The following is a 125,170-nucleotide window of genomic DNA, read 5'->3' on the forward strand; positions in this document are numbered from 1 at the left end:
CCCCCTGGTGCGGTAAGGTTGGATTTTAAGCATTCTTAGAGAGGTTGCTCTGGAGGTCAGTGTGGAGAGGGGACTGGAGGGGGAGAGCGAGGAGGGGACTGAAAAGGATTCTGCTTGTGACCCTCACACCCACCCCATTTGACCTCTCTGAGCAGCACCCCCAGCCATGAACTGGACTCGCCCCGCAAAAGGAGAGTTCTGGAGTATAACTAAGAGAGCTTTTCCTTATCCGCTTGCCCAGGACGGTATTTATGCTAATCCTATTCCCAGCAAAAGCATCTCACTAATAAAAGCGGCGCCTTGGCTCTGGCCTCCACTCCATCTGTCAGTCTCACTCAAGAGGAGCTCTTCCTGGGTAGCAAGGGCCCTACCGCTGGGCTGCGTGAGCCCTCGTGGGCCAGCCTGGAGAGGCCATTCATTGAGCACATATGTACGGAGCCCTGATGGAGGCCAAGCCCTGGGCCAGGCGCAGGGGACCCGGTGGAGAGAAAACAGACAAGGTTGCTGCTCCCGTGAAACGTGCGCTCTGATGGGAGAGGCGAAAACACAAATGAATAAATAAGTGACTAAGGTAAGTTCAGATGGGGCTAAATCCCATGAAGAAAAACATGTGTCAGAGAGTGACCTAACAAGAGGGTGGCCATGGGAGACCTCACTGAGGAGGTGAGTCACCCGGGCCCGTCAGAATGCGCCAGCCAGAGGGAACAGCAGATGCAAACGCCCCAAGGAAGGGCCATGGTCGGCGAGTTTGAGGGACAGAGACCAGAGCCCTGGAGCCAGGGTAGGAGACAAGATGGAGACCCCTGGTGCCACGCGGGACCCTGTAGGCTGCACTAGGGACTTTGTGTGACGGGAGCCACTGGAGGGCTTTGAGTGGCATGACCTGCAGTTTGTTTTAGACGTTCATGCTGGCTGCTGGGTGAAGAATCCATTACAGGAGGGACAAGAGTGCCCCCAGGAGACCAGGTAAGAGGCTCTGGCACTGGAGATGTGGGAAGAGTTAGGATCGGGGTTACCTTTTGGAGGTAACAATGTGAATAAGATACAGAGTGTGGCATACATAGCACAGTGTCTAACATGCAGCAGGAGCTCACTCCATGACGACTGGGGTTTTGATTATTTTGATTTTCCTCTGCCACACAGCCTCTCCAAAATAATACCCTTTAAAAATCCTGATATTTGGTCAGCTCAAGTACTGGCCCCGAGGCCCCCATGACAATGCTCTGGGCATTTTCCCTGGTGGGCTGGCCTCAAATCATGTCCCTGAAAGCCACATGGGCTGCTTTCCTCTGAAGTGAACCTCCCAGGGGCCATGCGATCATTTTCTGGCTCTGAAGCAATCCAACCTTTAGTGCTTCCTCAGGGAGACTTGCTCTCTGCATCAGGCAGGAGGGGATGGGACTCTTGAACACAGAGAGATTTACTGACCCAGCACAAACTTCAGAATCAAGAGATCCACAGCTGAGGGAGGGTTTGGCCCCAGGCCTGCAAGGGGAGATCCCAAGCAGGACCCAGGCCAGGATCTCCCCTGGTCTTCCAATCACACTCATCCAGTGCATGTGGACTGAGTTCCTGCTCGGTAGCAGACTATGCTGAGGACCCAGAAAGGAAGCAGACACAGTCCCTGCCCTGGAGCTCGCATTAAGGTGGAGGGGGAAACAAATAGTGCCTGATGGTGCTCAATATTAGGTGCTCAGTATTTGTTAATTAACAGTTACCCACACAGTAAACCCCTGATACTGTACCTATAATTTTACTTTGGTATTTCCTCATCTCAAAATCTTTAAAGTTCTCCAAGTAGAAACTCCCAGCCCAGAATCCAGGCCCTTCATAGATTGGCCCCCACCTCATTCTCCAGTCTCACTCCATGCCATTCTTCCTCTTCATGCACTTTGCCTCCTGCCACACGACACTTATTATTGTTCCCTGTTCTCTGATCTTTCTCTGGCTTAAGCTATCTTTCCTCGTACCTGGAATACCACTTCTCCCATTCACTACCTGGTAAACTCCTATACACCCATGAAAGCCCAGCTCCAAAATTAGCATCTTAGCAAAACCTTTTTGATTGGCTCCAGACCCGGCCCCTCCACAGGCACAGTTAGCTCGCTCCCCACGATGCTCCCACAGTCCTCCACTCATCGCTTTAGTATGTCAGATTGCTACAGGTCAATGACTCAGTCCCTGCATTGGACTGTGAGTTGTGATAAAGAGCCCCTATCCGGTTCATCTCTGTGGCCTGGGGCCCATCACAGGGCCTGGTGTAGAGGAGGGAGATAGTCAGTAAACATTTTTGTTGGGTGATAAGCCCATCATTGTGGCCATGGTTATAAGTGGATGAGAGGAACAAGTATGAGGCCAAAGAGGCCAGCAGACACCTGCTAGGGCAGGGCCTTGAATGCCAGGCCTTGGGATGGATTTCAGCCACTGGAGAAAAAGCTGAGGAAGAACAGGAAAACCAAATCCCACTTAGAGAGATGAAAGAGCAAGGTAGGAGAACTATTTGGGATTATCATAGGGGATATAAATATTAATTATGTTTACACAATGTTCTCAAAGCCTATTAGCTCTCGGTCCATTTTCCAACATAAATAAGAGACGATAACCCTTGCCATTAAGAACTTAAGGTCTATTAATAGACAACAAAACACCTGTACACCTATAAACATAAAAAATCATCCCTTTCTTGACCTCTGACTCCATCTCATGAAACATTCCCTCATTCAGAAGCAGAAATCAAATCATGGAGAGTTGAAATAGCTTGCCTGAAGTTGTTAGCTCAACAGCAACAAGCCAATGACGATTTTACTCAAAGGCAGTCATGAAGTACTTTGGAGGAAAAAAGTCTCACCAGTCATAGAATTTATTTTTCACACAGCATCATTGTTTATAGGTTTTCTGCATTAAAAAAAATACAGGAGTTTGATATTCACTGTGAAAAAAGTCAGATTGGATTACAACCCAAAGTATAAAGTCCATACTCATATCAAATAAATAATAAATAGGGGAGAATTCCAAATAATATAAGTAGATACTCCACCCTCCCCCAGGAGGTGGAGTTTAATTCCCATCACCTTTGAGTAGAGTCTGGACTCAGTGACTTGCCTCTAAAGAATAGAGTATGGAGGGCTTCCTGGTGGCGCGGTGGTTGGGAGTCCGCCTGCCGATGTAGGGGACGCGGGTTCGTGCCCCAGTCCGGGAGAATCCCACATGCCGCGGAGCGGCTGGGCCTGTGAGCCATGGCTGCTGAGCCTGCGCGTCCAGAGCCTGTGCTCCGCAACGGGAGAGGCCACAACATTGAGAGGCCCGCATGCCGCAAAAAAAAAGATTATGGAAAGGGAAAAATAGAAAACTTCACAGGGGAGAAACCTGGCAAACTCCACCTCAACCAAGCAGTCAAGGTTAACATCACCAGTGATAAAATCTGAGGATATCATGTACCCCCGGAAGTGACGTGACGAGAAGAGCACCTCACCTCTGTGGTATTCTTCCCCCAAACCCATAACCCCAGTTTAGTCATGAGGAAATCATCAGACAAAACCAAATTTAGGAACATTCTACAAAATACCTGGCCGGCCCTGCTCAAGACTGTCAAGGTCATGGGAAACAAGGAGAGACTGAGACACTGTCATGGAGTAGGGGAGACTGGAGCAGCATCATGACTAAACGCAACTCAGGGTTGGACTGACTCCTGGAACAGACAGGACATGAGGGGAAAAACTGGCAACGTCCAAATGAAGTCTGGAGTTTAGTTAACAGTAATGTATCAATAGTGGATTTTTAATTTTGACAAATTAAATTTTAACAAATGTACTACATTAATTTTGACAAATGTACTACATTAATGTATGATGTTAACAATAGGGGAAACTGGGTGAGAGCAGATAGGAACTCCCTGTGCTATCTTTGCAACCTTTTGTAAGTCTAAAATTATCCCCGAATAAAAATTTTTTTAAAAAAATCAGTAAGGAGAGAGCAAGTCCCACCCCCACCCAGACCAGCCCCACTCCATTCAAAGCCTCTCCTTAATTAGGGTATATAGCTGTATACATCTTTTTCTTTTTTCTCTTTTTTTTCAATATATTCCTATAGAAATATTTTTTCCCTTTACATAGATTCATCATACTGTACATATTATTCTGTAACTTCCCTTTTGCACATAACAATATGTCTCAGTGGTGTCTCCATGTCGGTACTTACAGACTTGTGCTGTCCAATACAGTAGCCACTGACCACAAGTGGATACTGAGCACTTGAATATGTACAGATTTTCCTTGACTAACGATGGGGTTGCTTCTTGATAAAAATACACCTAACCTACCGAACATCAGAGCTTAGCCTGGCCTACCTTAAACGTGCTCAGAACACTGACATGAGCCTACAGCTGGGCAAAATCACCTCACACAGAGCCTATTTTATAATGAAGTATTGAAGAGCTCATGTAATTTATTGAATATTATACTGAAAGTGAAAAACAGAACGGTTGTCTGGGTACTGAATGATTGTAAGTATATTGGTTGTTCACCCTCGTGGTCGTGTGGCTGACTGGGAGCTACGGCTGCCACCCAGCATCACCAGAGAGGACCCACTGCACATAACCAGCCTGGGAAAAGATCAAAATTCAAGCTTCAGAGTATGTATCGCTTTCATCCCATCTTAAAGTCGTAAAATCTTAAGTCAGCCAGTTGTAAGTAGGGGACCATCTGCAGGTAGCCCAAACTGAGATGTGCTCTAAGTGTAAAATGCACATCAGATCTCAAAGACTTGGTACCAAAAAAAGAATGTCAACTATCTCATTAATAATTTTTATTTTGATTACACGTTGAAGTGATGATATTTTGGGTGTATAGGGCTCAAAATCTATTATTGATTTCATCTGTTTCTTTTTACATTTTTAATGTGACTACTGGAAAATTTTAAATTACCTATGTGGCTCACATTATATTTCTAATGTACAATGTTGTTACATAGATCTAAACTCATTCATTTTATGTGCTGTATAGTATTCCAAAATCTGCACGTACCACAATTTATTTAACCATTCTTCTTCTTTTGTTGTTGAATTTTTGAATATTATTTTATTTATTTTTTTATACAGCAGGTTCTTATTAGTCATCCATTTTATACACATCAGCGTATACATGTCAATCCCAATCTCCCAGTTCATCACACCCCCACCCCCACCCCCCGCCGCTTTCCCCCTTGGTGTCCATACATTTTTTCTCTACTTCTGTGTCTCAATTTCTGCTCTGCAAACCAATTCATCTGTACCATTCTCTAGGTTCCACATATATGCGTTAATATACAATATTTGTTTTTCTCTTTCTGACTTACTTCACTCTGTATAACAGTCTCTAGATCCATCCACGTCTCTACAAATGACCCCATTTTGTTCCTTTTTATGGCTGAGTAATATTCCATTGTATATATGTACCACATCTTCTTTATCCATTTGTCTGTTGATGGGCATTTAGGTTGCTTCCATGACCTGGCAATTGTAAATAGTGCTGCAATGAACACTGGGGTGTATGTGTCTTTTTGAATTATGGTTTTCTCTGGGTATATGCCCAGTAGTGGGATTGCTGGGTCATATGGTAATTCTATTTTTAGTATTTTTTTTTTTTGGCTGTGTTGGGTCTTCGTTTCTGTGTGAGGGCTTTCTCTATTTGCGGCGAGTGGGGGCCACCCTTCATCGCTGTGCATGGGCCTCTCACTGTCGCGGCCTCTCGTTGCAGAGCGCAGGCTTCAGACGCGCAGGCTCAGAAGCTGTGGCTCATGGGCCTACTTGCTCCGCGGCATATGGGATCCTCCCAGACCAGGGCTCGAACCCGTGTCCCCTGCATTGGCAGGCAGATTCTCAACCACTGCGCCACCAGGGAAGCCCCTATTTTTAGTTTTTTAAGGAACCTCCATACTGTTCTCCATAGCGGCTGTATCAATTTACATTCCCACCAACAGTGCAAGAGGGTTCCCTTTTCTCCACACCCTCTGCAGCTTTGTTGTTTGTAGATTTTCTGATGATGCCCATTCTAACTGGTGTGAGGTGATACCTCATTGTAGTTTTGATTTGCATTTCTCTAATAATTAGTGATGTTGAGCAGATTTTCATGTGCCTCTTGGCAATCTGTATGTCTTCTTTGGAGAAATGTCTATTTAGGTCTTCTGCCCATTTTTTGATTGGGTTGTTTGTGATTTTAATATTGAGCTGCATGAGCTGTTTATATATTTTGGAGATTAATCCTTTGTCCTTTGATTCATTTGCAAATATTTTCTCCCATTCTGAGGGTTGTCTTTTTGTCTTGTTTATGGTTTCCTTTGCTGTGCAAAAGCTTTTAAGTTTCATTAGGTCCCATTTGTTTATTTTTGTTTTTATTTCCATTACTCTAGGAGGTGGATCAAAAAAGATCTTGCTGTGATTCATACCAAAGAGTGTTCTTCCTTAGTTTTTCTTTAAGAGTTTTATAGTGTCCGGTCTTACATTTAGGTCTCTAATCCATTTTGAGTTTATTTTTGTGTATGGTGTTAGGGAGTGTTCTAATTTCATTCTTTTACATGTAGCTGTCCAGTTTTCCCAGCACCACTTATTGAAGAGACTGTCTTTTCTCCATTGTATATCCTTGCCTCCTTTGTCATAGATTAGTTGACCATAGGTGTGTGGGTTTATCTCTGGGCTTTCTATCTTGCTCCATTGATCTATATTTCTGTTTTTGTGCCAGTACCATATTGTCTTGATTACTGTAGCTTTGTAGTATAGTCTGAAGTCAGGCAGTCTGATTCCTCCAGCTCCATTTTTTCCCTCAAGACTGCTTTGGCTATTCAGGGTCTTTTGTGTCTCCACACAAATTTTAAGATTTTTTGTTCTAGTTCTGTAAATAATGCCATTGGTAATTTGATAGGGATTGCATTGAATCTGTAGATTGCTTTGGGTAGTATAGTCATTTTCACAATATTGATTCTTCCAATCCAAGAACATGGTATATCTCTCCATCTGTTGGTATCATTTTTAATTTCTTTCATCAGTGTCTTATAGTTTTCTGCATACAAGTCTTTTGTCTCCCTTGGTAGGTTTATTCCTAGGTATTTTATTCTTTTTGTTGCAATGGTAAATGGGAGTGTTTCCTTAATTTCGCTTTCAGATTTTTCATCATTAGTATATAAAAATGCAAGAGTTTCTGTGCATTAATTTTGTATCGTGCAACTTTACTAAATTCATTGATTAGCTCTAGTAGTTTTCTGGTGGCATCTTTAGGATTCTCTATGTATAGTATCATGTCATCTGCAAACAGTGACAGTTTTACTTCTTTTTTTCCAATTTGATTCCTTTTATTTCTTTTTCTTCTCTGATTGCCATGGCTAGGACTTCCAAAACTATGTTGAATAATAGTGGTGAGAGTGGACATCCTTGTCTTTTTCCTGATCTTAGAGGAAATGCTTTCAGTTTTTCACCAATGAGAATGATGTTTGCTGTGGTTTGTCATATATGGCCTTTATTATGTTGAGGAAGGTTCCCTCTGTGTCTACTTTCTGGAGAGTTTTTATCATAAATGGGTGTTGAATTTTGTCAAAAGTTTTTCTGCATCTATTGAGATGATCATATGGTTTTTATTCTTCAATTTGTTAATATGGTGTATCACATTGATTGATTTGCATATATTGAAGAATCCTTGCATCCCTGGGATAAATCCCACTTGATCACGGTGTATGATCCTTTTAATGTGTTGTTGGATTCTGTTTGCTAGTATTTTGTTGAGGACTGTTGCATCTATATTCATCAGTGATATTGGTCTGTAATTTTCTTTTTTTGTAGTATCTTTGTCTGGTTTTGGTATCAGGGTGATGGTGCCCTCGTAGAACGAGTTTAGGCGTGTTCCTTCCTCTGCAATTTTTTGGAAGAGTTTGAGAAGGGTGGGTGTTAGCTCTTCTCTTAATGTTTGATAGAATTCACCTGTGAAGCCGTCTTGTCCTGGACTTTTGTTTGTTGGAAGATTTTTAATCACAGGTTCGATTTCAGTGCTTGTGATTGGTCTGTTCATATCTTCTGTTTCTTCCTGGTTCAATCTTGGAAGGTTATACCTTTCTAAGAATTTGTCCATTTCTTCTAGGTTGTCTATTTTATTGGCATAGAGTTGCTTGTAGTAGTCTCTTAGGATGCTTTGTATTTCTGCGGTGCCTGTTGTAACTTCTCCTTTTTCATTTCTAATTTTATTGATTTGAGTCCTCTCCCTCTTTTTCTTGATGAGTCTGGCTAATGGTTTATCAATTTTGTTTATTTTCTCAAAGAACCAGCTTTTAGTTTTATTGATCCTTGCTATTATTTTCTTTGTTTCTATTTCATTTATTTCTGCTCTGATCTTTATGATTTCTTTCCTTCTGCTAACTTTGGGTTTTCTTTGTTCTTCTTTCTCTAGTTCCTTTAGGTGTAAAGTTAGATTGTTTATTTGAGAATTTTCTTGTTTCTTGAGGTAGGCTTGTATAGCTATAAACTTCCCTCTTAGAACTGCTTTTGCCGTATCCCATAGGTTTTGGCTCACCGTGTTTTCCTTGTCATTTGTCTCTAGGTATTATTTGATTTCCTCTTTGATTTCTTCAGTGATCTCTTGGTTATTTAGTAACATGTTGTTTAGCCTCCATGTGTTTGTGTTTTTTACATTTTTTTCCCTGTAATTGATTTCTAATCTCATAGCATTGTGGTCAGAAAAGATGCTTGATATGATTTCAATTTTCTTAAATTTACTGAGGCTTGATTTGTGATCCAAGATGTGATTTATCCTGGAGAATGTTCCGTGTGCACTTGAGAAGAAAGTGTAATCTGCTGTTTTTGGTTGGCATGTCCTATAGATATCAATTAAATCTATCTGGTCTATTGTGTCATTTAAAGCTTCTGTTTCCTTATTAATTTTCTGTTTGGATGATCTGTACATTGGTGTAAATGAGGTGTTAAAGTTCCCCACTATTACTGTGTTACTGTCGATTTCCTCTTTTAGAGCTGTTAGCAGTTGTCTTATGTAATGAGGTGCTCCTATGTTGGGTGCATATATATTTATAATTGTTATATCTTCTTCTTGGATTGATCCCTTGATCATTATGTAGTGTCCTTCCTTGTCTCTTGTAACATTCTTTTTTTTAAAGTCTATTTTGTCTGATACGAGTATTGCTACTCCAGCTTTCTTTTGATTTCCATTTGCATGGAATATCTTTTTTCATCCCCTCACTTTCAATCTGTATGTGTCCCTAGGTCTGAAGTGGGTCTCTTGTGGACAGCATATATATGAGTCTTGTTTTTGTATCCATTCAGCAAGCCTGTGTCTTTTGGTTGGAGCATTTAATCCATTCATGTTTAAGGTAATTATCAATATGTATGTTCCTATTACCATTTTCTTAATTGTATGGGGTTTGTTTTTGTAGGTCCTTTTCTTGTCTTGTGTTTCCCTCTGAGAGAATTTCCTTTAGCATTTGTTGTAGAGCTAGTTTGGTGGTGCTGAATTCTCTTAACTTTTGCTTGTCTGTAAAGCTTTTTATTTCTCCATAGAATCTGAATGAGATCCTTGCTGGGTAGAGTAATCTTGGTTGTAGGTTCTTCCCTTTCATCACTTTAAGTATATCATGCCACTCCCTTCTGGCTTGTAGAGTTTCTGCTGAGAAATCAGCTCTTAACCTTATGGGAGTTCCCTTGTATGTTATTTGTTGTTTTTCCCTTGCTGCTTTCAATAATTTTTCCTTGTCTTTAATTTTTGTCAATTTGATTACTATGTGTCTCGGTGTGTTTCTCCTTGGGTTTATCCTGTATGGGACTCTTTGAGCTTCCTGGACTTGGGTGGCTGTTTCCTTTCCCATGTTAGGAACGTTTTCGACTATAATCTCTTCAAATATTTTCTCGGGTCCTTTCTCTCTTCTCCTTCTGGGACCCCTATAATGTGAATGTTGTTGCGTTTAATGTTGTCCCAGAGCTCTCTTAGGCTGTCTTCATTTCTTTTTCATTCTTTTTTCTTTATTCTGTTCTGCAGCAGTGAATTCCACCATTCTGTCTTCCAGGTCACTTATCCATTCTTCTGCCTCAGTTATTCTGTTATTGATTCCTTCTAGTGTATTTCTCATTCCAGTTATTGTATTGTTCATCTCTGTTTGTTTGTTCTTTAATTCTTTTAGGTCTTTGTTAAACACTTTTTGCATCTTCTCGCTCTTTGCCTCCATTCGTTTTTCCGAGGTCCTGGATCATCTTCACTATCATTATTCTGAATTCTTTTTCTGGAAGGTTGCCTATCTCCACTTCATTTACTTGTTTTTCTGGGGTTTTGTCTTGTTCCTTCATCTGGTACATAGCCCTCTGCCTTTTCATCTTGTCTATCTTCCTGTGAATGTGGTTTTTGTTCCACAGGCTGCAGGATTGTAGTTCTTCTTGCTTCTCCTGTCTGCCCTCTGGTGGATGAGGCTATCTAAGAGGCTTGTGCAAGTTTCCTGATGGAAGGGATTGGAGGTGGGTAGAGCTGGGTGTTGCTCTGGTGGGCAGAGCTCAGTAAAACTTTAATTCACTTGTCTGCTGATGGGGGGGCTGGGTCTCCTCCCTTTTTGTTGTTTGGCCTGAGGCGACCCAACACTGGAGCCTACCCAGGCTCTTTGGTGGGGCTAATGGCAGATTCTGGGAGAGCTCACGCCAAGGAGTACTTCCCAGAACTTCTGCTGCCAGTGTCCTTGTCCCCACTGTGAGACAGGGCCACCCCCCAACTCTGCAGGAGACCCTCCAACACTAGTAGGTAGGTCTGGTTCAGTCTCTATGGGGTCACTGCTCCTTCCCCTGGGTCCCGATGTGCACACTACTTTGTGTGTGCCCTCCAAGAGTGGAGTCTCTGTTTCCCCCAGTCCTGTCGAAGTCCTGCAATCAAATCCTGCTAGCCTTCAAAGTCTGATTCTCTAGGAATTCCTCTTCCCGTTGCCAGACCCCCAGGTTGAGAAGCCTGATGTGGGGCTCAGAACCTTCACTCCAGTGGGTGGACTTCTGTGGTATCAGTGTTCTCCAGTTTGTGTCACCCACCCAGAAGTTATGGGATTTGATTTTTTTGTGACTGCGCCCCTCCTACCATCTCATTGAAGCTTCTCCTTTGTCTTTGGATGTGGGGTATCATTTTTGGTGAGTTCCAGTGTCTTCCTATCGATGATTGTTCAGCAGTTAGTTCTAACCTTTCTTTTTCTAATGTATATTTAGCTTGCTCCAAAAATTTTATTATCACAAACCATGTTGCAATTAAAATCTTTGTATTTGCCTACTCTGTGCACATGTAAAAATGTTTCTCTAGAGCAGGGGCTGGCAAACTAAGGCCCATGGACCAAATGCAGCCCACTGCCTGCTTTTGCAAATAAAGTTTTATTGGAACACAGCCACACCCATTCATTTCCATACTGTCTATGGCTGCTTTAGCACAACAAGGGCAGAGTTGAGTAGTTGTGACAAGGACCATATGGCCCACAGAGTCTAAAATCTTTATTATCTGTCCTCTTTTTAAAAAGTCTGCTGACACCTGCTCTAAGAGTTGTTACCAACAACTAGAAGAGCCATGCTGCAGGCCCAGTTCCCTAGGGAGGAGTCTCTGAGATGGAGATTAGCATACAGGAAGTTATTAGGGGTTGCTCTTGGGTGGTGGAAGGGAAAGGAGCAAAATTAAGCAGAGACCAATAGTAAGACCAGTAGTAGTAAGACCTGGTGCAGTAGTTTCACTACTGCTGTTGTAAGATGCAGTAGTAAGACCTCAGTTGGTGCCACAGAGCTGTGAAGCCCTGGTCCTTCAGAGTTGTGCTGAGTTGGGGCAGTGGAAATTGGCCTTTATAACCCTGAATCAACCTGCCCTGGGGGAGGGGTCTGACCTGGGGTGAGGTAACTCTCTTCAGCTGAGGGAATCCCCTGCTAGCTGCTAACTGAAGGGGAATAGGTGCATCGGTCATAGGGTTGGGGGTCTGGGCAGTGTAGAATAGCATCTTCTAGAGCCCACACCTTGTGCCATCCAGCCCCACTTCTTCATTTAAGTTCTGGGAGCACCTCTTCCAGGATTCTGGTGGGCCTTTTTTCCTGGGGGAAACTTACCCCAGGAAAAAGGAAAGTTAGTAGAACAAACTGCAACCCTCACCACTGTGACTGGTCTTGAGGCCACACCTGACACTCATTATCTTCCTCTTCTGTTATCCATTCTAGATTCCCCTTACCCTTGGTTAGCAACCCTTCTGGTCTCAGTGACCTACATGGTGGCATGATCTAGACCCTCCATCCTGAGACATCTGAGCCTGTGGTCACCTTATCCTTCTCAGGCCGTGGCCCCTGCACTTGTCTATTTCCTGTAAGTATTCGGCAAGGGAGTACCAAAGGGTTTCCAAATGGATCAACTGGGTACCAAAGATATACCTCCCTGCTCTCCAGTGCTTAACAACAGCCTTACCTCCTCCTGATGATCAGGGTTAATTGTGCCTGAAAGAATGGTGACTCTACTTTTTGCCTGCTGGTCCCTTGACACCAGGAGCTCAAAATGCCTGGGTGTCAGACACGGCGAAAAGTTCAATAGTCATCTTGATGTTTCCCCTGGCTGAAGAGTTGTCTCTTTGGGAACCAGGACCTCTAAACCTGCAGAACCCAGAGTTGCAGGGACAGGAAGCATAGATGCTTCCTGGGAGTGATGGTAGGCAAGAGACCACTCCTGCTTTCATCCCTTAGTTCCTGGACCCATGTATTCTATAATACCTATTGGAGACAAAGCACTGTGTAAAGGTCTTTGATTTAGAATATATGCTGCTTCTAGGAGGACGACATCCTGTCCTCACAGAGTATTGTTTCTGAGCTGGTACCTCAGCCGTGTCTTCTACAGATAGTTCCAAGCTGGCAGCTTAAGGATAGTGCAGTATGTGAAGGGATGAGTTGCCTCCATGGCTGTGTGCCCACTGCTGTAGAGTCATGAGGGATCCCATGCCAGTAGATTAAACACTCTGTAACCCTTGGAGAGTTACACAGGATGAAGCCCTACAAGCAAAGCAATACTGAGGATATATGTCTATTTCAGTGAAGATGAATCACAGATCTTTCCAGGGTAGAAGGGGTTTAATATAATCAACTTGTCAAGTGGCCGGTTGTTTTCCTCAAGGGAGGAAACATATCTGAGATTCAGAGTTGGGTTTTGTAACTGGCAGGTTGAACACTTAGCATCAGCAATAGCTAGATGAGTCTTGGTGAGAGGGAACCCATGCTAATGGGCCCATACGTGCCCTTTCTCCATGCCATCATGGTTACTCTGTTTATAGGCACCTCTTTTGCCAGCACTGGGGTGGCCTTAGAGGCTGGCTGATGTCGACTGCATATACGTGGTTGTTTAATGCTTCTTCCATGGTATACACCGTCTGGTGGGTGTTAACATGGAATACAATGACCTTCACGCTTGGTGTCCATTTCCATAGGTCCATCCACATGCCTCTACCCCAGGTGTCCCTGTTCCCGGTTTTCCAATCTTATCCTTCCAGATCCCTAACCAAACAGCCAAACCATTCACTGCTGCCCATGAGATCCAGTAATAGTCTAACCTTGGGCCCCTTTTCTTTCTCCAAAAAGTGGATGACTACACATACTATTCAAAGCTCTGCCCACTGAAAGTATTTTCTCCTCCACTGTCTTTCAAGGACACCCCGATGTGGGGCCTGCAATGCAGCAACAGTCTATTTTTGGCTTGCTCACATGTACTGAGCCGACTCACTCATGAACAAATTTTGGCTTTTTTCTCCTCCATCTGGATATAAGGAGCTCCCCCAGACAATCATAGGTGAGCTGAGGAAGACACACTGGTGCAAATGTGGTGGGTGACATAGGTGTCTGGGCCACCTTTTCATGCAGCTACCTTCTGCCCTGTGGCCCTGCTGTGCCCAATCCCACTTGTGCCAGGTCTATCTCATGACAAATTGCTGCCGGCCTTGTCTGACCTTATGACTTGGTGGATCTGAAGGAATCCAGCTCACGATGAGCAGCTTTGGCTGCGTGGTCAACATGATGATGCGTGGTCAGACGATCTGTCTCTACCAAAACCCTGCAGCAAATCAGGAGCTATATTTTGTTATTTGTTTGAGTTTTTTTGTTTAAATTTTATTTTATTTACATTTTGGCTGCTCTGGGTCTTTGTTGCAGGCTTCTCTCTAGCTGTGGTGCACGGGTTTAGTTGCCCTGCGGCATGTGGGACGTTAGTTCCCCGACCAGGGATTGAAACCGCGTCCTCTGCATTGGAAGGCAGACTCTTAACCACTGGACCACCAGGGAAGTCCCTGGGAGCTCTATTTTGAAAAGTGTGTCATTCCTGGCTACAGATGATATGGCCCTGCTCCAGAACCCCAGGGGTCTAGACTGTGACTCTTCTACTAGGCCTTGTCATAAACTCCATAGGCATCTTTTCCCACTACAGACACCTCAGATACCATGGGTTCTGCCAGATTTTATGGTCCACACAGCAGGGCTACTTGTCTTATAGCCTAGACCTGCTGCTGAGACCTTTCCCACTCTGGGTCCCCATCAAAATGGGCAACCTCTGTGTTATCCAGTATATGGGATGAAGCAGTATTCCCAGGTATGGAAGGAATATGCTGCCTCCAAAACCCAAAGAGGCCTACCAGGCATTGTGCTTCCTTCATAATGGGGGAGTAGATGCAATACTGTCTTTTACTTTGGAAGGAATGTGCCTGGCCTATCCCAGATGACAGGTCCCTAAAAATTTCACTGATATGTCAGGCCCCTGAAACTTCATAGGGTTTTCTCCCACTGTCTGCAATGCATGTGTCTCACTAAGGCTTCTGATATACTCGCTGTTTTTTCTCATCTGGTCCAATTAGCTGATGTCTTTACACAGTAGATATGTGTGATGTTCTGCAAGATACCTAGGCAGTACAGGTCTTTCCAGACTAGGTTGTGAGACAGCGGGAGAGTTAACAGTCTTGGAGCAAGACTAAATGTATACTTTTGTCTGTTCCAAGTGAATACTAACTCTGATCTTCCTTTCTGATAGGGAAGGAAAAGAAAAACATTCACTACATCATTGGCTACATACTATGTACCTGAGAACATGTTAATGTACTCTAGGAAAGATGCCACATCCGCAATTAGAACTACCACTTGGTTGATCTTGCTGTGGTCCACTGTCCTCTTTCAGGATCCATCTGATTTTTGTAGGGGCCAGACCGGTGAATTAAATAGAGAGTTAAAGGGAACACTATCCCTGCATTCTTTAGGTCTTTAAAGATGACATTAATCTTTGCCATTCTCTGATTACCAGTGAGGTTGAGCATCTTCTAATATGTTAATTGGCTTATTTCTTCTTTTTGAATTCATAATTCATAATTGTCTGCCTTTTAAAAAATGGTTTATCTGTCTCCTTCACTAGACTGTGAGCTTCCTGGGGCCAGAGACTGTTTTATTTATCCCTTTGACCCTTGGGCTTGGCACATAAGAACTCAGTAAATATGCCCTGAATCCAAGAATTTTTTCTTATTTTTTTTTTTTGGCCATGCTGTGTGGCTTGTGGAATCTTAGTTTCCCTACCAGGGATTGAACCTGTGCCCTCGGCAATGAAAGCACCGAGTCTTAACCACTGGACCATCAGGGAATTCCCTAAATCAAAGATTTTAACAAGATGAAAAAGTAGCATTTGATTGGACATCCCGGTCTTCTTGGATCTTGAAACCAACCTCCTTAGCTTATGGGTAAGCCTATTCCTGGCAGCAGTTGTATCATTTTGGTTGATTTAAAAGAAAATACAAAGTCATCCAATCAAATCATCTCTCTTCTGAAACCAAGGCAGCGTCACTAAACTAATCGAAGCTCCAAAGCCTTGTTTTCTGGATGGACTCCCTTCGACAGCAATAATGGGCAGTAACAAACTGAGCCCTTGGCCCATCTGGCTGTGATAAACGCATCCAAAACACATTACAAATCTCAGAGTGAGGCTCTGAGGCCTAAGGCTGTAGCAAAAGAAAACCAAGGTTGACAAGCACAAGTTTAAAAACCTGATATTCTATAAATGAAAAAAGACCAGCTGCCTGTTCCTTCACCACTGAACACAGTAAATGCATTATCTCAGCTTTCTGCCATTTTTCAAACTTGGGACTCTCTAATGATATCTGTTTGGTCAACTCTAAACTTCATTTGTCAAAAAAAAATCTCTCATTTACTGAATCTCAAGTGTTTCTTTCCTTTGCCTTAAATAGTTGTGTTTTTATTCATTAAATTTTTTTTCTTAAATATCTGTTTATACAGGAACATTTTTATCTTTTTAAAACATACATCTTATTCGGTCCCTCACCTCCTCAGAAACTTCTCATGGCTTCCCATGATCTGAAGGTCAAAGTCCAAACTCTTTCACAAGCCCTCCAGGCTTTTTTTTGCCCCATTTCTCCCCATTCCTAAGACCCTTATGCTTCGACCACCCATTTTATTTGCCTTTACTGAAACAAGCCATGCACTTTACACCTCTGTGCTTTTGCACACATACTGACCCCTCTGCTAAGATCTCATAACTGCCCTTCGAGATGTGGTTCAAACATTAACTGTGTGAAGACTTTCCCTCCCTTAGAATGGTGTTAATCACTGTTTTCTCCACTTCCTCAACATTTTAAATATCTACAGTAAGCACTTAATATGCTATACTGTAATTATTTTCCTACCTGTCTGTCTCCCCACCAAACTAAGAGTTCTTGAAGGGTAGAAATTGTATCTCATTTACTGCAGTTTCCCCAGGGCCAGTCTAGTCCCTGGAACAGAGGATCTGGGCAACATTTTTTTGTTGAGTGAATGAACACAGACAAGCTCCCTACTCCAAAGACCAGGACCTCCAATTTAACGACCACAAGAGAAGGATCAATAAGCTGCTGGAACAGATTCTAATGGTATTTTGTCTCCCAAATTTCCCCTAGCAACTGAACACGTTTAGAAAACATATTCATGCCTAGGCTTACAGGCAACTCAGAGGTCCCAGGAACTTCTCACCTCATTTCACGAGCTGACCCTTTCATTTTTAAGAGGCTGGAACTCAGAGGTGCTTCTTAGTGGGTGGGCAAGCCTGGATGGATGTCTGCAAGCCTCCTTCCCTTCAGCAAGCACTCAGAATAGCTCCATTAGTGTTCATGGAAATTCTGCACATGCATCAAGGAGAAAACAGCCACAAATAACATAGTCTGCTTTCCAAATCTCCAAAGCACATCTCTGTAATCATTGTAGTTTCCAACTATCACCACTGAAGCCTTTCAGCCAGAGAGCAATTTGTCTTCAACTTACTCTGGGTTCCTAAGTTAACAGAACCTTTTGGTTGTTTAAAAACGAAGCTTCCCACTTCTGGTCTCTCGCCCTGCTCCAGCTTCTCTTCTACACAGCCCCTTAACCAGAAAACTAACTGCATAGTTCCTGCATGGAATCAGTCCAAACGCCTTCGCCTAGTGCTCAAAAGACTCTTCAAATTTTTTTTTTTGGTTTGTTTGTTTGCGGTATGCGGGCCTCTCACTGTTGGGGCCTCTCCCGTTGCGGAACACAGGCTCCGGACGCGCAGGCTCAGCGGCCATGACTCACGGGCCCAGCCGCTCCGCGGCACGCGGGATCCTCCCGGACCGGGGCACGAACCCGTGCCCCCTGCATCGGCAGGCGGACGTTCAACCACTGCGCCATCAGGGAAGCCCGACTCTTCAAATTTGATCATGGTCATCCAGGGTCTGAAACTTGGGGGACAGGGATGGGCTGAAGATACAAACTGGAGTTGTCATCAGCATGTAAAAGATGCTTGAAACCATGAGAGTGGATGAAATCAACCTGGGAGGCTATATACCGGCAAATACACCTGTTTTCTTTTTTTTTTTTTCCTAACATCTTTATTGGAGTATAATTGCTTTACAATGTTGTGTTAGTTTCTGCTGTATAATAAAGTGAATTAGCTATATTCATACATAAATCCCCATATCCCCTCCCTCTTGCATCTCCCTCCCACCCTCCTTATCCCGCTCCTCTAGGTGGTTGCAAAGCACTGAGCTGATCTCCCTGTGCCATGCAGCTGCTTCCCACTAGCTATCTATTTTACATTTGGTAGTTTATATATATCCATGCCACTCTCTCACTTCGTCCCAGCTTACCCTTCCCCCTCCCTGTGTCCTCAAGTCCATTCTCTATGTCTGCGTCTTTATTCCTGTCCTGCCCCTAGGTTCTTCAGAACCTTTTTTCTTTTTTAGATTCCATATATATGTGTTAGCATACGGTATTTGTTTTTCTCTTTCTGACTTACTTCACTCCGTATGACAGACTCTAGGTCCATCCACCTCACTACAAATAACTCAATTTCGTTTCTTTTTATGGCTGAGTAATATTCCATTGTATATATGTGCCACATCTTCTTTATCCATTCATCTGTCGATGGACACTTAGGTTGCTTCCATGTCCTGGCTATTGTAAATAGAGCTGCAATGAACATTGTGGTACATGACTCTTTTTGAATTATGGTTTTCTCAGGGTATATGCCCAGTAGTGGGATTGCTGGGTCATATGGTAGTTCTATTTTTAGTTTTTTAAGGAACCTCCATACTGTTTTCCATAGTGGTTGTATCAATGTACATTCCCACCAACAGTGTCGGAGGGTTCCCTTTTCTCCACACCTTTTCCCGCATTTATTGTTTCTAGCTTTTTGATAATGGCTATTCTGACTGGCGTGAGGTGATAACTCAATGCAGTTTTTTTTCCAACATCTTTATTGGAGTATAATTGCTTTACAATGGTGTGTTAGTTTCTGCTTTATAACAAAGTAAATCAGCTATACATATACATATATCTCCATATCTCCTCCTTCTTGCGTCTCCCTCCCTCCCACGTTCCCTATCCCACCCCTCTAGGTGGTCACAAAGCACAGAGCTGATCTCCCTGTGCTATGAAGCTGCTTTCCACTAGCTTTTCTATTTTACGTTTGGTAGTGTATATATGTCCATGCCACTCTCACTTTGTCCCAGCTTACCCTTACCCCTCCCCATATCCTCAAGTCCATTCTCTAGTAGGTCTGCATCTTTATTCCCGTCTTGCCCCTAGGTTCTTCTGACCATTTTATTTTTGATTTTTATTTTTTAAATTCCATATATATGTGTTAGCATATGGTATTTGTTTTTCTCTTTCTGACTTACTTCACTCTGTATGACAGTCTCTAGGTCCATCCACCTCACTACGAAAAGAAATGGATTAAAGACCTAAATGTAAGGCCAGACACCATCAAACTCTTAGAGGAAAACATAGGCAGAACACTCTATGACATAAATCACAGCAAGATCTTTTTTGACCCACCTCCTAGAGAAATGTAAATAAAAACAAAAATAAACAAATGGGACCTAGTGAAACCTCATTGTAGTTTTGATTTGCATTTCTCTAATGATTAGTGATGTTGAGCATAGACCTCGGTTTTGAATCTTAGATCTGCTATTCACTATCCATGTGGCCTTGAGTAAGTTACTAAACCACTGTTGAGCCTCAATTTTCTCACCTTTAATTGGGTATTTTTTAAAATGTCTAGCACAGTGCTGAGCAATTATTATTCCATCTGCCATAGTTACTAGCAGTGGGAAACTGAACAAGATACTTCTGCTTGGTGAGCCTCAGGGTCTCATCTGTAGCTCCTGCTAGGTATCCACAAGGCCTTATGGAATGGGTACTCAGCAAATGGTTGCTGAATAAAAGAAGAAATCTAAAAAACTGAAACAATACCTACTAATACAACGAGATGATTCAACAGGATTTTTTAAAAACTATATAAAGATCAATGTAAATGCTAATAAATTATCTTAGGAAAAGTATCTAGCACCTAGAAGGTAGACAATGTTAGTTCCTTTCTTTCTGTCCTTGCTTCTTTTTTTAAATTTCTCTAAAATAAATCTCTGATAAGCTTAATCCATTAAAAGAACAAAAATATAAACATAAATACACACAAAATCATACAAGTATATTCAACATCATTACATTGGCAGATTTTATCTTGCTGCACTTTATTCTTCCCCATCTCCTATCTCCTCTCATGCCATATTCTGACTCCCCTCTCCTCCCTAAGGCAGCTAATGGAAATGACCTGATATATATCATTTCATACATTTCTCTGTGTTCATATAATCCTGTACAAAGACATACATTCATATATAGGATTTTTTTGTTTCCTTTTTATAAAACTGGGTTCTTATTAAAGACATTTCTCTATAAATTTCTTTTTTTTCCACTTAACAATACATCTTGGTCAATCCTTCAGGTCAATGGATACAGAAGTCATTCATTCTTTTTTTTAATTAATTAATTAATTAATTACTTTTTGGCTGCGTTGGGTCGTCGTTGCTGCGGGCAGTCTTTCTCTAGTTGTGGCGAGCAGGGGCTACTCTTCGTTGCAGTGCGCAGGCTTATTGCGGTGGCTTCTCTTGTTGCAGAGCATGGGCTCTAGGCACGCGGGCTTCAGTAGTTGTGGCACGTGGGCCCAGTTGCTCCGTGACATGTGGGATTTTCCTCGGACCAGGGATTGAACCCATGTCCCCTGCATTGGCAGGTGGATTCTTATCCACTGCGCCACCAGGGAAGTCCCATTCTTTTTAATGACTACTCATTGTCAGTCTTCCCCCCACACAAATAATGCTGCACAAAACATCCTTGTATATATTATGTGTTTCTTTAGGAAAACTTTCTGCTGGGTCAATGTACATATATGTTTAAATATTTGTAAATATCAGCAGATTATTTTCCAAAGAGGATGTGGTAATTCATATTCCCACCATCAGTGTATAAAAGTAACCATTTCCCCACATCTTCACCAGAAGTTGGCATTTTATTTTTTTAACATCTTTATTGGAGTATAATTGCTTTACAATGTTGTTAGTTTTTGCTGTATAACAAAGTGAATCAGCTATATGTATACATATATCCCCATATCCCCTCCCTCTTGCGTCTCCCTCCCACCCTCCCTATCCCACCCCTCTAGGTGGCCACAAAGCACCGAGCTGACATCCCTGTGCTGTGCAGCTGCTCCCCACTAGCTATCTATTTTACATTAGGTAGTGTATATATGTCAGTGCTACTCTCTCACTTCGTCCCAGCTTACTCTTCCCTGTGTCCTAATTTAAAATGTTTTCCAGTTTTATCGGTGAAAAATGGCATTGTATTATTGCTTTATTTTGCATTTTCTTGAATATTTTCGAGGTTAAGCATCATTTTTCTTTTTTTAAATATTTATTTGGTTGCACCAGGTCTTAGTTGCGGCAGGCGGGCTCCTTAGTTGCGGCTCACTGGCTCCTTAGTTGTGGCATGTGAACTCTTAGTTGCAGCATGCATGTGGGACATAGTTCCCTGACCAGGGATTAAACCCAGGTCCCCTGCATTGGGAGAGCGGAGTCTTACCCACTACGCCACCAGAGAAGTCCCTAAGCATCATTTCTTATTTATTGGTCATTTGGGGTAAAGATCTGTGATGTATGCAACTTACTGTCAAAAGAGTGTCAGAAAAAAGCTGAGTGTGTGTGTGAGTGTGAGAGAGGGGGTATCCTTCCTTTTTAATCCATCTCTTCTTTTTCTGGATTTTAAATCTCTTTTTTTTGGTCGCACACAGCAAGGCTTGCAGGATCTTAGTTCCCCGACCAGGGATCGAACCCAGGGCCCCAGCAGTGGACGCACAGAGTCCTAACCACTGGACTGCCAGGGAATTCCCTAAATCTCTCCCTTTCTACTGGCTCCTTCTTTTCAGATTACAAACATGCTCCAGTCTCCCCTAACCTAAAAAACCTTCTTTGGGTCTTGCTATCTCCCTCAAATTCCTGTCCAATCATTCTTTATTTTCACCAACTATACTCTTTCTCAACCCAAAACACTTTACAGTGAACAAGCCATACCTTTGGTTTTAGGGACAAAAAAGCCCCAGTTTATTATTACTTTTTTAAAAAAGCAAATATCACTTACATAACTGTTCAAGCAAGTCTATATACGGGTATTTCATTTGAAAATACATATGTATATAATTTTTCTCCTACAGTAATTCATTTCAAGAGCAATTTCATTATGTATCTTCTACAGAGCCCTAAACCGAGAGAGCCAACATATTCAAATAAACCCCAAGGTGTGGGGATGCTTCAGGCCAGTTCCTCATTAGAAGCCTCAGCATGGGGGCTCTGGAGACCAACGCAGGTCTTCCAGGGAGAGCTGAAACGTTCAGATAAGTGAGTTCTGGAAAGAAGGGGTAGTTGGCGGGCTCCGGCAGGCTCACCCCTGGGGTAGAGCAAAGAGTACAGACAGGGGAGTTCTGAGAGGCACTGGAGCTATCTAAACTCAGGGGGATGGAACCGAGTGAGCAGCTGTGGTAATTGAGTTTCAGTCACCTGCAGGGTGGCAAAATAAAGTAGTAACTTCATCTGCCTGACACGGGGGAAGTTTAGAGGTGTCCCTGGCATATTCACAGTGGAATCCGTCACCCTTTCACTGTGTTGGGTGATGGCAACCGTACTGCGCTTCCTAGCGACAGCAAGCGCACATCCTGTTAGGCAGCACCAGCGCACTCCAGCTAATGAAGCATTTCCTGCAGGTCTGTCTCCCAGGGCTCTCTGTATCCTCTGTCTGAAGGAATGGCACCATGGGAAAATTCAGCACTGCCAGCATCAGCCATCGCCCAAACTCAAAAGAGTCTTTGAATGGCAGAGAAAGGCCCATTTTCCTTTCTGCCCAGCCCAGGGTTGGAACCATTCTCAGGTCATTTTTTGTGGGTCTGTACAAACGTGCCGACTGGCAGCGTGCCGTTCTTCACCTGAGCACAGATTTCAGCTCGATGCTTTAATGTGAAGACCAGGGCTCTCACTGTCCGCCGGTATGGCCCATTAATGAGGCGGGAGCAGAGATGAAACGTTTCCCGTTCAATATTTTCAACCAGTAGGTGATCCATCTAAAAAAACAGCAAAATTATCAAATTAGGGCCTTGCATTGCATAAGGATTAAAAGCAAGAGGGGCTGGAGCACTTTGCTCAGAGGCCTCCATTAATCAACTGAAATTCAAAGACATCTACTTCCTGTCACAAAAGAAACAGGAAGAGCAAATTAATTCCACCCTGGCAATTAAGGAACAAGGCCATGTGCTTTGTGACAGGGACCTCATTCACAACCCCTGCCGGGTGGTAATATTTGCCATTGTAACAGGAAACTGGCTTGAACCAAGCAATGGGTTCTGGGCCCTGGGCCCTGTACTTTACCAACCAGGAAACGAAGACCAAGGATAATAAATCAGTATAACAGTTTATACTTTTTTGTTTGTTTGTTTTTTAAGTGCCTTTTAACCCCTTACAGCATTTTAAAAACACTGGGTCTGGATCCTAGTATGTATGTAAAGCAGTTGATAAATCACTTTTCACATTTACTGCTCACAACTCCTATTATCTCATTTTATAGATGAGGAAACAGGTTCAAAGGTAAAGGAATGCTCCAGATCTTACAACTATTAAGAGGCAGAGTTGGGACTCTAACTCGGGGCCCCCGACTCCAACACCCATGTTTCTTCCCTTTCACCATACTCACTGCCCCCTTAACCTTCTGAGAGACCAGCTGAGTCTGGAGAGACCTCTGCAGGGTCAGCTAAGCAGAAAGGGGTCTAGAGGATAGGACCTGTGGCAATTCTGGGGTGGTCTGGCTCAGGCCCAAGCCCTCCTGAAGTCACAGGCCTAATGAAAGCAGGACAGGTCTGAGACTTTTGCCCACATGATCTGGATCCAGGCCAGACCGGGTTGCTGGTCAGAGACTCCCTCACTTCGTTCCTTTCCAGGCGCATCGCTCACTATTCGCCTCCCTGGTCCTGACCCTGGCCCAGCCTGAACAACCTCAGCTGCTTTTACACACCTCTACGCCTCTGCGCAGGTACACGTTTCCTCAGCCATTTCCCTAGGAAACTCATTCCTATTTGTATGTCAAAGCTTAGCTAAGAAACAAAAAGCAAAAAAGCAAATCCTAGTTTAAAGGACTGAAAGTTCCCCTTGGGGCTGCCACAGTGTCCCGACCTTCCCTTAGTCATTTTCATAACATACTATAATGATCTATTTTTTTGAGTTTGTCTTCCCCTGAGAGTGAGTTCCTTGAAAACAGGAAACAAATTTCTCTCTCACTTGCTTTTTTCCCTTCACTCTTTCCCTCCCTACCCTACCACACATTCAAATATTCAGCACTATGTGCCTGGGCTGAGGAAAGAGCAGTGAACAAGGTCAACATAGCTCTTGACTCCACAGAGAGCACGGGTTGGCTGGAGACAGATAGAAGCAGGGATTGCAAGTGTACCGAGGGCTGGGAAAGAGGACAGGAGGGAGTTCTGGGGCACACAGCTATAGCAAAGGGACCCGACCCAGGAGGGCAGCTCCTGGCCTCAGGAGGGAATGGCATTTGACGTGAGACCTGGAGAATGAGAAGGATCAGGCCAGGTGAGGTGGGCACTTGCTTGGTGATGAATTCAGTGAGCTGTACATATATCTTTTGTGTGCTTTTCCCTATATGTACTATACTTATATTTTATTCATTTATTATTAATATTTTTTTTGCAGTACGCGGGCCTCTCACTGTTGTGGCCTCTCCCGTTGCGGAGCACAGGCTCCAGACACGCAGGCTCAGCGGCCATGGCTCACGGGCCCAGCCACTTCGCGGCACATGGGATCCTCCCGGACCGGGGCACGAACCCGTGTCCCCTGCATTGGCAGGCGGACTCTCAACCACTGCGCCGTCAGGGAAGCCCTATACTTATATTTTAAAAAGGAAAAGTTTAAGGAAAAAATGCACCAAAATAAAAAAAAGGATCACTGGACATTTGATAAGTGTCCTAACAAAAGAGAGAGACCAGCAGACCAAAATGAATATAATAAAGAAAACTGGAAGAAATGAGGACCATGCAGGGAACAGAACAGGACTGAGAGAGAGAGAGAGAGAGAGAGAGAGAGAAAGGGAGAGAGAGAATGAATATCCAGGTCCAGACATCTGCCTAGGTGTAACAGACAAAAGGTGTTCAGGGAAGTTTGGGGTCCTGATGACTGACTGATTATCTCCAAGGCTGGTGCTGGAGTGACTGGACGTGGTGCCATGGCTCTCCAGAACCCAGACTCCTCGAGCTTTTCATGGCCTCCTGGGTGGGCACTGAACTAGCCCCCAGCCTGAGGCAGCCCGGGTACCAGACTACTTTACAAGGCTATAAGGGTGGCTGGCCATCTGCCCAGCATTTGTCCAGCAACATTTGCAAAAGAGGCTCCTCAACCCAGTGAGGGTTCCTCGTCCCAGTGTGAGGATGGTTAGTCACTGACTGTTTAGAGATTCACTTAATATGACAGGCAAGAAAAAAGGCTTTTTTTTTTTTTTGAGGGGAGTGGTTGTTAGGGGAAGAAGGGTATGTGTACATTTGCAAAAATAAGTCATGGTCATTCCATCAAACTGTAGTATATATAAAAAAGAACCTTGAGAGTGCCTTGAAATTCACAGAACTGGATACTTATTCATACTTCATTCAGCAAATAGTTATTGAGTCGCTACTCTGAGTATGGTCTGATCTAGGTATTAGAGACACCCAAGCAGAAAACACCTGACCCCCTACCCTCTAAGAAGTCACAGCCTAGAAAGGAGAGGCATGTACACAGAAAACCAAGGGGCAGCAGGATAGGTGCTAGACCAGCAATGTGATGGGAATAAGAAGCAAGTAGCTAGCAATTCTCATGCATGCTTCTTGTTAAATGAAGGCCAATCGGAATGAAGAAATGAAGAAAAACATTTGTAATATTAAAATGTAAACCATAAGGGAAAATGATTCATCATGCATCCTTGTGTATAACAAGTTCATTGAACAAAGTGAAGAATGCCTACCTTGTAACTGCCTTTGGAGAATCCAAACCTACCCAAGTTGAAAGTCCTTCCCAGTGGGTCCTAATCTGGTAATTTAGGTAAGCCCTTTTGGGTGAAAGGACCAGAGTCTTACTGAGACCTTGAGAAAAAGGGGTTTTACTATGAGATACATGTGTATGAATGGGAACAAGAATGCTGTAAGAAACCTAGGGATTTATTTATGGACCATATCCTTTCTCTGTGTCTCTCATGATTTGCCTGGTCTCTTTATCACATGTTTTTGTTCCCCTCCATTTGCCTTAATGACTATTGATTCTAACTGCCTTATTCTCTCCCCCTATTCTACACATCTCTACCCATAGCTTCTGCTTCCTCATAACTCCTCCAATATCCCTTCTGTTTCAAAACTCCCACTGTTGCTTCTTGGTATTTCCTAGTTCAATTTCCCAGAGACAGAGAATCTGATTTGCCTTCCTTATCTATTTGTACCTGTGAGTTGAGTATGTGTTATTCAGTTGTCCAATCCTGGACAAACTGGCAATAGCTGGGTGAAGATATAAAACACATCCACCCAGAGCTGTCTTTTGTCAAGGATTCTGGACTCAGAAGAAATGGTGTCATAATCAATTAGTGATGTCTGCCACATCTGTAAGCTCTTTAAAAACAAGGGAAGAAGCTCTTCTTCATGTGTTTACCTTAAGTGCAGAACTTCCCACACTGTATTGTGACTATTCATTTGCCTACTTCCCTCAGAAGACTGTAAGCCCCTCCAGGGCTGGTACCATTTTGGATCCACTTCTAAATTCCCCATGCCTAGAAGCATAGGTACTGGCACATATTAAGTGCTCAGTAAATATTTGTGAACTGAATTTCCTCTTTCCCCACGTATACCTCCCTCCTTTTCTGCTTTTAGTAACATCCTATACATAGCATATGAAATATGTTTCTATTTTATATGTATTTTCTAGTTAGCAAAATCCAACCACTCTTACAAAGGCCAGTTCAAGTGCTGTCTTTTTCATGAAACCTTCCCAGATTTCCCCATCAGATTTCATTGTTCTGTCCTTTGTGTGTTTATACCACTTGCTAGTAACACTATTTCAGACATATTTCATCCTGCCTCATATTTAGTCAGTCATTTACAGGCTCTTAGTCAGGAGACAGTAAGCTTTCTTAGGATAAGGACTGCAACTCATTCATGTTTGCATTCTCCTCTGGCACTAGTAGTAGTAGAACTAAACATTTGGTGAACTGAATATCCACTAGAAGCAAACTTTGTATGAGTTTTCCAATAGCATGATTGGATTTGTACATATATACCCACACTCCTTTTTGACCACTTGAATACATTTATTAAAGAGCTGGTCAAAGCCAGAGGTACAGTCTGAGGCCATTAAACAAAGAAAAAACTAACAGTCCCATATGGGGATGTACCCCTGACCTGGATCTCATTAGCACCATCTGACAACCAACTGGGCCAACCAGCCAGTGTTTCATAACTCTTAACGATAACAGGCTCACTTTGAGAATCAGATTCATTTTTTTAAAATGACATAATAGGAAAATGATCACAGGCCGTGAGGTAGGAAGGAGAGTGGATAATGAGGAAGGGGAAGTAAGAGAATGACACCACAGGGGACGTTCATATGAGGAAAGATCTAAAAGACAGGGAAGAACAAAGAAGATCTGGAAGGGAGAAAGTAAAGGGGAATGGAGTGTGGGTCTCAACAATGGAGTTTTTATTCATCTATTCCTTTATTCCAAGAACAAGGAAACAATCCATGAATCTGGAAAGCAAGATCTGTAGAGTAATAAAGAGATGCACTTTTGGGCTGTGTGTGTATATTCTTTATCTGTGGCTTTCACTACTGAAGGATAAGACCAAACAAATAACATAGAAACATTATTTTCTATAAAAATGTAATGTGTGTATTTGAAAAAACACATGCCAAGATCAAATTGCAAAAGCTTTTTAGTTATTGGGCCAATAACTTACCCAATGGTTTACTACTGCCTGATAAAGTACATTTATGGAGACCTGATGTCTGATTTGAATGCACTCAACATTGGTTACTGTCAAAGACTAGATACTGGATTAGATGGTTCACTGAGTTGCCCTAATATGAAAATGTTTCAGATGATGATGGGTGCTAAGAGTTAACTTTATGTAGAAAGTGTTTGTATTTATATTTTCTGACATACCAAACTGATTAAAAAATACTATAAAATGTTGTTTATGCAGGGAAAACAGACTGATTTTCTTCGGCCAAGGAAGATGGCTAAGATGCACACTTTTAATTTTTAAAATTTACTCTTTGGGAACAAAACCATTCAACTATGCTTAATCTGATATTTTTTCCAATTACACTGGAAAGCACTAACGAATGTATCACTTTTTTAACTTTGCTTTGTAACACTTGAGTGCTTACCACTTGATGTGCCAGTTAAAGGATAATTAATGGATAAACTAAAAGGATAATTATTATTGAGTTTAATATAGCAGGCAAACTGCTCATTAATCCTTACAAGCATAGCTTCGTTATTATCATTTACTTAAATAGATACCACAGGGAACTGGTATTTACCACCACATTAACTACATATTATATACCCACACTCTATGTTTCTGCAATAATTTTGGTTTATTTTAAAAATAAACTTCGTTTAAAACATCAAATAGCGAGTCTTGTTGGCTAATCGATACTCCAGAAAATTAGACTTACAACCTTCATATTTTTTCTCTCTTCCAAGGGCTTGATATTCATATTAATACTTCCTTAGGAAAATTAAGCACTTACAGTATATTACTTCACTGAACCATCAAACAGACATTAAAAATTATAAATATAAGAATAGAAATATATAGAAAAGTATATACAAAATGACACTAACTGATATTGATCAATATTAAAAATACAACATAAATGTGAATAATTGTCAATTTTCTGCAATGTTATTTAAATAATCAATAAAAATATCTTATGGAACAGTTGGTACATAATTGGCTCTTAATAAGTCTGGGATAATCATAACTTGCCCAGTATTCATTGAAAGAGCTACAGGGACTTCCCTGGTGGCGCAGTGGTTAAGAATCCACCTGCCAATGCAGGGGACACAGGTTCGAGCCCTGGTCCGGGAAGATCCCACATGCCACGGAGCAACTAAGCCCGTGCGCCACAACTACTGAGCCTTCACTCTAAAGCCCGCGAGCCACAACTACTGAGTCCACATGCCACAACTACTGAAGCCCGCGTGCCTAGAGCCCATGCTCCGCAACAAGAGAAGCCACCACAATGAGAAGCCCGCGCACCGAAACAAAGAGTAGCCCCCGCTCACAGCAACTAGAGAAAGTCCGTGTGCAGCCAAAAATATAAATAAATAAATAAATTTATTAAATAAAAAGAAAGAGCTACAATAATTTACCAAATAGGAAATGCACCAAAATGTTAACAAGACTATGTCTGGATGGTAGGTTCAATGGTGATCTTATTTTTCCTTTCCATATTTTTTAATTTTCTATCGTAAGTTTGTATTAAAAAACCCCAAACTTTATTTTTAAAAAGTAAATAATATACCACAAGCCCATTTGCCTTTCTTTTGTGGATACATAATAGAAATAGAAAGGTGAAAATATTTTTTCAGAGAATGCAGTGACAGATCAGGTATTTAAATCAGATTTTTTATTTATTTATTTATTTATTTTTACCAGTACGTGGGCCTCTCACTGCTGTGGCCTCTCCCGTTGCGGAGCACAGGCTCCCGATGCACAGGCTCAGCAGCCATGGCTCACGGGCCCAGCCGCTCTGCGGCATGTGGGATCTTCCTGGACCGGGGCACAAACCCGTGTCCCCTGCATCAGCAGGCGGACTCTCAACCACTGCGCCACCAGGGAAGCCCTAAATCAGACTTCTGAATTGCTTCTTTTGTTAATAATATTAAGTTATTCTTTAAGGATACATTATTAGGGATACCCTGAGAAGAGGAAAAAATATAGATGTTATATGTCTGATTCTTCCAGAATATTAATTGACCTATAAGATTTATTTGATGATGATGATTAATATTACTGCTAATGAGCAAAAATTCTTCTTCCAGCATGTGTACCTCAAACCACTAACACCATTCTAACTGTTGGTCATGAAGATGATAGGGACTGTGCAATTGACTATATGCATTAGAACTAAAGGTATGAGTGCTGACCAAAAATGGAGTACAGTCTTCAAAAGACAGTTATTTATTTTGCCATTGATATTCTGTAACAGAGTCCATCTCAGAATTTTTGCTTCAGTGGAAATGGAAAGAATTTTATTTATTTATTTTTATTGAAGTAGAGTTGATTTACAATGCTGTGTTAGTTTCTGGTGTACAGAAAACAGATTCAATTATATATATATGTATATATAATTCTTTTTCATATTCTTTTCAATTATGGTTTATTACAGGATATTGAATATAGTTCCCTGTGCTATATGGTAGAACCTTGCTGTTTATTTATTTTGTATATAGTAGTTTTTTCTGCTAATCCCAAACTTCTAATTATCCCTCCCCTAACCCCTTTCCCTTTGGTAACCATAAGTTTGTTTTCTGTGTCTGTGGGTCTGTTTCTGTTTTGTAAATAAGTTCATTTGTGTCATATTTTGATTCCATATATAAGTGATATCATATGGTATTTGTTAGGGTAAGAATTTTAAATGGGAAGGAACCAACATTCATTAAGTGACTTCTAACCACCAGGCACTATCCTATTCTTTTGTATATACGGTTCATTTAATCTTTCCAATAATCTTAGGTAGTAGGAATTATAATCTTCATTTCACAGATAAAAAATCAAGTCTCTGAAATGTTAAGATATTTGCCTAAGGTGTCACAACCAGCACATACTAGAGCCAGGGTTTTAATCCATGTCTTGCTAGTTCCAAAGCCTGTACTCTTTATACAATACTGTCCCACAGAATGTTTATAAATGCAGAATCTTTAAAAAAAAGTTAGAATAAAGCCATAGCACCTAAGACTATGAAAGTTCATTATGAAAATATGAAGGTCATTTAACCCAGAGTACCTAGTCATCACATTCCAACCAGGACATTACCTCCAATTCCAAGGCTTCCGAGAGTAATTTCTGGGCATTTTTCCTAAATGTCTCGGTTTTGGAATCACTTCGGACTTCTATAGAAGGTCTATCCTTGTGTTTTTCAATGAAAGTTCTCCACTCAGTGTAAACTTCTCTGGCAAGACAAGCCACTTCTGAATCTGAGTGTTGACGCATCTTGTTCACAGTGTGACCTGGAACAAGAGAACAGAAACCAAAGAAAAGGTTGTTCTGTATTCTTCTGAAAGGTACAGAACTGGAAGGACTAATGTGTGGCACTTAGCAAGTCATTCACACACCTAAGGATATAAAGGCTCTGTGCAAATGAAGACCTGTTTCTCAAAGACTGAGATAACAAGATAATCACTGGGGGAGAATCACTGGGCTAGCCAATGAAATAAGTCATAAAACAGAAGCTCAGTCAATAGATACTTAAAATGGAACACCTAAGGTACGAACTCCTTAATCCAAAAATTGCAATAAAAGAAAATGAATTAAGCATTTATCTTGTCTTTTCAGTACATATTATATTTCAGGACAACCAAACAGTCCTAGTTATTGACAGAATATTCTTTATTCAGCTAATAAATGTGATAAAATTGACAGAATTTAAAAAAATTTTGTGGCCCATGATGAAATAATTCATTCAGGTGACAATCAACAGTGGATGAAATCAGTCAATGAAAAGTTGATGGGGAAACGTACAATGGAAAGATGAGGTGTCATCATCGCCACTGATCAATCTTAGCATCCCTAAAAGTAGCACTATCAGATAGAGGTAGCACTTCACAGCCCTACCTATGAAGTAGTCTTGCACCCTCCTCCCAAGGAAAAGATGAACCATAACCCTAGTAACTAGTCATTCAAAGCTAACCTCCAGTTTATAGAAAATATGAGAGACAGAGGAATAAGTTAAATTATAGTGTAAGAAACAAATCCAGAATGTGGGACATTCTACAGGACAACTTTCAATCATCAATGGCACTTTTAAAAAAAGGGAGTAAGGTTATGGATTGCTAAAGATTAAAAGAGTCTTTTGAGTCCAAACTATCAAATGTGATGTGTGATCCAAATCCTGATTGGAACAAACAAATTAAAATATATTTTGAGATAAACAAGAAATACGAATATACACTGGTTATTAAACTATATCAAAGAATTATTGTTGATTTTGTTGAGCATGATGATGGCATTGTAGCTATGTAAGAAAACATCCATATTTTTTAGATATGCATACTGAAGTATGTAGAGCTGAAATGACAAAAGGTCTGAGATTCTGCTTTAAAATACTTCAGTAACAGCACAAAAACACAAAAAAGGGAAAGATAAAAGTGAATGCGACCAAACCTTAATAGTTACTGAATGTAGGTGAAAGGCCTATGGGGGTTTGTACTGTTCTCTTTATTTTTGTGAATGTTTGAGATTTTCATAATAAAAATGGAAAAAGAGGAAAGGGTCAAAAAATATCATATGCAAAAGTACTTAGATAAAAATAAACACATAGAAAAGCCAAAGAAATCAAGCAAACATTTAGAATTAAAGTTCAAAAAGTATTAGAATATAAGATAGGTATACTTTTAAATAAAATCAATAGCTTTTTTATGTCAGCAATAAACAGTCAGAGTATAATAGGGGGAAAATCATGCTTAAACTAGTAAAAACCATAAACCACTTAGCAACTCATTAACAAGAGGGGGTTGCATGCCCATGTGCTGTTTGTGTATGTGCCTATCTCCTTAATAGCTCTGGAACCACTCTTAAACTCCATCCCCATCACCACTGACCTTGCCTTAGGGCGTGTCGCCTCCAGATGACTCCAGCAGCCTGACTGGCCTCTCAGCCAAAGTCTGGAACCCTTAATGCCACCTTCCACACTGCAGCCAGAGTGGCCTTTATTTAACTTTATTAGTTTCTCTTTCAGGGAGATTTTTTAAAACATTAATCTGACCATTACACTCCACCACTTAAATCTTTCAATCCTATATCCAAATTCTTATCTAGTCACACAAGTACCTTCACAATCTGCCACCTTCCCATCTACCTTCTAGCTTCATTTCCAGCTATTACCCCACTGTCATCTGATTCTCTAGCTACTTGCAGCTCCTAAGACATTTCAATATATTTTTCTCACCTCTTTACTTTTGAATATATACTCCAATGAGCATTTTGTCTGCCTGGAATATTCCTTCTTCTCCATCTGGTTAACTTACATTCTGCCTTTAAGACTCAGTTCAGGAGTCCCCTTCCCCAGGAAGTCTTCCTTAATATAATAACCCCCAGTCTTGGCTGGTACCTCTCCTCTGTGCTTCCTTAGCACCTCATGCTCCTGTTCATCACAATAACTATTATAATTAGTTGTAATTATCTGATCAGTTATCTCTCTTGCCCACCAAAGAGAGCTCCTTGAGGGCAAGAGCTGTGACACGTTTACCTTTGTATCTCCAGCAGAAAACAGGGGCAGGACAGGGGGTCGGGAGAGTGGGTGTTTGGTAAATGTTGGGGAATGAGAAACCCAGATGAGGAAATACATATGTTTTTACTAAAATGTATAACAGAAAATTTGAATGAAAGGGAAAAATATACCATATTACATGATGGAAAGACCAGTACAGAGATGTCAATATAGAAATTAATTTGTAGATTTAATGTAATTACAATAAAAAAATCTCAGTAGGCTGCCTTTATTAGAATACATCCAAATAGCTTTAGACTTATTTTAGAAAAACAAATGGGTAATAGCATAAGATACTCATATGTATTAGGAGGTGTAACTACCCTTATACGCTATTGGAACATATTATAAAGCAACTAAAATTATATGGACTGGCACCAAAAAAACAGATCGATAGATCTGTGGAATAAAAAGTGAAGCTCAGGGGACTTCCCTGGTGGTGCAGTGATTAAGAATCCACCTGCCAATGCAGGGGACACAGGCTCGAGCCCTGGTCCAGGAAGATCCCACATGCTGTGGAGCGGCTGGGCTCATGAGCCATGGCTGCTGAGCCTGCATGTCCGGAGCCTGTGCTCCGCAATGGGAGAGGCCACAGCAGTGAGAGGCCCGCGTACCGCAAAAAAAAAAAAAAAAAAGGAAAAAAAGACTGCAATAGCTCTACGTGGAGTAACGTGGAAAGATGATTACTTTACTCAGGTTCTCAAAAGAGCACACACAGTATAAGCCAATATTTATTTGTAAAATTACATTTGTGTATATATATATATATATATAAACAAACACATATATTTGTTTATACGCAGAGAAAAAGAGTCTACAAGAATTTATAATGAAATTATTAACAAGGGTCTCCTCTGAGCAGTGGGACTGTATGTATCTATGCAGTTCAGCTCACAATCTCATGGGCTGGCTCAACCTGTAAGCAATCCTAACAGCATGGGATATGCTATACTAGAAGTGCATTCAGGTTTCTTTGGAATAGAGATCCTTCCCTTCATGTGTTCCCCACCTTATCCTTTTCTCTCCCCAAGACAGGCACCGTTGATCCACCTTTATATACAAGAAGTGAAGATGCACAAGTCCCACAGAGAGTCCTTCTTCTTGTCGAATCCAATGGACCTTTTTCATTGTGACATTACTTGATACCTCTGTGGCATCTGACACTGCTGCCTTTTTCCTTCTGAAATATTCTCTTCCATTGCTTTTTGAGATACCACCTGTTACTGATTCTCCTCTTCCTTCTCCATCTCTTCTGCTGGCTGTACATGCCTTGCCCAACCTTTACTTACCTGTGAACCCCAGCTGGGACATTGTCCTTGGCCTCTTCTCTTCTTTCTTCACCTGTTTTCCCTGAGTAACCTTACCCACTCCTGTGGTCCAACTACCATCTGCAAGCAGATGACTCCCAAATACATATCTCTAGCCTAAAGGCTCTCACTGAGCACAATACCCAAATATCCAGTCCCCTACTGGACATCTCTACCCGCTTATTTTGCAAGCACCTCTAGCTCAACATTTCTAAAATGGAAAATGGAACTCATTATTATCCCCCTCAGTCCCTCCTCCTGTATTTCTTGTCACACATGGCACTAGCATTCACCCATTATTTTAGGCTCCTTAACTTTTTTTTTTAAGATTTTTTTTTGATGTGGACCATTTTTAAAGTCTTTATTGACTTTGTTACAATATTGCTTCTGTTTCATGTTTTGGTTTTTTGGCCCCAAGGCATGTGGGATCTTAACTCCCCAACCAGGGATCAAACCCACACTCCCTGCATTGGAAGACGAAGCCTTAACCACTGGACCGCCAGGGAAGCGCCTAGACTCCTTAACATTTCTTGCATCTTTTCCTTTTCCTCACGTCCCTCTTTATTCTCCCTGCTGCCCTGATTCAGGTCCTCATCACCTCTCCACAGGTCTACTGCAATGACTTACTAATCAATCTTTGTCCCCAGAGTGGCCTTCTCCAATTCATCCTCTATATTAAAGTCAAATTAACCTTTTAAAAACACAATTTGATCACATCATTCCCTTACCAGAAGCCCTTCAATGGCTCTCTCCTCTGTCCTCAAATTAACTTCTAAGTATAGATTCAAGCCCTCGATGACCTGGAACTTCTTTGGCCATACCTCTCACCATATCTCTCTCTTTCCTTCCTCTCCTCAGTCCCAGCCCTCCTACCCCTTTGGCCTCCAGGTGCTAAGTTCTAGCCATAGAAAGCAGTTCGTGTGTCCTTGATAGGGTCAGGCTGTATGGCCTTCTTAAATTTCTGTACTTAGCTCACACTGCTCCCTCTACCTAGAAGGTTTAAATGCCCACTTTTCCCTCTAAATTTGATGTAAACATCTTGGGTGCAGAACCCCATACCTTACTCCTTACTCCAAGATACATTCCCAGCTCCCAGCATAGTGCCTTACCACAAAACAATCAAGAAATGTTTGCTGAACTGAAACAAACAGTTATATTACAAAGAAAAAAAGGTTTACATTTGGCTTTCAAATTGGCTTTGTACTAACAGTTGAATACGGATGCAGTTGATTGGGAAAATCACACAATTGCAAACAAAATAATGGAACTATATTGTAAAGAATTGAATGAAAAGTTTCTAATTCTTACCCATTGCTAAGAACCCTTCCTGCTTACTACTCCAGATTTTATAGGAATTATATCATTTAATTTTTTATAATTACACAATGAAGTAAATACTATTATTATATCTCTTTTTACAAAGAAGCTCAGCCAAGCAACTTGCCCAGGGCTTCATAGCTAGTAAGCACGGAAGCCAGGATCTGAGCACAGCAGCCTGACTCCAGAGCCTGCATACTTAACGCCCCAACACCCTGTCCTTCTCTGTTATTAGGGACTGGCACACAGAGAGTGTCCAATAAAGTTCTGTTGAGATAATGTTATTCACCTTCTTGATATTCCTAAATCAGAAGAGCCAAAGGGCAGAAGTCTTCGACTCTCAGGCCAGGGCAAAGGAATCACTGCTCTTGGCCTGCAGGGGGCAGTACACCTCTCAGATACTCCCACAGGAGCCCCACCTGGACTGGTCAGGAGGCTCTCCCAGCACCAGGGAAACCACCCGAAGAAGGGCAGGGGCTATGAGGAGACCTGGGGGATGCAAGCTTTGTAAGCAAGAGGGTGACAGAAGGAAGAGTAACAGCAGGGAAGGCACTGAGTCTGGGGCAGGAAAAGAGGAGAGAGGAGGCCTAGGGAACCCTCTTCTATAAAAAATAAGACAGAATGACAAACTTTAAATGAAAAAGGGAATTTCATGATAACAATAATGACAGTTAGCCACTGCACTGAATGCTTTACATTTAAGTCAATGAATTCTCAGAACAACCCTATGAGGTAGGTGCTACAGTGATTCCGTGTTTAACAGGTAAAGAACTAAGGAACTAAGAGGTTAAGAAACTTGTACAGGACATGGCAAGTAAAAAGCAGGGCCAAGTTTCAAATGCAGGCAGTTTGGCTGCAGAGCTCAAGTATTAACCCTATACTGTTGCCTCCAGTGATCATACAGTCCTACCTCCTCCTGATTCAGATGGAAAAAATGAGGCTCCATGACCTTTCCCCAAGGTCACAAGTTGGTCAGTAGCTACATCGAGGAAGTTAATGATCTGCAAAAAGTCATTATTTGCTCCATGAAGTTTATGTTAAAGCAAGCAGTGCCACTGGCTGGTCTTATGATCTAGGTCAAGTCCCCTGGGTTTAAGAGTACGGGGCTTCTGCATCCCAGCATACTGTTAAGACAAGTTCCCTGCAGGAAGCGGTCTTTTGCTCATTTAACAAACATTATCAAATACTTAGTAAGTACCAGGCCCTATGCTAGACCTTGGGATAGAATGTTGAACAAGACACAGCCCTTTACTCAAGGAGCTCCAGGTAGGTCTAAGCACAGGAGAAGACACCTAAACAAAAACAGTGCACCAAAGTGTTACAGGTCCTAAGATAGTATTGAAGGGGGAAACTGAGGGAGGGCCAAAAGGACAGAGAAGTCAATCTGGCTGGCAAACGGGCCAGGGAATACCATGAAAGAGGCAATTCTCATCCTGAGTCTTGACAAGCAGTAGAGTGAATAAGAGCATAGAACCTGAAAGAGCACAGAGTAATTGGAGGGCTGTGGTAGGCAAAATAATAGTCCCCAAAGACATCCATGCCCTAATCCTCAGAACCTCTGAATATGTTACCTTACATGGAAAAAGGGACTTTGCGGATGTGATTCAGGTTAAGGACCCCGAGATGGAGAGATGAGCCTGGATTACCTAGGCGAGCCCAATCTAATCACATGAGTCCTTAAAGGCAGAAGAGACAGAAGAGTGGGTCAGAGAGATGAGGTGTGAAAAGAATTCGACCCACCACTGCCAGCTCTGGAGATGGAGGAAGAGAATCACAAGCCACAGAATACAGGTGGCTGCTAGAAACTGGAAAAGGCAAGGAAACAGATTCTCCCTAGAGTCTCCAGAAAGGAATGTAGCCCTGCCGACACCTTGATTTTAGCTCACTGAGACCTGTACTGAACTTCTAACCTATAGAAATGTAAGATAATAAATCTGTGTTTTTTAAACCACTGATTTTCTGGCAATTTGTTATGGCACTATTCATAGATAATGAATACAGGAGCTTATCAGCAGTTCAGGATTGCTGAATCAATGGGACAACTCAAGAACAGAAGGCCATGTGAAAGTTCCTTGCCAGTAACTTATCCCATGAACTTGGCCACGTCAAATCACATACCCATTCATTCACTCACTCACTAACTCATTTATTTATTCAACAAACATTTTTTGCTTCACCAAGATGATTATGTTTCACCTGGGCCTTAAAGGACAAGTAAGAGCTTGCCATGGACGAAGGTGCATCTTTGGGTTTCAGGAGGTGGCATGACATGGCATAAGTCCACCTTAGGTTTGTCACTTATTATTTGGTTTCCCGACCTGGGGCAAGTTACTTTAAACTCTCTAAGCCTCAGTGTTCTCATTTGTAAAATGAGGAAATAATAATATTTACCTTATAGAATTGTTCTATGGATCAAATGAAATCGTAAATGTGAAAGCACTTTGCAAGTACAAGGTTTTTTGTTGTTAATCAATTATAAATGAAAAGCAGGTCAATATGATGGATGTAAAACTTCCCCCAGAATATTTATACCTACCGTATTGCAGAAGTGGGGCGTGTCTGCCTACCAGGTTGAGTGCAAGGTCTAACGCCACTGCCTCATCAGCCATTTACTCAATACCCCCGCCCACTGGTTTCCTTTATAATAAAGGTATTCAGTCACAGAGGGCCCATTAGGTGCCAGATCCAAAGGCTTTTGCTCAGCTGGCCCTCAACTTCCCAGACCACTTGAGAACAGTGGGATTACTCACTTCCCCTGCCTCTCAAAACACTCTCCTTGGGCTTCCCTGGTGGCACAGTGGTTGAGAGTCCACCTGCCAATGCAGGGGACGTGGGTTCGTGCCCCAGCCCGGGAAGATCCCACATGCCACGGAGAGGCTGGGCCCGTGAGCCATGGCCGCTGGGCTTGCGCATCCGGAGCCTGTGCTCCGCAACGGGAGAGGCCACAGCAGTGAGAGGCCCGTGTACCACAAAAAACAAAAAACAAAAACCAAAAAAAACCCCACTCTCCTCCTTAGCCCACGTGTCACTGCACAGCCCTGGTTCTCTTCCTCTCTCTAATTACACTCTTGCCTCTTCACCGGCTCCTCTTCCTCTTCCCATTTCCCTGCCAAGGATATTCTCCCCAGCTCAATCCTTCAGCCCTTCTTTTACTCAGAGAATTCATCCACTTAAATGATTTGAAGCAAAAGTTTCCAGGCGAATGTCTTCCAAATACATATTTTTAGTCTAGATCTCTCATCTGAGCTTCAGTCCTACATCTCCAACTGCCTGCTGGACATATGCACCTAAAGAGTTTATGTCAGAGCAAATGCTGACTAAACTGAAAATACTAGGAGAAAACTCCCATTTGAAGTACACAAGAAAAGGCACTAAATTCTGATTTAAAAGAGGTGAGCTTGAGCAGATGGCAGAACCCATAGAGATGGTCCAGTAAAATTAAGGCACATATGGCTGGGATTCAGGGCACAATGGCAGTCTGCTAACCAAGAAAGAACACTGCCCCAAGAGACCTGGATTCTCATTACATCTCTGGTGCTAACTCACTATATGGCCCTGGATAAGTCACTTCATCTCTCTGAGTCTGAATTTCCTTGTTTATAAACTGAGGTAGCTAAAATGGATTTAAACGTTTATGACATTGACATTTATAAAGTTCAGAAACAGAAAACAAAAACTATAAGATCTCAACAGTAAATGGACAAAGAACACAAACAATTCACAAAAAAAGGACAAAGTGCCAATAAACAAATAGAAAACAATCCATTCTATACAGCAAATGAAAACAAGATGCTATTTTTACCCAGTAAATTAGTAAGATTTTAAGAAAATTGTAGCAATGTAAATTGGAACAGTATTTCTAAAAATCTAAGATTCAGAAATGGATCAGGACAGGAGATGCATACCCAGGAGTTGTCTGAATTAAGGCCTTAGTTAAGCTGGAGAAGTTGACGGCCTCTCTGGCTAAGTGCTCTAAAGCAGCAGCCAAAGACTGAGGTCTGAGCTTTCTGGAAACATACCTCCTGTGAGAGGAGAGGGGACAAAGACGAAAGAAACAGAGAAAGGCGAGAAACAGGAATAAAGAAAGCTAGAAAGCGTCATGGAGAAAATCTTGTTTGACCCTGTCATTTTCATTAATTTGATGAACATATCCTGAGCATCTGCTATATGCCACACTAATGCTTGAAATGCATTGGTGAATAAAATATATTGCATGGTCTTGCTGGCATAAAGTTACTGTACAGTAAACAAAAAATAACTCAGTAAATAATTAAATAAATAATTACAAACTCAGATAAGGGCTTGAAAGAAATAAACATTTAAAAAATAGATAAAGAATTGGCAACAGGGCTTCCCTGGTGGCGCAGTGGTTGAGGGTCCGCCTGCCGATGCAGGGGACAAGGGTTCGTGCCCCGGTCCGGGAAGATCCCACATGCCGCAGAGCGGCTGGGCTCGTGAGCCATGGCCGCTGAGCCTGTGCGTCCGGAGCCTGTGCTCCGCAAGGGGAGAGGCCACAACAGTGTGAGGCCCGTGTACCGGAAAAAAAAAAAAAAAAAGAATTGGCAACAAGTTCAGTGTCATTCTTATTGACAGAAAAGAGAGTAATCAATGGTCTCAAGTTCACGGTTCTGGGAAGATGAGAACTGAGATAAGACTACTGGATTTGGATAGAATGAAATCACTCGTGTCCTTACAGAGAAGAATAGTGTTTGTGGGAGAAGCCAGCATGGAAATAATTTAATGAAGGAGGGGAAGGGGCAGAAATGGGAGTTGTGATTATTAATCATATTTAAAGGAATTTGGCTATAAAAGGAAGAAGCGAAACGAGGTATCTGGAAAAGATGGCAGACAATTAAAGGAGAAGATTTAAGTGTATCCGAAGGTAGAAAGAAAGAGCCAGTAAAGGGGGTATGGGTGACAACAAAATGAGAGGCATCATGGCATCCTCATCTCCACAGTCAGTCCTTACAAAGCCTGGTCCATTCTCCCTGATAAGGTCTCCCTACGAACCTGTCACTCAACAGGTTAGGTTCTCTCCTATTTTAAAAATTAGAACTTTCTTCAATTCCACATTCCTTTCTGATATTGCCACCTCTCTCTTTCCTTTCAATACCAAACTTCTTGAAAGAGTTGTCTATTTTCACAGTTCGTTTCCTTACCTCCTCCTCACTCCTCAAGCTTCTGCCCTTAACCTTGCCTTTGAAACTGTCCTTACCAAAATCATTAATGACCTTACTTTGTAAAATCCAATGTGCAATTTTTAGAATTAGCTTCTTTGGCCCTTTGACAACGATGGACACTGCTGACGAATCCCCTCTTAGAAGCCCTCCTTCCCATTCCATGACAGCGTTCTCTCCCATTTCCCTGCTCACACCTTCTCCATTTCCTGTGAGCCTCATATATTGATGTGCTTCAGGATTTGGGACTTGGCTCTTTGCTTTTCCTACATACTCTCCCTGGGCAACTGCCTCAGTTTCTAACTATATGCTGATGATGACTCTCAAGTATATATTTACTGTCCCTCCTTAGCTTTAGCCTTGTACATCCAACATTCTGTTGGACATTTCCTCTTGGATGTCCCACAATAGTGGGACACTAAAGAAACTGCCCAGAATTTTTTGAGAGACAAGGAGACATACGAGCTAAGGGGCATGGAAAATAAAAGACCTAACAAATTTCTAAGTGTAGAATCCCAGAACAAAGAAATAGAGAGAATAAAGGAGACGCGCTTTTGAAGAGATAATGGCTGTAAAACTTCTACAAATGAACATAAATCTGCAGGTCCAGGAAGTAGAATATATCTAGGTTAAATTAAAAGAAATACATGCTGTGATAGCCTGTCTACAAGATAGCCCCCAATGATCCTCACCTCTTCGTATTCATAACCCATGTGTAGTTGTCTCCCAACTGTACCCAGGTTGGTCTGTGTGATCAACAGAATATAATAGAAGTGATGGTATGTTACTTCCAAGACTAGATGATAAAAGACACTATGGTTTCCATCTTGGTTATTCTCTCTTGGGTCACTTATTCTGGGGAAAGTCAGATGCCATGTCATGAGCAGCCCTATGGGAGGCCCAGGTGATGAAAAACTGAGGCCTCCTACCAGCAATCCCATAAGTGAGCAGTTAGGAGCAGATCTTCAAGCCCTGGTCAAGCTTTCAGATGACTACAGTCCCACCCAACAGTTTGACTATAACCTCTTAAAGAGACCATGAGCCAGAAGCACCCAGATAAGCAGGTCCTTGATTCCTGACCCTCAAAAAACCTGTGTGAGATAACAGACACTTAAGCTGCTAAATTTGGGCGTAATTTTTACACAGGGACAGGTAACTAATACGCATGCTAAGCCCAAACAGTTTTGAATGGCTTACGAAGAGTCTTCTCCATCTGGTCCAGACTCTGTCTCCAGCTTATTACATTTCAAGTACACAAAACTTCTTTTAGTTTTTGCAATGTACCGTGTTCTCTCCCACCTCCAGCCCTCTGTACAGCTCATGTGACATACCCAGGCCTGACACATTCTTTAACATCTTTTCTACCCCCAACACGTATACTCCTTGGGCTAACTTCTCCTCATCATCAGAGCACTCATTGCATTGTATGACCAAGTCTTGTTAAATTGCCTGTCCTTCCATTAGACTGCAGGCTCCAAAAAGGTGGGACAGTATCTGTCTCCTTCATCATTATGCCAGCATAGTTCCTAGCACAAAGAAGGTACTCAGTAAATATTTGCCCCTTACAGCCCACAGGATAGGGACAGGCAGGAGGCTAAAGGTGGAAGAATGTAAACATTCTCAGGCAATGATCCAAATGAATCTTCAGGCTAGCAACTGACCAAGGGACCTGTATATTCCACACAACCTCAGGTGATGGCAAGGCTTGGGATAGGGTCAAGACTCAAAAGTTGGATGGTTTCCAGCTCCTCTTAAGTTATACCCCCTTGTTGTGGTTTCATTATGATTCTTGAATTGGAATCTCTGAACATCAGACACACCCATTCTTGAAAGCATATTCACAATGGTACTCAAAGGACAAACAGAAATGATTTTTAAAAAATTGTCATCTGTTCTGTATTTGTAGGACAATTCCAGACTATTATGTTGATATTTAAGATCTGATTGTAAGTGGTATTTGTGGTGTGCCTAAATATGAACATATACATACACATATGTACATGTATACATGTCATAAAATATTAACCACTAGTACCCTCTACTGGTGGAAATACCTTATCTGCTCATATGAATGGTCTTATTGCCCTCTAGTGACCACAACCTATAAAGAGAAAATCTAGCAGCAGATGGGAGACTCTCCTTGGCTATAATGATAGGGTTTTATGTTCTTTAAGCATCTAATTTTCTCAGATTCTGGTTTATATTACAGGGGTGCAACTCTCAAGACTCTTGGGGGAACCTCTGGGGAATTTCGCACAGCTCTTGCCAGCTGTTAGCGCCAGTCTGAAGCTGCTTTCTCTCCTGCTTCTCATGAACAAGAGGTCAAGGGGAGGCAGAGAAGGCAATGGCTGCACTGGTGAGGGCAAGAACAGCAGCTGTGAACGACTACCCTGGACTCCCTGGGGACTTGGGAGCAGCTTGAGGAACACATGTTGGCCCTCCCTCGCATATTATTCACAGTTGTGTACTGTACTAAAATGGTAATTCAACGTAGTTCCTGACTTACCTCTTAAAATATCTCCAATGCTGTAATAAATGATGTAGCAGCAAATGTTGCTATTATTTTGTTTTTACAAACCATGCTTTGGAAGTTATTTCTACTCAAGACGGAAAAGCCAAGATTTAAGTGAAATGTCGCCTCTTCTATGGAGCCTTTTCTGAATTCCCCAGATGTAAGACTACCCTGTCCTCTGTGCCAGCATATACCTTGTACAGATGAGAATGGTTCCATGGACAGTATTTATATGTTTTTATTTTTAACCTATACTATTTTACTGCTCCCATTTGTCTACCTGCTTGTTTCTCCACCCAGCCCTAAGTTCCTTGAGGTCACAAATCATGTCTTCTTCATTTTTGCACACCCAGCATCAAGCACACTCAAAACGTTATCCACAGATCATGCTAGTTACAAGTTCATGCAGTAAGTACAGAAACTGAAGTAAGCATTGAAAACTTTGACAAAGTACTTCTACATTTGTTGAGTATAATTTTTTTTAAAAGTAGGGCTTACATTTTGTATATTTTAATTTCATTTTTCTGGTAATTTTTATTATATTTTAAAAGTATTAGTCTGCAACCAATGGAGAATTTCTTAAACAACGATCTCTCACCACAGATAGTTTGAGAAGCACTGGTATGACAGATAATGTCTGAGGGAGGGAGGAAAGGAGAAAGAAGGAGATAAAATATAAGCACTTATAAAATTCGGAAGGAACATACCTATCCTTGTTGATTTTAACACTTCCTTGGAGGGTATTTTCTTCTTTAATTCTCGTAAGGCTTCAACTAGATTCTCTTTGGTTTGATCAGGAAGCTCCAACATAGTTTTCCATCTTTTTATGTCTTCTATAACCACAACTCTCTGAGAAAAAGAAAAGTCATTTGGAAAATGGAACATTTTCATTAGAAAGACATCTGCCTTCACCTGAGCTAATGGGGCTCCTACTGACATATGAATTATTGATTATGACCTGAACGAAAGCACAATATATGTGATGGCCCCAAATGATGGGTAATTGCTTAAAAGCAGCTCCTGCTTACTGCAAATCAGGAAGAGAGTTACATCTATTAGGAAAAGTGCAAGTTTTAATCTTACCATGTCAGACACCACTGGGCACTTAGCACTGAGAGGCAGTAAGGAGGAGAAGAAAAGAAAAATGATGCTGAGGTGAATCAACCTTATATAGCTCACTTAAGTATCTTAATTCACAGGCAAGGACAGAGAGCAGAGAAGTTATAAAGACATATTTATTTCAACAATAAAAAGCACACAGCTCCCTACTTCCTAGATGGTAAAACTCAAACCCTCTTTTGTTTGAAGAATTTTTTAAAACTTTAAACACATAAAAAGGTAGAGTAACTCACTATTTATAATGAAAAAAGTTAACATTTTACCATTACACATAAAATAATAAAACACTGTAAAGTTCAAGCCTCCTTACACCCTTCACCCTTCATTCCCTTCCTTCCGTTTCTAGAAGAAACCACTATCTTAAAGTTGACACGAATCTTTCCATTAAGTGTAAAATATTAACAATTAAGGAATCTGGGTGAAAGGGATGAGGAAGGTCTTTGTACTTTGTACTTTTCCGTAGTTTTGAAATTATTTCAACTAAGATTTTTTTTTAAGTAAACTGGGAGAAAAAAATAAAGTCGCTTTTATAATTGCACAAAAAAATTTTTTTTCTTGCTTTTATCATTATTACCCTGGGGAGGTAGGCCCGGGTAGGGACTGGGAAGGGGCACAGGAGCTTCTGATAAATGTCCTGTTTCTTGATCTGGATACTGGTGACACAGGTGTGTTCTCTCCGTGCAAATCTGTTAAGATGTACATATTTGTCTACTTTTCTACATGCATGGGATAGTTCAATAAAAAGCAACCCAAAAAGTCTCAACTCCCTCCCTGGCTGGGGTCTAGCCTAGCTGCCCGTGGTGGGAGAAGGGGATGTCTGGGGACTTCTCTATTTCCCCACCTCTGCTTCTCCTCCTCCCCCATCTGCTTGTTTGCTTTGGTCTTTGGCCCTTCCAGGTTCGAAACTGGGAAAAAAAGAAGCAGTAAGGGAAAGCAAAAGCCTTATTTTTGGTTGTGATGCTACGCTCATCAGGTTTCAGTGCTCTCTAGACTTGGCAGATATTCATGAGGTGTTTTTGTGGTTCCGTGGAGAGCTCCCATGGTTGAGATCTCACCTGCAGTTCCCACAACACTAGCAAGGCCTCTTCCAGCCAGCCGCTTACAGGTCCACCCTAAGTCTCCAGTTTCTGGCAATTGCTTCACCCACTCTCACTGTAGGGGTCCCACTGCCCTTCCAAGGATCCTTGTGAACTGAGCCCCTTTAATTCAACTCCAGGCCAGTGAGCATTTTCTCCACTATGCCCACATCTTTGCCCTGAAAAACTCTGTGCATAACAGCTTTCCCACAGCAGCCACTTCTCCTTCTTGTGGCATCAGTTGCCACCCTGTTTTTAGACTTTCCCAGGCACAGGTCTGGTCTCTGGGTCCACCAACTCCAGGAACTGAGGTCACGTTCTCCAAGTGAAAATACCATAGCCCTCCCACTTTATCCAAAGGAATTCTATCTCCTCTCTTTACCTTCAACTTTCTTTCTTTTTTTTTTTACCTTCAACTTTCTTTATTGCCTAAGGTAGGTGATAGGTTCAGGATTCCAAAACTGGTCTTCATTTTCTGCCTTCACAAGTTCTGTAGAGATGGTCTAGAATAACATTTGGGAACACCATTTTATAGCTATTCCTTTGTTCTCAGCCTTTAGGAGCCCTAGCCAAAATTGAGACAGAGGACTTTTTTATGAGCTGTTACAATATAAAATAGTATTAATATTAAATGGTATGACAAATACATCGATGAAGCCACCAGGTAAGGGATAGTTTCAGTAGGAAGAAGGTGTAAATATAATATTCTGCAGCTTGCTTTTTTCACTCCATATAATTTCTTGATTTATCCATACTGATATGTATAAACCCAGTTGATCTATTTTAATACTATTGAATATTATTCCATTATTTTTATATAGAATGATCTATTTTAATAGTATTGAATATTATTCCATTATTTTTATATACAATGTCTTAGAATTTTAAAATCTAGTCCCCTAATGGATATTTAGGGACGTTTTCCCCCCTCACATTTCCCCGATTATAAACATTGCTTCAATGAACTCCTGCCTATCATACATTCATATGTCTTCCATCCTTTACTTTCAACTTTTTTCTGGGTCATTACGCTTTAATAGCCTATGGCTGCTTTATTTTGCTCCTCCTCCCCTATCCAATCTGAGAGTTTCTATCTTTTAATAGGCATGTTTAATCCATTTGCATTTATTATGATTACTGATACACTGGACATACTTTCTCTTTGTTTTTTTCTTCTTTTCTTATCTTTTATTTAACAGCCTGAGTTTTCTTTAATCTTGTTTTTTCTTTTATGGTTTGGAAGTTATACATTCTATTTCTATCATTTTAGTGTTTGCCTTTACAATTTTTAAGATACTCAATGAAATCTATACCAGTATCCTCCTCACAAGTCTCTACCTTCTGAAATGCTTATTAGAAATATACATGGTCTCTGCCTGTCCTTCAAGTCTCTTAACTTGTCATATTTCTATTTCTGTGGGATGCATTCTAAGTGATTTCCTCAGATCTAGCTTTCAATTCAGCATGTCTCTCCGTAGCTATGACTTACCTACTTTTAACCTGTTCAATGTGTTTGTCAACAGATATGCTTTTTCATTGGACAAATTCTGTTTTTGTTTTTTTTCTCTAAATCTGCCTGTTTTCTTTTCATACTATCCTATTCTTATCATTTCTATTACTTTCATTATCCTGTGAACATTTTAAACATATTTAAGGTCTCTTTCAGACTGTTATCTCTGCTTCTTGGAGGAGAAATTCTATTATTTACATCTACCTGCTCATCCTCCCTCCTGGTAATTTATTTTATTGTAGAGCTTTGCAATTTTTGACCATGAATTCATCTTTAATGGAGATTGTTTTCCACAGGAGTCCTGTGTACTCTAGGTTGTGAAGCGCCTTAACAGGGAAATCTCACCTTTGCCTTTGCCAAGGCCTTTGGATTTCCCTGGTTCTGGGCCAGTTTTTATGTTAATTTTTCAGCTTTGCAGATAGCACGAAGTTAAAAATATATATACACACATAGTAATAAGTGTGAGGTTCTAATTTATTATGGTCAACTCTTTTTGAACTCAAACCCTGAGATGATACAATCTTCATGCTGATTCCTTGGACTGGTGGATGGAATTTTTCTAGTTCATTTTTCAAAAGCATAGTAGCCCTGTGTTGACTCCCAGCTTCATGTGGCCTGAAGCCTTATCTGCTGTCCCCATACTGGCCCTAAAACCCCAGCCCCTAAACTCTGTACCTGGTTTGCATGGAACTATATATAAGCATACCTTGTTTTATTGCACTTCACTTTATTGCACTTTGCAGATATTGCTTTTTTTTTTTTTTAACAAATTGAAGGTTTGTGGCAACCCTGCAACGAGCAAGTCTACAGATGCTATTTTTCCAACAGCATTTGCTCACTTCGTGTCTCTTGTGTCACATTTTGGTAATTCCTGCAACATTTCAAACTTTTTCCATTATTATTATATTTGTTATGATCTGTGATCAGTGAGCTTTGATGTTACTATTGTAATTGTTTTGGGGTGCCACAAACCATGCCCATACAAGACAGCAAACTTAACTGATAAATATTCTGACTGTTCCACCAACCAGCCATTTCCCCATCTCTCTCCCTCTCCTTGGGCCTCCTTGTTCCCTGAGACAATACTGAACAACAATACTGAAATTAAGTCAATTAATAGCCCTACAATGGCCTCTAAATGTTTAAGTGAAAGGAAGAGAAACACGTCTCTCACGTTAAATCAAAAGCTAGAAATGATTAAGCTTAGTGAGGAAGGCATGTTGAAAGCCGAGACAGGCCAAAAGCTAGGCATCTTGCATCAAACAGTTAGCCAAGTCATAAATGCAAAGGAAAAGTTCCTGAAGGAAATTAAAAGTGCTACTCCAGTGAACACACAAATGATAAGTAAGCAAAACAGCCTTATTGCTGATATGAGAATGTTTTAGTGGTCTGCACAGATCAAACTAACTACAACATTCCCGGGGTGGGGGTGATGGTGTGATGAATTGGGAGATTGGGATTGACATATATACACTAATATGTATAAAATGGATAACTAATAAGAACCTGCTGTATAAAAAAATTAATAAAATAAAATTCAAAAAAATAAAGAAGTATAACTGATATGTTAAGAGAGGAGAGAAATCAGAATCGTAAAAAAACAAAAAAACTAACTACAACATTCCCTTAAGCCAAAGCCTAATCTAGAGCAAGGCCCTAACTCTCTTCAATTCTATGAAGGCTGAGAGAGGTGAGGAAACTGCAGAAGAAAAGTTTGAAGCTAGCAGAGGTTGGTTCATAAGGTTTAGGGGAAGAAGCCATCTCTATAACATACAAGTACAAGGAAGCAGCAAGTGCTTAAGTAAAAGCTGTAGCAAGTAATCCAGAAGATCCATCTAAGATAATCAATGACAGATTTTCAGTGTAGACAAAATAGCCTCATATTGGAAGAAGATGACATCTAGGACTTGCATAGCTAGAGAGAAGTCAATGCTGGCTTCAAAGGACTGGCTGACGATCTTGTTAGGGGCTAATGCAGCTGGTGACTTGAAGTACAAGCCAATGCTCATTTGCCATTTTGAAAATCCTAGGGCCCTTAATAATTATGCGAAATCTACTCTGCCTAGGCTCTATAAATGGAACAACAAAGCCTAGATGACAGCAAATTTGTTTCCAACATGGTTTACTGAATATTTTAAGCCCTCTGTCGAGACCTATTATTCCGAAAAAAGATTCCTTTCCAAATATCACTGCTCATTGACAATACACCTGGTCACTCAAGAGCTCTGATGGAGATGTACAACGAGATTAATGTTGTTTTCATGCCTGTTAACAAAACATCCATTCCGCTGCAAGGAGTAATTTTGACTCTCAAGTCCTAGAAATACATTTCTAGGATACATGCATCTAGAAATACATTAGAAATACATTTCGTAAGGCTACAGCTGCCATAGATAGTTGATTCCTCTGATGGAAAAGTAAATTGAAAATCTTCTGGAAAGAATTCACCATTCTAGATGCAATTAAGAACATTCATGATTCACAAGAAGTCAAAATATCAACATTAACTGGAGTTTGGAAGAAGCTGATTCCAAACCTCATGGATGACTTTGAGGGGTTCTAGACTTCAGTGGAGGAATTAATGTGGTGGAAAGTGCAAGAGAACTAGAATTAGAAGTGGAGCCTAAGGATATGACTGAATTGCTGCAATCTCATGATTAAACTTTAATAGGTAAGGAGTTACTTCTTATGGATGAGCAGAGAAAGAGGTTTCTTGAGATGGAATCTACTGCTGGTGAAGATGCTGTGAAGATTGCTGAAACGACAATGAAGGATTACATAAACTTAGTTGATAAAGCAGCAGCAGGGTTTGGTAGGATTGACTTCAATTTTGAAAGAAGTTCTACTGTGAGTAAAGTGCTATCAAACAGCACTGCACGCTACAGAGAAATCATTCATGAAAGGAAGGGTCAATTGATGCGGCAAACTTCATTGTCGTATTTTAAGAAAATGTCACAGCCACCCCTACCTTCAGCAACCACCACCCTCATCAGTCAGCAGCTATCAACATCGAGGCAAGACCTCCACCAGCAAAAAGATTCCAACTCGCTGAAGGCTCAGATGATGGTTAGCATTATTTAGCAATAAAGTATTTTTTAATTAAGGTATGTACATTTCTTTAGACATAATGCTATTGTACACTCAACAGATTACAGTATAGCGGAAACGTAGCTTTTATATACATTGGGAACCAAAAAAATTCGCATAATTGCAGTGGTCTAGAACCGAACCCACAATATCTCCAAGGTATGCCTGTTATCTCCAGCTCTGGGTCTGGGTTTCCTCTTTCTTCCTGGCACCTGAGGGTTTCTCTTTCTTCTTTTCAAGCTCAGCTCTGTATTGGAGACTTTTTTTTTTTTTCCTTTTTGGCCACACCATGCAGCATGCAGGATCTTAGTTCCCCAACCATGGATGGAACCCACGCCCTCTGCAGTGGAAGAGCAGACTCTTAACTGCTGGACTGCCAGGGAAGTCCCTGTATTGGAGACTTTTTATCAAGCATTTCTACAAGGCTGGAATGAGGTTGGGGGTTTCATATCAGATCATTCCAGCATATGGAACTACAGAAGCCTAAGCTCTTTAGTATGGCATAAAAGGTCTTAATAAATATGATTTGGCTCCTGACATCCTTTTCAGCCTCACCATTGGCTCAACATACATCAAACTATTTGAAGCTGCCTAAACAAACCACAGTATTTCACATCCTCTGCCTGGGATGCTCTTTCTCTGCCTGAACCACGTGATAACACCTACTTATTTTGAAAGACTCTTCAAGAATCACCACCTGTATGAAGCCTTGCTTGCCTCTCTCCAACCGCATCTGACCAAACTCCCTTTTGAGTTTGTAATCCATACAGGCTTCAATTACCCCATCTGTACTTTCTGCAAATAGTTATCTACAAGGCTGTCTTCTCCATTAGACTATGAACAACTTGAGGGCCAGAACAGTTCGTTATTTGTCTCTCTATCCCCAGTGTGCAGTAGATGTAATTGAACAAAGTTTTATCTACCCTCAAGGACTAAGTACAGTACAGTTTTCAGATATGAAATATTAGGGCAAAAATAGAAAAATATAGCAGTCCGCTCCAGAGAATTCCATATACATACAAAGAATGTTTCCCTATTTCTGTCCACACATAGGCCCCAAAACGGATACTGCAAGTTCTTATCTGAATTACTTAGAGGAAAAAGGGAAGTGGAAATAAAATATGAATGGGGAAGCTATAATGAGTAGTGGAATGGTTACTGCCAGAAAGAAAAGGTGCTCTCCAAAATACCATCTGGTCTTACAGTTGTGGATAGCTGGAATATCAGGTTTGGTAAAACGAATTAAAGAAAATGCTTCGCTCATAAGCAATAAAATGGGCACCATTCCACTGGTGGGGGCAGGGGACAACATATTGGCTAGTCAATCCTACAAAGGGAGTATAAAGATATATAGAGCATTCTTAAGTGCAGAACCTAAAATAATTAGCATCTTTTCAGAATCTTTCCATTTAAAAAAAATCTCCTATTGCAACCAACAGAAGAAATCACTTTCCCTAGGGAGAAAGAAGAGATTAACCAAATTAACCTTTACTATTCAAATGTACACCACATGAGCTTATTGAGTGTCACTTTTATTGCATGTGATAAGACTATGGCAAAATTACTTGTAATATGCTGATAACAGAAGTACAATGGTCCTAATATTCCAAGATTTTTATACCTCCTCTGCTGGCATTCAGAAACCTCCACTTTTTTTTAGTTCACAGACTGTGGAACCAGATTTTCTAGTTCAAATCCCAGCTCTGCCACTGACAGCTTCATAACTTTGGACAAGCTACTTAATCTCTCTGTGCCTTAGATTCTTCATCTGTAAAATATAAATGATAAAAGCATCCATTTCACAGAGCTATTATTAGAATTTAAAGAGTTAATATATGTAAAGCACTTAGCACAATGCCTGGCCCACAGAAATGGGCTCAATAAATGTAAGCAGGAATCATTATTACTATCATCATCACCATCATCATCACCATTCTCAGCTCTAGTTTTACTATGCAGCCTCTCTTTTTCCATACAAGAGGGAACTATTTATTAGTTTTTATTATGTGCCAGATACAATGCTTGGCCCTTTCAATATGCATTTTATTTAGCCCTCATAACAACCCTGAAGGTTAAATATTATTTCTGATGTTACTGATGAGGAAACTGAGGCTTGAATATTCAGCAGATTCTTGTCATTAAAACATGACAGTGGTGTGTGGGAATAGTCACTTGGCAGAACGTGGACCTAGTTAACTCTCTAGAATTCATATTTAACTCAACTTGTTTTTAATTTGTCATTGTGTACACAGGAAAGTAAGCATGTGTGCATGCATAAACGAAAGAGAACAGCAAGTACCACTTACTGAATAGTTATATGTCACTCCTTCCCTCTACCTAGCCAAATCTTTCCATCTCTTTAAGGTGCTCTGACCACTAAAACAGATGCTGAGCTCTTTCCTCTCTTAACTCTCTTTTTGGTCTGCGTTGGGTCTTTGTTGCTGCATGTGGGCTTTCTCCAGTTGCAGCAGGTGGGGGTTATTCTTTATCGCGGTATGCAGGCTTCTCATTGCGGTGGCTTCTCTTGTTGCGGAGCACGGGCTCTAGGCATGCAGGCGTCAGCAGTTGCAGCACACAGGCTCGGTAGTTGTGGCTCGCGGGCCCTAGAGCGTGCAGGCTTCAGTAGTTGTGGTGCACAGGCTTAGTTGCTCCGTGGCATGTGGGATCTTCCCAGAACAGAGCTCGAACCCGTGTCCCCTGTACTGATTGGCAGGTGGTTGTTTTTTTTTTTAAGGCTCATACTTTTATCTTAAATTTTTCTTATGTTCCCTGAAGTACCTAGCATAGTATTGAGCATAAAGTTGTTTCACAATAACATTTGTGGAGTAGCTTACTATCCAGACCCAGCAAGGGCATCCCCAAATAATGATTATTGTTTATTCAATAAATTTTTACATACAATGTAGCAGGCACTGTGTTAGGTCTTAAAGCAGAATCAGAATATAAGAGACTGCAGTCCCAGTCCTAATAGTTCATAATAGATTGGGGAAACTACAGGTAATCAGATAATAACAATACAGTAAGGTAAGTGCTACAACGGATATTTGAACCAAGTGCCAAGAGAGTATCGAAGAGGGAAAGATTAATTCCCCACAAAGGACCCAGGAAGCATTTCATCATTCACTTATTTAACAAATATTTATTGACCACTTAGTATGTGCCAAGCACTGTGATAGGTCCAAGGGTGGAGAGGTAAATGAAATGTCCAAGGTCCCTGTACTCATGAAACAATCTAAGATTCACTTGAGCGGGATGACAAATGGGTAGGAATTCACTCTGTAAAAGATGCAGGAAAGGGGACCAACATCAAGTCAAAGCCCTGGAGACATGAAAGAGAATAGCTTAGATAGAGAAGAGCAAGAAATGGGGTGTGGCTGGAATGCATTCCCGTGAATGGGGAGCTATAAGAGATGAGGTGAGATGGCACCTCAGACAGAACAGAATAGAAAGGGTCTCATATGCCATGCCAAGGCTTTTAGAGTTTAATTCATTTGGTCATTCAGCATGTCGCAGGGTGCAGTCAAAAAAAAAAAAAAAACTAACCATTTCGTCATTCAGAAAAATGCACCACGGCCTTCTATATGCCAAGCCCCATGCCAGCTACTAGAGCCACAAAACCAATAAGACATAGTCTTTCAAGAAGCTGAGAGTGTAGCGGGACACAGGCATGTAAAGAAACACTTACTATATAGCACCAGTAAGTGCGATGGTGGAGGCATGTTAAGATATAGGGATGGCTTAGAGAAGGGAGAGATTAGATTGGCTCTGTATCTGTGGGACAGAGGGTGGTTAGGAAAGACCTTATAGCAGAGGAAACTCTTGACTAGATCATGGGAACAAAGGATTTCATAAAGTAGCTGATAACAGCAAACACTTACATGGTATTTAGTATGTGCCAGGCTCTGTTCCAAGCACTTTACATACATCGACTCACTCAAACTTCATAACTACCTTATAAAATAGATATTATTATTAATCCCATTTTATAGATGAGGAAAGACACAGAGAGGTTAACTTGTCCAAGGTCACACAGGTAGTTTAAGTGGCAGAGCCGGGATTTTAACACAGGTAGTTTGGCTTGAGTCTGTGTTCTTAATTACTGTACTATATTGCCTCCAAGACAAGAGAAAAAAGCTGTTCAAGGCAAACAGGACAGCATAAGCAAAGGTACAAAAGTATGAAAGAACACAACATCTTTGGGAAATTGTGAGTGGTTGACACTGGATGGAATGTAAATAAGAAGAGCAGCAGGGCAAGCAGGTACCAGGTCACAAGAGGGCCTTGGGTACCACGTAAAGAAATGTCTTTATCAAAAGGTAATTTGAAACCACTAGGGAAGTGGTTTCCTCGGGCACGGAGGTGAGTAGATTTTCTTTTTTTTTTTAAAGACTTATTTCTCTGGCTTAAGTGTGGAGGCTGGAATGACAGGGGATGCCAAGGGCACAGAGACAAGTTAACAGACCATGGCACTGCTCTAAATTCAACAAGATTTTTTTTAAAATAAATTTACTTATTTATTTATTTTTGGCTGAGTTGGGTCTTTGTTGCTGCGCATGGGCTTTCTCTAGTTGAGGCAAGCAGGGGCTACTCTTGGTTGTGGTGCGTGGGCTTCTCATTGTGGTGGCTTCTCTTGTTGCAGAGCACAGGCTCTAGGTGTGCGGGCTTCAGTAGTTGTGGCTCGCAGGCTCTAGAGCACAGGCTCAGTAGTTGTGGCGCACAGGCTTAGTTCCTCCGCGACATGTGGGACCTTCCCGGACCAGGGCTCGAACCCATGTCCCCTGCATTGGCAGGTGGATTCTTAACCACTGTGCCACCAGGGAAGCCCTCAACAAGATTTTGAATTTAAAGTGGGAGATGTTAAGGGCAAAAAGGATTTTTAGGAGAGAGAATTGAAAACTAGATATAAGAGAGAAGAATTAAGGATCATTTCTAAGTTTCTAGTCCCAGTTTCTTGGTATATGGATATAAAATAAATACAGGAGAATAAAAAACAGGTTTGGAAGAAAAACTATTCCATTTAAAGAGAATGTTATTCCATATGCCTATTGTTTATTCTGATTCCATAATCTTCACTAGGCTCATTCTCATCATCACACACAGTGATTCTCAACTGGGGCCCACGTGGGGACACAAAGGGCAGAAGGGTCAGGTGAAGGTATATTAGAATCTGGGTATTTGTATGTGAGTGTACATGTAGTTCAATTACTACCATCCTCTTTTTCTTCCAGACAGTCTGATATCACAATCCTGCCCACCACCATCCCTCACTGAGAATCACTACTGTGTACAGTTATCCATGGATACTCTGACAAACAGCTGAAAACCTTGAATGTGTTCCAGGAAGTCACAAAACTGCAAAACTAGGGGAGATTTTAAAGACCATCTAGAGCTCAGTAGGTCTCAACCAAGGGGTACTTGTAAATATGTAGGGCAGTTTTGGTCATCACAATGGGACATTGCTACTGACATTTACTGTCTGAGTGCCAGGGATATTAAATTTTGTGCAAGTCACAGGACAGTTCCAAATGATGAACAATTATCTTGCCCCAAAGGACAACAGTGTTCCTTTGAAGAAACACTGCTGTAGGTCAAACACCACATTTTCTAGATGAGGACAAAGTGAGATCCCAGAGAAGGAAATGACTTGCTAAAGATCACACAGCTGCACAGTAGGGCCTAGAACCCAGGGCTTTTGTTTATACTCCCCTTTACTGCTTTCTAATCTGGGTCTGGTAAGCCTGTGGTACATCTAGAAGAGAAATCCAACTGAGTATATCAGTCAAGTACTCAGAAGGCCACCTTGTTATCACAGTCCTTTGTGCATTTCCTCTGGCCCCAGATCTCACTCTCACCTTCAGAGATCTAGTCTAGAGGTGCAAGTTTGGCAGTCACGGGAAGCCTTAAGATGAATATCACCCTGGCCAAACACATAAAATGTGACAAAGCTCTGGGGAGCACAAACATTAGTAGTCTAGTGGAGAAAACAGGAAGCAATAAAGGGAACCGAAAAGAAAAAGTCAGTAATGTAGGAGGAGAGGTTCAAGAAGACAAAGGGAACTAATTACAAACGGTTTTTTGTTTGTTTTTAGTGAAGTAATAATTACCACTAATTGGGTACTTATATCCATTGATTCACTGTTGGTTGTCTATCCTGTGTCTATTCCTTGACTCTTCCTTGCTAACAGAAGTCAGACAGTTTGAGGTTGCAAAGAGTCTATTTTAACAGTCTCTCTTCCAGTCTCAGCTGTCGCTGTAAAGGCCATATGATACGGTTCTGGTCAATAGGATATGAGGGTATGGTATCATCACCCAATCTTACTGAGTTTGTACACGGAACACAAAATCATATTTGGTACTTTAACATTCCATTTAATAGACAAGAAAATTTTGCAAAAGAAGAATAACTTAGGGGACTTATCCTACCAGCTAGCAAAACATACCACAAAGCCAAAGTAATTAGAAGAGTGTAACGGAAGTGCAGGAATTGATAAACAAGGTATGGCAGAAACAAACCTGGAGTGGTCAGGAACACTCTGGGGAGGAGGCACAGAAATAAGTAACTCACAGGTCTTCCATAGTAGAACTCCTCCAGACCTCCTGGCTATCACAGTCCTTTGCACATTTTCTCCACTCCCAGATCCCCTCTCACCTTCAGAGATTCAATCGTGGCCTGCTTGTAAATCTTTCCTCCAGGAGCTTTCTTCTGAGGACTATTCTGGATTCTGGGTGTTCGAAGGACGAATTTATCCATTGCTAGGGGACTCCAACTACCTTCACGTGTTTGCACCGTGATCTGCTCAAGAAAGAGGGCAGGTTCTAAAACGTCATCAAAGCTTCTGTGATGTGTGTTCCCTAAAGTGACACAATTGGGTTCTACACACTCTGGAAGCATTCCTGAATTATTAGGACTCTTGGGTGCAATTCACAGGAAGGTTTCCTCCTGAAAAAGAAACATCTTCCTAAAAACTGAAAACTGTATATAATGATGGGTCTACTTCCTGAATTAGGAGGTGCCTAGCTTTCAGAAGTGCACACTGTAGAGGGGCTTCCAATACTGGGCCAGGCGTTGAACCTGGTGACTTCTAAAGCCTCCTCCAATTTAGGTTGGGTTGTGGCAGAGTTCCCCCCGGTTCAATGAAGCTGTCTTAATTACCGCACCATAGCCACAACCCCAAGGGTTCCCCTAGTAACCAATAACCAACAACCTCCTCCAGATCTCAGCAGGGTCCTCACAGCAACCAGTCATCTCCAGGAACTACTCCGTGGTCAAAGGACCCTAACCACGACTGACTTGCTCTGATCCCAGAGCAAAGGGAACCACCACCTTCCTCTGCCCTCCGCACTCAGGAGCCCAGGAAGGGGAAGCCTGAAAACGATGTCACGTGGGGTGAGACCCACCAGGAAAAGCAGCCCTGCCAGCAGCTGGGCCTCTCCAGAACGCACCCTCTGAGGGCCCAAGCCTAGACCTTGGGGGTCAGAACTAAACCGACGCTTCCTTCCACGGCTGCAGTTTCTCGTTAGAGGCTCAGCCAGCCGGGAGAACACCGACGCCCGTCAGCGGGGTAGAGGGGGTGGTTGTGAACCAAACCACATTCCCCAGAATACACCGCGAAGGGGCGGGCTCGGGCGCACCTAGGGCGGCTGTAGTTCTCCGAGACCAACTTTCCCAACCCACCGTGCTCCTCCCGCCTACGAAGAACTACATGCCCCAGCATGCCTCGCGAAGCTAAGGAGTCGCTTCGCTATAGTACTCGCGATGTTTGGACCCACTTCCTCTCGCCAATCTAGAAGTTCGTAGACCTAGAGGTGGGGCGAGAGGCGGCAGTTTCGGGCGGGTCAGGGCGGAGCTGAGAGGACAGCAAAGGCGGAAGCAGCGGCCCGCGGGACTGGGAAGGGGCTGGTCCCGGAAGGAGGAGGAAACCTGAAAAGAAAACAGCAACAAGTTGAGGTGCTGTGACAGAGGCAAACAAAATGGCGGCGCCGACGGGGAGCCTCTGGGTCAGGGCCCAGCTCTCGCCGCTGCTGCTGCTGCTGACTATGGCCCTGACCGGAGGCTCGGGGACCGCTTCGGCTGAAGCTTTTGACTCGGTCTTGGGTGATACGGCGTCTTGTCACCGGGCCTGTCAGTTGACCTACCCCTTGCACACCTACCCCAAGGTAGGGCCCGTCCAAACCGGGCTACAACCCTTCCGTGGCCTCCCATCTCTCCGCTCTCCCGTACCTCTTTCGGCTCTGGAAGCCTGACTGTTGAATCCACCCTTCAACCGCTGTCTCCCATCTGTGTGGCTCCTGTTTTCTTCCCCTAATCTTACCCGCACCGCGCTTCTGCTGTAATTACCGAAAGTTTGTGCCGCACCTACCCTGTAATAGGCTGGGGACACAAAAATAAGCAAGACACGACCCCTTTCCTCTGGGGCCTTGCGGGGCAGCAGGGGAGACGAACACTTGGAGGGGGAGGAGTATCCAGATGATTAATGCGGGGTCCTCACCTTCCAGGGACGGCGGGGGGAGGGGGGCAGTTGCAGATACGCCAGCCCACAAAATGTTAACTCTTAACCCCTGTTCCCTGAGCGCCTCTCTGGTCTGGGAGCCTGCAGTCTGCCCCTGGAGTCAAACAAGTAGACAGTTCCACCATAGTATGAAATACATCAAGGAGTTGGGAGACGCTCAGGAAGGGCTTTCCGCCTGTGTTGAGTAACTGTACAAGGCGCTCACACTGGGACTGAAATGGCTTAGAGAAAAAGCAGTTAGGTTGCTGCATTCAGAGAACTTAACCATTCAGTGCAGCAGAAGACAGAGGGAATAAGTGGAGTGGGAAAGAAATGAGACTGCCCTTCGTAGGGGGATCACAACTTATGGACAGAGTGACCCTTCCTCCCCTCCTTGTCCGCCCTCAGGTGCTGCCTTTCCTTTAATTCCATTCCACTAATCGAGTTGTTTTGCAGCTTCTAAAGAACTGTTGACTCAACATCCTAAATTGCGTGGTGACTCCCCCACCCTTCCAAATATATAATTTGGGTATATCATCCTCCCTCCCCCGCCTTTCTTTATGAGAGCTTTTTCTGGTCTTTTTGCCCTTGCTTTTCCTTCATCTTCCCTATGCTGTATGCCTAACTGTGTGTGTGGCTAGCCCTCTTTGCTCTCTCAAACTACAAAGTGACAGATTTAGGATGTTGCTTATTGGCAAGTGCTTTCAGGCTTTTGAAATTCTGAAGTTCTAAATGCTATCACTGCCTGTATGTTTGTTTACTGCTGGATTTTACATTGCTTGAAGATTATCAGTTTTCGAGAAAAAGTGTGGGAGAGGGGATTATCAGATTTTCAGTCAGAGACAAATATAGCAGTCAAGAGAGAGAAGTGAGGAATTCTGACTTCCAGACTTTCAAATCCATGTGTACTGCTCCTGGATACATTATTTTTTTTCTCTTCTTATAGACCTCTCATAAGTAAGAGGATTGTATGAGGAAACTAATATTGATTTGTCCTGGAATTGGGCAGAGGCTTATTTTGTATTTTTCTAGTGTTTGGATGTGTTGGTTGTTTTGGTTTGGTTTTTTCTGAGATTTTCCTAGCAAATTTGTAGTTATTTGAATACATATGCTGAGAGAATAAACAATTCAAAAGAATAAACATTTCTGAAACCTCTAGGTATTTTTATAATATCCACTACTTTCTAACAATTGATGTGATATCTAAGTGTTTTTTACTTATTCAGTAAAGCTGTTCTTCCCAGGAACTCTAAATCATCTGGCTCCCTGTGTGTCCTGGCCTTAAAATTTATAACTGTCTGCGCTCTGTTAGCCAGTATGATGGGAGATTTACCTCCATTATCCCCAATTCTCACTCTGCAAAGTTGGGTTTTACAATTGAGGGAATCGAGGCTCTGAAAGGTTCAGTGACTTGCCCAAGGTCACATAGCCAAGAAGTAGTGGAGTAATAGGAATTCAGTCCTAAAACTGGCTGTATTATGCTGCCTTCTATTAATAAAGTTGTATTATTACAAATATTTAATTTACTTATTTCACTGATGTCTGTCAGTCCTCCTTCAAATTATTGTGCTTTACAGTTCAGGAAAAAGCAGTGTGTATTATAAGAAATTAGATGAATTTACAAGGTCCTCTAGCCTCTCTTGGTCTGGTATTTGTGACTGGCAGATAGAACTCTCTTCTTTTCCTTTTCTTTTTTTTTTTTTTTTTCTTTTTTCTGTACGCGGGCCTCTCACTGTTGTGGCCTCTCCCATCGCGGAGCACAGGCTCTGGACGCGCAGGCCCAGCGGCCATGGCTCACGGGGCCCAGCCGCTCCGCGGCATGTGGGATCTTCCCGGACCGGGGAACGAACCCGTGTCCCCTGCATCGGCAGGCGGACTCTCAACCACTGCGCCACCAGGGAAGCCCTAGAACTCTCATTTTAATGACTCTTTTTCAGAATTAATTATTTGTTGCAAGAAAGTAGGATACTTTACTTGTTTGTAAGTAGATACTTAAAGTTATTATATTTTACCCTTTGACTTTCTTCAGAAGTATAATTGCTTAACTTGTTTGGGTCTAAATGCAGGCGACATAAGTCATGTTAATAACAAAGATAATTATAGAGTTAGCCTGGTCATTTTTTAACAGAGTGTGGGCTCTGGAACTATACAAACCTGGGTTCCATTCCCAGCTTCACTTTTTTTTTAAATAAATTGATTGATTGATTTTTGGCTGAGTTGGGTCTTGTTTGCTGCACATGGGCCTTCTCCAGTTGCGGCTAGCAGGGGCCACACTTCCTTGTGGTGCGCGGGCTTCTCATTGCGGTGGCTTCTCTTGTTGCGGAGCACGGGGTCTAGGCGTGCAGGCTTCCATAGTTGTGGGGCGTGGCCTTAGTTGCTCCGTGGCATGTGGGATCTTCCCGGACCAGGGCTCGAACCCGTGTCCCCTGTATTAGCAGGTGGACTCCCAACCACTGCGCCACTAGGGAAGACCCCCAGCTTCACTTTTACTATCTGTGCATCCTTGCTGATTACTTAACTTATCATGACTTCATTTTGTCAGCTATAAAAAAAACAAAACAAAACAAAAAAAAACACCTCACACCTTGCAGAGCAAGTGTGAGGATTAAAGATAGTATACATGGCACTCTTAGCACAGTGCCTAACACATGGCAATAGATAGTTATTTCCATTGCCCAATGTCATAAAACCAATTTGGTACATACAGTATATTAGTAATACTGAATAAGAGGGAAAATAGTTAGCCTGACTTAGCTCAGGATAAGTATATGCATGTAAAATCTATAGATAGTAGGGTTCCTTCTTTAAGGAGGATTCATTAAGTTTCCTTCTAATTATTTAGCTAGTATTCAGTTTGGTGGGGAGCACCATTTCCTTGTGCTCTAAATTAGGGAAGGTCTATTTTATATAAGCTTGCCAGTCACTTTGGATACATAAGGCATGAAATATTATCTAGAACATGAAACACTTGGAATAAGATTATGATTTTTAATAGCTACCAATTGAGTGCTTGCTCTGTGCCAGGTATCCTATGATACATTAAGTGTTAGCACCATGCCTGGCACATTATGGGTGCTCATGAAATATATTATTAATGTTATGTCTACTTATTAGTTAGTATAACATAATATTAATGATGTTGTAGATATAAGATAATATATAAATAAAATAATAAAGTATAAAATAAAATCCTCATCATATATCAAGATTGGCATATGAGTATTGTCACTGTTTTACAACTAAGGAGTTGAGGCTGAGAGAGATTAAGTCCCTTGCCCAAGGTTGTACAGAATAAGTGGTGAGGCTGAGCTTCTAACCAGGGCTAATTCCTGAACCTAGGCTCTTTCACCATGCTACAATCTCTTCTGAAAATGGTACTGGAGGGCTTATTGGATTGGTTTAACAAATGAAAACATATCTGAAAATGAAATGGTATGCAGTATAGCTCATACTAATGAGCTCGTGCTTCCCCTATGCAATATAAGGAAATATGTGGTGCTCCAAAGATGTAAGAGAATTCTTCCACTGTTTTACAAAGCCTGCAAAAGCTACTCAGGTATGAAATTTATTTTAATTGCTAACTCTTTCAATTTCACCGTAACAATAAATGCAGCTAGAACTGAAGTCCAAAAATGCACTACCTTCAAAGTTGTGTAATAAAGCTTGTTTAATATTAGACTGCAGCCATTTCCTCTTAATGGATTGTTGCTGCTACATAAACTTTACTAATCCTGCTGGAAAGAAATGCATACCTTTGTATTCCGTTGGTTGCTAACTGGTATATGCACATGCTGTTTCCTTCCTTATTAGGTGCCTGCCAGTTTGTACACAGTGAACTACACAGTAAGTTGAGGGGGCTCCCCCACATGTACTGGTTTGTTTCAAATACTATACATTTAACCAAGGAAAAGCCTGTTGAAGACGTTGTCATTAGTCTTATTAAGCAGTTCACATTTTCCAGCGATGAAGAGTCTTTCCTATCTTGAGCTCTCACACATATACAATGATGCTTATAACTGTTGTTTTCTATTTTTAAAACCAATTATTATGATTAACACTACTACCATTTATTGAGCACCTTCAGTGTCCTGGGCACTACACTAGGGGTTGGGAGATAATTTATAGCTTTTATTTCCTTTTTGAGATTTAGATAGGTAAAGTAACTTGTACACACTGACCTAAAAGGTTTTATTCCAAGTCTGACTGATTCCAGTGGCCTTTCCCATATGTCACATGTTGGCCTTGTTTGTGTTCTCAGTTCAGGTAAACCAAGTTTTAAAAAATCCTTTCATTTAAGCATTTTTTTAGATGTATACCTCACTTTGTGGGGGCCTTTATGGCACTATTTGCCATGTGAAGCTAGTCGTGATACTTTTCCTGATAAGCCTGATGATTCGTATAAATATTTATGTGGCAGAAGTACACCATTGGTCCCTAAAGTACTTGTTTACTCATTTATACCTCTATTAAAGTTCTGATTATGTCACTGTTATTTTTATTTTCAACTTTTCCCCCAAAAATATGACTGTGGAATATGGGAAAAGGGTGATGTTTTTACCCACTAGGTTTGCTTCTTGGATATCACTTTTATTATTTATTTATTTGTTAGTTTATTTATTTATTTTGGATGTCACTGTTAAAGAACTAAAACTTCTTTGTATGGCAAAGGTCTTGGTATTACCTGGCTCCTATCATTTTTCTCTCTTTCAGTCATAAATCTTTCGTTGAACAATTATAATAAACCCTATTAACTTTGCTTTCTTTTTGACCTTTTTTCCCCCTGAAGGAAAAGTGCTAGTTTTTGGTAATCCTCCCTGTTCTTGAACTCCCTAGGAAGAGGAGTTGTACGCGTGTCAGAGGGGTTGCAGGCTGTTTTCAATTTGTCAATTTGTGGATGATGGAATTGATTTAAATCGGACCAAATTGGAATGTGAATCTGGTAAGATGCTATGCTAATGACATCAGCAGTATATAACATTGGTGTTTTCTTTGAGTTGTCTTATGCTTTTTATGTGTTTTCCTCAGAAAATGACAGGCATACTGTTTAAGCTATTCATCCAGCACACTTTAATTATTATGAAGTTAAACTTTTAGTAGCTACTGCTAGAAATTTCATGGGCTTTAAATTTCGTCTATTTATTGAGACAATGTTTATTTTATGCTGTGGATAGGACACCTTTGTTTAAGTAAGCATTTGGTTTAGACAAATGCAATACTAATTACGCTTCTTGTAATTCATCACTACCTTTTCAATGGATGGTATAATTTTCCTAAGCCTTTCATTCATAGGCTAGTTGACTTAGCTCCAAGTTTTTTACTGAATCAGGCCTTTGACTCAGTATTTAATAGTGTATTCTTTGTGGGTCATGCCAATAAAAGAAGTAACCAGAGTTTTGTTGTCTCTTAAACCACTATTCTTACCTTTTGCCAAAAGTGATGTGTTTAATAAAATAAACCTGTAATCAGGACAAAATTGACATTTCGATTTTTTTTTTTTTTTTTTTTTTTCTTTTTGCGGTATGCGGGCCTCTCACTGTTGTGGCCTCTCCCGTTGCGGAGCACAGGCTCCGGATGCGCAGGCCCAGCGGCCATGGCTCACGGGCCCAGCCGCTCCTCGGCATATGGGATCCTCCCAGACCGGGGCACGAACCCGTATCCCCTGCATCGGCAGGCGGACTCTCAACCACTGCGCCACCAGGGAGGCCCGACATTTCGATTTTTAAAGAACTATAATGGAATTTTCTCCATTCATTACCTTACACTGATTATTCAGTGTAGCAGGAGGTACCTTTCTCCCTATCACTATGCCAGTACTCACATTTAGCCTCTGTGATATCATAAACTTTTTTTATGGCTCAGTCTCCTAAATGGCCATCTTTATATGTGCATAATGCGGTTCAGTTTATTATCTAGCACCTTTGGGAAGTATATTACAAATGCATGACTGGGTGGAAAGAAAAATAAAATTGTTACAGTGGTAAAGTGTTATATCACAGGAAAGAAATGGCTCTAGTGAACTAAACGAAGAGAGTAAATATGGTAGAGACTCATTCCAACTTTAGAATCCTGCTGTAGAACATTTTCTAAGTTCAGTTTTCTCAGAATTTAGGATGTTAGACTGATTGCTTTGTTTTATTTTTCCTTGCCATGTGAATACCCTTGCTTCTCAACTAAGTGATTCAGCTCCTAACAGTAATATCATATATTTGTGTAAATTACTAAAGTATATTATTTTGTTCAACCCCATGAAATAGGTGGTGGTAGTTCAGTTTTAGACATATAGAAATCAATAGAGAGGTTAAACAACTCCACCTAGGTCACATACACAGCCAACAAGTGGTGAAGCCAGAATTTCAGGATGCCAGTTCAGTGTTTTTTCCACTATGCAAACGTTAGCTATGAAGATCACCTCATATGAATGTCATCATGTAGCCAGAGCCTGAGTATGTAATTAATAGATTTATACCTGGAAGATCTGACTTGTGGAAGGCAGAAGATATGGGGTTTTATTAAAAGAATACATTTGCTACTATTACCAAATGTGGAAATTCATATTGATGAAATACTTTTTAAGTATAATAAATTTCTTTATAAAATTTCTTTATAAGATGCCAATGTTCTCTCCCTTTTCTTTCTCTCATTCTCTTTTTTTTTCTTGTAATTTGACTTTTTCTCTTCCAGCATGTACAGAAGCATATTCCCAATCTGATGAGCAATATGCTTGTCACCTTGGTTGCCAGAATCAGCTGCCATTCGCTGAATTGAGACAAGAACAAGTACGAAACAATTCTGCCTTTCAGAAATGCCTGCTTAGATCGCACTTTGTAGTGAAACGTATATTGCCCACATGATCCTATTTTAGTGTTATATTTTATAATTAGTCTTCAGCAAACAAATTATATGTTTGCAAATAGAAAAGTCAATTGATTTAATTACTTTTGTATAATACTTTACTGTTAAGAGGTATGTTCACACCTATAATCTCATTTTGGTTTTTTTCTTGGTCCAGTGACAATATTATCCCCATTTTGCATATGAAAAAACTGAGGCTCAGAAAAATTGAGAGTTCCTTTTTTTCATCCCATCAGCTATTGCCTTAACTCAAATCATCATTATTTCTCATCTGTATTACTAAATTAACTTCCGATCTATTTTCCCACTTCAGCCCCCTCTAGTCCATCCTTTAGTCTGTGTCCAGATATTTATTTTCTGTGTCCAGATATTTATTTTCTAAATGGAAATCTCGTCATGTCATTCTCCTATCTTATATACTTCAGTAGCTCCCCATTACATACAGGTTTAAGTCCAAACCACTTATCACAGCCTGGCTCCTGATTACCTCTTCTATATCATCTCTTATAATTCCCCACCCCTCATACTCTATCCAAACATACTGGGAAAAGTTTTTTAATTTTATTAACTCTGGCATAGAAAGTACAGCCACATGGTACAAAACTCAAAAGGTTAAAAAAAAAAAAGTATACAGTTGACCCATAGTACTACTGCACTACATGATCTGCAGTTGGTTGAATTCTCAGATGCAGAATCGCGGATATGGGGAGCCAACAATAATTTGTGTATATACACAGATTTCGGCACCCCTAACCCCTGCATTGTTCAAGGATCAGCTGTATAGTGAAAAGTCTCCTACTCCTGTATCTCTCAGCCACTCCATTTTGCTCCATTAATGTAGCCAGGGTTACCAATGCAGAGGTAATTTATATATATACAAGAATACATGTATTCTTTTTTTTCTAAAATATAAGAAATATAGAATGTCTACTCACTTTTTTTCACTGCATACATGTTTCATTGTATGGATGTATCATTTAAGCGGTCCCTTATTTGTGGACATGTAGGTTGTTTCTAATTTTTTAAATTTATGAATGATGCATGTTTTTCACATTTATATCTATAGAATAAAATCACAGGAGTAGAATTGCTGAGTTAAGAGGTATATGCATTTTTAATTTTGAGAAATAAAGCAAAATTGCCCTCTATGGAATTTGTATCAGATTTTAAAATTGACATATAATTCATTCTATAAAATTCACCCTTCTAAAATATTCGGTGCAGTAGTTTTTAGTATATTCACAAACTGTGCAATCATCATTACTACCTAATTCCAGAACATTTTCATCATCAAAAAAAGAAATCTCATACCCATTAGCAGTCACTGTCCTTTCCTCCTCCTCCCAGTCCTTGGCAATGTACAACTTTCATTACAGTTTTAATTTGTGTTTCTCTTATGAGTAACTTTAAACATAATTTCTAATTTTTAAGACCCATTTTTGTTTCCTTTTCTCTTAATTATGTACGTACCGAACAGTCCTAAATGTTTATAATATGACATTATTTCTTGCCTCTGTCCCTTCTACTCCCCATCTGCTCAGTGAATCCTCTTGACTCAGGGCAGGTGTCATGTCCTTTGCGAAGCCTTCTTAACCACCTCTGACCCCAGTTTGGGTTATGTGCCTTTCCCCATACACATGTTTCACTCTGTGTTTCACCTCTGTCCTATACAGATTAAACACAGATATACAGTGATAAATAAACACACATGGTTTAAAAATCTTAAAATTTATAATCTTAACGAATGCTTGTTTAGTGAACTAATCAATGAATGATTTCACAGCTATTAAGTGGGAAAATTGGATCATGAATACAGATCTTCTGATTCTAAAAACTCTTTCTAAATACCCCATACTGCCTCTCTTTTGGAATATAGCAGAACCAAAGCTATCCCTAGAGTTCAGCAAGTTGTATCCCACACTTGTGCTCTAGAGGGTCCCACTGCTGCTAAATAAGTCAAGAAGTTAGAATTGGAGGGGAGGTGATACCAATTAATGTAAAAATCTCATCAGTAGCTTACTGTATATAGTCAGCCCATAAATACTTCCCTCACTCTGCCGTGTTAACAGATGCCTCACATTTTATGCATATATTCTTTTTTTTTCCATTATAGCATGGTTTATTTTACATGAAAGCATTAAATATGAGAATAGTATGATTTGTCCCTTCCCCTTCTACCTCTTGAGGACTTGCTAATCCTTATTTAATCAAATCTTAAGATTCTCCACATTTTTGGACCTAATTCAAAAGCCTGTTATTTTGATAGAGGTGACAGGTAGCTTATAAGTGTGTTTGGTCGCAAGTTAAAGGATCCTGGGATTTTAAGCTTCTCATAGTTAATTTGCATAGGTAATGAAGAGTTTACTCTAATGTTGATGACTGTGGTAGAATCACTTAATGGTTTATACTCTCTCCCAATAAGGATTTGATTATGTTGCTCTCTTGAATATACGTATATAAAAAATAATATATTTCTCATGATTTAATTTTTTTTTTCAAGCTCATGTCCCTGATGCCAAAAATGCATCTACTCTTCCCTCTAACTCTGGTAAGGTCATTCTGGAGTGATATGATGGACTCTGCACAGAGCTTCATAACCTCTTCGTGGACTTTTTATCTTCAAGCTGATGATGGAAAAATAGTTATATTTCAGGTGATGACTGTGCTTCATAGATTCATTTAAATATCGACAGTAGTAATGTATATGTCTTAAATGAATGTCTTAGTATAGAGCCATGTACTTAGTCCCTTACAAATATTTATCATCAAATAATAATTACTTACTAACCTACATTAAAACATTGGGCATCAGGACCCAATGTGACTTACCCTTCCCTCTGCCCATTGGAAACCTATTTAAAGCCTGTTGTTCCTTATCTTACAAGAACTCTGAATCTGCTAAATTTTAGAGTGGTTAAATTGATAAAAATGAAACCTCTAGATATGAGACATAAGAAAAATTAATGTAGTTTGAATATAAATAATGGTGTGTATTTATATCATATATGGATATTAGAGAAAAGCAATAGAACATAATTTTCAGTTGTTAATAGTGCTTTTTCTCATAACTCTTATAAGAGAGCTTGTTGAAGAAGCATATTGCCTTCTAGAGAGGTAACTTTTCTCCTACCTCATTATTTACCATGTGATATGATAATAATAGCTGCTGTCTTTGAAGGTTCATGTGTACTAGGCATTTACATATATTATCTCAAATCTTCAAACAACTTCATGAGGTTGTATTATCACTATTTTATTGATGAGGAACCTGTGAGTCTAACTTATTTAAGGTCACGCTGCCAGTAAGTAACAGAATTAGGCTTCAAACCTGGGTTACTTTAGCTCCAAGGCTCATATACCACCCTACCATGCTGTCTTCCTTTTAATTTGGTTGTTAAATTCCTCAAACTTACCAGCCAACAAATTACGTTGTGATACTTTTCTCTCGGGTGATAATTAAAGTAAACCTTTTAATTATTATTGACAATTGGGTGGCTTATTATAAGGCTAGTCTGTGATTTTTAAGATCGTCCTGAGTCTTGGGTACCCTGTACTTAATTTGGTAATATGTAAAACACAGAAGGAGTTTTCTCTCTTTAAGTTCATGAATAAGTTCTGTGTCTGAAAGCTACTTAAGTTAAAGCTTAAGTTGACTCTCAGAGTGGAGTCCTCCTTCATTCCTGATTAGATGTGAGATTAGCTCTGTTCCTCTCTTTATGTCAACTTAAGTGTGACTATGATGGAGAAAACGCCACTCCAGAGAATCAGTGCTACATAGAAGATGTAAAGTATGGAGCACTGAGCTATAATTTATGAATTACTCATACTTAGGGAAGAATGGAATGTTTCAGATGAGAAAGAATAGAGATAATATGTGTTTAACCAGAAATTTTGGCAGTCCGCTAAATTATTCCTGATCAACCAGAATTAGAACTCAGTTTTGCTTAGTATGATACTTAATGTACTATGTTGTAGTTTGTCCCTCTTTTTTTTAATTTTTTCTTTTTTTTTTTATGTTGTCAGGAAATTAAACTGACTAAATTCTTGATGATGCTAGAAGTCTGTTTCTTTGCAAGGCACCGGATCTAATGTTTAGCATGTGCAATTAAAATATATTGTGGTTAACATGTTTTATTTTTTATACCATACTTCTGTTACTTTTTCTCAATTTGAATCTTTGTAGAGATGATATGTTATAGAACTTCCTACTGAGAAAACTTAAGAAGAAGTACAAATGACTTAATTGCTTTCATTATCATTTTAGTCTAAGCCAGAGATCCAGTATGCACCACAGTTGGAGCAGGAGCCTACAAATTTGAAAGAACCATCACTAAGCAAAATGTCCTGTAAGTTTTATTTTAAGTAGCTTGGGATTAAAAACATTAACAGTCAAATCTGATGGTGTTAGAATTGGTTGTATGATTGTTTTTACACTAATGGAAGGTGAATAAATAATTTTTAAAACTGTGGTTCTCAAACTTTAATATGCATTAAGATCTGTAGAGTTTGTTAAAGCAATTTCTGAGCCCCACCTCCAAAGTTTCCAATTTATTAAATCTGGGATAGGACATGAGAATTTGCGTTTCTCACAAATTCCCGTATTCTGTTGCGGCTGGTCTGGGGACCACACGTTAGAATCACTATTCTAAAAACATTTAGTTTGCTTTGAAGGATGTTTTGAGTATGAACTAATGAGAGATTCTGGTATCTCCCAACAAACTAGCCAAATAGTAAAACTACCCTGAAAATATGTTTTTATTCTATTTTTATTTCTATGCTAGAAGTGAATTTAAACTTATAGGAATAGAAAACATCAGGCTAAACCTGCTTACCTTTTCAAATGTGCTAGCTCATACCTTATTTTAGATACTGATTTTATTAACTTTTTAATTATTTTGGTGGGTGGATAATGACAGTACATAACACAAGGCCATCTTTAACTTTAGACTTGAACAAACCAAATTCTATTATTACATTCAGAAATATAATTAAACAGAAAGCATCAATGTCAATAAAAATTTGAAAGTAAAATAGGAAATTCATAATGTTGTATAATATCCAGTTAGTTTTTAATGTGCCAGAGGAACTTGCATTCATTATAAAATATGTCAGATTACATTTACAAAAGCAGCTGGATATCTGTACAGTGTATATATCTAAAACCAGTCATTTGAGACTAGTTTTTGGAATATAGGATATCATAAACTTGTGCCTTATTATTTCAGCAGATCTTCAAATGAGAAGTTCACAAGCACATAGGAACTATCTTGAAGATGGAGAACGTGATGGTTTTTTAAGATGTCTCTCTCTGTATGTATTCATCTTCACTTATGCATATAGGAGATAAAATCTGGCTTGTATCAGAGAGATGCACTCCTTTTTATTATTTTAAAGTTATATTAGCTGCTCAAAAGTAGAAAACTTTTTTTTACCTTTTACCTTTTCCCTACCAAATCCAAAGTTGTACTTTTGGATATTTTAGTTTGTTTAAAAGGTAATTCTCATACTACTTTAATCAAACCCAAGCGGGTAGTTTTTTTCACAGCACAAAAACATCCTTGTTCTTATTGGGAGTCTTTGATTTATGTTACGATATGTGCTTCTTCAGACATCTCAGTTAAGCTTTAATTTAATATTTATTGAAAAAAATTCACATATGAGTAGCCCCACACAGTTCAAATCCATGTTGTTCAAGGGTCAATGGTATTTACATAGCATTTACATTTTATTAGATATTATAAGCAATCTAGAGATGATTTAAAGTATACAGGAAGATATGCATAGGTTATATGCAAGTACTACACCACTTTATATAAGGGAATTGAACACCCTCAGATTTTGGTATGGGAGGGGCAGCAATCCTGAGACCAGTGCCCTGGGGATACCAAGGGATGACTGTGTGTCTGAATGGTTTGGGGGTTGGATTTTTGTTTTTATCTATATGGCCACACAGGAGGCTAGGGGAGGTAGATAAGGGCTACAGATAGAGGAGGGCTTTGTGTTCTATACTGAGTGTCATCTCCATGCCAAGGATTCTATTTTTTTTTTAAATTTAATTATTTATTTGCCTGTGTCGGGTCTTAGTTACGGCGTGGGCTTCTCTCTAGTTGTGGCGCACGGGCTCTAGAGCATGCAGGCTAAGTTGCCCCTCAGCATGTGGGATCTTAGTTCCCTGACCAGGGATTGACTCCGTGTCCCCTGCATTGGAACGCGGATTCTTAACCACTTGACCACCAGGGAAGTACCCATGCCAAGGATTCTTAAGGGTGGCAAGGGGAAGTGGGCAGGCGAGGGTAATTGTTACCTTGTGCCCTCCTGGGAAGGAATATCAGGCCTTCTGAGGGTGAGGAGGGTTTTATCAAAGTATGCATGCTTCTCCTCTTCCAAGGAGTTCTGATATGAGCCTTCTCCCTGCAACCACCCCTCACCCCTCGCCAAAAAAAAAAAAGAGAGAGAGAAAGAGACAGTGGGCCATAGCACTTGGTGATAATTATCTACTCTGTGTCAGATACCAGACCAGGCACTTGAGTAGAGAGGCGAACAAGTGTGTATATACTCTAGTGGACTGTTCTGTCTCAAGTGTAACACTTAAGTAGTCCACACTACATGCTTCCTGTAATTTCTTAGAGTAGAAATAGTTTCCTGAGAGATTTTATCAGATATCAGTAGGGTTATATTAGAACCTAAAAATTAATAGTTTTTACTGAATAAACTCTTTAAAGACTGGGTAAGAAAATGAGAATTTAAATTTTCCCTTCCTTTCATTGCTAAACTTGCTTTTGACCTTGTACAGAAAAAAAGGCAATTTTTCTCTCTCTCAGTATTTTGGATTTTTCTTGCAGTTTGATAAGTTTTATGAAACCTAAATAATTATCTAATCTTAAGTTACAGTTTATTCTTTTTTTTTTTTTGGCCACGACACACGGCTTGCCAGATCTTAGTTCCCCAACTAGGGATTGAACCTGGGGACCCGGCAGTGAGAGCACTGAGTCCTAACCGCTGGACTGCCAGGGAATTCCCTACAGTTTATCCTTAATACTGCATTACCTAGCATCTTATTGATGCCTTACTGCCTTTCAACATTTTGTCATGTTTTATGTTATTCTTTTAAATCTAACATTTTAAAAATAGCTTCACTTGTTCTTTAAATCTTAATCAATAGTTTAGCAAACAATAGGGCACTTATAGAAAAAACTCCAGTTGCTGATTCTTTTTTTTTTTTTTTTTTTTTTAAAGAGATGGGATTTGTGTGTGTGTGTGTGTGGTATGCGGGGCTCTCACTGTTATGGCCTCTCCCATTGCGGAGCACAGGCTCCAGACGCGCAGGCTTAGTGGCCATGGCTCACTGGACCAGCCTCTCCGCAGCATGTGGGATCTTCCCGGACCGGGGCACGAACCTGTGTCCCCTGCATCGGCAGGTGGACTCTCAACCACTGTGCCACCAGGGAAGCCCCTAGTTGCTGATTCTTGTAACCGGCCTTCTACCCTAAGATATCTTAATCATAAGAAAAATATAACTATCTCTTTTTAAGATATGTGCTAATGGATACAGAATGCTTCATAGTAGATATGCTCTTGTAAGTTGAAATTCAAGTAAATTGTGCTAAGTTAAATATTTGAAATGTAGTAGAGAAGCTAACTTCTGGAAGCCTGTTGTGAATCCATTTATAAAACAAATGATCATTTCATAATTTACCTATTCTGTACCTTAATTCTTTGGAATATTGGGTTTTCTTAAAGCAAGTATTATCTTAATACCTTGCAAAATAATATATGACATTTGTGTAGCACTGTACAGTTTATAGGACACTTTGATTTGCCTTATCTCATTTAGTAATTAAAAAATACCCTTAACAGTAACTTGCTTTAATTTCATATATTTAGCAGAAAGCCAGTATGTCTGATTTTTTAATGTATAAAAGTAACATAGCCATGTTATAGAAACTTGAGTAATGGAGGAAAGGACATCATATCACCCGAATATAATAGCTATTATAATATTTTCTTCTCTAAGTATGTTTTTTAAAATAGTTTTAAAGGTAGTACACATAAAGTTTTAGTTACATTATTAAGTACACAAGATTGATTGCCTGTAATTGTTAAGAGCCTCCTATTTTTTATATTATGTAACATAAGTAATTGTTGATTCCTTTTTTTTTTTCCCCAGTAACTCCGGGTGGATTTTAACCATGACTCTTGTCCTCTCCGTGATGGTATTGCTCTGGATTTGTTGTGCAACCGTTGCTACGGCTGTGGAGCAGTATGTTCCCTCTGAGGTAAATTTAATTCTAACTCTTAGGCCTTTTGAAGACTGAGCCATATGATTTACTTTTTTTAATGCCTTATTGGTTTAGCTACAAACGCAAAGCCTTTCTACTAATAGAATGAGAGAAGATTTGATGGTTTTAATCACACACCGAGATTGGCACATATGAGAATTACAGGTTCTCAGCATAAGAATCACTTTCCAATTTTCTGTGGTGCTAACTACCATAATGACCAGTGTATGCAGGCTGGTTTGAGTACAGTGTCTCTCTTCTCCCTAGATCTTTGAGACTGAAAAACACCCATTGACATCAGTTTCTAAGGTGATATATAAGAAAGAAGACTTGTAGAACTACTTAAAATTTTAAATTTAACATTGCCACAACTATTAAGAAATAATTGCTGCTTTAGAAGCAGCAAGGTTAGAGCTTTTGATTTTGAGTAATGTGTTCTGATATACCCTGAGAGAGATGGATAACTGTCTTGACTTTCTTGGTAATTAAAATTTAACTGGCTCAAGAAACATACTGTTAAGGTAAAGCATTTTTGTTTTAGAAAAAATGTCTAATTTCAATATGGTACTGGCACAAAAACAGAAATATAGAACAGTGGAACAGGATAGAAATCCCAGAGATAAAACCATGCACATATGGTCACCTTATTTTTGATAAAGGAGGCAAGAATATACAATGGAGAAAAGACAGCCTCTTCAATAAGTGGTACTGGGAAAACTGGACAGCTACATGTAAAAGAATGAAATTAGAACACTCCCTAACACCATACACAAAAATAAGCTCAAAATGGATTAAAGACCTAAATGTAAGGCCAGACACTAGAAACTCTTAGAGGAAAACATAGAACACTCTATGACATAAATCACAGCAAGATCCTTTTTGACCCAGCTCCTAGAGAAATGGAAATAAAAATAAACAAATGGAACTTAATGAAACTTAAAAGCTTTTGCACAGCAAAGGAAACCATAAACAAGACGAAAAGACAACCCTCAGAATGGGAGAAAATATTTGCAAATGAAGCAACTGACAAAGGATTAATCTCCAAAATTTACAAGCAGCTCATGCAGCTCAATATCAAAAACACAAACAACCCAATCCAAACATGGGCAGAAGACCTAAATAGACATTTCTCCAAAGAAAATATCCAGATTTCCAACAAACACATGAAAGAATGCTCAACATCACTAATCATTAGAGAAATGCAGATCAAAACTACAGTGAGGTATCACCTCACACCAGTCACAATGGTCATCATCCAAAAATCTACAAACAATAAATGCTGGAGAGAGTGTGGAGAAAAGGGAACCCTCTTGCACTGTTGGTGGGAATGTACATTGATACAGCCACTATGGAGAACAGTATGGAGGTTCCTTAAAAAACTAAAAATAGAACTACCATATGACCCAGCAATCCCACTACTAGGCATATACCCTGAGAAAACCATAATTCAAAGAGTCATGTACCACAGTGTTCATTGCAGCTCTATTTACAATAGCCAGGATATGGAAGCAATCTAAGTGTCCATCGACAGATGAATGGATAAAGAAGATGTGGCACATATATACAATGGAATATTACTCAGCCATAAAAAGAAACAAAATTGAGTGATTTGTAGTGAGGTGGATGGACCTAGAGACTGTCATACAGAGTGAAGTAAGTCAGAAAGAGAAAAACAAATACCGTATGTTAACACATATATGTGGAATCTAAAAAAAAAATGGTTATGAAGAACCTATGGGCAGGACAGGAATAAAGACGCAGACATAGAGAATGGACTTGAGGACACAGGGAGGGGGAAGTGTAAGCTGGGACGAAGTGAGAGAGTGGCATAGACTTATATACACTACCAAATGTAAAATAGATAGCTAGTGGGAAGCAGCTGCATGGCACAGGGAGATCAGCTCAGTGCTTTGTGACCACCTAGAGGGGTGGGATAGGGAGGGTGGGAGGGAGACACAAGAGGGAGGCGATATGGGGATATGTGTATGTGTATAGCTGATTCACTTTGTTATAAAGCAGAAACTAACACACCATTGTAAAGCAGTTATACTCCAAAAAAGATGTTTAAATAAATAAGTAAATAGAAGTAAATAAAAACAATGACTTTTGAGCTCTTAAAAAAAAGTCTAATTTGATCATTCAACTTAGCTTTCAAGGAAGGAAAATTATTTATATAACTAAACATAAGATAATAAATTCTATTGACATCAGATCCAACTGAAATAAACTTTAGTTCTCATATGCCTCCAGAATGCAAAAGAAAAAGAGAGAAAAGAAGAAAGGAGGGAAATTTGAAGAATGGTATGGATTGGCAGAGACAGGAGGGTGGACAATATTCTTGTCTTGTACAGACAAGAATAAGCTACTATCAGGGAAGGACTGTAAGCAGCTGACTTGATTAAAAGAAGTTAAATTAGGAAATTAAACCAAATGAATAAAGTTAGACAGGATTGGGAAGAACGTTGAATTGTGGAAGTGTTAGACAATGGGTAAATTTCTGTAGCACTCATCTGTTTATGATATGATCTGAGCATCCTCTTGCTAATTACCTATTTATGTTCTTGTTTAGTTCTGATATCCATATTTTAATCATTTTATTGTTCCTGATAAAGTTGAAATTACACATCTTACATAGGATTGCCTTTGCCTATTACTTGCTTTTGAACTGCCCCATGCACTCTAAATCCTCATGGCAACAAAGCTACAAACGCAGAGTAGTAAATCTTTATTGACACTGTGGTACTTTATTCCTTCCATTAGCACAATTCCTTCTCTTTACTTCTAGGATGCCCCTTGTAAAAGAAAGATACACGTAGAGATTGGTGTGATTATTTCCTGGAAAGCTTGAATTACTGGCCTCAGGTGGAATTTACCTTGATAAAATCACCACTACCTGGCTTCTGGTTCCCAGGACTACTGACTAATGTTGAGCACTTTCTCCTGGACACCGTTCTAAGCATTTTATATGAATTAGCTCATTTAGTCCTTTCAGTAACTCTGTGAGATGGCTGCTATTATTATCCTCTTTTCCAGATATGAAAACTGAAAGAATGTATTATTGCCCCAGTGTCACATAACTAGTAAGTGGTAGAACCAGAATTTAAACCCAGGTCGTCTGACTCCAAAGCCAGTACCCTTAAGTTTTTTTAGTTAACCTGGAGTCATCACTAGGGAAGTTGATTATGTTACTTGTATCAGGAGCTCATCTTCTGTGTAACCTCTTTTGACACTAGGAAGTTGAACACCACTGGGACCACATGTTTCATGTTTTTGAGCCAGGATGCTCAAACTCCCTTACTGAAACAGTTCTTAGATGGACATTTCATAGTTTTTCCTCTCTTATCTCCTTACTTGACTTATGGAATTGACCTCCTCTTCTGGTGTTGTTTAGACATAACAGTGCTTCACATCGTGGTTTTGGTTACATCTTACAGACCTGGGGATCTGTCCCTCCCTTTCAGATTACTCTTGGTCTTTTTCTTCCTTTTAGATGTTGTCTCTGCTGTGATATATTTTGTCTTGATTGTATAGCTTTAATTCTGTGAGAAGTTCTTTCCCCTTATTTCCAAGTTGTTTGTAGAACGCCTCGTTGTTCCCACATATGCCCAGGCCCCTGGATCATAAAGCCTAAAGCATCAGAACCACACGTGGAGTCCTGTTGGCAGCTATTACATTCCCTCCTGATATCTGCATATAGGTGTCACTTTCTTTGCCCTCTCTAGAACTCTTCTTCCTGTCCTTAACAATCAAAAGTAAGGTGACACCCTCAAAGAGCCTATGCTTTCCTAAGATACATTTTCTAGAAAAATATATCAAAAACACTCATTTGAATTCACTGCTTTTAGGCTTTACTTTGTGTCTGAAACCACAGTTTAGCTAAGTAATAATGTTTTTTCAACTGTATTTTTTTTTTGCTGTACGCGGGCCTCTCACTGTTGTGGCCTCTCCCACTGCAGAGCACAGGCTCTGGATGCGCAGGCTCAGTGGCCATGGCTCACGGGCCCAGCCGCTCTGCGGCATGTGGGATCTTCCCGGACCGGGGCACGAACCTGTGTCCCCAACCTGTGTCCCCTGCATCGGCAGGCGGACTCTCAACCACTGCGCCACTAGGGAAGCCCTCAACTGTATTTTTAATTATAAAAATTCTGTATACTTGGTATAGAATTTATAAAGTTATATATAAAGAAGCAGGAAAAAAAATCACTCATCCAGAACTATTTCATATTGCCATTTTAGTGGATTTCTTTTCACAATTAAAAACTGTATAGGACTTCCCTGGTGGCGCAGTGGTTAAGAATCCGCCTGCCGATGCAGGGAAAGTGGGTTCAAGCCCTGGTCCGGGAAGATCCCACAAGCCGTGGATGAACTAAGCCCGTGTGCCACAACTGCTGAGCCTGCGCTCTAGAGCCCGCGAGCCACAACTACTGAGCCCGTGAGCCACAACTACTGAGCCTGCGTGCCTAGAGCCCACGCTCTACAACGAGAAGCCACCACAGTGAGAAACCCATGCACCACAATGAAGAGTAGCCCCCGCTTGCTGCAACCAGAGAAAGTCGTGCACAGCAAGAAAGACCCAACACAGCCAAAAATAAATAAATAAATTAGATATATTAAAAAAAAAAAAACTGTATAAACTGGGACTTCCCTGGCCATCCAGTGGTTAAGAGTCCATGCTTCCATTGCAGGGGGTGTGGGGTCAGTCCCTCGTAGAGGATCTAAGATCCTTCATGCCTCACAGCGCAGCCAAAACAAAAAGGAGAAAAACCAAGCTGTATAAACTATTTCAATATTAATGTTTTGTTTCTTATTGTAAAATATAGCAGTGTAAATACTCCTTCCCTGGTATTTTCTCCTTTATTTATTGTAAAAGTAGCTGACAGTTTAGCATTAGGAAAGTTATTCAGATTTTCTTAATCAAAAGCCACCTATTTTAAACTTTACTTTCATAAAAGCTTTTCATTGATTTTATTATTGGAACATAAGTTACTTCTGACCCCTCTCCATAGTAACATGAGACTCCATGTTAAGTAATATAAGCAATGAGCAATGTTATTTATATTTTGTTATATAATTTATATATATAATCCTATGTGTTTATAGGAAATCATAAACCTGCTGAGAGAATGTTTCTCTTCAGTATGGACCTGGTATCTTGAGCTCAAACATGAAATATAAAAAACTTCCTTTTCAGTCACTACAAATAAAGCTTAAAATGGTGCTAATAAGGGCCAGGAATGTGGTCTTGGAAACTTATGAGCAGCTTTATTTTTTTTATTTAGGAAAGTTCTGAAATAATTTATCCTTAGCCTGTTTTGTATATAGTAGGTATTCATCATATACCATTTGATAGTAATGCCAGAAAGAGTTGGCATTTGTTGATCTTAAAGCAGTATCATTTTGAGTGACTTACAAGGATTTTGATCCTTTTTTTCTCCACTGTTTTTCCCTGTTCTTTCACATTTATGATGTCGTTTTTTTGAAACTTCATGAAATAATGCTTTTCTCTTGTTGAGCTGTCTATTTAAGATAATAAAGAGTTGTCATTCATAGTGGCCCTTGTCAGGCAGGTCAAACCTGACTTATAAAAACGGGGTTCAGCAATATTGGATATTCCTTTCTAGAGACCAGGCAGCCTCAGAAAATTGCCAAAGCAACAAATAATAATATAACTGCCGCCTCAGTGTTATCTCATTATCTGTTTGCATCCTTTTTTCTTATTTGTCAAGACCATAATCATCTGTTTTGAAATGGTTAGTTAAGAAAGGTTTTAGAAGACTTCAAATAACATTCATGTTAGTAAATCACAGACATTTATGGATAACATATGATGTGCTAGGCCCTGTTCAAGAGATTAGAGGTACAATGAAGAATAACATGAAGGTGGAACAAAGTTAAATGTTAAAGGCTGCAACGACTCAAGAAGTAGTGTGGGGGCTTCCCTCATGGCGCAGCGGTTAAGAATCTGCCTGCCAGTGCAGGGGACACAGGTTCGATCCCTGGTCAGGGAAGATCCCACATGCTGTGGAGCAGCTAAGCCCGAGCGCCACAACTACTGAGCCTGCGCTCTAAAGCCCACGAGCCACAGCTACTGAAGCCCGCGTGCCTAGAGCCTGTGCTCCGCAACAAGAGAAGCCACGACAACGAGAAGCCCGTGCACCGAAACGAAGAGTGGCCCCTGCTCGCCGCAACTAGTTAAAGCCCACGTGCAGCAACGAAGACCCGACGCAGCCAAAAATAAATTAATTAATTTAATTAATTTTTTTAAAAAGTAAGGTGAAACATGTCTTAAACTATAATAAAAATTATTTGTCTAAAAAAAAAAAAAGACCAAGAATCTTTCTGTTGAGAAGCTTTAAGTCTCAAGAGAGGCAATCAGAAAACGATGTAAATGCCATAGCTTTTTAATCTAAATTCTGTTAAGAAAATGAGTTTTAGAAAAGATTTATGTACATCTAAGATTGCATAACTGGTTAGTGGCAAAGGCAGGCCTAAAGCCCAAATACATACTAATTGAGTTTATTTTTAACTTTTAGAAGTAATACGTGTGACATAAAATTGACTTCCTCTTCCTCACTTCTCAGATAAACCAGTTAATAGTTTCTAAAAATTTTTCCAAGCAGTTGCCATTTTAAAATTTTATCTTTTTTTTTTTAATCAATTTTAGACATTATCTGATGTCCTCCTACTAAAGGATGAGTTTAGTTCCCTTATACTGTCTCTCACTTCCATCTCTTCAGTTGATGGGTTTTGGGTTTTTTTTTTAATATATATAAATATATTTATTTATATTTTGGCTGCGTTGGGTCTTCATTGCTATGCGTGGACTTTCTCTAATTGAGGTGAGCGGGGGCTACTCTTCATTGCGGTGCACGGGCTTCTCATTGGGGTGGCTTCTCTTGTTGCAGAGCACAGGCTGTAGGTGCACGGGCTTCAGTAGTTGTGGCACGTGGGCTCAGTAGTTGTAGCTCGCGAGCTCTAGAGCACAGGCTCAGTAGTTGTGGTGCACGGGCTTAGTTGCTCTGCGGCATGTGGGATCTTCCTGGACCATGGCTTGAACCTGTGTCCCCTGCATTGGCAGGCAGATTCTTAACCACTGAACCACCAGGGAAGCCCCCAGTTGCTGGTTTTTATAATGTATATTATTATTTTGTATACTTTTAGTGAGTGCTTTACAAATTTCTGTTGACTCCTCATTACTCCTTTCCTTCTCCCTTTTCATACTGTCTCAATTTTCATTAATTATTATGATCCTTGACAATAAAATATACTCATTCTTCTGTATATATACTTTCATAGGTTGATCTGAAAAATTAAAATCCACTAGGCAGCATTTACAGTATTATGATTATATAAATATTCAAAGTAGAACACTGGTTCTATTAGAACACTGGCAAATATAAACCTGAATTACTTAAAAGTGTTTCCAGGAGAATCTTCCATATATCTCTGCTTAATGGAACCCATTTTTGTTTTGTTCTGGCTTTCTTCCCATTTTCTAAGTCATCTCAGTTGCTACTGTTTCTTGTATGTTATTTTCTTTCTTGATTTCCTCTTTAGTTTTGCTGGACCTCCCTAAGTAATTTTTTTCATAAAGGATACCTGAGCAATAAACTTCCCAAGGTAACACTTTTGAAAACACCTCTATTGTACCCTTGTATTTGATTAGTAATTTGAGAATACAGAGTAGCCACAGAATCACTAAACATACTGGTTAGAGGTTATCCATATGCTCCCATCCATTTCCCTGCACGAATTTTACTCTTTCTCCCTGATCTTCTAGATAGCTTCTTCCATATAGATGTTTGAAATCATTTAAACAGTTCCTGGTCGCTGTTTCAAGGTTTTTAAATGTTAAATAGAGTTGTGAAAGTTTTTCTTTCATTGTGCCCCAGAGCAAATTATCATTATCACATGTTAATTTGGGTTTTAAGGAGGTCTTAGTGTATCAGATCCATGTCCAATCCATCAACCACTGAATTTGTCTTGAAAATATTCTCTTACTGGAAAAGTGTCAGGTACTGGGCCACCTCCTTGGTGCAGGATAGTTATTGCCTTGAAACAGTAGACAGCAGACCACGTCTGAAATGTGTTCAAGTAAGCAGCCGTCATGACAATCACTTTTAGAACATTTTTATCACCCCAAAAAGGAAACTCATACTAGTAGTTACTCCCCATTTCCTCCCAAGCATCTTCACCAGCCATAGACGACCAATATGTGTGATCTCTTGTGACTGGCCTCTTTCACTTAGCATAATGTTTTCAATGTTCATCCATGTTGTAGCATGTGTTGGTATTGTAGATACTTAAACTTTTGAAGGTGCTCTTTATTCAGCATCTTCTAAAAGCACCTTTCCAACATCAGGTACTTCTGTGTCAGTCTGTCTTTTTAATATAGTCAGTTGCCCTGTCAATAATGTCAGCACTTCAGTTTTTAACTTACAGAATCAGAGATTTATTGCCATATGCATTAACAACAAAATCTATCCCATTTGTTAGTAAAAACTTTTCATTTTCTATTTTTTCCTTTAGGAGATAGACCTATATCTAAATAGACCTACTCTCAAAAGATATTAGACATTTCCATTATATTTCAGTGAGTTTTATGACATTTGCACTGACTCTGTGTTATGCTTTCATTCTTTCGTTTTAGTATCTATCTTCTTGGATATGTTAGTAATAATTTGAGCTTTTATATGTTTATGAAGACCTTTCTATCAATGTTAAAGTATTTCATGTACATTCTTTGTTCTACTCACAGCCTTTTAAAATAGTACATACTGTTTTCCATATATGTTAATTTACAACATTTAGTAGCAGAGAAACTTACCCCAAATCATTTGACCACTTGGTTGGAGAGCTAAGATCTTAAAGGAATTGATCACTTAAGGCATCAAACATCCAGAATCCATGCTCTTGTATGACCACACTTACTCCATTTAAACCTAAGCAATTTTTCTTGATGCTCAGTTGTTAACTTCTAAGTATTTTAAGTCAGTACATGTGGAAAAGTTTTCTTTGGCCATCCACTGGGAACTGAATCACATATCTGTAACACTTTGAGTAAAAGCATTCTTGAGGACGTTTATAGAAATTTTTTTTTTTTTTTTACCAAATACCCACAGATTAAATTGCTATTTGAAGACTTACTTGGAGAGGTTCCTAATTATCCAAATTGCTAATGTTCATTGATTGTTTTTTGCAGAAGCTGAGTATCTATGGTGACTTGGAATTCATGAATGAACAAAAGCTAAACAGATATCCAGCTTCTTCTCTTGTGGTTGTTAGATATAAAGGTGAAGATCATGAAGAAGCAGGACCTCTACCTGCAAAAGTGAATCTTGCTCATTCAGAAATTTAAGCTTTTTTTTTTAAGAAAAGTGTATAGACATCTAAATTTGCATTCCTCATAGTGCTTTTTAAAATGGTTTCATTGGCTATAGGACTTAAAAATCACTATTAAATGCAAATAAAGTTACCCAAATCTGTGACGACTGTATTTGCTGTAATTTTACCTGTAATTTTTTTTCTAGTAATTTAAGAGATGGATATTTGGGATTGTATTTTTATTTTACTAATACCTGTGCTATTTTAATTATTATTTGCATTGTTTTTGTTTGTTTCCTTTCTTAGCCAAATTCTGTGAGCTGATCATTGTTTTTCCCCACCTCCTACCATGTCAATCACCTTAGTTAATAAGTTGAATACTCAGTAGGATATGACACTCCTGCTCAGCAATGGCCCACAACCTGTAATTTGAAATTTAGTAGAAAATGCCCTTTAATACACTACATTTTCAGTTGTATTGAACTGAAATCATTAAAATTTTATTTGAATAATTATGTGCTGAAATTTGAGTTAATATACTAATTTTCCAGCTCTTCCCTTTCACCCCTACCCAACCCAGAAAATAATTAGGAAACGTTCTATGTCTGTTTTATTGCTATATGATGATCAGGGAGCAAATTAAAGCAAAAATGATTCTCTCACAAATGCATTTTATGTTATTTTGCACAGGCTATAGATTTGTTGGATGGATCTTTCCAAAGAACTATTTTTCTCTGTTAGAAAGCATATCAAGTATAAGTTAAAGATATTATCAGAGAAAGCTTTTCATTTTGATAGTAAGAATTAGACTCTCGTGTTGCACAATTAAGTATAGAATTCACTTTGCAAAAACTTATTATCATTCCTTTATTATTATTGTCAATAATACAGATAAAAAATAAGAGTGACATCAAGTAACATAGTACACCACAGTCTTAATGTGATTCAGTGTCATTAGACGTGAAATGTTAAATGACTTTGCTAACCAATACTTTCCTCACTCACATGGGCATTACTGGCAACTGCAGTAGTGCTGTTTGAATAAAGAGTGAGTCACACACTTGCCTTCAGCCTAGTCATTAGCTTTCTCTGAGTCAAAAGAAAATAGAATTAACTAATCAAGTAAGGCTTTGGTCACAAAATAATAGGTTTTGCTTTTTTAAATAGTAGGTTGTCTAGATTTGGAAGATAGAGGGTTAGAAAGTATGTCAGGCAGTCATCTCTTTCTGATTTTTTGTGAGAAAACAGTTATAAAACGTGAGAAATGGATTGGATTTACCTTAAAAAAAATAAGCCCAGTTGTCTTATTTACCACCCATGATATACACTTATGTTCATTAATCAGACACACATTTAATTGCAATGCACCCAGTGAGGCCAGCTGAGGGGAATATACTCAAAATGCTGCAGATTTATAGGAGTCAGAGAGCCCACTATTAGGAAAGGCCTCCCTTATAAAAACAATACGAAAGAATATCTCGATAAGAAAGAGCAACTGCGGGCTTCCCTGGTGGGGCAGTGGTTGAGAGTCCGCCTGCCGATGCAGGAGACACGGGTTCATCCCCTGGTCCGGGAGGGTCCCACATGCCACGGAGCGGCTGGCCCTGTGAGCCATGGCCGCTGAGCCTGCGCGTCCGGAGCCTGTGTTCCGCAACGGGAGAGGCCACAACAGTGAGAGACCCGCGTACCGCAAAAAAAAAAAAAAGAGCAACTGTACAATTGTCCTATGCTCTTCCACCTTCCCTTGGTTTTGTTTCTCTTTGCTTCCCGAATGAGATACCACTGAGATACCCTCATTCCTCTTGAAAGCATTGATCCAAGTTTAGACAAACTTTCCCCTCTTGTTTGTAAGAGACAATTCCTTGTATGAGGAAATACCCAATCTTTCCTGTTATTTAGCAGGCACTCAAATATTTGTGTCCTGCCTTTTTATTTTCACATGATTAAACCAGACGTTTTCAACAACAGTTTTACTTTTATTATTTATTTATTTATTTATTTTTTTAATTATTATTTTTGCGGTACGCGGGCCCCTCACTGTTGTGGCTCCGGACGCACAGGCTCAGCGGCCATGGCTCACGGGCCCAGCCGCTCCACGGCATGTGGGATCTTCCTGGACTGGGGCATGAACCCGTGTCCTCTGCATCGGCAGGCGGACTCTCAACGGCTGTGCCACCAGGGAAGCCCCAGTTTTACTTTTAAAAAAGAAAAGAAAAATCACCACCACCACCCCCCCACAAAGGTATACAGCATAAAAATATGTGACTTGAAAATTGCAACAAAAGCAATGAAACTGGCCCCTTCTAAAGTAACAGTTTAGCCCTTTGGGTGGGCCCAACTTTACTTGTTTCCATTAGACAGGTATCACCTTCTTTCCTACCACACAGCATCTTCTTGGGAAGCTTGCCTTGGTCCTAGGCAAATTATCAAGACCCTTGAGTCTCTGGTTCAAACCTCCCAGACTCCTAAGGTCCTTCTTGCTTGGTTCAGGTCCCTGGTGTAAGAGATACACTGATTCAGGCAATTACAAACACAGTAGTAATCACCATAATGAATGATTTAGGCCCAAGGTTCCCAATCTTTTCACAAAACTTCATGAATACCTTTTATATATGATGTATTTTTTGTAAATCAGAAATTACCAGATTATCTGGTCTATCAATCTTATCTCAAAAATTCATATGATGTATTATCAGCCAATTTGAGCTGCTCATTAGCGTGTGACACCTGGTACTTTCACTCTTAGCCCAAAGCAAACAACTTTATCCCTTATTAGTCTGTGTGGCTTTATCTTAGATAAATGTGCCATTTCCATTATGATTTTTTAAATATACAAAATAGTTCTATTATAATTTTTGTGGGCTCTTAAGTATCTTAGGACCACATGTGGAGAATCAGAGGGTTCTAGACCTTTTTCGATAAAGCTAATCAGGCCCCCCAATCTTTGGTGCAGTCTATATAACATTCTCAGCTGAGTCCCCACACCATGGTAGTGATTTTTGTCAAGATACCGTATTAGAGATCCACAGTTTAACCATTCAACAACCACTTGAGAGCCTGAGTGCCAAGCCCCATGCTGGGAGATGGGACTGCAACAACAAACAAGACCCAGTGCCCAACTCTGGTCGCTCAGATTTTAAAGAGGGAGACAGACTATTATTAATGTGGTAAGTGCTGTGACCAGATAGCATGGAGTACTGTGAGGGGACCCCTAACTCTTGGGAGGAAGTGATAACCAAGCTTAAACCTAGAGGGAAAAAGGAAGCCAAACAAAATACAGGGAGCAGTGTTCCAGGCAGTGGGGACAGTATGCTCAAAGACCTAGAGGCAAGAGGGTGGGGAACAGCAAATTGTTTAGCAGGCAGACACAGAGCATACAAAAGTATAGCTGTAGATAGGGCTTGGCGGATCACATAATAAAGGACCTCATTAAACCTGGACTTGGTCCTGAGCAAGGTGGAAAGCATAGAAAGGTTTTAAGCAAGAGTTGCAGTGCTTTAGAACGATGCACGTGGCAACAGTGTGCACGATAGACCAGAGGGGCAAGTCCAGAGGCCAGCAATATCTTAGCTCTATGGTAACCACCAGGGTCTATTAAATTTTGTGCTTATCCAGCCACAGAGAAATGGGAAATTCCATTCCCTTCCCAGGGTTTTGTTTTTGTTTTTGAATGCCCAGTAATCCTATTTCATTTTGTTTCACGTATATTTTTGAGCTTTTATGTATAAGGCTGTCTGTTCCTCCACCTTATTGTTTGGATGGTAAGCCTAGTCTTTGGGTCACAGTCACAATCTGAGTATTGCCAAGCAAACTGGGAAGGCTGTCCCATGCATTCCTAAGCTTCTTACCAGATTTCACGTTGGACTGAATTTTTAAACCACAATACTTGGTCAACTTATCACCATCCTCAAATTCTAGGTTTGCCAGCCCAGCCTCAACTTCAACTAACCCAGGTGTTCCTAAGCCCTTCCCACCACATTTCCAGTTGCTGAGCAGGTTATGTTTGCATATGAGTATCATCAGTATGAGCTACCTTTTTTATCTTTCTTTCCTTGACTACTTGTTCTAGACTAGAGTCTGGGGGTGGGGGTATGTACAGTGACAGGGATAAAAGATTGAGATAGTGGGAAATGCAGCCTTCTGTGGAAAGCTAGATTGTACAATTAGTGTGAATTTTCTGACTCCTTGCAATACTGTAACTAATTTCTGAAGTACAGTTTATATACCTTTTCTGAAATGTGTAATTGTTGAAGCCAGCTTTACATATTTCACTATTAAGTGTTCTCTTACTGTGATGTTAATGACTTATCTGTTTAGAGCAGGTGTTCTTATCCCTTTTTCATGCCATGAACTCTTTTGATAATCTGGTGAAGCCTATGGACTGTTCCTCAGAATAATGTTTTCACATGCATAAAACTAAGTGTGAAGGATTGCGAAGGAAACTATATTAAAATACAGTTATTAAGGTATTTTCAAAATTTTGCAATTATGTATATATGTACTTCTTTATTAACACATAAAATAAGGCCTACTGGTGGTTCTAAATCTATTGGAATTTCAAAGTAATTTCAAACTATTGTTTTGAAAGCTCTGCAACATCTATGATATCTAAATGTCTGATTTCTATTAATGATAAAGTCCCAGTACTGCTTACAGTCCTGTCATTTGTTGCCTATGTTCAAAATAGAAGGAAATGCTATATTTCAGTTAGAAGTTAGTGAAAATATTTAATTTTTTTCTCATCCAAGTTCACTGAACCCCTGGTTTAGAGGTTGTCTAATTTTACTTTGTTGTTTTAAGAGTAAAATATTTTTGTCTGCCTCTTCAATTCTAAATTATTTGGGTTCATTTTACTGTTTCTTGTATGCTTTTCATACCTGAATTATTTTGCAACATTGCAGCAATAATTGAAGGCTTGGATGGAAATAAATCAGCAACTGATTAGAAATGAGAGGTTTCAACCAAAGCTCTTGATAATGTTACCTCAGGATATACCATCATGCAGTCATTATTGCAGCCCCACATCTGATTATTTCATAACACTTAAGTCTGTAAGCATCAATAAAATTTGAATCATCTGCATTAAGCAATATTATAAGCTGTCTTGTAAAAGTGTCTACTTAGATATTTCATGATGAAGTTTATCTATTGATTCCCCATGACTTTTGCAAAGCCCTTTATAGCACTCTAGCATTTTAAATGGGTCCTTACAGCATCCCTCTAGGAAAGCAGGATGGGGTTTAACATCTCCATCTTAGAATTGAGGAAACAGTCTCAGAGAGGAGAGGTGGCCAGCCAGGGCTCTCAGAGTTACGGAAGGCACAGGGGAGGAGTGGTAAATGTTGAGGCAGGGATTTGGCCTCACCTCTAGGCAGGTCTGGATCTCTTAGGTCCCTGGGTCAATCTAGTTGTGGTGCCCACTTAACATTGTCCAACCCAGAGCCGGGCACTGGACTATGAAGCAGTCCCAGCCCTCAAGCAGATCTCTTTGTAATTATAAACAAACCAAGTCATCCAGAAACAATATTGCACCCTCCCAGGGTGCAGAACCCTTTCACATATGTGCACCCGCTTCGTTCTAACCACAACTCTTTGAGGTAAGTATTCTTATCCCCATTCTTCAGATGAGGAAACAGACAGGCTGTGACTTACCATCTTAAATTAGGTAGGTATTAATTTGGCAGAATCGGGATAAAAACCCAGGTTTGCCTGACTCAAGGTGAGGTTTACTGATCTCATGTGCAGAGGGTATCCGCTAGCCACAGCCAGGGTAAGATGGGGCCCTCAACCATAAGGAATACAGGGAAAGGTAAATCCAGGGTAAGGGGGAGAGCCGAAGGCTTCATGAAGTGAGATTATTGCCTGGTTCTGGGCAAGAAAGATGGATTTAGAAAGGTGGAGGGAGCCAGCAGAAATCACTCTAAGCAAGTGACAAGCTGCAGACTGGGAGAGAGATGTATGATCCATGCAACAAATGATTCAAATCCAACATAAAGAAATCCATAAATCAATAAGAAAAAGATAAACCACCCATAGAAAAATGGGCAACAGATAGGAAAAAGCCATTCACCAGGGAAGAAATCCATATGACCAATATACAGGGTTGACCAAAAAGTTCGTTCGACTTTTTCCATAACATGGAAAAACATTGTTAAAATGCAGGTTCTGGCTTGGTAGTTCTGGGGTGAGACCCCATCTCTCACAGATGATGAGGAGGATGCTGGTCCGAAGACCACAATTTTGAGAAGTGAGGGGATAGGTAGGAGTAGAGTGTGAACTTTTCAGCCACCCAAGTCTGCATCCCAGCTATGCCTCCTTTCAACTGTGAACCTTGGGCAAGTAACTTATTGTTTCTGTGCCTCAATTTCCTCATCTGTAAAATGGAGATAATAATAGTTCCCATCATCTGTGGTTGAGAGGACTAAATGAGTTAATATACGTAACACATGTAGTACAGCATGTGGCAAAATAGGTGTTCAATAAATTTTAGCAATTGTTGGTGGCCATAGGAATTACTAGAGAAACGCAAATTAAACCACGCCGAGGGCTTCCCTGGTGGCACACTGGTTGGGAGTCTGCCTGCCAATGCAGGGGACATGGCTTCGAGCCCTGGCCCAGGAGGATCCCACATGCCACGGAGCATCTAAGCCCATGCACCACAACTACTGAGCCTAAGCTCTAGAGCCCACAAATCACAACTACTGAGCCCACATGCCACAACTACTGAAGCCTGCGCGCCTAGAGCCTTGCTCTGCAACAAGAAAAGCCACGACAATGAGAAGCCCGCGCACCGCAGCGAAGAGTAGCCCCCACTAGCTGCAACTAGAGAAAGCCCACGCACAGCAACGAAGACCCAACACAGCCAAAAAAAAAAAAAAAAAACCACACCGAGATACCATTTCACACCTACCAGACAGCAGATGGATGTCAGAAAGACTGACACTTTCACGACTGGGGAGACAGAAACTCTCACACGCTGCTAATGGGAGCCACCTGGAAGAGCAGTTTGGCCATATCTGGTAAAGTTGAGGGGCCCCTGCACTGTGATTCTAGATGTCTGTGTATGTGTGTCTAGAGAGTGTGTAAAAACCAGCCATTGGAATCATGCAAGGCATATTCAGGAAACTGGTTGACTCTGGGGAGGGAGGGAAGGAATAATACAACTGGGGAAAAAGAGACCTTCAATTTTTGCTACACTTGATGGAAAAAGAAGTCTGAAGCAAAAATGACAAAAATTTTAATGTTTGTTATCTCTGGATGGTGGATACATTATTCTTCCAAGTTTTCTGTATTAAGTTTTTGAAACTTTTTTCCCAGGGAAAGGGAGGGGGGAAGAAGGGAGAGTTTGGAGCAGGTGGGCCAAGGGGGCCTGGTGCAGTGTTGGTTGGGTATTGAGTGGGGTGGACGAAGAGATCCATCTACTGGGGCACCACCTTTCTTCAGGAATGAGTGGAAAAGAAGTTTAGAGAGGTAGATGGGAGAGCTGAAGCTCAGAGAGGTTAAGTGACATATCAGAGGTCACACAGCTAGTGGTGGGACCATTTGGACCATCAGCTCCAAAGTTCCCACTCTTGCTACAAGTTTACCCAGGTGTGCCATGGCCCAAGCAGGGAAGGGAGCCCAGCAGGTGGAGGTGGAGATTGTACAATGCAGCCCAAGTCCTTTTTCTCCTCAATATAACCTGGCTGTGACACCAGGAAGTTCAGGGATTGAGGCACCAGGGCCTCTCCTCCATCTTTCCAGGACCCCCTGTTGCCCTTCACCCAAGGGCTCTTGGTGACAGCCTGAGCCCTGGAGAGATACAATGCTGCCAGCACAGCCAGCTGTGGCTGTACCTGGACTGGAGCAGGAGTCCAGAGGAAGGGAAATTTCACATCCCTGAAGAGTCTTTTCATAAAAGAACACTAAAGAATCACAGTCAAGAAAGGCCAGGGCTTCCCTGGTGGCACAGTAGTTAAGAATCCGCCTGCCAACGCAGGGGACACAGGTTAGAGACTTAGTCCGGGAAGACCCCATGTGCTGAGGAGCAACTAAGCCCGTGTGCCGCAACTACTGAGCCTGTGCTCTAGAGCCCGCAAGCCACAACTACTGAGCCCGTGTGCCACAACTACTGAAGCCCGCGTGCCCTAGAGCCCGTGCTCCGCTACCAGAGAAGCCACTACAATGAGAAGCCTGTACACCGCAACGAAGGGTAGCCCCCGCTCGTTACAACTAGAGAAAGCCCGCAAGCAGCAACAAAGACCCAATGCAGCCAGAAATAAATAAAAATAAAATAAATTTATTTAAAAAAAAAGAAAAACCAGAGTTGAAGGACATGTGTTGGTCCCAGAATGGCAAAATGGTCATCATGCATGATACCATTCTCCATTCTTATACCCATGGCAGACATCACTATTCAATCACAAAACCCTGAGTCCTGACCTCATAATCCTTCTGAACCTCATGTTCCAGACACTCTCAACAATCAATTGGAGTTGGCATGCAAGGTGAAATGTCGATGCATCTTCAGCACATGCCATGAGGGTCCTGCCCGTACACCTCAGCCCTTTCCATTTCAGGGCACATCAGCCTAGCTTGCAGCTGCCAACACCGGCATCTCTTTGCCTAAGGCGGGCCAAGGGGTGCCAGGAATAAATACCCTCCAGCAGTTTTCAGCCAGTGAATGGCAAGAACTGGCAAATGCATACCTCAGTTCCCTTACCCTCGGGTGGGGTGACTCTGAGGTGCATCTTCTCCCGAATTCCTTAGCAAGAGAAAGTTCCTCTTGCCCACAGTGGGATGAGTGTGATAACACTCCTATTACTGAAGCCTCACTTCCCTCACTCCCCCGGTGTTTCCCGGGATTGCTCCCTCTTACATCTGCTTGCCTTCAAAACTGGTCTTAGGTCTGATTATGGGGATCCCCAAACTAAGACATCCTCTTCATCCAGTCCAATTCCTTCTTTTTCTGGACAAGAGAACTGAGGCTCGGAGAAAGGAAATGACTTGCCCACGGCAGAGCCAGTGGCAGGGCCCTCATGAGAACCGTGTTCCCCTGACCTAGAGCTTAGCCCTTCCCAGCGCTGCCGCCTTCTGAGGGCTGCCCCTGAGTCTGTCCATTCCACCCCCAACCCCACCCCCATCCCTGTGGACTTGGTAGTTTATATCCCAACAAAAAAGAAAAGGCTGGTTACAGGTTAGGCAACCCATGGGCATCAGAGGCAGGCTACGTACAGAGAGACCCTCCCTGGAGCCCCCAAGCTCACTTCTGGAGGTGGACACCGCTCCTCCCTTGGTCCAGGCCTTCCAACCAGACCCTTAGGCTCCCAGAACCTTGGTCTCCTCAGCAGAGGGATGAGCTGAATTGGTAGAAGGCATTATTCAGGGAAGCAACCTGCCCCCACCCCTCCCCCATCACAGGCATCATCTCTGGAAAAATTTAAAGTACATGGCCACTTTTTATTTATTTATTTTATTATTATTATTATTTTTGCGGTGCGTGGGCCTCTCACTGCTGTGGCCCCTCCCATTGCGGAGCACAGGCTCCGGACGCGCAGGCTCAGCGGCCATGGCTCACGGGCCCAGCTGCTCCGCGGCATGTGGGATCTTCCCGGACCGGGGCACGAACCCGTGTCCCCTGCATCGGCAGGCGGACTCTCAACCACTGCGCCACCAGGGAAGCCCCATGACCACTTTTTTAAAGAAAATAATTTAAAATTATATTTGCTTTATAATTTTAGTGGGAAATGCATATTCTTTCCACCTAGGTTACATACTTAATTGAGCAAACATCAATGAAAAAAATGACCCCTGCTTTTTAGCCACTGGAACATTAATCCTGGGTTATTTCTGCCTGGATCTTCATGCAGTTGCGGGGCCTGACATCCTCCAGTCTCATAATTGATGTGGAGGAAAAATCACACCCTGAAAAATTCCTGGGCTAATGCCCCCACCAAACCCACACTGTGTGACTTGAGGGCAGTTTCTCCCTCTATGAACCTCAGACTCTCCGCCTGTAACATGGGGATGAGAACTCCAACCTTGGAGTGTGGCTGTCAGACTGCAGAGTGGGGAAGGGCCAGGCAGGAGCAGGGCCCTGCTGCCCTTTCCTCCGCATGGGAGGCAGCCTGGGAGGGGCCTGCCCACAGGGAGGGTGCGGCCAGGCGAGGCCTGCTGTTGTCCCTCCTCCAGGCTGCCCCTGGTGACAGGCAGGGAACCCACGCTGAGCTCTCTGCACCCACCCAGGGCCCGGAGACTGGAGCTGGGAGCCGGAGACATGAACAAGATCTTCCCCCAGGTAAGAGCTGCCCTGAGACAGCTCCTGACCAGGGGGAGCCAACCTCAGGCTAAGGGTGGGCAGTAAAGAGGGGAGACACTGAGGTGACTCCGGTTCTCCACCACCCTGGAGGCTCTCTACGGGGACCCAACAGGTGAACCAGGTACACGGTTCAGGTGATAAGTGCTGGGAGGGGAGAGGAGGCCAAGGGAGAGAACAATCGACATTATGGGAGGGGACATCAGGGGGATCCTCTCCGAGGGGAGCCGCCTGAGCTGGTTTGAAGGATGAATGTTTGCCAAGTGGACAGTGGAGGAAAAGGCATTCCAGGGCACAGTACAGGCATAGGTGTGGGAACGTGAAGTGGACGTGATGAGTTTGGGGCATTCAGCATGCTGGAGTGGGAGGGCCCGTGGATTCCCCCGAGGCTCTTGGTGACACTTCTGAAAAACTTTTCAGTCTGATCCCCTGAGGCTGGACCTCGCCTCACCTCAGCCCACCCCTCACTCTGTTCTCTTGGGCAGGGGGATGGCAATGCTGCTGCTGCTGGAAGCAAAGTCCTCCCTGGAAGGGAAGGTAAAGGACGGAGGGCCTGGGGCCAGTCCCTCCCCCACGTGGGGCTCCCTTAAAGCTGGGCTGTTGCTACAGAGACACAAAGGGGGCTCCCTAAGGCTCCCGCTCTCTCAGACCTCTGTCCCCTTGCTGATGTCCCCTTGCTCCCAGCGTCCTGGCCAACCATGATGACAGCCATTTGCTTAATAGGGTGGTTCATTCTCTCCATGCACAAGCATGTGTGGAGCACCTACTGCATGCTGCCCACCTCACAGGCGCAGTGCCACATACAGTACCCCCCGGTAACCTTTAGAGAAAAGAGCTCTGGAGTCGAGTCCCTGGCTCAGAGGGTGACCTGGGTGATTCTCTTTACCTCTGAGGGATAAAATAGGCAGGATTACACACTTATTTAGCACCTGTTCTTGGCCACTGGCTCACCTTGTGACCAGGACAGTTTGCTTTACCTCTGTGGAATAAAGGAAGGAAAGAACACATTTATTAAGCACCTTCTATGTGTTTCCAATCTTGGCCTTCATTTGATTGTTTAAGGAAACAGCCCCAGAGAGGTAGCTACTACCAATAACTATCAATGATCAAGGCCCTGTTATGTGCCCGGCATCGCAGGGTCTGTTTCAACCCTCAGGACAGCTCTGAGAGGGGCTCCTATTAGGGGGCAATAACAGATGAGGCAGCTGAGGTGAAGGGAGGTCAGGTAGCTCAGCCAAGCTGAGATCCCACACGGATGGGAGGAGGGAGGCAGGGTTCAAATTCGAATCAGGGTCCCTCTGGTTGCAGAGCCCTGGTGCCTTTGCTGCTCCACGCTGGCGCTTGTTTATTTCAAGCCTGGCTCAGGGTGGGTGTGATGTGGGAAAATGGCCTCCTTTTCCCATCTGTGCCCTGGGGCATCGGCACCTAAGGGCTTTCAGGCTTTGAAATGCAGCCTTCATCTGGCCATGGGCCCCGAGGCTCTCCTGTGACCCCACCCACCCAGCCTGTGCTGCACAAATGTTTGAGGAGTGGCTGCTTGGCCAACCAGGATGCTGCTCCTTGCCAGCCTTCCCACTGTCTCCCTGGTTACCTGAGTTTACAAGGGAGCCACGGACTAAGGCTGCAGGAAACATGGGTTTTAGATTTATGCTGCATCTCCTACAGCATAAATCGGCTATCGTCTCCCTTCCCAATGCACGCCCACCCCAGGCTCTGGACACATGGGGCCACTTGCTGTCCCCCACATGCCATCCAGGCACCCTCTGCCTGGAGTGCCCTCTCCTTGCACCTTCCCCTCGCCTGCCTGTGGAAATCCCACCCTCCTTCAAGCACCATGACACCTAGTTCACTCTTTCTTAACCACACTTGCCCCCTTGGCTCTGTGAGCAGCTGGTGTACAGGTATAGTCTGAGTACAGAGTAAGCAGCTCTGGAAATGTGAATGGATTATATGGAAATGACCTGAACTGACCTGAATTGGGCCCTTCCCTTGTTTCCTGGATCTCTAGATCAGAGTATTCAGAAAGCACCTACTGTGTGCCTGCCTACTATGTCCCCAGGCTGGATCCTGGGGACGTAGATGCATCATGCCCGCTCCTGCCCCCTCTCTGAGATAATTGTGCCCCAGAGGACAACAGGAGTGCCCACACTCTTCTTTTTACCTGTCTACATCTTGTCTTCTAAGTGCAACTACAAGCTTTTGGAGGGCAAGGGGATCAGAGCTGTGACTGCTTTTGTGTCCTCTACAGAGCAGGGCATCTAGTAGGATCCCAAGAAGACTTTGTTTCATTATTTCACAAGCAAGCAAATATTAAAGGATCGAAGTCAGTTAAAGGAGGAGGACATCACCTATTTCCACTGTACTTCAGATACAGAATGGCACATAGTAGATGCTCAATAAACATGAATAGTAGCTAAAACCTTTATAGTACTTACTATGTCCCAAGCACTGTTCTGATACAGTACCTAGCTTAATCCTCTCAACAACTCTAAGGTAGGCATTATGACCCCCATTTTCCACTTGAGGAAACAGACACAGAGAAGTAAAGTGTGGCTTTTCAGTGTGGCCCAACTGGAAAGTGGTGCAGCTGGGATTCCAATCAGCATCCTGACGGGCTCCAGAATGAGCAATCAGTTGGCATGTGGAAAGGACACCCGTTTGGGTGGCAAATAGGTGTGGATTCACATCCCAGCTCCACAGAAGGTGACCTGAAACTTTTCTTCTCTGAGCCTCAGTCTCCTCATTTATAAAATAAATGTTGTCTTGAAAAATACAAATAATGGCTATGAAGGGCCTGCTTTGGTCTCTGCCCCATGGTAGGGGCTTGATACACAGGTGTACCTCTCTCTCTTCCTCCTGAGGAGACAGCCTCATGGAAGGACAGGAGGGTGAGGGGGGTGGAGCAGAGACCTGGGACCCTCATCATGACTGCCACTCACCAGCACCTGGACCTGGGCCAGAGACAGGTGTTTGGTGGGGGTGGCCCACAGGCAGAGCCGAGAACATAATGGTGGGCTTGGGAGCCCTCTCCTCCAGGGAAGCCTGTCCTGCCCCCAGGACCCCAGTGGGTAGGGACCACTTGTAGCGGGCAGGGCAGGGAATCCCTGGGCCCCAGCACTGGCTGCTCCGTCACTGGTTTCCTACCCCACACAGCAGACCGGAGCCCTTTCTGCTGCTCGTGCCGAGGGGTCTGCCTCTCAGCCTTCCTGATGCTCCTGCTGGCAACTCTTGCAGCCCTGATTGCCCTGGTCGCCATCCTTGGACCCCCACCTCGCACGCCAGGTCAGGGTGGGCAAGAGAGGGTGGGTCAGACTTGTTGGGAGGGGATGGGGACACAGAGAGATGGGGGAAAACTGACCCTGCCTGGCTTCTCCATGAAATGACTTTTGGAAAGTTCCTTAGGGTGCATGTGCAGACACACACAGACACTGACATATACACATCTCTGAGCTTCCATCTGCACATCTATAAGCATGAGCTATTGAGAGGACCAAGCTCTGATGCCACCTCCTCCAGGAAGCCTTCCCTGCCTGCCTTGAGACAAGGAGCCTTGTCTCAGCTCCCATAACTCTCACACTTCCTCTTCCCCCAGTCTGGTCACCCTGGGTGGTGCCATCCATCTGCATGTCTTCCTTCGCCACAGAGGACAGGGACCTGTCCAACATACCCCTGAGGCCCGACTTCAGTGGTGAGCCCCAACACCGACCCTGCCATCATGCAGCTAACAGTTTGGAGAGTGAGGCGGATATTAATCCAATAAGTACAGTAAGGCAGGGTTAATGGGGGCTCTGAGAGTCTGGAGCAGGGCTCTGACCCAGTCCAGGAGTCAAGAAGGGCTCCTTGAGCAGTGAAAGGGGGCTGAGGCATGAAGGGAAAGTGGGATTGGTTAGTGGAAGGGGTGGCAGGAAAACCACAGGGAACACCCTGTGCAGAGTCCCTGGGGTGGGAGGAAATGTGAGGAGAAGGTCAGTGGACACGAAGGACAGAGCAGCGGGTGGGGCCGAGGCCCAGGGCCTCAAAGGCTGCACTGGGGAGGGGGCTCACCATCCAGAGAGCCATGGGCGGGGATTAAGCTGGGGGCAGGGTGTCAGCAGACCTACCTTTCTGAGAGATGGCTCTGTCACCTAGCAGGAGGTGCTAAGGGGACAGGTGGAGTAGGGGGTAAAATCCACAGTACACTACATGCCTGAGCATGGGCACTGGGGATAGATGTGAGCACGTCAGGAGTTGCCTGCGTGTATGTACCTGTGTGTCTGTGTGTTTATGTGTGTGTGTACGTGTGTGTGCAGGTGTCTATGCACATGTCTGTGTATGCAGGTACATATCTGTGTGTGTGTGCCCATATGTGTGCACGTCTGTGTATGTGCAAGTGTATTGATGTATGTCTGTGTGAGCAGTTGTGTGTGTGTGACAATGTAACTGTCTCTGAGGGTCGGCCCCCTCACACTAGCTGAGGCAGTTCCAGGAGATGAGCCGTGGTTCACATGTGCACAAACACATAGGCACAAACCCGCTCCCACCTCCAACCTGCACTCACGCGTGTACACATGCACAGCCTGTGGAGCTGGACCTCCCAGCCCGTCTGTGAGTTTCTCTCCCCTAATTCTTTGGGGGCAGCCCCAGGGCTGGGTGTTCCCCACAGTGGGATGGAAGGGAAAACTCTCAGAGGATGGACACTCAGATGGTCCCCACCATTCCTGGACACTGGGGAGGGGACCCGGCCTCAGGAAAGAGCAGAGGCAGAAGCCTGGGTTATTAGCCGTGTGGCCGGGCATGTCACACCTCTCTGAGTCTTACTTTCCTCATCTGTGAAATGGGGCTAATGATGACACCTCACAAAGGTTTTTGGGGAAACAACAGAATAAAAATGTGAAGGCGCTTTGCAGCCCATAAAGTTGTCCCAGATGTAAGGGATTGTGGCATCATGGTCCCCAGCCAGCCCCAGGACGTTGCCTCTGACACCTTCACCTGCACCAGGAGCCCCACCGTGAAAGCCACTTCACTGACTTGAGCACTGTCCTCAGGAACTTCCCGTGAGACAGTCATTCAATAAACCATGACTTTCTCTGCATTCTCTCTAGGGTTATTCACACAGAGGCTTTTATGTAATCTCCCCAGCTGTCCTGTGGGGTGTGTGCTATGATCCCTATCTTGCAGAAAGGAACCTGAGGCACAGAGAGGTTGGGTCATCTGCCCATGGTCACACAGCCGGCAAGTGGTTGGGCTGGGACTTGGACCCCAATCTCCGACGCTGGGCCCAGTGTCCTCCCCACTGCCCCAGCCTCTCACCCCAGCTCAGGTGGGGCTCAGTGGGGAGAACTTGGTGATGCCCTTGTAAACACCACCCTTGACCCTTCTGGGGCTCACCCTGCCCACTCAGGGGCCCAGCCCTGCGTGACACAGATGAACAGGACGGGTTTCCTATGCCATGACCGGAGGAGCTGCATCCCAGCCAGCAGGGTCTGTGATGGCGTCCACACCTGTGCCCACGGCGAGGACGAGGAGGAGGCCTTGTGCCGTGAGTAGTTACTCCAGGGCCCCTTGGGAGTTGTCCCCCCCAACTCCAGCTCTCCCTGCAGCCATACTGAAGCTCGACCACCCCTGAACATACCAGGCACCCTGATGTCCTCAGGCCTTTGCTTATATGCTGCCCTCAGCCAGGAACATCTTCCCCCCCACCCCGTCCCACTCACACGCACACACATGTGCCCTCACTAGGGGATGCCTCCACTCTGTGCGTCTCCGTGCCCAGAGAACCTGTGTACAACCCTCAAGGCAGATTTCAAGTGCTACCTCCTCCAGGAAGCCTTCCCTGATGCCCAAACTAGATTAAGTTCCCTCGTTTGGGCTCTCACAACCCCTATGCTTCCCTACACCCCAGCCCTAGTCACACTGGTTGTCACTCTCAATTGGCATGTTTGCCACCCCCATCAGACTGTGAACTCCTCTGGGGCAAACCTAATCTGCTTGATATTGGGGTCCAGTGCCTGGTGCAGGGCACTGCACAGAGAGGTATTGAGAATGATTTGCTGAATAAATGATGAAATGAGTGAATTAATGAATGAATGAAAGAATGGGAAGGTCTAGTCCCAGACCTTAGAGACCTGACAGTTCTCAAGAGAGAGGAGCGTGGCGCTTGCCCCAGAGGAGGGAGAGAGCCTGGTGGGTCGGGGTGGTGGGATGGGGTAGCTTATGGGGGGAGGGCCATTGCATCATGGACCCTCAAGACCAGAAGAGATCTTTAAGGTCATCTAGTCCATGTCCCAGCTCATGCCCAAATCCCCTCTGCCTCTGCTTGCACACTCCTAGGAGGGGAAGCTCACTACAGTTTGAGGCAGCTGCTCCTGTCATTGCCTGGTTTTTCCATGGGAACGTCTCCCTTGTACTGAGTTTAGAGCTGCCTCCCAGTAGCATCCTTGATTGGTTCCAACTCCTCCCTCTCATTAACCCCTGCCCCCCAAGAACCACATTTCAATCTACCTCCCATGATGATGGCACTGGATGGATTTGGAGATTGTTTTCTTGTCCCCCATGAGCGTCCTCTTACCCGGGCCACCCTCTGAACTCCCAGTCACACCCTTATGATTGGTCTTCCCCACTCCACCAGCACTCTACAGAGCACATACCAAATGCACATGTCCCTCTCCCTGGGCTGGCCCCAGAAGCATCCATGACACTTCTGGCTGGCTCTGGTGAGTCCAAGGAACAAAGGCTTTTCCCCTCCCAAGTCTGGGTTATACCTCTAGCGATGTGGCCTGAGTTTGTGTTCATTTTTGGTACACCTGTCACACTGCTGTCTAACACAGAACCCACTTTCAAGAAAGATACTCTGACTCTCTTTCACAAAGCATGTGATCCCACATTCCCTGAGTTCTGGGACCCAAGTGCAAGGCTTCATATTTATTCTTGTTATGTTCCAGTCGGAGGAGGCTTCCTGGAGGTGAAGGAACTTGCACCTGGACTTGCAGGTGGAATGGTTTTGGACAGGTGTCAAGGAGGACTTTTCTGGAGGGAGGAATAAAACAAGCAATGGCGTGAAGTGGGAAGGCGCAAGAGCTGAGAAGGGAGAAGTGGCCCTGGGCATTCTATTGGGTGAACAGGGAAAGAACCCTCCTCTCTCCTTGACTTGACCTCCTCCCCCAAGAAACCTCCTTTTGCCCTTCCTGGATAGATGGGCAGTGACCCCGAGTTTGACAGCTGCCAGGGGGGCCAGGACAATCCACCTCCAGATAGTCCTGAGGCAGCTGCAGCCAGATGTGGACTTCCTCCTGCCTCATCTCTCCCTCTGTAGGAGACATGCCCCAGAGCCTCCCTGGCTTCCTCGTGGCTCACTGCGGAGACCCCGCTTCCTGGATCTACTCAGACCAAAAGTGTGATGGGATCAACAACTGTGGGGACTGCTCAGATGAACTGAGCCCAGGTGGGGGTCTGGGCACAAGCTTGGCTGGGGCAGGTGGTCAGGCAGTGGCCAGAGGGCAGAAGGTAAACAGAGAGAATCTCTGAAGTTCCCCCTGCATCCCCTTCTTGCATCCTAGGAAGAAGTTTTCCACTCCTCCTTGAATGCCTCAAGTGGTAGGGTGCTCACTACCACTCCAAGGGGCTCCTTCTGGAGAGTTATTCTTCTGTGGTGGGAAACTTGCTTTCAGGGTCGCAGATGAGGAAACTGGGACTCAGAGGGCAGTCATGCAAGGAGTATGTACATGGCCCAGTTGGGGTTTGAACCTGGGCTTCCTTCATCTTCTCTGCACCGCCCAACAACCCTGCGAGGAAAGGAAGGCAGGAATCGCTGGCCCCAATTTATATGTAGGTAAACTGAGACCAGAGAGGAGAAGTGACTTAGTATGATGAGTGATAGGAAGGGGGCTTGGGTGTAAACCCAGGTCTCCTGACTCTAAGACTAGTTCTTTCACTGCTCCAGAGTTTCCCTTCAATTTCTTCCCCAGTGTTCAACCCACAAACATGTTCTGAGCACTGTTGGGGGCTGGCCTGGTGCCAGGTTCTGCTGGGTCACAGTCAGGAGTCAAACATATGTCCCACCCCCAGGACTCACATCATGATGATGCCAAAAGGAAGTGCTGGGGTCCTGGAGAGGTTTTTTTGTGGAGGGGGTGGATAGGAGAAGTAATCATCAAGGGAGACTTCTCAGAAGAGGCAGTATTCAAGCAGGCCTTAAAAAATGGACAGGGTTTCAACAGGCAGAGGCTGGGTGTTCAGGGAAGAATGCTGGAGGCCCAGGGTCCAGGGCAAAGGAGGGAGGTCTGCGAGGTGCCCTCAGGGAATCATAAGCGGGCTGGTGGGACCGAATCAGGGTGAGAGAGGAGGATGGGAGACTATATGCGCCCACTAGTAACTGAACACTGACTGTGGGCCTGGCACTTTGCCTATCTTCCTTAATAACAACCTTGAGCACATGAGGAAACTGAGGTTCAGACAGAATGAGAGACTTGCTTGAGGTCACACAGCCTATGAACTGGGGAGTCTAGATTCTCTCTTCTCCAGGGAAATAAGGAATATAGTCAACCTGTGTCAGAATGGGGCAGGGCTGTGGAGGCAATGGTAGGTTTCAGAGCTAAAGACTGCCCTGCTGCACGGGGCATTCCAGGACAGAGCAGCTGCTCTTCTGTCTTCCCAGTGACTCTGTGCCCGCCCTGCGGCCCTGGCTGGTGGCGCTGTCCCTCGACTGTCTTCAAATATTGCAGCTGTATCCCCAGGAACCTCTGTCGTGATCACGTGCAGCACTGCTCTGACTGGTCTGATGAGTACTCCTGTCCTGGACCCTGAATGGGTCACCCAGGCCAGAGTGGGAGGCTGGTTGGAATGGTACTGATAACCCGTCACATGTGCTGTGAATCCAAGTACACAAGGGCAGGAAGGAGCCTTCGAGATCATGTAGTGGGATCTACACACCGTTGTCTCTGAATGGGAATTGCCTCTCCCGCTTTCAAGTTTTTCAGCCTCTGCTTGAATTCTTCCAGTGACGGGGAGCTCACTACCATGTTAGGTAAATCCTAACAAAGACGAAGGGAGTCTGCTTCCATGGTTGGAGGCCTGCCTCTGGTGCCACACAGAGGAAATCTGCTCCTCCACTCCAAGACAGGCTTGCAGACACTGACCTTGTCACCCCTTGGAGAAAAGATAAGTCTTGGGCTTAAACACCAAGCTGAGAACTTTAGCCCTTATGGATGGCACATATATGAAGTATATGCCACTTCCTGCCCTTTTGGTACCTAAGGCAGATATTGCTGGGCTTGGATGCAGCCTCAGTGTTTTCTCAGCTCAGTAATCCTAGCAGGTCCCACTGATGGATCACGAGATGCACGTGAGACGCGGTACTTGTCATCCTGTCCCTAGGAAGCCACCCCAGGAAGCTCTGAGCTGTAGGAAGAACCCCTTGAGGACCCACCCCTCCCCCATCCATCCCTTCTCTTCCCAACCACTTCCACCCTCACCCCGTGACCAGCTGCCCAACAAAACAGCCCAGGTTCCTTCGAGTAGGGATCGTATTTTGGTTCCGGAGCCTGAGTGAAGGAGTTGTTTCTCGGCATACATTTCCAGTTTCACAGCACCCAGGCAGGCAAGGATGGATATCTCCATTAAACAGATGAGGAAACTGTGGCCCAGAGGGAGAAATAACCAGGATCATACAGCAAAGTAAGGGCTGGAACTGGGACTCAAATACCATCCATGGTGTCCCAACCCCAAAGTCTTTCCATCTACCAGTGTGACTCTATCTTGACCAGGGTGGAGGCAGAGTCTCTGTAGTGTATTTAAAAAGGTAGCTTGAGGGTCAGAAAGTGTCCCACCCTTATTCTGAAAGATGGACTTGGAATCTGGCCAATAAGGGACTCCTGTTGAGGGAGACGGACATATCCCCACTGGAAATTAAAATCAGTTCTGTGTATCAGTTTCACGTGAGTTTTGAAATAAATATGGGCACCAAGAGAGACGGGTGGGCTCTAGTTCATTCACTGCTACGTTAATTCATTCACTCACACACTAAACAGTCTCTGTGTACCTGCTCTGTGCCAAGCCGGGCGCCAGGCACCCAGGAGTGAGCAGGCCTGGGTCCAACACTGGAGGAGCACAGGATCCCACGGAGGAGGCACCTCACACTGGGAGGAGGGGTGGGACGGCAGAAAATGCTGGGCTGAGGGCACCAAGGAGGTGCATTCAGGAGCCAGGACACAATCATGTTTTGGGCTCTGATGACCTGAAGATCAGTTCCCGGAACGGGATGCCTCAGGGATCCTGCCTGAGGGAGGCTCAGCACTGGGCTCTGGCATCTTTGGCTGAGTTTCTCTCCAAGTGCAGCACAAGTGAGGTACTACGGGCACACTCAGGGCATCCTTGCTTCTGAAGACTGATCCAGAGCAGCCACTCCTTCCCAGAGGAGGGGCATTTGGGCTGGCTCTGGAGGGCAGGAGAATTTCCAGTGGTACAGGTGGAGGAGAAGTCATTTCCGGCTGAGGGGCCTCATGAAGAAAGGCATGGGAATGCCCAGCAGGCCACATGGCCAAAGCAATAGGACAATAGGAGGTGAGAAGGTGGGCAAGGACATGATCCTGGAGGGCACAGTGTGTCACACTTCATCCTAAGGGCAGTGGGTATCATCAAGGTATGGTAAGCAAGGAAGCCACCTGGAGCTACAGTGACCTTTAATTACAACAGTCCAAGAAGAACATGCCAGGGTATGACCAAGTGGGCAGAGAAGAGAGGATGATCAAGGGCTATTTACTGGTGGAACATGTGTGTGTGGTGGTGGGGGGGAGGGAAGTAGGGAGAATGAGGACAACAGGGGCCCCGAAGCCTGAGAGAGGACAAGAGAATTGAGCTGACTGACCCCTGAGGAACAAGAAAAGTTTCAGAAACTCATTCCGGCGTTCAAATACCAACATGTTCCTGACATCCTGAGCATCAGCTGTTGAAAACAAGGTCACTGGGGAGAGGCCAAGGAAGAAGGAGACTATGTTTGCTCATGCTGAAACTGCACAACTCACATTGGGATTTGAACCCGCTGTCTTTTCATTGAGATCGCATACCTGGTCTCAGGACTTAACGAACCTCGGGTTCTTTATGTCTCTTGGCAGAAAGAATTCAGTGAGAGAAAAAGTGATAGGTAACAAGTGGATTTATTTAGAGAGATACATATTCCATAGACAGAATGTGGTCCGTCTCAAAAGTTGAGAATGGCCCTGGGAGAAGCACACTCCACAGACAGAGTGTGGGCCATCTCAGAAGGCGAGAGGCCCCCAAAATATGGGGTAGTTAGTTTTTATGGGCTGGGTAAATTCATAGGCTAACAAATGAGTGGATTATTCCAACTATTTTGGGAAACGGGCAGAGATTTCCAGGTATTGGGCCACCGCACACTTTTTGACATTTTATGGTTAGCCTTGGAACTGTCATGGCGCCTGTGAATGTGTCATTTAGCATTTGCTAATATATTACAATGAGTGTATAATGAGGCTTAAGGTCCACTGGAAGTTGAATCTTCCACTATCTTGGACCTAACGGTTCTAACCAGTGTTTGTTGTATCCTCAAGGGCTATGTCATTCTATTATAGGTTGTGCCCTGCCCACTTCCTTGCTGTTTCAATATCAGTCAGGCTCGGTGGTTCAGGTGTAGGAGAGGCCCAGTTCCTGCCAGGGGCTGGTGGTGCTGCAGTTGGTCCCCGCAAGAGAGAGACAGGGAGACCTCAGTGGTCATCCATTCCTGGGCTTCTTCACTGGGCTGTGGCTTTCTCAGAAAAATGCCCAGAGGCACTGGCACCACGGGTTGCACATAAGTCTGCCCTCCCCTCCCAACCAAGCCCATCTATGGGCCTGTTGTGGGAAGGGGACCCCTTCCAGGGCCTGAGAGTGGGCCTCTTGTCTAACACTTGGAAATGAATTGTCTGAGGAGACATGTGTACTTGAAATAGGAGGGAAGGGGTTAGGGCACAACCTTTGAAAGAACGACATAGCCCAAGGACATGACAGAAACTGATTAGAACCAAATGGGTCCAAGATGGAGGACCAGTCAACTTCCACTAGACCTTGAGCCTCAGTATACGCTCACTGTAACACATTAGCAAGCTAAATGACACACCCACAGGCACCATGACAGTTCCAAGGCCGACCATAAGGATCAAAAACTGGGCGGTGGCCCAATTCCTGGAAATCCCTGCCCCTTCCCGAAACAGCTGGACTACTCCTCCCACTCATTAGCTTATGAAATTGCCCAGCCCTATAAAAACTGACAACCCCATAACCTGATGCCTTTCTCATCTTCTGAGATGGCCCACACTCTGTCTGTGGAGTGTGTTTCTCTCTAAATAAATCCACTTCTTACCCATCACTTTGTCTCTCACTGAATTCTGCGATGAGACATCAAGAACCTGAGCTTCATTAAGTTCCGAAACCAGGTGTGTGATCTCAGTTAGAATACAATGGGTTTTGGTTGGGTTTCAGTCCCAGCAGTGTGGGTTCAAGTCCCAATCTGGGTTTTGGCCAGGTTCAAGTACTGGCACATGGGTTCACGTCCCAGTCTGAGGTGCACGGTTTCATACTGACAAAGCAAAAGACTTTATTGGGAAGGGGCACCTGGGCGGAGAGCAGGAGAGTAAGGGAACCCAAGAGAACAGCTCTGCCACGTGGCTCACAGTCTTGGGTTTTATGGTAGTGGAGTGAATTTCCGGGTTGTCTCTGGCCAATCATCTTGCTTGGCCCATATTTGGTCTGACTCAGGGTCCTTCCTGGTAGGACCTCTTGTTGTGAGACAACCCATGAGTAGTTATCACCGTGTCTGGCCAAGGTGGGCGGTTTCAGTCAATGGTTCCCTAATAGGCCCATGGGGTTAAGATGCTTCATTTTACAGGACGGAGAAACCAAAGCTGAGACCAACTTTCCCCGAGTCCATTCAGCATGTCAGTAGCAGGGGGAAGACCAAAAGCCAGCTTTCTAGGTGCACACAGTTGGCACTTGCTGAGCACTTACTATGAGCCAGGCACTATGCTAAGTAGGAGCTTTACCTCTCATCCTCCAACAAGGCTCTGAGGGTGGTACTGTGTTTATATGAGGCTTAGAGAGGCCAGGAAGCTTGTTGAAGTGTGTATGACTGGTAGGGGCAGAGCCAGGGAAACTGAGAAGAACCCTGCAGGGCCTCCCAGGAAGGGGAGGGGGGAGCCTTTCCGGGCCCCACCCCCTCATTTCTTGCTTAGTCTCCTAGGCCTTCCCTGCCGCTCCGCGGCATGTGGGATCCTCCCGGACCGGGGCACGAACCCGTGTCCCCTGCATCGGCAGGCAGACTCTCAACCACTGCACCACCAGGGAAGCCCTGATGTGTATCTTTAAGTTGTTCTACAGGAACTGAGAGCCCCCGCGCACTCAGGTGGAGGATGGCGACTACCTGCTGAGCACAAGCACTAGACCCCAGACTGTTTGGAACCAGAAAGTTGATGATTAAGATTCCTAAAACACCACACTGCTACTTCACAACATATCAATGAGAAGAAAGTCATGAATCCTGCAGCCTTCCCCCCCAAATGTTGCCTTTAAAAATGCTCCCCTGAAAGCCATTGGGGAGTTTGGGTCTTTGGAGCATGAGCTGCCTGTTCTCCTTGCTTGGCCCTGAAATAAACCTTTCTCTGCTCCGAACTCTGTTTCCGTTTGTCTGGCCTTGCTGTGCCTCAGGCACATGGACTTGGGTTTGACAACACCAGGAGTCTGGGCACTTAGCCACGGCAGTTGGTTATTTCATGCTATGTCTCAGGAGGTCTGGGAAGATTCCAGTGGCAGTGATGCCTGAGCAGGGTGATGAAGGAGCCAGGGACAGGGCAGACCAGGCTGAAGAGCCACAGGGGCCAGTGCAAGAGGGGCACCGATGGGCACATGAAGTTGTCCCCCGTGGCTGGAGTATGAGGAAGAGTCTTGGATTCTGGGTGCTGACAGAGGTATTCAGCAGGAGAAACACATTTGATCCCTCCGTCTGAGGAGAGGCTGCAAAGAAGGCTCTCCTCTGTACAGCAGGAATAAGGATGTCATGATCAAACTACTTTGCAGGCATTAGGAGGAAAAGTGATGTCCAAAAGGTGAATGCCGCTGGGAAACAGTAAAGCTTCAAGCAGAAAAAAGGAGAGGGCCTTTCATGAATATGCCGACAGAAGAAAAATGCACAACTAAAAGTTGCAAGTTAAGTTTTATCCAGGTACCTTACTGAGGACTATAGCCCAGGAGACAGCCTCTCAGACAGTTCTAGGAACTATTCTGAAGAGGTAAGGGAGGAACCAGGATATACAGGAGGTTTCTGCTGAAAAAACAAAAACATGTAGTCTAACACCAAAAGACTACTGCTAAGCACAAAGAGCAGACATCACAAATGAAAGATTTTGGCACTTTTCTATGTATGGAAAAATGAAAGGGTCTGGGTTCATTGAAATTATTCTTTACATATGTATCTTAATTATTTAGGCCTGTATTCAAAGCACAGAATGCTTCCTGTTTTTCTCCATCCTGAATTCCCCTCAGGGTACACCATCGGTGGGAGATTGCAGTGCCTAATGGCTTGATCTTTATAGAATTGGGATGGTGGGCAACATTCTTTGTTTACTGGACTGGAAGGCAACAGTCCCTGTCCACAAATATTACCAGGCAATATTTAGTGAGCATTTGGTACATGTCTTAGCTCTTGTATCCCATTTTCTCTTATCTTCAGAACCATTCCAGGAACCTGGTTTGGTTATTTGTACCTCACAGGGGCTAAGAGAGATGAAGTTGCTTGGCTAAGATCACACACTTTTTAAAGGGTGGAGCCAGGATCAAAGCTTGATAGGCTCAAACCCAGAGCCCACCATCCCCACTCCTTGATGGCTCGCTCTTTCTTAGCCAGCACTCCCTAGAAGAGAAAGCTGTAGTCCAGGGCAGGGGGAGGCAGCCTGTAAACAGGAGGTGGCTGGTGCTGGCAGAAGAACTGGTATTTGTTCTTTTCTGCTTTATTGGTTCTTCCTTTCACAAAGAAGCAGGTGCTGTAGCAACCTCCCAAACAGCATTCCATAAGCTAGGTCCAGGAAGACACAGAGCCCAGGGCGGCCAGCCAGGCCCCTCCCTTGATTCACATCAGCAGAGCAGGGGATTTAATGCCACAGCCTGCAGAGAGAACTTAGGCATAGAGCGTCAATATTTGCCATCTCCCAGCCTCCCTGGCCCTGGCTGCAAGATCAGTACCTTAAGTACAACAGGTTTTTGCTGTGCAAACACGCAGGTACAGATGAATGGAATTTAGAGTGACTCAGGCTTCACCGCAGGGTTTGGACTGGAAATCTGGTCTGGTTTAACCTTCTGCCATCACTGTTTCCCAGGACTCTCCATTCATCCTTAGACTAACGAAACCACAGACATCAGAGAGCTGGCGAGGAGCTCAGAGCCCAGCCAGACTTTTGATAGGAGGACATTGCTTCTCAGAGAGGCGGAGAGGGAAGGGACCAGCCCAAACTGGCACTGCCTGGTAACTGTCACTGGGATTCTGAGGGTCACCCAGCAACTCCAGGTCAGGTAGAAGCGATTTCTTTGATTCCATTTTTTTAAAAAAACATTTATTGAGTTGTAATTTACATTAGTGAAATACACAGATCTTAAGTGTATATAGTTCAGTGAGTTTTTTTAAAAAAACAGCTTCATTGAAGAATAACTGACAAAAAATAAGCTACACATATTTAAAATGTACACTTTCATAAGTTTTGACACATGTATTGATAAATACCCGTGAAACTATCACATAGTTTCATGTCCATAGTGAACACGTGCATCACCCTCAAGAGTTCTTGTGTCCCTTGGTAATCCTTCACTCTCACCCTGCCCTGATCCTCACTCCCATACTTAGACAACCACTGATTTTCTGTCAGTATAGATTAGTTTTCACTTTTCTAGAATGTTATATAAGTGAAATCATACAGCATATACTTTTTTTTTTGGTCTCTCTGACTTCTTTCATTCAGAATAACTATTATGAGATTTATCCAAGGACTTCCCTGGCAGTCCAGTGGTTAAGACTCTGAGCTTCCACTGCAGGGGGCATGGATTCGATTCCTGGTCGGGGAATTAAGATCCCACATGTTGAGAGGTGCAGCCAAAAAAAAAACATATAAAGATTTATCCATGTCGTAGCATGTCCGTAGTCACTCCTTTTCATTGCTGAGTAGTATTCAATCGTGTGCATGTACCATGATTTTTGAATTCCAGGCTGAAGAAATGCATTCTTCACTTATCCATTCATTTGTTAATAGATTTTAGGTTATTCCCAGTTTGGGCTATTACAAATGAAGCTTCTCTGAACGTTTATACACAAGTCATTACATGGTCATGTTAGGGGAACCACTGACTGAATTCGCCCACCCTGGCCAGACACCACAGCAACCATTTGAATTGTCTTGCGACAGGAGGTCCTGGTAAGGAATGCGGAACTAACAAGCCACCACCAATCGGAAGAATCCAGGAAAGGTCAAAAGGAGAAAGGAGAAGCCAGTCCATAAGTCCTATCAACCTCTCAGATCCTCCCCACTGGAATCCATCTTGGCTGAGCGATTCATGTGCCACCAGGAAGGTCTCTGAGTCAGAATGATTGGCCAGAGGCAACCCGGAAACTAATCCCATCACTATAAAACCCAAGACTGTGAGCCATGTGGCAAAGCAGTCCTCCTGGGTTCCCTAACCCTCCTGCTCTCCACCTGGGTGCCCCTTCCCAATAAAGTCTCTTGCTTTGTCAGCATGTGTGTCTCCTCGGACAATTCATTTCTGAGTATTCGAGCCCACTCTCGGGCCCTGAAAGGGGTCCCCCTTCCTGCAACAGACATATGCTTTCATTTATCTTGGAAAGTAAATGGCTGGATATGGTAGGTGTATGTTTAACTTTTTATGAAACGACTTGTTTTCTAACGTGGTTGTATCACTTTACATTCCCATCATTGGAGTAGGAGAGTTGAGTTGCTCTATATCCTTGCCAACACTTGGTATAATCAGTATTTTTAATTTCAGCTATTCTAATAGGTGTGTGGTAGTAACTCATTGTGATTTTACTTTGCATTTCCCCAACGACTAATGATGTTGGGCATCTTTTCATGTGCTTATCTTCCTTGGTGAAAGCTTTGTTTAAATATTTTAAAATTTTATTAGATTGCTTGTTTTTTCATTGTTGGTTTTTTTTTTTTTTTTTTTTTTTTGCGTTACGCGGTCCTCTCACGTTGCGGAGCACAGGATCCGGACGCGCAGGCCCAGCGGCTATGGCTCACGGGCTCAGCCACTCCGCGGCATGTGGGATCTTCCCGGACGGGGGCACGAACCCGCGTCCCCTGCATCGGCAAGCGAACTCTCAACCACTGCGCCACCAGGGAAGCCCCATTGTTGGGTTTTGAGAGCTCTTTATATACTCTGAATACACACACCCTTTAACAGATTATGATTTGCAAATACTTCTTCCAGTCTATGGCTTGTCTTTTCATTCTTTTGACAGTGTCTTTCAAAAAGCAAAAGTTGGGGGCTTCCTTGGGGGCTTCCCTGGGGGCGCAGTGGTTGGGAGTCCGCCTGCTGATGCAGGAGACACGTGTTTGTGCCCCGGTCCGGGAAGATCCCACATGTCGCGGAGCGGCTGGGCCTGTGAGCCATGGCCGCTGAGCCTGCGCGTCCGGATCCTGTGCTCCACAACGGGAGAGGCCACAACAGTGAGAGGCCTGCGTACAGCAAAAAAAAAAAAAAAAAAAAAAAAAAGCAAAAGTTTTTTATTTTGACGAAGTGCCATTTATCAAATTTTTTCTTTTATGGACCATGCTTTTGGCGTTGTATTTAAGAAATAATTGCCTAACCCAAGGTCACAAAGATTTTATCTTATATGTTCGTCTAGAAGGTTTATAGTTTTAGGGTTTTTTTCCCTTTCCAAGAAAAATTCCATTTTATCATGGAATGTTAAAAATGCTCCATTCTCTCTCTCTCTCTCTCCTCTCCTCTCCTCTCCTCTCTCTCTCTCTCCTCTCTCCCCCTCCCTCCCCCTCCCTTCCTCTCTAGCTCTTTACCTCTCCCTCTCTCCCTCCCCCTCCCTCCCCCTTTCTCCCCCTCCCTTCCTCTCTCCCTCTTTCTCTCCCTCCCTCCCCCTTTTTCTCTCCCTCCCTCCCCTTCTTTCTCTCCCTCCCTCCCCCTGCCTTCCTCTCTCTCTCTCTCTCTCTCTCTCTCCCTCTCTCTCTCTCCCCACCCCTCCCTCCTTAGGTTGGCTCCGATGCAACCACTGTCAGCTCCTCCCCCGTCTTCACCCTTCCTTTCACTCCCTTCCCCTCGCCCTTTGGTTACGTCAGGCGGACACGCCGATGAGCCAATCACGGCGCTGTGTTTAGAGGCCGGCAAGCGGAACCGGTGGGGTTGGACCAATAGGAGCCCTCGGATTCGGGCGCGCCCCAACCGGGCAAGGGAGGCGGGACCGAGTGGGCGGTGCTTCTGCGTCAGCATGTGGGTGGGGACTAGGAAAAAAAGAAAGAAAAAAAAAAAGCTCCATTCTTTTGTTTAGATAAATTCCAATAGTGTTTATGCTGATTTCTCCACAGGGAGAAAAAAGAGACCATTTATCTGAAAAGCCACTGGCAAAAAAATATTCAAGTTCAGTTTGGTTTCATCCTGAAGGTTTGAAGTCAAACAATTCTTTGTAAGGATTTATAAATAAGACATTCATTAATTAAACTTCAAAATATTGCTTTGAAGTGAATGCTACTGAATTCATTTAAACAGTGGTGAAATTCTGGCAAAGAAATAGAGTAATTAGACTTGTTCACTAAAGCATTTTTAAAGCCTAGAAAAAGAATCCAGAAGTTTCCAATGCCTCATCCTCCATGTTGAATTACCTGTTTTGGAATCAGATACTCGGTGTGTAGTTGCAGTAAGGGTATTCTGCTGTGACCTAGATAGAACTGTAAGTATAACCTAAACAAACTGCGTAAAGTATCAGTATTTCCTATTTAGAATGGCTATCCAATATATATCACATCTGGAAGAAGAGGCTTCTGGGAAGTCCATGAGTGCTTTCAGAGTCTTTTCACAGAGCTGAACATCTGTCCTGACCTCTCTCCAGTTATGAGGCAACCTTGGTGTTTTAGGTTTTTTAATTAGGTCTGTGATCGACTTTGAGTTCATTTTTTATATGGTGTAAGCAATGAATCAAAATTCTTTTTTTCTTTTCGCACATGGAATCCAATTGTTCCAGCACCATTTGTTGAAAAGACGATCTTTTTTTTTTTTTTTTTTGGCTGTATGCGGGCCTCTCACTGTTGTGGCCTCTCTCCTGTTGCGGAGCACAGGCTCTGGACATGCAGGCTCAGCAGCCATGGGTCGCGGGCCTAGCCACTCCGCGGCATGTGGGATCTTCCTGGACCGGGGCACGAACCCACGTGCCCTGCATCGGCAGGCGGACTCTCAACCACTGCGCCACCAGGGAAGCCCAGAGGATCCTTTACTGAACTGTTCTTGCATCTATGTTAAAAAAAAAAAAAACGGTAATTCATATATTTGCGGTCTATTTGTTCCATTGACTTTTTTGTCAGTCTTGATGCCTATATCACATTGTCTTGATTCCTGTTGCTTTACAATAACCCTTGAAATCAGGTAGTGTTAGTCCTCCTACCATTTCCCTCCCCCCACAAAGCTGTTTTGGCTATTCTAGCTCCTTTGCATTTCCATATGAATTTTAGAATCAGTTTGCCAATTCCTATAGAAAAGTTCTGCTCGAATGTTGATTGAGATTGCATTGAAACTACAGATCAAGTTTGGGGAGAAGTGACATCTTAACATTGTTGAGTCTTCTCACCTGTGATTACATCTCTCCCTTTATTAGTTCGCCTTTAATTTTTCTCAGCAATGTTTTATAGTTTCCAGTGTACAGTTTTGTACGTCCTTTGTCTGATTTATTCCTATTTCATATTTTTTGACAGCAAGTCATATTTTTAAATTTTAACTTCCCATATTTCATTGCTAGTATATAAAAATACAGCTATATTTTGTACATTCTAATAGATTTACATTCTAGTAGATTTTCTTTTTTGTAGATTTCATCAGATTTCCTATATATATAATCATATCATCTGTGAGTGAAGACAGTTTTCTTTCTTCTTTCCAATCTGGATGATTTGCATTCAGTCTTTCACCATTAAGGATAAGTTTGCTGTAGGTTTTCATAGATGGCCTTTATCAAGTTGAGAAATTTTCCTTCTTTTCCTACTTTGCTGAAAGTTTCTATCAGGATTGATGTCAGATTTTGTCAAATGCTCTTTCTGTGTCAGTTGAGATGATCTATGTTTTATTTGTTAATGTGGTGAATTACATAAATTGATTTTTAAATGTTAAATTAATCCTGCTTTTGTGGGATAAACCCCACTTGGTTGCAATGTATTAAGCTTTTTATATATATTGTTGGATTCAATTTGCTAAAATTTTATTAAGAATTTTTGCAGGGCGGGAAGGGATAAATTAGAAGTTTGAGATTAACATATACATACTACTTATACATAAAGTAGATAATCAAAAAGGATCTACTGTACAGCAGAGGGAACTATACTCAAAATTTTATAATAACCTCTAAGGGAAAAGAATCTGAAAAAGATTCAGTTATATACATATATAACTATATATATATAACTATATATAACTATATATATATATAAAAAACTGAATCACTGTGCTATATACCTGAAACTAACACAACATTGTAACTCAACTATACTTCAATAAAAAATAAATAAAATTATTTTAAGAAAAGAATTTTTGCATCTGTGTTCATGAGGGATATTGGCCTGCATTTTTCTTTTTTTGTAATGTCTTTGTCAGAGTAACACTAGCCTCATAGAATAGGTAGGGAGTGTTCTCTCCTCTCCAGTGTTCTGGAAGAGTTTGTGTAGCATTGGTATTATTTCCTTCTTAAATGTTTGGTAAAATTCATTAGTGGAGCCATATGGGCTTGGAATTTTCTTTGTGGGGAGGTTTTGAACTACAAATTCAACTTCTTTAATAGATACAGGAATATTCAGATTAGCTATTTCTTTTTGAGTGAACTTTGGTAATGTCTTTCAAGGAATTTATCTATTTCTTCAAAGCTGTTGAATTTATTGGCATAAAGTTGGTTGTAATACTCCCTTATCCTTTTAACAGCTGTAGAATCTGTAGTAATACTGCCTCTCTCATTCTTGATATTGTAATTTGTGTCTCCACTCTTTTTTTCCTGATCGGTTTGGCTAGAGGTTTATCACTTTTACTGATGTCTCCTCTCTCTCTTTTTTTGTTGGTCTTAGGAGAAATATACCATTCTGTGTGCACTTGAAAAGAATGTGTATTCTGCTGCTGTTGGATTCTATAAATCAGGTTGGTGGTATCACTTACAAATTGGCACTTACCATCTACCTCTACAAGGATCAAATTATGAGCCGCTGAAGCTGCTGACCTTCAACACCCCCTGAAAGGAGCTTAGAGTGGAGATCAGGAATGAGGCACTCTGTGCTCTGGGAAAAACCGGCAGAACAGGTCTTCAGATAGTTATTTTTAGGAGAGGATTTTATGAGCCCAGTTCTTGCATCTCCTCATGTCTAGAAAAGCACTAAAATCCTTCATGGTGATGTCTGCTCCTTGTGACTACCAGTAACCTGTACGAGACTAGCAGAAACCCTCTGCAAAAAAAATATGTGCTTGATTGCATCCCCTTCTCCAAAATCACACACATACTGACCTTCCCCCCCACCTCTTTGGAGCAGTTTCTCAGAGCTATCTGTAATGCTGTCTCCTAGGCTGCAGTCCTTATTTTGCCCCAAATATCAATAAAACTTAACTCACAGCTCTCAAGTTGTGCTTCTTTTTTTCAGTTGACAGTGGATAGCGTTGTTCAAGTCTACTATAAACTTGCTGATTTTCTGTCTACTTGTTCTATCATTTATTGAGAGATGGGTAATGAAATAGCCAACCAGAAATGTGGATTTGTCTATTTTCCTTGCAGGTTTATTAGCTTTTGCCTCATGCATGTTGAAGTTCTGTTATTAGGTGCATAAACATTTAGGATTGTTATATCTTCTTGATGAATTGACCTATTTATCACTATGAATTGATCTTCTTTAACTCTGGTATATTCTTTGCTCTGAAATCTATTTGTCTAATATTAACTTAGCCACACCAGTTTTGTTTTTAATTAATGTCATATGGTACATTTCCCCATTCTTTTACTTTTAGCCTATTTGTGTACTTATATTTATATTAAATATTAAATATAAATGTGTTTCCTTTAGTCAGCATATAGTTGAGTCTTGCTTTTTTATTCAATCTCACAGTCTCCTCTGCCTTTTAATTGGTATATTTAGACCATTTACATTACATTTATTGTGACTATTGATATGGTTGAAATTATATTGCTATTTGTTTTCTATTTGCCCCATTTGTTCTTTCTCCCCTTTTTCCTTTTTTTCTGATTTCTTTTGGATTAAATACTTTTTATGATTCCATTTTATCTAGTTTGTTGGTTTATAAACAAAAACTCTGTTTTGTTATGTTAGTGGTTCCTTTAGAGTATGTAGTATACATCTTTAATTTAGCACAGTCTACCTTTAAGTGATTTTACACCAATTCACTTTTTTTTTTTTACAGTTTTTTTTTGGGGGGGGGCTGTGTTGGGTCTTCGTTTCTGTGTGAGGGCTTTCTCTAGTTGCCGTGAGCGGGAGCCACTCTTCATCGCGGTGCACGGGCCTTTCACTGTCAAGGCCTCTCTTGTTGAGAGGCACAGGCTCCAGACGCGCAGGCTCAGTAGTTGTGGCTCACGGGCCTAGTTGCTCTGCGGCATGTGGGACCTTCCCAGACCAGGGCTCAAACCTATGTCCCCTGCATTGGCAGGCAGATTCTCATCCACTGTGCCACCAGGGAAGCCCACCAGTTCACTTTTAAGAACCTAATAGTATCAACAGTATAATTCCATTTCTCGCCACCTGACCTCTGTGTGCAATTATTGTCATACATTTTATAATACATTGCTGTTATTCTCATTTAAATAGCCAATTGCCTTTAAAGAGATTTAAATAGTAAGAAAGAGCCATTATGTATTTAGCATGTAGTTATTTCCATGTGCTCCTTATTTGTGTGTGTGTGTGTAGATTCATATTTCCACCTCATATTATTTTCCTTCTGCTTGAAGGACTTCCTTCAACATTTCATGTACTTTAGTTCTGCTGGTGATAAATTCTTTCAGTACTTTAAAAAGGTTGTTCCACTGTTTGCATTGTTTCCCATGAGAAACCTACTGTCATCTTTATTTTTGCTCTTCTGTATATGAGGCACTTTTTTTCCTCTGACTGCTTCAAGATTTTATCATTACTTTTGAACAATTTGATTATGATATGGTGTTTGGTGTGGTTTTCTTCACGTTTCTTGTGCTTACGGCACATTGGGCTTCTTGGCTCTCCTTTCATCAAATCTGCAAAAATTTTTACCATTATTTCCTTAAATATTTTTTCTGTCCCCTTTTCTCTTTTTCTTCTGGATTTCCAGTTACACACATATTGGCTGCTTGAAGCTGCTTTGCTCATCTTTTTGAAGCTATTTTTCCCTATGTATATTTTGTTTTGGATAGTTTCTATTTTTATGTCATCAAATTCACTGATATTTTTCTTTTGCAATTTTAAACTGCCATTAATGCCAACAATGCGTTTTTCATCTTATACAATGTTATTTTCATCCCTGGGAGCTGGACTTGGGTTTTTTCTGTATCCTCCATGTCTCTACTTAACTGTTTCAATACATGGAACACAATTATGACTTTTAATGTCCCTCTCTGATGATTCTAATATCTGTGTCAGTTCTGGGTAAATTTAGATAGATTTTTCTCCTCACTACGGATTATATTTTCTTTCTTCTTTTCATGCCTGGTAATTTTATTTTCATATACTGTAACAGCTATACTGTAGTATAATTTATATACCATTCAATTCACTCCTTTAAAATGTACAATAGTCTTTAGTATAGAGTTGTGCAACCACCACTATAATCACCTTAAAAACATTTTCATCAACTGAAAAAGAAACCCCACACCCATTAGCAGTCAGTCCCCATTTCTCCCTGACCCCCCATCCCTAGGCAACCACTAATCTACTTTTTCTCTATAGATTTGCCTATTTGGGGCATTCCGTATAAATGAAATCATACAATATGTGTTTTTTTTGTGGCTGATTTCTTTCACTTAATTATTTTTGAGGTTCATCGATGTTGTAGTATGTATCAGTACTTTATTCCTTTTTATTGTTGAGTAATATTCCATTGTATGGATATATCACATTTTGTTTATCAGTTCCTCAGTTGGATGTTTGGGTTGTTGCTACTTTTGGGCTACTGTGAGTAATGCTGCTATGAACATTCATGTATGATTTTGTATGGATGAACATTTTAATTTCTCTAGGAGTGGGACTGCTGGGTCATATGGTAACTATGTTTAACCTTCTGAGGAATTGCCAGATGGTTTTCTACAGTGGCTGCATCATATTACATTCCCACCAGTAGAGTATATACAAGAGTTCCAATTTCTCCACATCCTCACCAACACTTGCTATTGTTTCTTTCTGATTATAACCATCCTAGTGGATGTGAAGTGGTATCTCATTGTGGATTGTGATTTTGATTTGCATTTCCCTGATAATGATGTTGAGCATCTTTTTATGTGCTTATTGGCCATCTGTATATCTTGCTTGGAGAAATGTCTACTCAGATATTTTGTCCATTTGTTTTAGTAATTTAACTTTTTATTGCTGAGTTGTAAGAATTCTTTATATATTCTGGATACTAGATCCTTATCAAATACATGCTTTGCAAATATTTTCTCCCATTCTGTAGGTTGTCTTTTCACTGCCCATTGAAGCATAGAAGATTCTAGCTTTGATGTAGTCTAACCTGTCTTCTTTATCTTTTACTTTTGGTCGATTGTGCTTTTGCTGTCATACCTAAGAAGACTTTGCCTAACCCAAGGTCATGAAGATTTATGCCTATATTTTCATCCAAGAGTTTTACAGTTTTAGCCCTTACATTAGGGTCTATGATCCATTTTTAGTTAAATTTTGTATATGGTATGAGGAAAGATCTAACTTTATTCTTCTGCTTGTGGCTATCCAGGTGCCTGGCATCATTTTTAGAAAAGACTATTTCCCCATTGGATTATTTTGGCACCCTTGTCAAAAATCAATTAACTGTAAATTGAGGATTTATTTCTAGACTATATATGGTAATTTTTTATTAGATACTAGACATTGTGAATTTTAATTTGTTGGGTGTTTGTTAGATATTTTTGATTTCCTATAAATATTCTTGATACTGTTCTTGGATGCAGTTAAGTTACTTGTAACACTTGATCCTTTAAGGTCTTGCTTTTAAGACTCATTGAGCAGGACTAGAGCTGTTTAGTCTAGGCTAATTACTATTTATGACTAATTATTCTCCACTACTGAGGTAAGACTTCTCTGAATTCAATACCCATGGATAATGAGGCTCTCCAGTATTCCCAGCCCTGTGTGGCCATCAAGAACTGTTTTCTCTAATCCTTCTGGGTGGTTCTTCCCCTGGCCTGAGGTAGTTTCCTTACATGCATGTGCTGATCAGTACTCTATTGAATACTGGAGGGGCACTCTCTGCATATCTCCAGAGTTCTCTGTGTCTGCAGCTTTCTCCTCTCTACTACTCTGTCCTGTGAACTCTAGCTGCCTTGCTTTCCCTGAACTCTAAGTTCCAACTCCTCAATTCATGAATTCTGTTAGGCTCTGCCTGGACTCCTTGTCTTTGTGCTGCAGCCTGGGAACTTTCTCTAGGCAGTAAGCTGAAGCAGTCGTAGGGCTCACTTTGTTTCCTGTCTCTTGGGGATGACTGTCCTTTATTGCCTGATGTCCAATGTTTTTAAACTGACACTTCATATATTCTGCCTGTTTTTTGGTTGTTCCAGGCAGAAAGGCAAAGCTGGTCCCATTACTGCATGGTGGCTGCTTTCTGAATCCTTTGAGCAAGGCAGAGGGAGACACTTTCCCAGAGTTTTTCGGCCCCACCAGGCTGGGGGTCTATACCTCCAGATTTGTTCTACCTCCTTCATTGAGAGGACAGAGTCCAACCATCATTATTTCATTTTAAAGGTTGGGGGCTTCCCTGGTGGCGCAGTGGTTGAGAGTCCGCCTGCCGATGCAGGGGACACGGGTTCGTGCCCCGGTCCGGGAAGATCCCACATGCCGTGGAGCGGCTGGGCCCGTGAGCCATGGCCGCTGAGCCTGCGCATCCAGAGCCTGTGCGCCACAACAGTGAGAGGCCCGCGAACCGCAGGAAAAAAAAAAAAGGTTGGGAGACTTAGGCAATGACTCAAGTGGTGTTAAGTGGTATCTCATTGCATATTCTATTCTCTTCAGTTGGGAATGTGGGAGTGAATGAGATTAAGGCCTGCAAAACTCCATTTAGCCTGCTCAGTGCAGTGGGGAAATACTGAACCTGAGAGTCAATCTGAGATTACATCTTGACTTTCCGAGCAAGCCCCCAACACCTCTGAGACTAGTTTCCCATCTGCAAAGCACACTGAAATTACAGAGCACTTTACTTGGAGGATCCTTGTTACCCTCATTCCACACCTTCATTCAGTTTCTCAAAGACAGTCCTGGGATCTGCCACATCAGATTCTTGGGAGGGGTGGGGATGTGTTGCTTAATTAAAATGCATTATCTCAGTGGTTCATAATTGGCGGGGTGGGGGGTGAGGCGGAAGCACACGTCTTCTCCCCTTTGAGACTGTCATGACGGCTATGGATCTACTTCACAGGGAGGGGGGAAACCCATATGATCCAAACACACAGCATTTTTGCATACAATTCCAGGTTCTTAACCTGACGTCTGTTCTTCCTGTGTGACTTCATTCCCACCCCCAGCTTCTTCCCAATCTTTCTCCCAGGCCCAAAGCTCTCTTGCCCTGCAGAATAACAGATCAGTAGTCTCCTGGATAGTTTCATCTGGCTGTAGCACCTCAAACGGTACAAGCTCCAAAACTGAACTCATCTGACCCGCGAACTTCTTCCTGCTCCAATGCTCCCATCTCAGTGGTTACTTACTTCAGGCTAGAAACCTTGAAGTCCTCTTTGACCCCTCCTCTCCTGTAAGTCAATACCAAATCCTTTCAGTTCCACACCAAGCTCCACAGCAGCAGAGTCTGTGTCCATTATGGATCCTCATAGCCAAACAAAGTACCTGGCTCGGAACAGATGCTCAACAAGTATGTACTGAGTGAATGATCACATCTCACAGCTGCATCCCTACGCCTTGCCTTAGGTCTCCCTCGGCTTCTCACTGGACTTCCCCTCCTGGTCAGCTTCCACCTAATAGCCAGAGGCATCTTTCTAAAACACAGACCTCTGTCAGCGTACTTTAATCCCTGCATGGCTCCCTATGATTTTCAGGATCAAGGCTTTCCCCTAAATTGTTCCTGCCTCACTGCTCTGGCTTCATCACTCAACTCTCTCCAACTCCCATTGCTCCAGCTGCCCAGAGCTCCTAAGGGACTCACACGTGGAAATGCTGTCACTCTTTTCCACACTCTATAGAGCCCGAAATGCCTGGTCCCTCTCTTTGATTTGCTAACTCATATTCATCCTTCAAAACTCACTCAAGCATCATTCAGGGAGCATCTCCTGCCTCACAGGTCTTGGTTACCCATTTGAGCATTCTTTCACTGTGGTCCCAAAGCACGCCCAAATCACAGTAATGATCACACTAAACTGTACTTGGGAAGTCACTAGTCTGCTCCCTACTAGAGGGCACGGACCCTGTCTTATTTGCTCTAACAAAACCCACAGTAGATACCCAATAACTGTTTGCCATATCAATGAAAGAATGAATATATTAGTAAGAGTCCTCCAGAGAAACAGAACCAGTAAGGTGTGTATGTGTATATGTGTATTCCCAAACAGAGAGAGAGAGAGAAAATTTTATTCTAGGGAGCTCAGTCTTTTCTCTTAGGCCTACAACTCATTGGATGAGGCTCATCCACATTATGGAGAGTGATCTCTTTTATTAAAAATCTACTGGTTTAAATGTTAATCATATCTATAAAGCACTTTCACAGTGACACCTGGACTGGTTTTGACCACACAACTGGGCATCACAGCCTAACCAACTTGACACATAAAATTAACCACCATAATGAATAAGTTTCTTCTCTCTGAGCCCTAGTTTCCCTATCTGTAACATGAAGAGCTGTGGTAATGTTTTAGGATTCTACAAAGAAATGAATAATTAGATAACATCTGAATTAGACTCTATAGTTTAAAGCACTTTCACTCACTTTATATCATTTAATTCCTATAACAATCCTATCAAACAAGTAGGTTTATTACATTCTTTCACAGATGAGGAAATCAAGGCCCAGAGAAGGGAAGAGATTTGCTAGTAAGTGTCAGAACATGGACTAGAGCCTGGGTTTTCTGACTCCTAGTCTAGAGCTGATCCTTCACAGCCCAAAGAACCATCTTTGAGAGGTGATAGAGAGAGGAAGTTGCCAGGAACAAGAGGCTGAAGCAGAAGCAGAGGGGATATTTTTGCTACAGATACTGAGAGCGAGACCATAACAGCAGGATGTCAAAATCAGCCAGGTCAGGCCAATCTAGGAATTCCAGAATATAATTTCTCTTCTCCAATTGAGAGGATACAGGTATGGCCAGGGCTCAACACTGGTATATCAAGAACTAACTTGGGTTTTAGGATAAATTTCAAAAAATAAGGATGGCCAAAGACACATGGTTAAAGGTGGCCAGAAAAGCTGTGTCACTGCTCTTTGCTACCCAGAAGTCATACTGCATTTAATGTTGCCAGAATATTCTCTTATAAATCTATTGCAAAGCTAGGCCTTCATGTTATCCCCAAAGGTATGGAAAAACCTTCAGTGGAAGGACTAGAAACAGAGCAAGGCCTTCTGGTAAGATGTTCTATTTATTTTGACATGGTATTACTTACAGGACTCTAGAAGATCAAAGCTAAGTTTAACACTAAAAAGGCAGTGGGGAGAATCTCAAGACCAGAAAAAAAAGCTGCAAGCTAACTCTGCAAGACTTGTCAAGAAGCTAAGTGTCCCAAGCACTGCCATTATTAGGAGAGCTAATTCCTTGCTCTTTAACACTCCTCATGCTTTCTCATTCTCATGTATTTTCCCTCTGTCTGGAGGCTTCAGGGGAGAATCCATTGCTCTGCCTTCTTCAACATCCAGTGGCTGCCTGTCTTCCTTGGTTTGTGACCCCTTCACTGTATCACTCCAACCTCCTGGATCCGTCGTCACATCTCCTGCTTTTTACCCTGATCTTCCTGCCTCCCTCTTAGAAGGACCCCTGTGATTACATTGCCTATCTGGATGATCCAGGATAATCTCCCATCTCCAGATCTTTAATTTGATCACATCTGCAAAGTTCCCATTACCATGTAAAGTAACATATTTCCAGGGGTTATGACCTGGACATTTTTTGGGGGCTATTATACGCCTATCACAATGAGTAATGAGCATATGAGGGTTTGCTCTATTCTCTCTACTTTTAAGTGTTTGAATAAAAATCTACAAAATAAAATACTTCTTTGACCCCAAGACCCCAGTTACTACAAGAATTTGGAATTTATACTCCTTTACATAGTACAGATAGAAAAGAGACATAGCCTGAGGAATTTTTTCTGTGGTTCTTATTTCCACTTCCTCATCTCCCATTCTCTTTAATCCACTCCGGTTGGGTTTTTAACATTCACCTCTCCCCCAAACCTAATCAAAGCCACAAACAACCTCCAAATTGCCAAATCACCTGTCCTCATCCAATTTGAAGTATTTGACACAACTCACCACTCCCTTCTTAACATTTTCACTTCTAGGCTTATACTCTCCTGGTTTTACCTCTGTCTTCAACACCCATTCCTCTTTTGCATGATCTTAAGTGTGGGAAGGCCCCAGGCCCCGTATTTCTTCTCTATCTACACTCTCCCTAGGTGATCGTATACAGTCATGGGCTCCAAATATCAACTCTATACTGTAGAACCCCAACTTTATATCTTCAGTCGTCATCACTCCCCTGAGCTCAATTCATGTGTCCAACTGCCTATTTGTGCAACTCATTAGGCCTCTCAAACTTGTCTAAAACAGAAGTCTTGATTTCCCCACCCACCCCAAACCTACTCCTCTCCTGCATTTTACCATCCATTCAGTTGCTCAGGCAAAACCTTAGGAAGGAGTCACCTTTTACTCCCTCTGTTCCTTTTCTCCCTGACACCAAATGCATCAACATGACCTATCAGCTCGACCTCCAAATTAGCCCCTGTATCCAACCTCTCATCATCACTACCTTCGCTACTATCTAGTCCTAGCTGCCATCATCTCTCACTTGGACTTCTTTAATGGTCCTGATTGGACCTCCCTGCTCTACTCTTGCCCCCACTGCGATCCATGCCCTACACACTGGGCCCATAGAGCAGCCAAGGTTCACTCTTCAAAAGAGGAGTCAGATGACATGTGATTTATGCTTAATCAGTGGCTTTCTGTTACACTGAAGTAAAATTCAAATTCCATGGCCCACAAGGCCTAGATGATCTGCCACTTGTCTCTCTCCTAAACTCACCTTTTACGACTTCTTCACTACGCACAAGCCACCTGGCTTTCACTCTTTTTCTTCTTTCTGTCCCTAGAATGTGTCAAGCATTTCCCATCTCAGGCTTTGCACTTGCTCTTTCCTTTCCTCAGACCCAGATGTTTGCATGACTAGCTCCTTCTTGTCATACTTCTCAGCTCAACGTCTCTTCCTCAGAGAGGCCTTCTGCAACCCCCTAAATTAATTAAAAACCGAACTCTCCCCATCCCCATCCCCCAGTATCTCATCACCAGCTCCACTTTATCTCTATGTGAACTTAGCTTGCTGACTTACTGTCCTGTTTACTTACACGTCTGTCTCACCTCCCTTGAATGGAAGCTCCTTGAAGGCATACACCATCTTTTATCTTGTTCAGTGCTGAATCCCCAACACTTGGCACAGGTTAAATGTTCAATGGATACTTTTTCAAATGAATAAATGAATGGCTCAGCATTTTTTGGAATAAATGTATGAAAAGAAAATTTGGCTTAATGTCAGATTATTACATAATTCTAACAAACTAAAAGATTCTGATTCAGTAAATATGGGTGGCATACAGGAATTTTCATTTTAACAAATACCCCAGGAGACTCTGGGGCAGGGGTCCACAGACCATACTTTTGAGTAACACTGATTTATTCATTCTTGCAAGCATTATAGGTAGGTGGCCTAGTTTTAAAGAGGTAAATTGAGTGTTAGCAGAACTGAGTCACTTGCCCAAAGTTCACAATGAGTCAGAAAGTGAATTCTAAGAAGAAACAAGAAATTCTAATTTAAAAAAAAAGTTAATCTTACATGTAAGTTAAACACACACACACATAGAT

The 125,170-nt window shown here is 42.2% G+C and overlaps 3 protein-coding genes across 10 annotated transcripts; 2 read left to right on the plus strand and 1 right to left on the minus strand.

Moving 5' to 3' along the window:
• Positions 1 to 21,078: 21,078 nt before the first annotated feature.
• TCEANC2 (transcription elongation factor A N-terminal and central domain containing 2) lies at positions 21,079 to 62,754 on the minus strand. Of its 4 annotated transcripts, none has more exons than XM_081223044.1 (5): positions 58,699 to 62,754; positions 57,127 to 57,270; positions 44,393 to 44,534; positions 30,921 to 31,114; positions 21,079 to 22,916 (listed from the first exon to the last, which is right to left on the minus strand). In XM_081223044.1, exons 2-5 carry the CDS (start codon positions 57,226 to 57,228, stop codon positions 22,728 to 22,730), a joined length of 627 nt encoding a protein of 208 aa, XP_081079170.1. In that variant the 5' UTR covers positions 57,229 to 57,270; positions 58,699 to 62,754; the 3' UTR covers positions 21,079 to 22,727. The 4 variants fall into 4 exon arrangements, with proteins under 4 accessions (XP_081079170.1, XP_081079171.1, XP_081079169.1 ...); XM_081223045.1 differs by lacking the exon at positions 58,699 to 62,754 and adding an exon at positions 57,921 to 58,035; XM_081223043.1 differs by lacking the exon at positions 58,699 to 62,754 and adding an exon at positions 57,876 to 58,035.
• Positions 58,317 to 83,933, plus strand: TMEM59 (transmembrane protein 59). 5 transcript variants are annotated; one of them, XM_081223018.1, is made up of 9 exons: positions 58,317 to 58,634; positions 62,777 to 62,809; positions 63,800 to 63,905; positions 65,648 to 65,742; positions 68,319 to 68,471; positions 70,083 to 70,164; positions 71,044 to 71,128; positions 73,986 to 74,094; positions 76,348 to 76,429. In XM_081223018.1, the coding sequence occupies exons 1-9, from the start codon at positions 58,449 to 58,451 to the stop codon at positions 76,390 to 76,392; spliced, it is 894 nt and encodes a 297-aa protein (XP_081079144.1). In that variant the 5' UTR covers positions 58,317 to 58,448; the 3' UTR covers positions 76,393 to 76,429. The 5 variants fall into 5 exon arrangements, with proteins under 5 accessions (XP_081079144.1, XP_081079140.1, XP_081079141.1 ...); XM_081223014.1 differs by lacking the exon at positions 76,348 to 76,429 and adding an exon at positions 83,300 to 83,933 and having other exon boundaries at positions 58,319 to 58,634; XM_081223015.1 differs by lacking the exon at positions 76,348 to 76,429 and adding an exon at positions 83,300 to 83,933 and having other exon boundaries at positions 58,321 to 58,634; positions 71,047 to 71,128.
• Positions 83,934 to 93,634: 9,701 nt separating this feature from the next.
• Positions 93,635 to 103,641, plus strand: LDLRAD1 (low density lipoprotein receptor class A domain containing 1). The gene is made up of 6 exons (XM_081224178.1): positions 93,635 to 93,697; positions 94,201 to 94,252; positions 96,869 to 96,997; positions 99,096 to 99,233; positions 101,007 to 101,135; positions 102,348 to 103,641. The coding sequence occupies exons 1-6, from the start codon at positions 93,677 to 93,679 to the stop codon at positions 102,494 to 102,496; spliced, it is 618 nt and encodes a 205-aa protein (XP_081080304.1). The 5' UTR covers positions 93,635 to 93,676; the 3' UTR covers positions 102,497 to 103,641.
• The last annotated feature ends 21,529 nt before the right edge of the window (positions 103,642 to 125,170 follow it).

Source organism: Mesoplodon bidens (genome assembly GCF_964165515.1).
Source record: "Mesoplodon bidens genome assembly, chromosome: 2".
Lineage (NCBI taxonomy): Eukaryota > Metazoa > Chordata > Mammalia > Artiodactyla > Ziphiidae > Mesoplodon > Mesoplodon bidens.

Excerpts from the sequence above, each read along its gene's own strand:
- TCEANC2 (XM_081223044.1), bottom strand. The coding sequence starts at position 57,228 with ATGGATAAATTCGTCCTTCGAACACCCAGAATCCAGAATAGTCCTCAG. Across the intron at positions 31,115-44,392 it reads GTTAAAATCAACAAGGATAG|GTCACACTGTGAACAAGATG; the intron begins GTATGTTCCTTC and ends CTCTTGTTCCAG. Across the intron at positions 22,917-30,920 it reads CGGAAGCCTTGGAATTGGAG|ATGGATCACCTACTGGTTGA; the intron begins GTAATGTCCTGG and ends CTGTTTTTTTAG.
- TMEM59 (XM_081223014.1), top strand. The coding sequence starts at position 58,449 with ATGGCGGCGCCGACGGGGAGCCTCTGGGTCAGGGCCCAGCTCTCGCCG. Across the intron at positions 62,810-63,799 it reads TGTACACAGTGAACTACACA|GAAGAGGAGTTGTACGCGTG; the intron begins GTAAGTTGAGGG and ends TGAACTCCCTAG. Across the intron at positions 71,129-73,985 it reads TTTTTAAGATGTCTCTCTCT|TAACTCCGGGTGGATTTTAA; the intron begins GTATGTATTCAT and ends TTTTTTCCCCAG.
- LDLRAD1 (XM_081224178.1), top strand. The coding sequence starts at position 93,677 with ATGAACAAGATCTTCCCCCAG. Across the intron at positions 96,998-99,095 it reads ACCCCCACCTCGCACGCCAG|GGGCCCAGCCCTGCGTGACA; the intron begins GTCAGGGTGGGC and ends CTGCCCACTCAG. Across the intron at positions 101,136-102,347 it reads CTCAGATGAACTGAGCCCAG|TGACTCTGTGCCCGCCCTGC; the intron begins GTGGGGGTCTGG and ends CTGTCTTCCCAG.